This window comes from Prionailurus bengalensis, chromosome A2 (assembly GCF_016509475.1).
Source record: "Prionailurus bengalensis isolate Pbe53 chromosome A2, Fcat_Pben_1.1_paternal_pri, whole genome shotgun sequence".
Taxonomy (NCBI): domain Eukaryota; kingdom Metazoa; phylum Chordata; class Mammalia; order Carnivora; family Felidae; genus Prionailurus; species Prionailurus bengalensis.
In genome coordinates this window covers 45,738,388-45,882,566 of record NC_057348.1, presented here as the reverse complement: position 1 = coordinate 45,882,566, position 144,179 = coordinate 45,738,388, and the positions used below count along the sequence as shown (strand labels likewise).

The 144,179-nt window shown below is 38.1% G+C and overlaps 1 protein-coding gene and 1 pseudogene across 4 annotated transcripts; both read right to left on the bottom strand.

The window, feature by feature from the left end:
* Nucleotides 1-30,525: 30,525 nt before the first annotated feature.
* Nucleotides 30,526-98,328, bottom strand: LOC122488186 (annotated as a pseudogene).
* A 4,510-nt stretch (nucleotides 98,329-102,838) lies between these two features.
* LRRN1 (leucine rich repeat neuronal 1) lies at nucleotides 102,839-140,475 on the bottom strand. Of its 4 annotated transcripts, XM_043587973.1 has the most exons (5): nucleotides 140,001-140,475; nucleotides 128,245-128,328; nucleotides 127,018-127,091; nucleotides 109,654-109,729; nucleotides 102,839-107,870 (listed from the first exon to the last, which is right to left on the bottom strand). In XM_043587973.1, exon 5 carries the CDS (start codon nucleotides 107,591-107,593, stop codon nucleotides 105,443-105,445), a length of 2,151 nt encoding a protein of 716 aa, XP_043443908.1. In that variant the 5' UTR covers nucleotides 107,594-107,870; nucleotides 109,654-109,729; nucleotides 127,018-127,091; nucleotides 128,245-128,328; nucleotides 140,001-140,475; the 3' UTR covers nucleotides 102,839-105,442. The 4 variants fall into 4 exon arrangements, with proteins under 4 accessions (XP_043443908.1, XP_043443910.1, XP_043443907.1 ...); XM_043587975.1 differs by lacking the exon at nucleotides 127,018-127,091; XM_043587972.1 differs by lacking the exons at nucleotides 127,018-127,091; nucleotides 128,245-128,328.
* Between the last annotated feature and the right edge of the window lie 3,704 nt (nucleotides 140,476-144,179).

The following is a 144,179-nucleotide window of genomic DNA, read 5'->3' as shown; positions in this document are numbered from 1 at the left end:
CTTCAATCGAATGGCTTAATTTCAAAACCCTTGAACAGACAAGGTGGGGCAATTAATGCATCTTCTATTTGGTTAGGGACTGGCTCACAAAATGAGGAGAGAATGTAATTAATACTGTGGACTTAGTGCTCACAGTGAGGAGTCACTGGAGAAGGCAGGAAGGACACTCTGACAGCATTGTCCCTGAGTCTCCAGATACCACTACAAGTGATCTCTCTCTCATCTTTGCTGGGAACTGGTAGGCAGTGGTGCTTGATGTCTATTCAACTCCAATTCCATTTTGAGGTCTATAATTCAGTAAGGATAGATATAAAAAGGGTTCCTTTTTCATCAAAAGGATAATTACCTAGTTATCAGTGTGCTGGGAAGATGAGAGCTTATGGATTTTTCAAAGAATCATAAGTTCATAAGGGGCTGGGTAAAGTCATTTCATTCTGTCTTCAAGCAGGGCTGAATTTAATTCATCCTTGATGGATGGACACTATTTAAGAAAGATGTCTAGAGAATAATAGTTGACAACCTTCAGTATTTTAGCAATCCTCAATTGTGACATTCCTTCTATCTTAGTGAATATGTTGACATAGAATGAAAGTCCATGGTCCATTGTGTCCTTTTTGGGTAGACAGAAACCTGCTGTAAATGTCCCACATTTTCATTAATTCAAAGAAAACTTATTGAATACCTACTTTATGTTAGATATGAGTGATACAAGGGTGAAACAATAGAAAAGACAGATTTGATTCTTGTTGATATTTAGCTGAGAAATACATGATGGGTAATAACCAATAACCAAATAATAGTAATGTGATTACAAGTCATTATAAGTGCTATAAAGGGAATACATTGGTGCTATAGAAAGGAGCAAAAGGAAACTAAGGCCTTGTTTAGATGAGTGGACAGAGACCTCTATTTATAAGTGACATTTACTAAAAGTCCTGAGGTATATGAAAGGGACCAGCATCTTGGAATGCAGAGAAGAGCATTCTTGACAGAGGGAGCAGAATGTGAAATGGCCCTGAAGTAGAAAGACCATGGTGTGTTTGAGAAATTTAAGAGGTCAGGGGGTGCTCAGTCAATTATGCATCTGACTCTTGAATTCAACTCAAAATTTCAGCTCTTGATTTTCTCTCAGAGAGAGAGGGAGAGAAATATAAGAGGCCAGTATGGCTAACGCAGAGTGGTCAAGGGAGAAGGTGGCATTATTGCTGTAGACCTTGTAAGCAATAATGAGGGGATTGAATTTTATTAAAATAGAATGGTTCTAAAAGATCGCACGGCTGCTGTGTAGCTAATGAATTAGAAGTGGGAAAATCAGAACAGAGAGACCATTTAGGAGGTAGTCTATTGGTTGGTGCCTTAGACTATGTTGGTGGCAGTGAAAATGGGTGGAGACATTTTTGAGATTTATTTAGAGAGTTGGATATATTATAAGGGGAAAGGCACTAATTCAAGGCTGACATCTTCAATTCTGGGTGGAGGAACTGGTAAGATGGTAGTTTCACCTAGTAGATGGAAAATAACTTGGGAATAGATTTGTAGCAGGAAGGATGGGAATTGAAAGTTTGCATTTGCACATGTTAAGTTTGAGGTGCCTGTAAAACAAATAAGTAGAACCGTTAACTCTAAGTCTGAAGTTCAGAGAAGTTGGCACTGGAGAAATACATTTAGATATTAGTCTGATCTTTAAAGCTATGGAAAAAGAATGAAATAATGAATGGAAGAGAAAAGAGAAGGAAAAGGGGCTCAAGTATAAACTCTGTGGAACTCTAACATACCCTCATAGCCTTGAGAAGAAGGAATTGAGTAGAGAGAGCACCAGACTGAAAAGCATATGGGTTCTGATCACGTTGGGCCTGACTTTCTTTGACTGTATCTGCATCTTTGTCTTTATTTTGAGAATTAAAGCATAATTTTAATTTTTTTAATGTTTATTTTGAGAGGGGGGAGGGGCAGAGAGAGAGGGAGACACAGAATCCTAAGCAGGCTCCAAGCTCTGAACTGTCAGCACAGAACACGACACAGGGCTCAAACTCATGAACCGTGAAATCATAACCTGAGCCGAAGTTGGAGGATTAACCAACTGAGCCACCCTGGTGCCCCTAAAACATAATTTTAATGTAATGTCTTATCAAGTCTCATAAAATGTAGTACATTATTTTAGTAATAAATATGACCCATAAGTAATTCGTCACTTATGCACAGCATTCAGTGTTCATCACAACAACTGCCCTCCTGGATATCCATCACCTATTGAACCCATCCTAGCACCCACCTCCCCTCAAGCAACCCTTTTTGTTCTCTTCAGTTAAGAGTCTTTCATGGTTTGCATCTTTAAAATGAGTTTGAAGGGCACCTAGGTGTCTCAGTTGGTTAAGTGTCTCATTCTAGATTTCGACTCAGGTCATGATCTTGCTGTTGTGGGATCAAGCCCTGCATCAGGCTCTGCTCACTGAGCACAGGCCCTGCTTGGGATTCTTTCTACCTCTCTGCCCCTTCCCTGCTCCTGCTTTCTCTCTCTCAAAATAAATAAATAAGCATTTAAAAAATAATGAAATGAGGAGTATGAGCCCTAAATTCTCTCCAGTTGCCAAAATTCTGTCATTCATCTCTTCCTCGGTATTAGGTTCATTTTCTAATTACTTTGGCTATTATCTGTAACTTATTTTACTTACCCAGAATTACCATACCTAGAATACCCTTTTCTAATTCACAATTCTAATTCTAGGTCCATTAATATCCCTCTAAATCTGGCCTGTCCCCTGCCAACTTGTGATTCTTTGGGCAGTTTGTGCTGTTACATTCCAGTTTATTTGTGGGGAGAGGGGGGAGTCTGTGTCACAATGGAGATTGATACTGGTAGGTTTCCTTTTTCCTTAAAAATGAGTCTCTTTATTTCGCCATTTTGTTCAACACAATTTTCCAGTTTCTTTTAAATCAGCTTTAGAAATTTGAGAAATGCAAGTGGACATTTTGTTTGACCTCACTTAATGTTTGTATTGGTCCAGATCATAAAGCAAACCAAATAGATGACCCCTGCTCAGTAGCCGATAGGACTTTTAACCCTGTTAAAAATTGGGTTAAAGGATGTATTCCCAACTGCAATGCATTGGATGTGTTTGTAGCAAATGAAGTTTCAGGTCATTGCTTAAGGATCCCAGGGTGGTATCTGTTCTAGATATCTTTCTTAACATATTAACACTTGCAAATTATTCATGTTAGAATTATTTTTTAACATAATGCCTTTATTGTCCTGTCCTGTTGCGTTATTGCTAATTTTTGTGTGTGAGATAATTCTCTGTTGCTTTTGTCTCACAATGTACCATCTGAACTTACTGAGAAAGTTGGAAAAAAGTGAAAAAAAAATTCATGCTGAAAAACAAAGGTTATTGGTTAATCAAAAATAATAGATAAAATAGCAATTAGATGTCACATGGTAGACTTTCTTTTTTATCCCCAAGTTTTCTGAAAGTGGCATTGGGTCATGTCAGCAAAAAGAGGAATACAATTACAGTGATGACAATATTTCTGTCATAGGTAAGGCCTTGTCAGCAATTTATTTCTTCTTTATGTCATTGTTTTCAGGATTCAAGACTCCAGTCATGATTGATATGGTTATTAGAGAAAGAAGAGGTTAGATGAAATGAAAACAGTTATTCTTATTATATCTGGGTGATTCAGCTAAATTAGCAGTAGTGTTAAATGCATAATACAGAAAGTGGTGAGAAGGTATGAGCCAGTAACATAATTGTGCTTAAATGAAAAGGAACATTATCAATATGATTTTGTATATTTTCCTCATGGTTCAGAGCTCCACATAGAAACCCTTTCAAATTCTCCAGAATAGACCCAGGTGGAGTCAGACTTAATATTTGCATTTATATGAGGCAAACATTTCCAAACTGTATTATGAGTTTGGCTGTATTATTTGTTCTTCCCATTACCCACTGTATTGAGTTGAATGTATCCCTCCATAAAAGGATAGATCCAAGCCCTGACCCCAATACCTGTGGATTTGATCCTGTTTGGAGAAAGAGTTTTGTACACATAATTAAATGAAAGATCACTAGAATAAATAATCCTAGATCAACTGGACGGCCCCTAAAGCCAGTGAAAAGTGTCCTTATAAAAAGAAAAGACACAGATCCACAGGGTATAAAGCTGTATGAAGACCAAGGCAGACATTGGAGTGATTTGTCTATAAGCCCAGGGACACAATGATTGCAGCAGTCACCACAAGCTAGGAGGGAGTTATGGAAGCAATTCTCCCTCAGAGCCTCCAGAAATTTACTGACACTTGGATTTAGACTTTCGGTCTCCAGAATTGTTAAGATAATATATTTCTGTTATTTTTAAGCCACCTATTTGTGGTAATTTGCTACAACGGTTCTAGGAAACTAGTATACCACCTTCTATTAAACATTTTGTAGGAGACAGCATGGTGGGGTAGAAATGCATTGGAGTTAGAATTAGGAAATGTAGTTTCTGCACTTAAGGCAGCTATTGGTAGCTGTGTGATCTTGGCTGTGTCACAACCTCTCTCTGCACCTCTGTTGCTTCATCTATAAAATGAAGACTTGGAATTCCCTTTCAAGTCCTTCTAGGTCACTCTTATTATATGATTTAAAAAAACAACTAGTAAACTGTACAAAATATAAAATAATGCTCTTTTTGGACAGTGGACAACAGGCAGTGTAGGGATGTGTTCACTGAGAAAAAGAAAGAGATAAGCCCTAAGATTATTCTAGCTTTTATCGCGCACGTACTTTACGCACTATATCCCAGAGATGAGGAACCAGAGCAAAACCCAGTGGTATTTCTGAGTTGAAAAGAATAATGTTGGAATTTGTGGAGGACAGGGGCACTGAAAATTATGGTACAGAGTGCCAGAGAGTAGAGAATTATTCAGAAAAACAGCTCCAAATATCAGCATAATATCCCCCTTGAATTGGGGTTTCACAAAGCCTGCAAACTACTTAAGTTCCAATCAGTCATATTGGAGAGACTTCACGGAACACCCGTCATATCATTAAAGATGCCACAAGAGCTATGTCTTAGTAGTGGGACTATACTAGCTCTAAAATAAAATCTAGTTTTGACCTACCTTAACAGAGGAGAAAAAAATAAACCTTAAAAAGATCGAGCCTATTTGCAAGTCATGTTAACTGACTACCGAAACAAACTTCAACACTCTTTAAAGAAAGGCAACAAAATCCAGACACTCATTAATAAAACATTTAGAATGTTTATTATCTAACCATAAATTATTAAACATTCTAAGTAGGAGGAAAATGTGACTCATAACCAGGAGACGAATCATTCAGTAGAATCAGACCTAGGAATGATAGAAACAGTGGAATCAAGAGACAAGGATTTTAAAACAAGTCTGGTAAATGTGCTCAGGGATTTAAATGAAAATGTAAATGTAACAAAGGGATAAATGAAAATGTAAAAAGAATCAAATGGAGGGGTGCCTGGGTGGGTCAGTCAGTTAAAGGTCCGACTTCAGTTCAGGTCATGATCTCACAGTTTGTGAGTTCGAGCCCCGCGTCGGAGCTCAGAGCCTGGTGCCTGCTTCGGATTCTGTGTCTCCCCTCTCTCTGCCCCTCCCATGCTCATGCTCTGTCTCTCAATAATAAATAAACGTTAAAAAAAATTTTTTTAAAGAAGCAAATGGACCTTCTAAAATGGAGAAACACCATATCAGAAATGAAAAATTAACAGTATTTGAGGCACATGCTTCACACCCCTCCCCCAGAAAAAGATCATAGACCTTGAAGACATAGCAATAGAAACTATTCAAACTGAAGCACAGAGAAGGAAAAAAAAAGTTTTAAATGTAATTAACAGGGGCTCAGTGAGCTCCTGGGACCATAGGCAACTAACATATGTCATTGGAGTTGAAGAAAGAAAGGATGGGACAGGGACATAAAAAAAAATACTAAAAATGGCTGAAAAATCTCCAAAGTTAAAGGAATTTTTTAAGTCTCCTGATCCAAGTAGTCCAATGAGTCACAAGCAGAATAAACACAAAGAAAACTACACTAAAGTACATCATAATGAAATTATTGAAAACCATTGATTAAAAAGAAGTCTTAAGAACAGCTACAGAGAGGCCACATTACATACAGAGGAACAAAATAAGAGTAATCACTTGTTTTTTTTTTATTAGAAAATACACAATACAAAAGAAAATAGAATGGCATCTCTAATATCCTGGCCAGGAAAAAACACTTAGAATTCTATGTTCATTGAAATATATCTTTCAAAACTAAATGTGAAATAAAGAAATTTTCAGATAAACAAAAGCTGAGAGAATTCACTGCCAGCATATTTGCACTGTAATAAGTGATAAAGGAAGTTTCCAGATGTAGGAAAATGATACCAAATGGAAGCTTGGACCTACAAAAAAGAATTAAAGGTATGGTAAATATGTGGAAAAATATAAAAGGCTTTGTTTCCCCATGTATACATATATTTCTTTGAAAAATAATTTTCTTTATAGCTAAAGTAATGTAGAGTTTATAACACATGCAGGAATAAAATATGACAATAGCAGAACGGATAAGAGGGAGAAATGTAAGCATTCTCTTGTGAGGATCTTCATTGTCTGTGAGGTGTTTTAATATTATTTGAAGGTAGACTGATAAAATGAAAATGCATATGTAATTCCCAGAGCACCTTCTAACTAATCCTGTTTCTGTCCTCAATTTTGTAACTAAGTTAGTTCATATCATACCTCAGCTTAAAACTCTCCAAAGACTTCCCATATTAGAGAAAAAGCTGAAATTTTATAAATCTATACTTAGTCTGGTTCAAATCTACTTCTCTGATCACAGCTCTAACCTCTGCCTCTCTCACTCACTCCTCTCTAACCATGCTGGTCTCCTTGCTGTTCTTTGAACTTGACTCGCAAGGTCCCCTCTTGGAGTTTTTGCATTTGCTGTGTCCTTTGCCTCTAACACTCTTCATCCCAAATATCTTTTTTCAAATATTTTTTCAGACTTTACTTCTGACTGGTATCTTCCCTGAACACTGATTTAAAATTATACTCCTACCATTTGCTTTCCTGGCACTCCCTATACTTCTTCCTTTGAGTACTTGGTAGAACTTCTATTTTCTTTTAGTACTTTTTCTTGGCTTACTTTTTCTTGTAGTACTTATTACTTTCTAAGGTATTACAACTTTCTTATTTTTTTGTTCTCAGTCTTTCTCCCCGGAGTTCAACACAACTTTTACTTGAGCAGGTTTTCTTTTCTCTCTCTCTCTCTTTTTCCACTCATGAATCCACAGGACCTAGAATACTGCCTAATATGCAGTTAAGTGCTCAGTAGATATTTGGTTGAATGACAGAATCTGCAACCAAAAACTTGGAAACTCCAGGAAGAACACCCAAACTCCTTTTCTTTGTTCTAGCTGCCCCTGTGTATTGGACCCTGTATGCTAGTGTATGGCATATGGCACTTTTCTTGCCCTCTTCAGCAATTTCCCCCATCATCTCACTGTCCTCGTTTGCCTTAAGGCTGCAAAGGATTGGAAAGATGTTGCTTATCACAAAAAGAGAGACTTGAGAGCCCTGCTCTAGGCTTTTTTATTTGCCCTGACAAATATGACAATCTGTTTTTATCTTTAAAGCGTTTGTGTGTCTGGAAAGTAGCCACTCTGAGAAGGCTGGTTTTTCTGTATTTCAAAGGGAACTTGTGGTCTTTTTTGGGTTTTGATTTCTATCTCTTGGAAAAGTCGGCGCCTGCAGCTCTGTTGCACTCAAGGCTTGAAATCTTTCATCCCTGACAGTGGGAAGATAAAAGAGGGCTCACCATGGTCTACCAAGGAGACTTTCTTTAGCTTCGGGTGGCTCTGGATGTAAGCAAAGGCCACAAGGCAGAATGACCACAAAACTCTTGCTCTTTCCTAGGACTAGGGTTGAGTCCAGTTTGGCCCCATGCTAATTTATTTTAGAGACCTAGTATTTTGAAGGGCCAGGCAGTTTCTAGAGAGAATCTATTTCCCAGTCTGCTTCTGCCTCATGATTGGAGTTCTGGTAGGAAAGCTTAGAGCCCTTTGATCACAGCCTCAGCCTTTAGCAGCTAAGTTCCTTGGTATCTAGGGCACTGAAAGGGAAGGGCAGCACAAGACAAACAGGCAGATGTTCAGTAGTCTAAGGTGCAGTTTGTGACTATAGCCTACTTTACTAGTAATGATTAAGTACCTTTTAGGTCATGTTTTTGCACCATATCTGAAGGTTAATAGATTAGTTGTCTGTTTGCCGTTTTAAGCTGTCTTTATCTTTATATGCATCCAAAAAATGACTAGTGGTAGTTTTCATTAGTAAATTTAATTTTCTTTTGAGTTGATTATCCAAATAGCATTGCTTCTCCATTCCCCTAACATATTCAGTGCAGCTAATGTGTAAGATTAATTTCTTTAGTGGTAATGAATAAGGCTTCTTGGGCACAGGACTTCTGAGCATCTGTTGAGGGTTAGAGGTATCAGTTATTGTGCCAACAGATGGCAAACTAAATTTTATCCTCCCTTTCTCGGCTCTTTCCCCAGCCTGGAGCTCATTTTGTAGCATCCTAGAGGGATAGCATGTTGTGATATAGAAGTTAAAAAGAAAAAGTGAGACAAAGCCTGTGTTGGTATATGGTTGGCAAGAGGATACAAGTGAGATTTTCAGTATTTGTCTCTCCCTTTTATTTCTCTCTATTGACCTCATATTTTCCTACAGAAGTGAAGGAAAGACAAGTCCTGAAACCTCACTTGGGCTGCTGGATCCAGCCATGCCTGAAGCCATAATAGCCTTTAACTTCAAAGTTTTGTGAGCCAATGAATTCCCTTTTATTATTCAAATTAGTAGAAGTTTAATTTCTATTGGTTGTAACCAAACAAGTTTGAATAAAAAAAATTAGAGCGTAAAAGGCATATTGAAGTCATCTGAGACTTTTATAAATTGGACAATTAATCTCTTAGGATAAAAGCATCTCTAATCTTAAAATAAGACCCTGGTTAGAACAAAAGAGACATGTGATAACTTGACCTCAGTCACCAACCTGATTATATCCCTTACCTTCTAGTTGAAGCCCTTCCCTCCTTGGACCTAACCTTCCTTCTTGTAACAAGGAAGGCTATTTGATTCACATCCTTTTGTCTCAGTGATTCAAAATCCAAGCACTTCCTCCTTTGGTTCTAAATCTAATTATCCTTAGGGGGATACTTTGATTCTGTTGCATCACATGTCTAGTTCTGAGGCCAAGATTCTCAGTCTTGTTAGAATCACATATTTAAATTTCAGGAGACACTGTTTAGTTAAGTCTAGGTAGTGATTTTACAGTTTATTTGTTTTCTTTTATCCTTTGCTTACTTGTGCATAAAATATAACTTTTAAAAAAAGGAACCTTTTCACTGAATGAATGAGATGGTCATGCAACTAACTGTTGGACCAAACATCAAGTTTTAAAGAATTTATCTAATTATTATCATTTGCATGTCACAGCATCTCTAGGGATCGATAGGGCTAGAATCATCTCACTTTTTTATTTAAGAGAATTGAAGCTCAGATAGGTTAGGAAATGAGTCAGTACTTTTAAGGAGAGCCAAACAGAAGAGCAAAAGTAATTTATGTGTACTTTTTTTTAATGTCTATTTGTGTGGGGGGGGGGGGGGAAGGGGGGAGTTAACATCTTATGGGTAGGAATAAAGTAGTAAAATGTAAATACAGTGCATGCTGCATTATCTATGTTGTGTTATCAACAGAAAAATTTTAAGATTTTTTTGTTTGTTTACTTTTGAGAGAGAGAGAGAGAGAGAGATTGAGAGAGAGTGCCAGCAAGTGCAGGGGAGAAGTAGAGAGAGAGAGGGAGACACAGAATCCAAAGCAGGCTCCAGGCTCTGAGCTGTCAGCACAGAGCCCAGTGGAGGATTTGAACTCACTAACCATGAGATCATGACCTGAGCCAAAGTCGGCCACTTAACTGACTGAGCCACCCAGAAGCCCCAGAACAGAAAATTTTTCAATGTAAACTAGGCTTATCCTACTTTTTTCTTCCACTTTTCTAAATTTCACTTTATTCCCTATGGAATGAGCAAGAATTAATCTGCCAGAAGTATTTGTTGAGCCCTTCTTTTACTTTTTTTAAAGTTTATTTATTTTGAGAGAGAGATCGAGAGAGAGTGGGGAAGGGATAGAGAGAGGGGGAGAGAGAATCCCAAGCAGGCTCTACACTGAGAGCACAGAGCCCAATGCGGGGCTCCATCACATAAACTGTGAAATCATGACCTGAGCCAAAACCAAGAGTTGGATGCTTAACTGACAGAGACACCCAGGTGCCCAAAGCCATTCTTTAGATTAAAAAGTTCTTAAAAAGTTCTTAAAAGTCTTTTGTTAGTTTCTTGATTCACCCACAGTAATCCTCTGAGGCTCACATATAACAGGAAATACTTGCTGAATGAATATACGAATAAATGTATGAGTAAGTAAATGAATGAATAAGTGATTGAACAAGTGAAGAAAATGGGCCATGATCTTTTCTGATTTTCTTACTTTAATAGGCTATGAGTATTAGAAAAATATACACAGCCATAAGAGCAAAGCAGTCTCTTCAATGTATTTTCTTGCTTTTTAGAGTTACATTTTGCTATAATTCATACTCTCCTTTGAAGAAAAATATTATGGCTCTTTAGATTGTCACTGCATAACTAACCACACTTAAACATAGTTGTTTAAAACAACAATTGTTTATAATCTCTCACTATTCTGTGTGTTGACTGTGTACTCTGTTGGGTGGTTCTTTTGCTCCAGTGGTATTGATGGGAGCTATAATGATCATGATGTTCTACTGACCTGGGATTGTCAAGATGGTTTACACACAGAGTTGGTGTTTGATGCTGCCCTACCTGTTGGGGCTATTAACTGGAATATCTTGTTCTCCATGTGGTCTCTTATGTGATTGGGCTCCTCTATTACAGAATAGTTCCAAGAATGTTCCACAAGTATGATAGCAGAAATCTGCAGATCTTGTTGGCCAGGCCTGAGCCTTGGAAGTGACTCAGTTATTTCCACCAGATTCCCTTGGTCAAATTAAGTCACAGGGCAAGCCCAGATTCAAGTGGAGAGGAAATGGGCTTTGTTTCTCAATTAGTACAGGGAGAAATAATTGGCAGCCATATTTCTACTATATTTCTACTATAGTGGCATATCTTTAGAAAAAGATTCATTTGTTGAATGCATACATATATGAATGAATAAATGAAAGAGATACAGCATGTCTGAATCTTGGCTCCATTATTACATAATGTTTGATCAGGTGAAGTTATTTAAGGTTTTTGAGCCTTGGTTTTCTAAACTATGACTAGGGTTCTTTTGAGGATTAAATGAGGTCACATATGTAAAGTACTAAGTTCAGAGATTCAGGTCTGTAGCATGTATTCAAGAAATTGTTAACCATTGTTGTTATTGTTATTATTGTTAATGTCATTGTTGAAATATGAAAGCCAACTGAATATTAATTATGGACAAGCATGTGATACTGCCCTGGGAGTACCTTGGTGTAATAAAGTTTGGCTTGGAAATTTCTGATACTGAGGGATTGAGCCTTATTATTTACATAATTAAATAATTTGTCACCCTCAGTGCTGCAGGCTTCACACAGAAACAAAACATTAAAATCATTAGTAGGTCATTATGACCTTTCAGATCCCCATGAATAGGTAAAACTTTCTTATGGCTTTGATTTCAAGGATTGATTTAGGTTGTTCGTTTCTAAAAATAACAATAAATTAAATGTCATTTCCATTTGGAGGGCAAATGGTGTGAAAGAGAAAAATATCTGTGTAACTTTAAGTAGTTAGAAGTGTACATATAATTTGACAAAAATTACTTCATGGATAGAGCTGTAAAGTGATACTGGGCAGGAAGCAAGCATTAAACTACATAATATATAAGCTATTTAGTGTGCCATGGTATTAATCTTGCTATAGATAAAGGCTGAATATTAGTTGATATCCATAGCAGAAAAGAAACATTGTTTAAAACAGAGCTCTTCCCACCCATCTCTATTCCTCTTGTAGTTTTAGAGCCATCCACATAAATGACTCAAGCCAAAAACACAGCCCCTCTCTGTCTTAACCTTAATCATACCCAGTCCAAAAGCTGGTCATTTAAGGTTTATCTTCAAATATATATTCCAATTTGACCACTTCTCTCCATTTTTCACTTTTAATCCTAATCCAAAACTCATCATACCTAGTGTAGATTATTATGATAGATCCTGATAACTCCCACTTTTGCCTCCCTCCTGTCCCTTCCACCTGAAATTTCCTTTAAAACATTCCAGTAGCTTTACATTATTCTTAGAACAGAATTTGAATTTCCTCTCTTGCCTCACCTACTCTGTGATCTCATTTCCTATCAGTCTCCTCTCCGCTTTGTGGGCTCCAGATACAGTCACCCTGTTTCTGTACTTCTAATACACCAAACTCAAACTTGTATTTGCTAAAATGCTTCTTCTTCTGTCTGAAATTCTTTGTGTTTAAGTTATCCCCATGGCAGCCTCCTTCTTGTCATTGCGGTCTCAGGTTGTTGGAGAAGCTCTCCTGAAACTTCCTTGACTGTGGAAGCTAAATCAGTACCCTCCCCCTAATCACCTGATCACTTTGGTAGCCTCTTTTGTAGCTTTGTAGCATTTACAATATTGTGCAATTATTTTGGTCATTTATTTATCATTTGTTTCCCTTTTAAAATCATCAGATCAGTTGGCACAAAAACAGACACATAGACCAATGGAATAGAATAGAAACCCCAGAACTAGACCCACAAACGTATGGCCAACTCATCTTTGACAAAGCAGGAAAGAACATCCAATGGAAAAAAGACAGCCTCTTTAACAAATGGTGCTGGGAGAACTGGACAGCAACATGCAGAAGGTTGAAACTAGACCACTTTCTCACACCATTCACAAAAATAAACTCAAAATGGATAAAGGACCTAAATGTGAGACAGGAAACCATCAAAACCTTAGAGGAGAAAGCAGGAAAAGACCTCTCTGACCTCAGCCGTAGCAATCTCTTACTCGACACATCCCCAAAGGCAAGGGAATTAAAAGCAAAAGTGAATTACTGGGACCTTATGAAGATAAAAAGCTTCTGCACAGCAAAGGAAACAACCAACAAAACTAAAAGGCAACCAACGGAATGGGAAAAGATATTCGCAAATGACATATCGGACAAAGGGCTAGTATCCAAAATCTATAAAGAGCTCACCAAACTCCACACCCAAAAAACAAATAACCCAGTGAAGAAATGGGCAGAAAACATGAATAGACACTTCTCTAAAGAAGACATCCGGATGGCCAACAGGCACATGAAAAGATGTTCAGCGTCGCTCCTTATCAGGGAAATACAAATCAAAACCACACTCAGGTATCACCTCACGCCAGTCAGAGTGGCCAAAATGAACAAATCAGGAGACTATAGATGCTGGAGAGGATGTGGAGAAACGGGAACCCTCTTGCACTGTTGGTGGGAATGCAAATTGGTGCAGCCGCTCTGGAAAGCAGTGTGGAGGTTCCTCAGAAAATTAAAAATAGACCTACCCTATGACCCAGCAATAGCACTGCTAGGAATTTATCCAAGGGATACAGGAGTACTGATGCATAGGGCCACTTGTACCCCAATGTTCATAGCAGCACTCTCAACAATAGCCAAATTATGGAAAGAGCCTAAATGTCCATCAACTGATGAATGGATAAAGAAATTGTGGTTTATATACACAATGGAATTCTACGTGGCAATGAGAAAAAATGAAATTTGGCCTTTTGTAGCAACGTGGATGGAACTGGAGAGTGTGATGCTAAGTGAAATAAGCCATACAGAGAAAGACAGATACCATATGGTTTCACTCTTATGTGGATCCTGAGAAACTTAACAGGAACCCATGGGGGAGGGGAAGGAAAAAAAAAAAAAAGAGGTTAGAATGGGAGAGAGCCAAAGCATAAGAGACTGTTAAAAACTGAGAACAAACTGAGGGTTGATGGGGGGTGGGAGGGAGGAGAGGGTGGGTGATGGGTATGGAGGAGGGCACCTTTTGGGATGAGCACTGGGTGTTGTATGGAAACAAATTTGTCAATAAATTTCATAAAAAAAATAAATAAAAAATAAAAAAATTAAAAAAAATAGTTAAAAAAAATAAAAAAATAAAACAAAATCATCAGATCAGTGATCTTGTGTTTCTTTCTTATTCACCACCATAACCACAGCATCTAGAAGGTGTCTGGGTGTATAGTAGGTGCTCAGTAGATATTAGTTGAGTATCTCCAGGGGTCTAATGGGGCAGAAATGGTCACTATCTTCATGAAATATATTGTTCTTTAGTCACTAGTACTCATATACTTATTTTTTTTAAGAGTTATGGATTTTTAAAAGTAATCAGTGCTGAGAATACGTGAAAGTAACTTGGTATTCTCAGCTATCTGAGTTAAATTCACATTCCTATTTTCACTGATCTTCCTTCCTGCTGACTTTACTGATTGTTCTGCTCTGATAGGCTAGACAATGTGTAGGAACAATATAAAGGGTGTCATATTCAGGTCCAGGGCTGTCATATTTTATTGATGTTGGGTATATGGATGATACTTAATAGAAAACAAAAACCTCTATAGGTTCTTCACTTTTCAAAATTTGCGTTCAGTAAGTCAGAGAAGGAGACCAGAAAGGCTTTTAAATAAATCTATTTTTTTTTAATTTTTTTTTCAACGTTTATTTATTTTTGGGACAGAGAGAGACAGAGCATGAACGGGGGAGGGGCAGAGAGAGAGGGAGACACAGAATCAGAAACAGGCTCCAGGCTCTGAGCCATCAGCCCAGAGCCATCAGCCCAGAGCCTGACGCAGGGCTCGAACTCACAGACCGCAAGATCGTGACCTGGCTGAAGTCGGACGCTTAACCGACTGCACCACCCAGGCGCCCCTTAAATAAATCTATTAAACTAATAATATGAGAACTGAAAAGTGAGCCATTCTCTAGTTTCTTCCTGACTTTGAAATGGTGTTTTGTTATTCACAAATAATCTTTCTGAACATTTTGATGCACTTTGTGAAAATAGGTTTTGAAATAGTACTTAAATATTCAGTTTGGGGGTCTTTCAAAAGCAAACAACAATTTTTGTTTCATCATTAATATGTGCTCATTACAACAATTTAAAATGCATTTCTAGATGTGGTTGTAATTCTTGATAGTTCAAACTGAGACACATTTCACATGTTTGATAGTCTTATCTTGTCACAATTTAGTGGCAAAGTTAGAGCAAGCATTTTTATCTCACTATTGCTGTAATTTTTATTTTAAAATACACAAGATTTAGGGGAGGGGATTTTCTTAAAACACTGCTGGATTATTTTATCAAAATGCCTTAAGCATATCTAGAGGTATTAAAGCTTAATCTTCTTGATTCTTTCAGGGTATTTTGGTCAAGTTATTGAGATAAAATAACTATATAGCTTTGAGTGCCTGCTAGATACATTAGTGAAACTTTTCACACTCTAGCACCTTTTGGTATTACTTATTAGCCTAATTTTTAGAATAGAAAACAAGTTCTTAAGCAGTTAAAATAACTTGTTTGCCTTAGTTGCAAAAATTTTTGATCATCCCGCAGTACTAAATTCTATTCCTATCATCTTCCGTGTTCTTCACAATCATTTGAAAGATTAGTGATGAAAACTAGTGGGCACAGGAAGGGAATTTAATGTTAGGCTATTGAGCTCAAAGAAGAATTAATTGGAAAATTCCTAATTTGGATACTTATGTAGCTATGGAATTTCATATCAGGGGAAAGATACCTCTGAGATGACCTCCTTCCACTGCTCCTTCTCCTCCTCCTCCTCCTCCTCCTCCTCCTCCTCCTTCTTCTTCTTCTTCTGTTGTTGTTGTTGTTGTTGTTGTTGCTGTTGTTTTGAGTATAGTTGACACATGACGTTACATTAGTTTCTGGTATACAACATAGTGATTCAACCACTCTGTATGTTATACTTATGCTCACCACAAATATAGCTGCCATCTGTCACCTGTCACTTTTAATCCAACCTCATTTTGCAGATGACAATGTTGAGGCATTGATAGGCTTATAGTTAAGTACTTTGCAACACTGTCTCTATTTCTGCAATAGTTTGTTGGGATAGATGTTATAATCCCTCTTTAACTGTAGTTAGTACTGGAATTGAAAAAGGCTAAATAACTTGACCTTTCAACAACAGGTGTATTGGGAGTCCAGCCTAAATCTGTTTAACACTGAGCTGTGGTGGCCCCTTGGGATCAATTTTGGGGTAAGCAGTGATTGGAAAGAGATCTGGGAGAGGGAATAGAGGGTCCATGGATTGAGAAAGATCACAAGAATCCTACCAAGCTTTTGACTTTGCACTGCCAATAATTCTTTTCCAAGTATTCACTGCTGAGAAACTACCTTATTACATACTCTGCTCACCTAGATACCCAAGATTATATCCTGTGCCTGATTTCAAGATCCCATTCTTTTGGTTGTTGCTGATTGTGGCTGTTGTAAAATATATTTTTGGCAATTTGCAGAAAGATGAGTAATTATTATTTTCTTTCGTTAACTTCTTATTTAAATTCCATATAGAAGTGATACAGTGAAGTATTTGTTTTTCTGGCTTATTTTACTTAGCAAGATATCCTCAAGGTCCATCCTTGTTGCAAATGGTAGGATTTCCTTCTTTCTCATGGCTCAATAATATTACATTTCACATATATACCACATTTTCTTTATCCATTCATACACTGACAGTCATCTTGTTTCTGTATCTTTGCTATTATGAATGCTTCAATGAACATGGGAATGCAGATATCTCTTTGAGAGGTTGTTTTCATTTCCTTTAGAAACATACCCAGAAAACAAAAGTGGATTGTTGGATTATATGGTAGCTCTATTTTTATTTTTGTTTTTTGGAGGAAAATCTCCATACTGTTTTCCATAGTGGCTGCACCAGTTTACATTCCCAATCTTACACAAGAATTCCCCCTTCTCCACGTCCTTCCCGATACTTGTTCTCTCTTCTTTTTGATGACTGCCATTCTAATAGGTATGAGGTAGTTTTGATTTGCATTTCCCTGATGATTAGTTATGTTGAACACCTTTTCATGGACCTCTTGGTTATTTTCATGTCTTCTTTTGAAAAATGTCTGTTCAGTCCTCTGCCTATTTTTTTAAACCAGATTTGTTTTGTTTTGTTTTTGTCTTTTTTACTATTAAATTATGTGAATTCTTTCTATATTTTGGGTATTAACCCCTTATCAGATAAATGATTTGCAAACATTTTCTCCCATTTCATAGGTTGCATTTTCATTTTGTTGATGATTTCCTTTACTGTGCAGAAGCTTTTTAGTTTGATGCAGTCCACTAGCTTATTTTTGCTTGTGTTTGCTTTTGCTTTTGATGTCAAGTTTTAAAAATTATTGCCAAGGCTAATGTAAGGGAGCTTACCTTCTATATTTTCTTCTAAGAGTTTTATGGTTTAGGTCTTAAATTTAAGCTGTAATCCTTTTGAGTTGATTTTTGTGTATAACATAAGATAGGGGTCCAATTAATCTTGAAATCTTAAAGTGGTCAAGCAGGTTATCAAGAAGGAATTTGACGAATAAGTTCTGTTAACTTTCTAAAAAGTTACCCACTTGAATGATATGTTGGGATTGTTCCATTACTATCTTTAATTACCTTTAATTTTATCTTTAAAGTGCGCTTGTGATTCTTTAATCCTCTTAGCAATAATTTTATGCTTCTGTTGCTTTCTGTACCTATGGCCTCCTTGTATTCTCCATCCATCAATCGATGGGGTTTGGATGCCTCCAGGACTCTGCTGGATTTGGATTTGAGCCTGCCCTGCCCTTTATGTTATGTCTGGTGTTTCAGACCTCTGATTTTTATAGCACCTCGTCCTTCCATGTAAAAATACTATTTAGAACAAACCATTTCAGCCTACTTAAACTGTAGTGTTAGTTCATGCTGAAAAGGAGATCTGTAGTAGAACAAATATAAAATCAGTCTAGCTTGAGTTGATTAGAATCAATAAAATGGTGAACTTATAACAAATACCAGTATTAAGAACTTTGCATCGGTGACTTTGAAATGTATATAAACACAATTAATTTAGCTGTCATTTTGTTCTGTTTCTATTGGAACTGCCTTAATGGTTTTGAACGGCACTAACATATTTCCCTACATGTGAACATTTCTTAAAGATAGACATAAAATGCATATTTGTACTCCAGGTTGGAATGATGCCCTTGAAATTGATACTCAAGGACTACCATATTGGAGAGGCTGTTATAAGTTCCAGTAGGTTTTTTGTTTTTTTGTTTTTGTTTTTTTGGTGGTGGGGGGGAATAAAGATTCTGTAGATAATAATCAGGATGAGAATGGTGATGATGAAGGTGGAAATGATAATGATGGTGGATATAATCATAGTGCTACTGTGTTGAACACTTTCCATTTCTTATTTAGTTTTTGAGACAATTCCATTCACTGAGTTTTATTACTACCCTTTCTATAAGGTGAGGAAGCTTAGATAGTTTAAGATATTTGTCTCCCATCAGTAAGTGGTATTGATGAGATTATACTCTTAAGTATTGTTTTCAGGGTTTGCTTTTTTTTTTCTTTTTAGAGCAGTTTAAGGTTCACAGCAAAATGTAAAAGGAGGTACACATATTTCCCATATACCCTCTGCTGCCACACATGTATAGCCTCCCCCCCTTATCAATATTGCCAACTAGAGTGATACATTTGTTACAACTGATGAACCTACATTAACATTTCATAATTACCTAAAGTCCATAGCTTACATTAAAATGCACTCTTGATATTGTGTATTTTACAGGTTTTAACAAATGTATAATGACATGTATGCATCATTATAGTATCTTACAGAGTATTTTCACTGCCCTAAAAATGCTCTGTGGTTGGCCTATTCATCTCTCTTCTGCCCCCAACCCCTGGCAACTATTGATCTTTCTACGGTTCCCATAGTTTTGCCTTTTGCAGAGTGTAATACAGTTGGAATCACATAAGGTTTTCTTCTTTCATTTAGTAGTATGCATTTATGTTTTTCTCCATGTCTTTTCATGGTTTGATTAGGTCATTTCTTGTTAGTACTGAATAATATTCCTTTGTTAGGATGTATTGCAGTTTATTTATCCATTCACTTACTGAAGAACATCTTGATTGTTTCCAAGTTTTGGCATTATAAATAAAGCTGCTATAAATATGTAGTACATGTTTTTATATAGACCTAAGTTTTCAACTCTTTGAGTAAATATCAAGAAGCACGATTGTTACATTATGTGGTAAGAGTGTATTTAGTTTTATAAGAAACCACCAAACTGTCTCCAAACTGGCTGTATCATTTTGCATTCTCACCAGCAGCAAGTGAGAGTTTCTTTTGCTCCACATCCTCACCAGCATTTGGTATTGTCAGTGTTCCAAATTTTGGTCAGTCTAATAGATGCATAGTGTTATCTTATGGTTGTTTTAATTTGTAATTTCCTGATGACATATGATGTGAAGCATCTTTTCATATACTTATTTTCCATCTATTCATCTTTTTTGGTGAGGTGTCCTGGCCTTTGGCCCATTTTCAAATTGGACTGTTTCTTTCTGTTGTTGAGTTTTAAGAGTTTTTGGTTCATTTCAGATACCAGTCATATATATATATATATATATATATATATATATATATATACACATATTTTTTGTATGTATATATATATATATGTATGTATATATATATATACATATTTTTTCAAATATTTTCTCCCTGTCTGTGGCTTGTCATCTCATTCTATTGACTATTGTCCTTTATAGAGCAGTGATTTATAACTTTAATAAAGTCCAATTACTCCTTCTTTCTATAATGGATCATGATTTTGGTTTTTTATAAAAAAGTCATTGCCATACCCATAATCATCTAGGTTTTCTACTATGTTATCTGCTAGTTTTGTTGTTTTGCATTTCACATTTAGGTCATAATACATTTTCTGTTAGTTTTTTGAGAAGAATATAAGTTCTAGGTGCAGATTCATTTTTTTAAACATGTGATGCCCAGTTAATGCAACATTTGTTGAAAAAATTCTCTTTTCTCCCTTGTATTATTTTTGCTGTGTGTGCGTGTGTGTGTGTGTGTGTGTGTGTGTGTGTGTGTGGTGAAAGAGAGAGGGAGAGAGAGCACACATGCACAGATGTGCATGAGAAGGGGAGGCAGAGAGAAAGGAAGAGAGAGAATCCCAAGCAGATTGGCACCGTCCATGCAGAGCCTGACATGGGGCTCAGTCTCATGAACTGTTGAGATCATGACCTGAGCTGAGATCAAGAGTCAGATACTCAACCGACTGAGCCACCCAGGTGTCCCACTTTTGCTTTTTTGTCAAGATCAGTTGACTATATTTATGTGGGTTTGTTTCTGAGCTCTATTCTGGCCCATTGATCTAGTTTTTTATTCTTTCACTAATACTACACTGTGTCAATTACTATTGCTTTACAGTAAATCTTGAAGTAGGATGGCGTCAATCCTCTAGCTCTGTTATTCTGTTTCAACACTGTGTGGGCTATCCTGTGTCTTTTGCCTCTCCATGTAAACTTTAGAATGACTTTTCCCGGATCCACAAAATAACTTACTAAGATTTTGCTTGGGGCACAATGAATCTATAGATTAACTTGGAAAGAACTGACATCTTGACAATATTGTCTTTCTTTGTATGAACATACACCATCTCTCCATTTCTTTCCTTTTTCTTTGATATCTTTGTTTCAAAGTTTCATTTTCTTTACCATATAGATCTTGTACGTATTTTGTTCAATTCAAACCTGAGTTTTTCATTTTTTGGGTGCTAATGTAAATGGTATTGTATTCTTAATTTCACATTCTACTTGTTTATTGCTACTGCTGATCTATAGAAAAGCATTAACTTTTGTTTTTAAGTTTATTTATGTGTTTTAAGTTTATGTATTTATGTATTATACTGAGTACAAATATGTACTCAGTTTGCCAGATTTTAATGTTTGCATACATGTACTTTTCATCTATAGCTTGCTGACCAGTATTTTATTTTGTATCAGGATAAACTAGAGTTGTTCTTTTTAGTGGTTTTAGAAACCAAAGTACCTAGATTAATATCCACAGTTTGCAAGTGAAAGTCATGGTATATATGGATTGAGTAAAAACTTTATTCTTGGCTTCAACTTGCTTTCATACATCTATTTTCCTTTTTCTTTACTTTTGTTTATTTTGTTCTACTTTTGCATCTTTTAAGTTGCTTTAAAAGACTTTTAGGATAAAACACAATATAAATAAATGATGAAACATATTTACATTAGAATTCAGTGTTTGTGCTTCATGTTATTAGTTTTGAACTATTTAGAGATACATTTAATACTCTTAGCTTGAAAATAGTCATTTTCCTCAAGTAAACAGAAATAATGTTCATTGCATATAATTTGTTGTCTATTTCTAGCCACAAGGGATTGTGAAATGGAAGAGTAAGAACAGAGTTGGCTTTTCATTTTTAAAATAATTTGCAAGGCTATAAACTCTGTGGTATTTTAATTTTCCTAAACCGGTTAATAGATTATTTAAAATTAAATTGATTTTCATCTTTAAATATTTTGAAGATGAGATAGAATGTCTGGAAGCATTTCTCAGAAAAAAAAAATTGGTTTTCCTTACAGATGTAGTAGGCAGCAATGTATAAGTACTAAATGTATCATAATTTAGGAAGAAGAGCTAAAGGCTATTTTATGTTTCAACTGGAAGTTATGAAGGGTTGGATTTTTCCCTGAGGAGCTAATTATTTGTTGAGATTACTAAGGTAGCAGATTTTACAAGAAGTTCAAGATCTCTGTAAATAGTCATTAAAAAAAAAAGTATAGATGTCACTGAAGTGCAACACTGAAACCATATAAGCCAGTTCATTTTTCAAAAATGGCTGACTGCATAAATGATTAACTGTGAATAATTTTTTAATTAAAAAGTTATAGGGGTGCCTGGTGGCTCAGTTGGTTGAGGGTCTGACTCTTGATTTTGGCTCAGGTCATGATATCACAATTCATGGAGTTGAGCCCTGCATTAGGCTCTGTGCTGACAGCATATAGCCTTCTTGGGATTTTCTCTGCCCCTCCCTGCTTGTGCGCATGCTCTCTAAATAAATAAATAAATAAATAAATAAATAAATAAATAAATAAATATTTTAGAAAGTTGTATAGTCTTATGAAGTAATATTTGAAATTTTTCTGATTCTCTAGTTCCTTGGCTGTAAAGTCAGCAACATTTTATTATTTACCAATTGGCATATCAAGTTCATTGTCTTTCAAAAGATGACATCTTCATCTGTAATGTGTTAACAGTCACAATAATGATCATCCATAGTTCAAAGTATACATCTTAAAATATTATCTTTGGGAATATTTCATGGTATCATGTGTTTTCATGAGGTACTTATGTTTTTTTTCTAGAGTATATATCCTGGGAAATGACATTTATGTTTCTTTCCTCTGTGACCAGCATCTGTTCTCTCTTTGGGTAAGAGAATCAGATTTTTTTTTTTTTTTACAGGAGGAAATTATTCCTCCCTCCCATTCAGTCTCTATAGTTTGAGTGGGCTGGAGTCTAGCTTCTGACCTGAGAAAGCATGAAAACTCAAGTTGGACCAAGGATAAAACTGATATGCTATGTCAAGGATAGGTATATGATCAGGGGCACCTGGGTGGCTCAGTTGATTAAGTGTCTGACTTCAGCTCAGGTCATAATCTCATGGTTCATGGGTTTGAGCCCCAGTATTGGGCTCTGTGCTGACAGCTTAGAGCTTGGAGCCTGCTTCAGATTCTGTGTCTCCCTGTCTCTCTGCCCCTCCCCGGCTCATGCTCTGTCTCTCTCACTCTATCTCTCTCAAAAACAAATACACATTAAAGAAAGAATGGGTGTATGATCCAAACCAGGTCTTGAGAGAGCATCAGTCCTGGTGTATTTTGCTGGAAATTCTGGAAAGAGGTACTTTCTTTCCACTAGGGTTGCTAAGCTGAAAGAATGTAAGTGAGAAGCTTCTGTTGTTCGTATTTGCCACAATATAGTTAGAGCTTCTCTGAGAATACTGTGGTAGCAGAGCCCTAAACTGGAAAAAGAGAGTGTTCTGATTATCTTTTGTATCCTCTGGATCTAGCTATGCCTATAGCTAGATAGGCCCTGACTTGCCTAGCTACTTGAGCCACTCTTTTACCTTCTTTTGCTTAAGCTAGTATGGTTATGGTTGCACCTTTTACCAAAAAAGCTGTAGGGTTTAGGTTGGACAACTATACTGTGGCTTATAGTAAGTGATTTAATAATAACATACAGTTTTACTAAGAAGAAGCCTATGTATTTTTATGGATAATAAGATATATTTTTACTAAGATGAAGCCTATGTATTTTTACGGAGGGGATTATTGAGGCAGTTATCCTGAAAATTCAAAAAAAATATCTTTAATTACTTACCTATTTTCCACTGAATTATTTGCATTTTTAAGTTTTAAATAGCAGAACAATTTAGCTCTGATTAATATTAATCTTTATTGGATGAAAGGAAAAGAGTGGCAAGATAAAGCATAAAGAGCACTAGGTTAAGAGTGAGAAAATGAATTCTGCTTAGCAGGTTTAAAAGAAAATATTCAAAAATAATAGGGAAGATTTTTAATAGGCAACTGGTTTAAGACACAGACGTCTGGACCAGCAGACTTTCCAAGCCTACTTGGGTGTGCTTTTCATTCCTCTCCATTCTCCTTAATATGCTTTTACATCTTGGTTATATCTTAATTATTTTTTAAATCATTAGCATGATTTCCTACACATCTTTCTGTTTTAGATCACTTTTATAGTCTCCTTTTATGATGTGGATTTAATAATTTAGTTAGAGCTGGTATTCTTCATTGCACTACTCTTTGCTATGCAGAATTTATATAATTTGGGGGTTACCTACTTTATGTCTTTTAAATATTGTGAAAGCCATTTAAGGAGTCTCAATGATATCTTTGACCTAGAGAAGTGAGAACTGCCTGGATTCATCTCGGAACATTTTCCAGTGCTAACCAAATAGTGCTATAACAGTGTCAATCTTCTGTAAGATAAGATCCTTAGATCTCTGAAGAGATATCAAAAGCTTACCTCTTTTGCCTCTCTTGGTAATAGACCTTACTGTGCTTTTTATGAAATGTAGTTTACATATATCCTTATATGTATGTACACACACACATATATCTTTATATATAGATGCATATAAATATATAGATAGACATAAATTGGTATGTATATATATATAAGGTATATATAAAGGTGTATATATATATAAATAAGATATATATATAATATACAAGGTATATATACACATATATGTATTTCTATGTATATGTATAAACACACATACCCTTTTATAGCTTTTTATATGTATATACCTTTTTATGTGTTACCCCTTTAGATAGGGTTTGTTATGTGACCTTGCCTGCCTATATGCAATAATACAAAGAAAGTATCTTCAGTAATAGATGTGTCTCTCTTTTGTCTATTTATCTATTGCCTACTGACCACTTGGAGGTCAAAACTACTGAGCATTTCCTATTATTAGTAACAGGTTCTTCTCCTGTTTTTTTTCCACTATCTGGCTATGTGAACTTGGATGAGGCACTTTACTTACCCGGGTATTTGCTGAAAAGATATTTTCAACCCTAAATATTTTATACTCTCAGAATTTTTTAAGTCATTCTACTATGAACACCAGAAATATTTTGGGCTGGAAAGTGTTAGCATTCATATTACTTCAGTTTCTTTAACATAGTGCTTTTGCTTAATTATCTAATGTTGTTCTCTATACCTTTGGGGAGCTGGGTGCACCAACATTAACATAGACATTCTAACTAGAGAGAAAACTGAGTAATGAATCTATCATTCTGTGTGTTTACAAGGGATCAGAGCCTCTTCTGAGACATTTTGTTTACTTTTGACAGTTGTCCTTCATATAACTCCCACCTTGAATTCTCTTGCCTTGGTAAGATCCAAATTTGAATAGTAACAGGGTCTTTTAATGTTGCCACTTGTTATAGAGAGAGACCGTCTCCTGACAATAATTTGTACAGATTGGTGACATGTTTGAAAATAACATAGCATTTCCTAGAAGAGTGGTATTTTCTGATTGCGTCATTGATTTTTTTTTTCTTCCTCTCATTCTGTTTCTTATCAAGTATACTGTGAATTTCTTATCAATATTATAGGGATGTATGAGAAACCTAGCATTCCTCTGGGAATATTATTTGTGTTGTCTCTCTCTGAAAACACAATGGAAAAAGAGGTTCTAAGGCAGAGTTAGAATCCTAAAGAGTTTTAGCACAATTATATGTACTAGCTGTAAAACAACCACTTGATAATTTTAACATTAATTAATAATATTAAATATTAAAATAAAGAAGAGACACTTCCAAAATTAGTATCACTAAGTTGGCATCATAAATTAGTAATTGTGACTTCAAGGTTTGAAATGATACATATTTGAGGACAATTAATGGACAAAGTCTTTCTGTGTATTCTATGCAAGAGTTAATATTAGCAAAGATAATTCAATCACTGAAGTAGGAGCTTTACTTTCATCAACATTTGGTTTATATTTGGAATGCTAAGGGGGCTCCTGGGTGGTTCAGTTGGTTAAGTGTCTGAATTTGGCTCAGGTCATGATCTCACTGTGAGTTCAAGCCCCACATCAGGCTCTGTGCTGACAGCTACCTCAGAGCCTGGAGCCTGTCTTTGGATTCTGTGTCTCCCTCTCTCTCTGCCCCTCCCCTGCTAGTGTGTGCTCTTTCTCTCTCGCATGCGCTCAAAAATAATAAACATAAAACATTTAAAAAATAAAAAATAAATGCTAAGACTAAATAAGGACCTTATCTAATTTCTGTGTTTTGTAGATGAAACTGACCAAGGAATAAATGATTTGGCTAAAGTGAAATAGTAATGGAGGTAGATAAGCTCATGATCTCATAATAATCACTTGTTTATTAAAAATAACTCACAAATGAAAAAACAATTCTTCCCATTCTTGTAACATTTTAAATTATGTGTCTTTGGAAGTCTACTTTATTTAATATTGTAGTGATAAATTCAAAACAATAATGTTTAATTCAAAGCTAAACAAAATTAGTTGGTAACTAAGCTAGCATAGACACCAATCTAGGCCAGGTATTACTTTTTTTATATGCCTAGAGCTCATGTGTTCAAAAAGGAAAGCAAGAAGTCTTTGGCACTTTTTTCCTCCTTAAGTTTATTTATTTATTTTGAGAGAGTGAGAGAGTGAGAGAGCGAATCCCAAGCAGGCTCTGCACTGTCAGCAGAGTCAACCGTGAACCGTGAGATGGTGACCTAAGCTGAAATCAGGAGTCAGGTGCTTAATGGACTAAGCCACCCAGGCGCCCCTGTAGCACTATAAATTTCTTTTCCCTATATCTAGGAAGGTTGTTCATATTTCTTTAGGTCTATAAGTGCTGACATATATTTTAGTGATTTGGTTCAATATGAAATAACAAGGAACGAGGCAGTGGATCCTAAAGAAGGGCAATTTATAATATATAGACATAAAAATTACTATTTAATAAAGGCATCTTTAAATGTTGTTCATTTGTTTATATTATGGATATTGTTAATTAGTGCTTTATTTTTTAGCTTGTTAATTTGGTATAGTATTTAAAATCATTTTCTGTCTTTTTGTATTATCCGTGCATAGATGTGTTTCTATGTAGGATCTAACTGTAGGAAACAAAATAGCATATACTTCAAAAGTACAAAAGTAGCCTAAATATTTTTCTAAAGTGCAAATGAATTTTCACAAAGTGAATACACCCATTTCATCACCATCCAGATGAGAATAAAACATTATTACCATTCTTAAACCTCTCCTCATGCACCCTCCCATGCCCAGAATCAACAATTATTTTGACTGCTATAATCATTAATTAGTTATTTCTGTTTTTGGCCATTAAATGAATGGAATGTTACCCTAAGCACTCTTTTGTGAATAATATAACATATTATATGTGTGAAATTCATTCATATTGTCACATATGGTTGTAACTTGTTCATTCTTATTGTTGTATAGTATTCCGTTGCATGAATACACAACGATTTATTTCTCTTCTACTGCTGATGGACATTTAAGTTATCTGGTTATGTAAATAGTCCTGCTATGACCATCATCCACAGGTCTTTGGGTGTGCAAATATGTATGCACATTTGTTGAGTAAATACAAAGAAGTGAAATTATTGGGTCATAAGGATAGGTGTATGTTCAGTTTTGTAAACACTGCTGAATAGTTTTCTAAATTTATACTTCCCAACAGCAATATGAAAACTGTGGTTATTTCTCAGCATCATCAAACCTTGGCATTATCAGTCTTTTAAATATTGCCATTCTGGCAGTTATATAATAATATTTCATTGTGGTTTGAATTTTCATTTCTTGGTAGGTAAAAAAAAACACCTTTGTAAACATTTATTAACCAGTCATAATGCTCTTTGGGAAAGTGCATGTTAAAGTTTTGTGCCCATTTTTTCTATTATCTTATTATTATTCTTTGTAGAGATAATCTTACACGTGTTGTTTACAATTATATATATGATATATATGTGAGATATTATATATATGAGATATATATATATATCAGGCAAATAACTTTTTCTGCTCTGTGGTTTGCTTTTTAAATATCTCTTTGATGGGGGCACCTGGGTGGCTCAGTTGGTTAAGCGTCTGACTTCGGTTCAGGTCATGATCTCATGGTTTGTGAGTTTGAGCCCTGCGTCAGGCTCTGTGTTGACAGCTTGCTCAGAGCCTGGAGCCTGCTTCAGATTTGTCTCCCTTTCCCTCTGCCCCTTCCCTCGCTCACACTCTGTCTCTCTCAAAAATAGGTGAACATTCGTGCAGCCACTCTGCAAAACAGTGTGGAGGTTCCTCAAAAAATTAAAAATAGATCTAGCCTATGACCCAGCAATAGAACTGCTAGGAATTTACCCAAGGGATACAGGAGTGCTGGTGCATAGGGCACTTGTACCCCAATGTTTATAGCAGCACTTTCAACAATAGCCAAATTATGGCCTATCATAGCCTAATCATAGCCAAATCATAGCCCAAATGTCCATCAACTGATGAATGGATAAAGAAATTGTGGTTTATATACACAATGGAATACTACTTGGCAGTGAGAAGGAATGAAATATGGCCTTTTCTAGCATTGTGGATGGAACTGGAGAGTGTTATGCTAAGTGAAATAAGTCATACAGAGGAAGACAGACACCATATGTTTTCACTCTTATGTGGATCCTGAGAAACTTAACAGAAGACCACGGGGGACGGGAAGGAAAAAAAAAAGTTAGAGAGGGAAGGGGCAAACCATAAGAGACTCTTAAAAACTGAGAATAAACTGAGGGTTGATGGGGAGTGGGAGGGATGGGAAAGTGGGTGATGGGCATTGAGGAGGGCACCTGTTGTGATGAGCACTGGGTATTGTATGGAAACCAATATGACAATAAATTTCATATTAAAAAATAGGTAAACATTGATTTTTTTAAATATCTCTTTTGGTGAACAGAGATGTTTAATTTTAATATAGTCCAATTCATCAATCTTCTTCCTTATGGTTACTGCTTCCTTTATATTTAAATTTATATTAAATCTTTGTGTACTCCAAGATCATGAAAGTATTTTCCTATGATATATTCTATACCTTTATTGTATTACTTTTATAATTAGATCTACAGTGAAATCAAGTGGTCACATAAGTGTGAGACTGTTTCTATTCTCTTCCATTGGTGTATTTGTTTATCCTTAGGTCAAAGAACACTATTTTAATTACCATACTTTTTCATAGGTCTTAATGTCTTGCAATATAGATCTTCAAGCTTTGTTTTTCTTCAAGATATTCCTGAAAGGAGCATTCTGGGATGATGGCAGAGTAGATAAACATCAGGAATCTGTCTCCTTGTCTAGATAACAGTTGTACTGGTGGAATCTGATGTAACTGCAGTCATATCTTGTTTTATTCTTTGCTTTATTGTGCTTTGCAGGTACTGTGTTTTTAACAAAATGAAGGTTTGTAGCAACCCTGAGTCAAGCAAGTCTATTGGCATAAATTTTCCAGCAATATTCTGTCACTTCATGTCTCTGTGTCACATTTTGGTAGTTCTCACAATATTTCAAACTTTTTCATTATGATTATATTTATTATGGGGATCTGTCATGTGAGATTACAACTCACTAAAAACTCAGATGTTGGTTACCATTTTTTTGCAATAAAGTATTTTAAAAATAGGATATGTACATTTTTTTAGTTATAATGCTAATGCACACTTAATAGATTACAGTACAGTGTAAACATAGATTTTTATGCATTGGGAAGTCAAAGAATTCATTTAATTTACTTTTTTTGGTAAGATTTGCCTTATTTCAATGGTCTGGAACTGAACTGGCAATATCTCAGAGCTTTGCTTATATTTTGGGACTCTATAGTGTGTTGAAGGCTTGCAACCTCCAAGCTAAGTCTTAGATGGTAAATTGGGGTTAGTTTGGTTCATTTTAGCTCTCACCACAACTAGATACCCATCATTCATTCTTAGTCATGTGGCAGGAAGCTGTGCGTGTGTTCCTGGAGCAACATGCACATAGCCCACAGGAGCCAGGGTTGGCAAAAAGGACACTGTCCTCCAAATGTTAGGCTACTGTACTCTGATCGTGACCGCTGTTTGTGATTATAGATGTGCCAAGAGTCATGTGGCCGCTGTTGCACCTCTCCTCATTGTTATAAGCCCTTCCTCCTCTGGATATAGTGACTTCCAGGGGATTTCAAGGACCCTTCTCCTGCTTTCATTTTTCACTTTTTCTGTGTTTAGGAGCCAGACCCTAAATATTAAGACACTTAAAAGCAACTGCATATATGAGGAAAATTAGGAAGTGATTTCACATGCTCAGGGAAAGATGCTCCTTCATGAAAGATTTAAGAAGACTTTAAGTTTACAGTTCAGGCTGATCCTTGGCACAGAAGCAGCCTACAACAATAAAAACATAAACACAAACATGCAAAAAAAAAAACAGCAAAACTTGGAAAGGGGAAGAATATGATTTCTGGAGTTACCACATTGTTAGATTCAAATGTCCAGTTTTCAACAAAAATATCACAAGGCATACAAAAAAAAATAAGGAAGTATGGCCCATTCAAAGGAAAATAGCGAATCAACAGCAACTGTCCCTAAAGAAGATACACCTGGATATTCTTGGCTTTTTGAATTTCCGTATGTAATTCACAAGCAACTTATCCGTTTATGTTTTAAAAACACTTGCTGAGATTTTGATTAGGATTGCACTGAATCTGTAGACTAACTTAAAGATAATTAATATTTTACTATATTAAGTCTTCCAGTCCATGAGCATTGTATAGTTCTTCATTTAATAAGATATTCTCTTTTTCTTCGTTTTTTTTTTGAGTTTAAATAAAAGAGGGAATTGTATTTAGATGAATACAAATGTTCTTGCAGGGCTTCTAACAGCTGTAATGGGTTAATAGCCAGAAGCACATCTTTGTGAAGGACAAACCATGTTGTGATCACAAACTTCCACATCTGGGTTTTGCAAGATCATGAAGAGAATATCCTAGAGGATAGTCCTCCCTGCATAGTGCATAAGGGACTAGAATGTGGATTCATTTCTGCTTGCTTTTTGATCTTTATATTCATTTATGCTGGCCTCACGTTTGTCTGGCACATTTTGGCAGATATTCCTGAGCTCACTCAGGCCTCTGAAATGGCTCAACAGCTGGAAGAGCACCTCGAATCTGAATGTATAAAATAATTTTTCTGTCTGAAGGATGGGTTGTAGTGTAATCCCAAAATTCCACTTCCAAATTCTTCATGATCATGTAACCAAGAGAATTTCCTAGAGTATCATCCCCCTCGTGCATACAAATGTCATAGTGTCTCTCTGTTCCAGCTGCCTGAACCATTTCCAGGGCTGTCTTCCTCTTGCCTTCGGCCACTGAAGTCTTCAATCCCAAGTATTTTTCTCTCCAACTCCTGGTCCTCTTCTTTTGTGGGGAGAGGCTTCTGGGATCTTCTGGTGGTGCTTGCTGATCAGAGGCTCTAACCCATATCACAAAATATGCCAGCAAAGCAACTAATCAGATTTTATCTCACCTATCTTTAATAGGATTTATTTTAGAATATCTTTAGATTCACAGCAAAATTAAGTGGAAAGTACAGAGTTCTCATGAATCCTCTGCCTCCACACTCACAACCTCTCCCATTATCAACACTTTCAGCCAGAGCAGTATATTTGTTATAACGGATGAACCTATATTGACCATCATTATCACCCAAAGTCCATAGTTTACATTAGAGTTCACTCTTGATATTGTACATTTTGCAGGTTTTAACAAATGTACAGTATGTGTGTCCGCCATTATCCCGTCCTACAGAAAAGTTTCCCTGTCCTAAAAATCTTTTGTGCTCTGCATGTATCACTCCCTCCCTTCTAACCATTGGCAACAACTGATCTTTTTACTATTTCATTGGTTTTGCCTTTTCCATTATGTCATATAGTTAGAATCATAACCTTTTCATCTAGCTTCCTTCATTTAGTAATGTGCATTTACATTTCCTCCATGTCTTTTCATGGCTTGATAGCTCTTTTTTTTTTTTTTTAAGTGCTGAATAGCATTCCATTGTTTGGTTGTACCATAGTTAATTTATCTATTCATCTACTGAAGGATATCTTGATTGCTTCCAATTTTTGGTGATTATAAAGAAAGCTGATATAAACATTCATGTGCAGGCTTTGTGTGGATGTAAGTTTTCAACTAATTTGGGTAAATATCAAAGAGCATGATTGCTGGATCATATGGTAAGAGTATGTTTAGTTTTGTAAAAAACTGCCAAACTGTCTTCCAAAGTGTCTCTACCATTTTGCATTCCACTCATAACAATGAATAAGAGTTCCTGTTATTCTACATCCTCATCAGAATTTGGTATTCTTGTTTTTTTTTTCCCCCATTGCATTTATAGTGCATTACAATGTTTTTTAATTTGCAATTCCCCAGTAAAATATGATGTTAAGCATCTTTTTGTATGCTTGTTTGCCATTTCTGTATCTTCTTTGGTGAGATGTCTGTTGGTTTATTTTTTAATTAGGTTGTTTGTTTTCTTATTGTTGAATTTTAAGAGGTCTCTGTATATTTTGCATAACAGTCCTTTTTTAGGTATGTTTTTGTAAATAATTTCTCCCATTCTGGGCCTTGTCTTCTCATCTTTTCACAGCGTCCTTCTTACAGTACAAGTTTTTTATTTTAATGAAATTCAACTTATCAATTATTTCTTCCATGGATCAAGCTTTTGGTATTGAATCTACAATGTCACCACCATACCCAAGGTCATCTAGATTTTCTCCTATGTTATCTTCTAGGAGATTTATAGTTTTGCATTTTACATTTAGGTCTATGATACATTTTGAGTTAATATTTGTGAGAACTGTTAAGATCTGTGTCTGGATTTTTGGGGGGACATGTGATTTTCAGTTGTTTCAGCACCATTTGTTGAAAAAATTATCTTTTCTCTGTTGTATAAATTTTGTTGAAGTTAAGTTGACTATATTTATATTTGCCTATTTATGGGCTGTCTATTCTGTTCCAGTGATGTATTTGTCTATTCTTTTGTTAATACCACACTGTCTTGATTATTTTAGTGTAATAAAAGATCTTGAGATTGGGTAATTTCAGTTCTCTGACTTTGTTATTCTTCTTTAGTGCTATTGACTCTGTTGAATCTTTTGCCTCTCCATATAAATTTTAGAATCAGTTTGTCAAAATCCAAAAACTAGTTGAGAATTTGGTTGGGATTGCTGTGAGCCTATAGACCAATTTAGGAAGAACTGGTATCTTAGCAATATTGTCTTCCTTTCTATAAACCTGCAATATTTCTCCATTTACTTAGTACTTTAATTTCTTTCACCAGAATTGTGTAGAATACCTCTCATAGATCTTGTATATATTTTGTTATATTTATACCTAAGTATTTTATTTCAGGGGATGCTAATGTAAATGGTATTGATTTTCATTTCAGAGTTCACTTGTCCAATGCAGTTATATAGGAAAATGATTAACTTTTGTGTGTTAATGTTAAATCCTGCAACCTTGCTAAAATAGCTGTTTAGTTGCAGGAAATTTTTTGGTGTTTTTAGTCTACTTATGAGCCCATCAAAGGCGTTCTTCATTTCTGTTACAGTGTTTTTGATCTCTAGCATTTTAAAATTTTTTCTTTGAATTTCCATCTCTTTGCTTAAATTATCCATCTGTTCTTGAATGTTGTCTGCTTTTTCCATTTATAGTTTTTAATATGGTAATCACAGGTATTTTAAATTTTGCAGTCTAATAATTCCAACATGTCTGTCATATCAAGTCTGGTTCTGATGCTTGCTCTGTCTCTTCATACTGTGCTTTTTGCCATTAGTAGGCCTTCTGATGTTTTGTGGAAAGCCAGACATGGTGTATGGGTAAAAGGAACTTAGGTAAATAGATGTTTAGTGATGTGGTGGTAAGGTGTGGCAAAGGGGAAGTGTTCTTTAGTCTCATGTTCAAGTCTCAGTTTTTCAGCCAGCCCGTGTTGCTGGGCTGTGAACTTCACAAGTTCTTCTCAGTTTCTCCCAGATAGGGGAAACAGGATGGCTAACGGGGTTTGGATTTGGGTATTTTCCTTCCTCCACAACAATAATGTTATGTAGTTTTTGGTTTGGCACAATTGCTCATTTTTAATAGATTTATTTCTAAATAGTTGATTTGGGGGGGCTGCTATTTTAAGTGGTCTTCTTTTTATAATTTATTTCTCTGTTATTTTTCTATGGATAAAAGTGCAACAAATTTTTTTCACTAATGTTGTTTCCAGTGAACTTTCTAAAGTCATAAAGTAATATAAAAATTTCACAAACTTACTTGGATTTTCTATGTACATGATCATATTTCATCTGCATATAACAATTTTTATTTCTTCCGATCAATTATTATACCTTTTACCTCTGCCTTAATGCAGTGGTTCGGACATCAGAAGTGATGATAGCAAAAATTCTATCTCATTGTTGATTTCAGAGAAAAATCTTTCAGTATTTTACCATTAAGTATAATATTAATTGTAGTCCCCCCCCTCAACAGTTTTTGGTAGATAATATTTATCAGATTAAGGTTATTTCTTTTTATTCCTTGTCTATTGAGTTTTTGTCTTAAATAGGTATTGAATTTTATGAAAGGTTTATCTGTATCTCCTGAGATGATCATATGATTTTGTTTTTCTTTTTAATATGGTGAATTTTATGGATTAATATCTTGAAAGTTAAACCATATTTGCGTTTCTGGGAGAAATTCAACTTGTTCATGATGCAGTAGCCTTTTTATGAATGGCTGGATTCAATTTGTTAATATTTCTTAGAATATATGCATTTATGTTCTTAACAGAGATTGACTTGTATTTCTTTTTGGGTCACATTTTGGAATAATATTATGTTGGCCTAATATACTGAGTTGCTATTTGTTTCACACTGTTTCTAATATCTTCAAGTTTGCTAAGATTGATGGGGTTCTTGAGTAAACAGCTAAGGAAGAATTCTTGAGACGTCTTTGGTGCAAAAAGGTGATTTTATTAAAGCATGGGGACAGGACCTGTGGGTAGAAAAAGCTGCACTGGGCTTGTGAGGAGTGACTGATTATATACTTTTAAGTTAGTGGAGGTTAGGGATAGCATAAGTCTCTGAAGAATTTGGAAGCAAGGCTTTCAGGACCTTGAGGGGCTAGCTGCTGTTAAGATAAGGTTACTTTTAGTCTTTAATAACACAAAAACATGAAGAAAGTAAGACAGCCATGAGTTCCTTGAACAAGGTCATGCTCTGCATGTTTCAGACATCTATCAGTGGGCTGCAATCTGTAATCAGATTTAATTTAAGCTACATTCCTCCTGCCTTTGTTTCTCTCATCAAGATCAGTATTATTTCTTTATTAAATGGTTATAAAAATTCAACAGGGCCTGGAGATCTCCTTGTAGGAAGATTATAAACTATGGATTCAATTTTTGAAAATACAAAAAGGGAAACATTTACATTTTTCATTTCTTCTTGAGCAGGCTTTTTTCCAAGTTACTTTTGTTTTTTACTTTTTTCTTAATTTTTATTTATTTTTTAGAGAGAAAAACAAAGTGTGAGAGGGGGAGGAGCAGAGAGAGAGGGTGAGACAGAATCTGAAGCAGGCTCCAGGCTTCCAGCTATCAGCACAGAGCCTGATGGGGGGGCTCGAAGTCACAAACCGTGAGATCATGACCTAAGCTGAGGTGGACACTCAACCAACTGAGCCACCCAGGTGCCCCGAGTTACTTTTTTTAAACATAAATATTATTGAAATATAGTAGCCTATTCATTTAATGTGTGTATCATAGTGATTCAATATTTTTTATCCACTACAAAATGATCCTTTTAGTGTATATACTAAGATCATGACCGAAGCTGAAATCAAGAGTCAGACGCTCAGTGAACTGAGCCACCCTGGTGCCCCTGAACCTTGGTTTTAAATATAATCTATATGACAGTGACAATGACTTTCTAGCTCTAACCTCTCAATTTAGCTCAAAATTCACCTACCCAACTATTTACTTGACATCCTCATCTGTGTGTCTACGGGTTTTTTGATATGAACTTGGCCAAAAGACTGTTGGTTTTCTCCACCCTGTAGATCTTTCCTTCTCACAATTTTTCCTATTTCAGTAAGTGGCATCACTGTTATAGAATGAATTCCCCCTTCCCCAAATTCATATGTTGAAATGCCAACTGCCAATGTAATGATGATAGGAGGTGGGGCCTTTGGGAGGTGATTAGGTCAAAACAGTGGAGCCCCCTTGAATGAGATTAATGCTCTTATAGAAGGAGATGCAAGAGAGCTTACTTTCTCTCTGTCCTCTCTGCCATGTGAGGATACCAGAAAAGACAGACATCTGAACACGAAGAAGAGTGTCTTCACCAGGCACTGGCTCTGATGGTGCTTTGATCTTGGATTTCCCAGCCGTTAGAACTGTGAGAAATAAATGTATGTTTTTGAAACTATTCAGTCTGTGGTATTTTTGTTACAGCAGCCCTGAATGACTAAAACAACCAATATGTGCATAGTTGATGAAGACAAAAACTGAGATCAGGATAATATGTCTACAAGCCAAGGGTGCTGAAGATTGCAAGTAAACCACCAGAAGCTAGGGAAGAAGCATGGAACAAATTCTTTTTAACAGCGCCTAGAAGGAACCAACTCTGCTGACACTTTCATCATGGACTTCCAGCCTCCAGAACTATGAGACCATAAATTACGGTTGTTTACGCCATCCAGTTTGTAGTATTTCATTACAGCAGTCTTAGCAAACTAATGCAAGTCTTCATCCTGCCAAGTTATCAGGAGGTACAACCTCAACCATTAGAGGCATTCTCTCTGCTCCCACCCCCTACTCTAGAAGTCTTTTCAGGTTCCAATGTAAAGGCCAAGCCAAGATAAAGAGCTGACTCTGGGGAAAGTGAGTCTAGGTAAAAGGTCATCCTCTGACCAGCCTACCTGCAGATTCCACAGTCTGGACACACCACCAATCCCTTCTGAGATCCCACCACCTGGCACACAACTAAACTTTAGGGTGCTGGTTTCTGATGTACTTGGATCCACCATCCTTCACCCCATTCTCATTAGGGAAGTTCACATCTCTCTCTTGCTTCTGCTTCCTTTTCCTCAACAGTCACAAAAGCTAAGTGAAACATTGGCTTCAAACAACTTCTATGTTTGCCCTAGGAAATGCCCTTGAGACAGAGAACACAAAAGACTAGGCTACATTGTGAAAAAAGAGACCATCATTTGTAAATATCACACATCTAGCTCCCAGTCATACCATCTTTCACATCAGCCATAATAAAACAAATTAATGTCTCACAAATTTATCCTGCCAGAGCAGAGATGTCCAGGAAAGACTTATTTAACCAGATAACAGCTTTGTGATACAGGTAATATACCAAGATGATCACCCTGTGATGAGCTCACAGCTAGCATCCAACCATCTCATAATCAGAATACCAACCAAACCATGCAGGAAATCCTTGAAAGGATTCAACAAGCTGCAAAGCAGAAACAATTCAAGTTATTTCTGTCTCCTTTTCTTTCATCATTTCTTCTGTCTCCTCCCATACTATTTCCTCCTCCCTTATCGTCTCATTTTGAACTTTTAGCAAATAGAATACAATTATAAGAGGTCCAATGGCATGCTTTACATCACTAAGTTCCTTCAGCTGTTTTTATTCTCTGCTAACAGAAACATTCTACTTACTATACACTGCAAAGCTCCTGTGTTTCAGGAAATAAATCTGGTTGCTGCTTGATGGTACATCCATTATAATGGATAAAGGGGCTCCACGGTAATTAAATAAAAGCTGGGTAGTTTTCTGCTGAAACAGAAATATAGAGCCCACTGTTTCTCTATCAATAGAAGAAATTTTTCTTAATAAAATGATTTTTTAGGGATGCTGTGAGTTGGGACCTTGTCATACTCATCAGTAATCTTCAGAATGAAGATGATTATTTCCTTTCCGCATGTACATACTTGGTATTCAGTGTTACATAAGAAGTTAAGATGTATGTGGTGTTGTTCTCACACAGAAAAAAATATCTTTCACACACACACAAAAAATGTGGTTAGTAGTTTTACCTATAAATGTACTATAACTACAAAGAAGCGAGTAGCCTCTTATATTTTATGACTCATCTTTCTACTTCTGATAAGGAACCGTGTAATACCTGTAAAGTGTATATTGCATTATTTCACTTAAAAGGAATTATTAATTGATAGATGAGGAAGGGAAGATTACTGGAAACTTGCATGTTTTCCTACACTAACTTTTCGTAGTAGCCATAAGTAATCTGCCTCTCAATCCCCCAGCCTGCAGGAATGAGCTGTGGGAAATCTAAATATTATTCCTACTACACCAAAATAAAAGGAGGAATAAATTTTGTTGATTTGATAATAGGCAGAGCTGAAAAGTTGCAGTATTTTAAATTTAAGTGGTCCTCATATTAGGCCAAAACTGTCACAGAAGTTTTAAGAATTTCAAACTCCATCATCCACAGAGTTAAGATGAATTTTCAAATGCCCTTGGTTTGAGACTGATCACATAATACTAGAAAGATGGGGAGTCATGTGTCTAGAGAAGAATTTAAAAGCCTTTTAATAAAAAATCAGGGATTATATTAGCTGTTTTTTTTTAATCATCAAATCATCTCCGAGGTATAAAGAGCACATTGTGGAATGATGAATTTCCAGCGTCAACTAAAATATATCCTTAGATGTTTTACTCTTTGCTATGGTTGAAGCTTTACATTTAACAAATCAATGAGAATACAACAAAATTAGTAAGATTTTTTGACATTAGCATGAGTGTTAATAATAAGCATGGGTTTCACTGAAGACTATTCTCATCAAAATAGTTTTTTCACTTATTTCAGACTGTTTCTGTGTGAACACAGCCCACATGCTGCACAGCAGTGATCCATAACCATGCTTTTGCTTTTCATGTGTCTGGATCTGAGTCCATCTTCAAAGTGATATTGATGAGATCTGTGATGCATCACCACTTTGGGAAAATGTTGCAAGCTCTAATGATATCAACACTGGTTGCCATCTTTGAAATGACACAGCACTGAGCAATAATAATGTAACTTAACTGTTGGTGTAATTACCAAAGCATTAGCACGCCCAGTGACTCCCTCCATCTTTCACATTAATACCCTGCCGATAGAAGAATTCTATCATCTTCTGTAACTAGAGAGACACACAATGTCATTCAGAGGACAAAATTGTCTTATAAAACTTTATAATCTTCCTCCCAGTGAGTATTTTCTCCTGACCATCACTTCCCAGGATAGTTGACACCCCATAATGAAGGTATTATTATCCTCATTTTATTGGTGTATAAACTGAGGCTCAGAACTGTGAGATAACTTACGGTGACCACATATAAGTGACAGAGTCAGGTTTAGAGCCTAGGTCTGTCTTTCAATAAAAGTTATTAGTTTTAGACTATTCTAAGCCTCCTACTATATTTTATGTCATTTCATGCACTGTTGCAGATGGGATGGTAATAAGCATGAGAGGTAAAACTTGTAAAGAAACACATTTCATCCTTTCTCTATCCATGGCCACTTTCGGATTCTCTAAGCCTGGATACTCACCTCTCCTCATCTGATCCACTAAGAAAAAAAAATATCTGCCATTTAAATATTAGCATTATTTTCCATCAATAATCCAGATTTTAGAGCTGCAAAGGATGACAGAAATCACTGTTTCTAATCCCACTCATTTTAGAGATGTGGAAACCCAACCAGAGAAAGGTTATGTGACCTCCCTGATTTCACAAAATTATTTATCTGCAGAGCAAAGACAAAAATTCTGGCTCCTGACTCCCAACTCAGGACTCTTTGCACTATAACTCTACAAGGGTGTTTTCCCTTGGAGTTTTTCTTTACTTAGCAAAGAAAGGGCTCTGACCTCAAAGGAATTTCAAACGCTAAGCACTAAATGGAGTAAGCGAAAACCCATCGAAAGAAATTCTGCATGAGTCCCTTTTTTTGGTTTGTTTTGTATTTTGTTATATTTTATTAGTATTGAAACTTATTTTTGTTATTTTTTTCTGGCATGAAAAATCCATAAATAAAGCATAAGTAGTAACTTTCTTCATTTAATTAAATTTAGAATTTTGCACACAAAAATCATCCGTGATGTAGCCACATAACTGGACCGTAACTAATATCCATTGGTGGAGTTTTTTTTTAATATGAGATTTATTGTCATATTGGTTTCCATACAACACTCAGTGCTCCTCCCAACAGGTGCCCTCCTCAATGTCCATCACCCACTTTCCCGTCCCTCCCATTCCCCATCAACCCTCAGTTTATTCTGTTTTTAGGAGTCTCTTATGGTTTGCCTCATTCCCTCTCTGTAACTTTTTTTCCCCCTTTCCCTCCCCCATGGTCTTCTGTTAAGTTTCTCAGGATCCACATAAGAGTGAAAACATATGGTATCTGTCTTTCTCTGTATGACTTATTTCGCTTAGCATAACACTCTTCAGTTCCATCCACGTTGCTACAAAAGGCCAGAATTCATTCTTTCTCATTGCCACATAGTACTCCATTGTGTATATAAACCACAACTTCTTTATACATTCATCAGTGATGGACATTTACTGTTTCCATAATTTGGCTCTTGTTGAAAGTGCTGCTATAAACACTGGGGTACAAGTGCCCCTATGCATCAGTACTCCTGTATCCCTTGGGTAAATTCCTAGCAGTGCTATTGCTGGGTCATAGGGTAGATCTATTTTTAATTTTTTGAGGAACTTCCACACTGTTTTCCAAAGTGGCTGCACCAATTTGCATTCCCACCAACAGTGCAAGAGGGTTCCCGTTTCTCCACATCCTCTCCAGCATCTTTAGTCTCCTGATTTGTTCATTTTATGAATCCCTTAAACAACCTCTGCAGATGGTTGCTAACCCTCTTGTGTTAAGACCAGCCCAAGGGAAGTCCTTGGAGAGTGTGGGGGGAATCTCTCGCCTGACAACAACAGTATGCAGGAATGTCCTTTGTGTCACAGCCTCCACAGTCCTCCTGCTTCCTTTTAAAACAGAACACATCTCTTCCATCTCTTCTTTTCCCAAAGGCAATCAACATAATCATTGTGTTAAGGCCCCATTGGAAGCCACCACCGTGTGAAACAACAACAACAATATAGTTTAAAATTGATCATTTCTAGTTGCTAAAGGAAGAAGAGAACAGACTTTCCCTTCCTAATTGTGTTCATTATCATAGATTTCAATTTGTCTCAAGTTACAAGGAAAAGTAGATTGAAATCTATAGCTGGATCCCCAGGTGTAACATTCCATTTTTTTTAATCAATATGAAATTGAAGCCATTTTTTGTTGAGTATTTTTGGCTCCAGCCCTAAAGTACTAAGTCTATTATGCTGTATTTAGCCAACCAGATAGTTGATTGTATTTGGTCTATACTTGTTTTTACTCTCAATCTTTATGTCCTACATACACACGAGGCTCTGAATATCAGTGGTTTTGAGAGCTTCTGGCATGTCAAAATAGCCCTGTGTAGTCTGCTCAGGGCTGGGTATATCTCCTTGTTTTTCTGGGTCCACATCTACAAGGACCAACCAAGGAGAAGTGTGAGACAAGTCATCTGGAGGAAAAATATGGAGAAAAATGAATAAAGGTGTTTAGAAAAGAGGGAAAAACCACAAGGGCCTGTATGTTCAGATTGGCCATCCTCATCATTCTCATTTCATGTGTAATTATTCACAACTATTTGGAAACAGTATGAAGAATTACATAAAAGTGAGAAGGAACCTGATAATTCAGAGCTAAAATAAACTAAGTAAGCAGTTAGTTCAATGTCCTTGTTTTACAAATGATGCATCTAAGGCCTGGAGAAAGGAAATGATTAAGCCTATTTCATAAGTTAACTCTAACACCCAGTTTTATACTTTATAGCATTGGTGTCTTAGTTTAGGTTTTCTCAAAAGCAGAATCAGAGAAAAGGACTGGGTATAGGTGGCTTATTTTGGAAGTAATCACACACACACACACACACACACACACACACACACACACACACATAAGCTATAAGGAAGGGAAAAAAGGAAAAAGAAGATATAGCAATGATCTTGTTACTTCCATGGGTCCCTAGAGCCCAATCCCACTGGAGTTCCTCTGGAATTATAGAAAATGTGTCTACGAAATGTGCTTCCACAGGATGTAACACCAGGACACTTTTGTACCCATCCCTCTAGAAGCTTGACCTCAGAAGCATGAACTTCTATGAAACCTAGTGTCTTGAGAGAAAGCCCAGTGACAGACAAGCAGAGACACACAGCAGGATGCTTGAGTTGGGCAACTTTAAGCAACTTTCCATCACAGCTGCAACTGAAATCAGGCAGAAGAAGTTATGTCATAATCTATCCAAAAGGTTTTAATCTATGTTGCCTAGAACTTTAGGGTTGTTCTGAGAAAAGTCTCCAGGAGTTGCTGAGGGAGGCCTGGGAAAAGCCACATGGTAAGATTCAAAGTTTTCTATCTCTGCTCCATTCAGAGAAGACCTATAATTATCTATTTTATATGTTAGGGCACTGCATGAGATTATCGTTTGGAAGAGGAAGTGGATGTTTTCTTGTGTATTAGTCAGGATTCTTTAGTTCTAAGTGCAGAAACTAAATCAAACTAGCTTGAGGGGAAAAAAAAAGTTCACATAACTAAAAAGTTAAGGACTAATCTGAAGCTTTAGGCACAATTGTATTCAGGGTCCTTACAAAGTTGTCTGGGCTCTCTCTTAACCTTGTGTCAGTCTCATTCTGTCCCACTCCATAGGGACTTTTTTTCTATGAAGTAAAAGACAATGGCTGTCAACAGCTTCAGGGTTATATCATACAACCTTAGCAATGCCACTAGGAGAAGAGAGCTTCCTCCTTCTAGGGTTCATACAATCATAGAGAAGAAATCAAATGTCCTCCTTAGTTCATCTGATCATCTCTTGGACCAATGACCATTGCCTAGACAGTTATTCTAAAACTTTATCATGCATCAAAATCACCCAGGGAATTTGCCACAAAACACTCACAGTTCCCTATCATCTTGGTTTCTAATTTAGTAGATTTGGAATAAGTCCAAAAATATGCATTTTTAACAAGTTCTAGATGATGTTTTTATGGCTGGTCCAGGGACCATACACTGTGTACCTGCTGCAGAAATGAAGCACTCATAATTAAATCACATCACAGGGCCAGTCCAGATTACAAGAAGGTAAGGTCATAGGAAAAATAGATTCTGCTCCTTGATGGGAAGAGGGGCAAATAACTTGGCCATCTTTAGTATGCTATAAGGGACATGATGAAGAGGTCTGATATAAGGGTAATTGTATCTTAGAAGGGTAGAGGAAAGAGAATAAAGTCCCAATGTAAAGAGATGATGGCTGAGAATTTTCCAAAAGTAATGGAAGACATTAATCCATAGATTTGAAAAGTGTTATAAACTCCCAGAAAGATAAGTATGAAGAAAATCTCACCTAGGCAGCAACACAGTAAAACTGTTAATAAAAAAGAAAAAGCAATGGGGCGCCTGGGTGGCGCAGTCAGTTAAGCGTCCGACTTCAGCCAGGTCACGATATCACGGTCTGTGAGTTCGAGCCCCGCGTCGGGCTCTGGGCTGATGGCTCAGAGCCTGGAGCCTGTTTCCGATCTTGTCTCCCTCTCTCTCTGCCCCTCCCCTGTTCATGCTCTGTCTCTCTCTGTCCCAAAAATAAATCAACGTTGAAAAAAAAAATTTAAAAAAAAAAGAAAAAGCAAGGAGAAAATCTTAAGAGCTTCTAGAGAAAAATATTACCTTCACAGAAACAACAATAACATTGAAAAGTGACTTCACAAAGTGATAAAATCCAAGAAAAAATGGGATGACATACTTGAAATGCTAAAGCAAAAGAACTTACAACCTCAAAATCAATTCAGAGCAAAAACATCCTTCAAAAATGAAAGCAAATTAAAAACATTTCCAGACAAATAAAAAGTATGTAGAATAAAGCTGTATTCAGAAGAAAACTTTTTAACCTTAGAATGCATTTATTTGAGAAGAATAGTAAGATTCTCTCTCCCTCTCTCCTGCCCTCCTCCCCAGCTCATGCACGTGCTCTGTCTCTAAAATAAAATAAAATACAGTAAAATAAAACAAAACAAAAACTAACAAATAAATAACCAATGTCCAGATGAGATCATTTGGGAGAATGTATAAACAGAAAAGAAGACCAAGGACACATTTTGGTGTACTCACATTTCAGTGATTGAAAAGAGGAAGGAGAACTAGCAAAAGTGTCTGAGAAGGAATGGTCAGTGAAATGGAAGGTAAATCTGAAGAAATGAAGAGATGGGAATATTTCAAAAAGGAGGGAGTGGACAACCATGCCAAATGCCATTGAGAGGTCAAGCCAGAGAAGGATAGAGAAACTATCATTGGTGTTGGAGATAAGCAAAACACCTTGCTAAGTGTGATTTCAGTGGAATTGGGGGGTGAGGTGCAAAGCCTGATTGTAGAGGATTAATAGAAAGAAAGTGAAGAAATAGAAATATATTCAAATAGACAGTTTTTTCAAGAATTTTGCTAGGAAGTAGAGCAGAGTAATATGGATGGGGATAGGCTAATGGGGTTATACTGCAATGATAAAAAAAACAATCAAAATCATTTTTTAAACAATTGATTACATTAATTCAGTAGCTAGAGGTCAGCTATGGCCGTATACCCTGAGTCTTCTGATTTCTGGACACAAGCTGACAGGGCTGTCCCAAACTTGGGCATGCTCCTTTGATGGAAGAAGGAGGGAGCAAGTGACAGAACTCTACTATGCACTGTCTCAAATCTTCTGCTTGGATTTGCCATAGTTGATGTTTGTTCACATCCCATTGGCCAAAGCCAATTACATGGCTAAGCCCAATGACAATGAGGTAGACAAGTACACTTCTCCAGAAGGCCCTGTACTTCACATGGTAAAAGGTAAATATCTGTACTTAACACTCTAAGGAAGACGTAGTGAATACTTAGAAGCGGTAATGTAATCCAGCCCCTGAATCCTGCATTACATACCCATTTTTTCCATAGGTAACATAAAGCATGTTTGTATGCTATTGAAAATAATGCAAGAGAAGGACACATTGATTATAGAAAAAAAAGTCTATGAGAAGGTGAGGAAATAGGTTGTTTGTTTTTAGGAATGAGGACGCTTTCTTATTAACAGGAGGAAAGGCATACAGAGAATACAGATATTAAAGTGTTGATAGTTTTTCTTTGTAAGCTTTGGTTCTATTCTGACCTCCCAATAACTTCTAATATCAGGATACCTGGGAGGTGTATTTTGTGAAACGTGAATGTTCAGAAATCTTCCTTTGTTGCCTTCAACAAAAACAAATAGATTGGTCTAGAATTATTTTTCAATCTCCAAATGTCGTACAGCCATTGTTACATTGTTTTAGTAATTAGTACTAGAGAGGAGTTTAGGACTAAGATCTCATTATCTCCAGGATATGCCTCCTGCACGTTATAGCAGCTTAGTACTCACTTATTAATGAGTGCATGCATGAACGTCACCCATCACATTTTTCGGGCAACTTGTTAATGACTAATTCTTTAATATTTTAAATTATATCATCTCTTTTAGCTCTGGGAGAATGAAACCTAATTCCCTTTGATGAATACAAGGTATGAAAGGAAAAGATAAATCTTGTAAGCATATGACTTGAGAGTGAAGTCCTTTAAATGTAGATAGATCAAGTACAATTAAAAACACTTATATGGAACTTGTAGCCTCAGTTGCGAGACCACAGGAAGAAAAGTTACATATCTATTAGGGTGATACCGTAGCAGGGCTTTAAGAGTGAAACTTGGATCTTGTATAAAATGTATGTATAAAGAACATTGATCTTAGTAATAACTTCTACTAGATGAACAAATATGAAGGATTTCATCTACCTAGAGTTAATAAATGAACTCATTTCCTTCTCGTAAAATATTCTTTTCTCCATATCAGCGGTATGAGTAGTAACTCAAGTAATTATCACTGAAGAATGAGAACACCTACTTAAAGTGCTCTTGTGTAGATAGTTTTCTTGCTCTCTTCACTAAGCAAAGCCTTTGGGATTGGAGAAATGAGTAAGAATGCTCAAGTGTGTGGGCACTTCAATATGCAGTAGAATTTTCAGCAGATTTTGAGCTATTGAGTTGCCACTTGTCTCCTCTGAGAATCATGCTTCTTAATTATGAGAAACCCATTTTGACAAAGATTGAGAGTGGCAGAGACTTACGTGAGAAAGTTAGCTGTCAGAATATCATCTGTCCCCCATTTTTCTGAGTTTGGGAGAGTATTTGGGAACAAAGTCCCAATTTCATAGCTATTGCTCCTTAGCAGATAAATTGGCAGTGATTTGGGAGAGAGGCCCATGACATTTCTGCCTGATATTTTTTTAATCGTTCTTTAAACAACAACAACAACAACACTTGGTTCATTTTTGAAACGTAGGTATTGGCTCAATCAATAGCAAGCTCAGAGATTTTTCTAGGAGACAGCAAATCTTTTGCTACAGTTTGGACATAAATTGACCCAAGTTTGAAAACCAGTTCTGTCATTTACTAGCTGATGAACACTGGGCACATTATTTTACTTTGCTGAAGCAGGTTTAACTCATCTATAAACAAGAATACTAGTATTTTTCTTCCTAATTTATTATTTTATTCTTTTAATAACATGAATGACTTATATTCTCATTCCTGGGTTGTGGATACTAGGGGTGCAAATAATAATAACTAATATTTGGTGAGTATTAACCAAACCACTCTAAATATATCTCCTTTATTCTTCCCATCATTTTTATGAGAGAAATAGATACTCTCATGCTCACTTATCAGATAAGAAAACTGCACTTAGAGTTTCAGTAACCTATCCAACTTACATAAAGTACAAAGCATGAAGACTGAGTTCAAACTAAGAGAGCTTTCAGTTGAAAATATATTCTTAACCACTAGGCTGTAACCACTGGAAAGATGCAAAGATACAATCCCTGCTGCTAGTGTGAACCCATACAAGAAAGTGAGAAGTTAGGGGTGCCTGGTTGCCTCAACCTGTAAAGCGTCAGATTCTTGATTTGGGCTCAGGTCATGATTTTGGCTCAGGTTCTGGTTTGTGAGTTTGAGCCCTCTCACATTAGGCTCTGCACTGAGAATGTGGAGCCTGCTTGAGATTCTTTTTGTCTGCCCCTTCTCCACTCTCACTTTGTCTCTCAAAATAAACAAATAAACTTTAAAAAAGTGAGTAGTTATAGTAACTGGACATGCACAGTATTCAGATATTGTGGAAGAACAAGCACTTCATTCCCTGGGATCAACCTTGGTTTGAAATCTAAGATCATGATGATGCTACAAAAATTTTATCTGTTTTGTTTGGATTGTTGCTGATTTCAGAGCCACTGGTATTTTAGAAATGTCAATATTTATCATTTAAAAGTCAGTCTCTCTATAAAAATTCATGATGTCCCAGTGGTAAAGTACCACAAGTTTTACTGAATGTCTGCTGTCTAGGAAATACTTAGCCTATGGCACCATTTACACTAAGAGGAAGATGGGACTATTTAAAAGATTCTGATTTTGTTAATAATGGATACTATTAAGAATTTGCTTTATGGAAAATATGCTAATATAATTTTCATTAATCAAGTGCATATTTTAATAATAACTGAAAAGTGATCTTTATGAGCATATGATAGGATGATGTGATGTGTGAACTGTACTGTAAAGCCACCAATAAATCAGAACAGAATAAAATGAAAATGGTACATTTTTAATGATTGAAGTTTGGGGCAGATAAAATGAAATTGGGCAGTTTTGAATTAATAGCATACCATAAGCTTGGAGACTTGCATGCAATCCAGTGTTTGTATATATATACTGTGTGCTATTAACTTGAAAGCAAAAATGGCCTCTGTAAAACATTGGTTTTTGTTAATTAGACAACTTTGAGCCTTTGAACATGAATCATTAACTGCTGATATTGCCCAAAGGACAAATGTTTGTGATCTCCTGGGGCTGTTAGAGATAAAGAAGAGGAAAAACAATGAGGAAAGGAAAGTGCTTATTTCTCAGTTTTAGATTATCTAATTATTTCAAGTAGAGAAATATCATTAATAGCATCACTTAAAATAGAATTAAGTGGGAAAAAAGGAAGAAAGCATAACACTTGCAGGCATGGAATTTTATGACAATTAGAAAAAAATAAAATTTATTGAAGAATAGCTATTAATCATTTTAATGGTGACAGGAATCTAATGCATTGCAAGTTTATATATGTGAGGAAAATGTGACATGCACCAGTAACATCTATATTAATACAGACTATGGGACTCTGTTTGCAAGCAAACCCATCAGCCATTATTAAAGAATCCTGTGATGTTCTTGGCAGAGACTAAGTAGACTGAAAGGGAAATTACATTGTATCTTTAAACATTTAAATATTTGGGTTTATAGTTTACTGATCTTAAGCAGCCTGTCATTTTGATTCAGGTTTCTTTTGTTCCTTGGGTCTTTGTTGATGGTGACTTTTATATTTATTACCTCACATGGAGGGGCTTTTTTTTCTCCCTGCATATACATAGATCTGCTTCCCATGTAGTGTTTTCGTCAGTGATGCTGAATGCTTTATCCAACAACCCAGACTATGTGGCAGATTTCCTAGGAACATTTGCAGGATTAACTATTTGAAGCTCTGGTGTCACTCTCCACTGCACACATGGTGGGGAAAGGGACACTTTCCCACTTTATTCTGCAAAACTATATATAACCAGGCCTTGCCTTCCTCCCTCTTCTCTTACATCTCCTCTGTGGGCCTCTGCTGGTGTAGAGACGGTAGGTGGGAACCAAGGTGTTGGCCATTCGCTGGTATTAAGAGATATCAGCCCTCAGTGACTATAGGGAGTACCTAAGGAGAAGCAGAGTAGGGAGGTTACATCAGGGAAAAATGGTTCTTAAACACTTTGTAAGTTGTAAAATGCTCCATTTAAAGATTACAAATATTATTATTGTTTATTGCTTTGACAGCTTAAATTCCCTGAGGTTTCTCTGAGATTATTGGAGAGACTAGGCTACATTTTTCATTCTAATACTTTTCTCCCCCCTTTCTTTCCTTCTCTGGCCTCTTATTGCTGTACCTCCTATTCTGGGTTGGTAAGTGGCGGTTCAGAGGTCTGGCCAGAGCTACTCCCTGCCCTCTCTTTCTGTTCCCCCTCACCTTCAAGCCATGAGGAAACTAATGGCAGCATGTTTTGTATCACAAGAAAGGAAATACATTGCAAGCAGAATGCAGATGCCCAGGCATGTGAATGAAGCCATCAATCAGAGGCCACATCTCCAGTAGAAAAGGTGAATAAATGCATAAAGTGAGTTTTGCTTTGTCTTTGTGACTTCTCTGTGCCTCAGTTTCTTCACTAGTAAGATAAAGTGTCTGAATTAGATCAATATTTTAAACTTCATCTGTGCATGATAATCCCTTGTTGAAGTATAATGTCTGGACTCTATTGCCAGGAATCTGATCTGGTGGTTCTGGGTGGATATTAGGAGTCTGGCCCATAGGTGATTCTGAGGCAGGGGGTCCATGGATGATGTGTAAGCCCTTATTTACCTTAGAAACTTTCCTTCTACTTGTCCCAAGGTGTTGACATCTGGTAGAAGTCCTTGGTGTCTTCATGAAATCATCATTATGGTGTTGCTCACAACTCATTACTCCCCCTACAAACTCAGAAGTTCCAATCTTCAGCATCTCTGTTGAGCAGAGATTTTCATGTTGAGCCACCTCCAGAAATCAATGGCTGGTCTGAGAGTTGACTGCCCTTTGGCCAAGTTCAAAAAGTTGTAGCTAGAGTGAGACCAGAGTTCTCTGTACAGAAGATGGCCTTCTCTGCTCAAGAAACTACTTCCCTCCAAAGGGGCTGTGCATGTAGGAAGCATTGTGAATGATCTCGTCAGGACAGTGCTATCCAGCTTTGCTCCCATGTGCTCATGTCTTTTTGGAGACTGCCCTGCTCAAGGTCACTGAGATATTTCTGGTAGAGTTGAAGCTACAATGAATTTAGCTGCTCCTTGTTCCAGTGAGGAACATCAGCTTTCAAAATGCTATGCTTATGTTAGCATAGCTGACACACTTTATGTGAACCTTTGCTGATGTCATTTTTGAAAAATTGGTACCTGTTTTCTTCTTCTTTCCTAAATCCCTTTTAGTGAGAAATATTCTTTAGCCAGGTTTATATAATGTGGCACTCCTGACTTGAGCTCCAGTATATATGCCTTGAGTAAAATGACATTTATTTCCCTTCTGTTTCATTTTTACATGATTTTTATAGGAATACATTTTATAGTTTTTAGCAAGAAAAAGTGAATAAGCACAGGTAAACCTGTTAAGTATCTCTCTCCTCTAAGTGCAGTGGAATTTCTTTTAAATCTGGTAAGTCTTTCCCACCAGCTTGACATCTCTTCAATCTCTTCCTTAGGTCACTCTTACTTTCTGGTTGGTAAAGAGTGTCTGTAGCATTCTACAAAATAGCTCTCTCACAATAGGACCTCATGAAACACATATTATTATCCTTTGGCTCAAATTACAAATATTGTCATAAGAGTTCATTTCCATCATACATGTTGGAAACTAGTATGATGCTGAAGCAGTGCTTGGCACATAGTAGATCCCATAAATGCTGTTGAATGAATGGATTAATGCTTGGATGCTGGGTGTCAAGATTTAAGGTTCTTTTTCCTACTATGCTACTTATGAGTTCTGTTTTCTCAGGCAACTCTCTCAGCCTTTGTGAGCCTCAATTTCCTAGTCTCTGATTAAGGAACACAGTCAAAATAGATGGCTTTTTCCTTTTTTTTCTTTTTTTTTAATGTATGAAATTTATTGTCAAGTTGGTTTCCATGCAACACCCAGTGCTCATCCCAAAAGATGCCCTCTTCAATACCCATCACCTACCTACCCTTTCCTCCCTCCCACCCCCCATCAACCTTGTTTGTTCTCAGTTTTTTTTTTTTAATTTTTTTTTTCAACGTTTATTTATTTTTGGGACAGAGAGAGACAGAGCATGAACGGGGGAGGGGCAGAGAGAGAGGGAGACACAGAGTCGGAAACAGGCTCCAGGCTCTGAGCCATCAGCCCAGAGCCCGACGCGGGGCTCGAACTCACGGACCGCGAGATCGCGACCTGGCTGAAGTCGGACGCTTAACCGACTGCGCCACCCAGGCGCCCCTGTTCTCAGTTTTTAAGAGTCTCTTATGCTTTGGCTCTCTCCCACTCTAACCTCTTTTTTTTTTTTCCTTCCCCTTCTCCATGGGTTTCTGTTAAGTTTCTCAGGATCCACCTAAGAGTGAAAACATATGGTATCTGTCTTTCTCTGTATGGCTTATTTCAGTTAGCATCACACTCTGCAGTTCCATCCACGTTGCTACAAAGGGCCATATTTCATTCTTTCTCATTGCCACATAGTACTCCATTGTGTATATAAACCATAATTTCTTTATCCATTCATCAGTTGATGGACATTTAGGCTCTTTCCATAATTTGGCTATTGTTGAGAGTGCTGCTATAAACATTGGGGTACAAGTGCCCCTATGCATCAGTACTTCTGTATCCCTTGGGTAAATTCCTAGCAGTGCTACTGCTGGGTCATAGGGTAGGTCTATTTTTAATTTTTTGAGGAACCTCCACACTGTTTTCCAGAACAGCTGCACCAGTTTGCATTCCCACTATCAGTGCAAGAGGGTTCCCGTTTCTCCACATCCTCTCCAGTAGATGGCTTTTTTCTAATGTAGCTCAGAGCTTAAAAGACACCCTGGGTAGGTGTGGTTGTATATTGAATATTTCTTGCCCCTCAGGATATTTTCACTTGCAGATTAAAAATAATAAAATCTCAGATTCAAATGGCTTAAACAATAAGGACATTTATTCTCTCATATAACAGGAAGACAAGAGGTGGTGCAGGCTTTGCATTTCACTGATTCAACAACTGAACAATGTCATAAGGAACCTAGGAGCTTTCAGTCTGCTCAGTGATTTCCCATGGCACTGGTTTTCCTGGCAGCTGTATGTAAATTGAAGCATCATGCTTCCTTTTTTACATCCATTGGGAGAGAGAAGGAAATCTCCTAAACAACACAGCATTATGATTACTTTTCTCCAATCTGTTTGGACCAAGTGAAGTCCTGTGTCCAATTTTGGACCATCTAAGTCCTGGGGGACTTGAGTGGAGTGATTGGATTGGAATGGTTATCTGGGTTGGAATGGACATTGGTGCACCAACGACAATGTCTACAGCATGTTATTAACCATTATTCGTTTGGTCTTGCAGTGCTGAGTAGAAGGCAAAATCAACTTTGAAGTCTTTATACATCTACATAGGCAGTGCAGCGTTACAACTGCAGCACATCAAGAACCCAGTTTCAAGTTGGCCATTATAGAGTGGGCACCTTTGGTATATTTCAATCCAACTTTGGCACCTTATAAAAGATTCAGGTGTAGTAAACAAAACACAATCCCTGCTGTTCTCATGGGAGATGTAAGAAATAAATACCTGAAAAATTAAAAGAGAACACAAAGGAAGTGTATGTCAAATGTTATAGGAACCATAAGAATAAACAGGCAATTGTTAGACACATAGTATGCGGCAGGCATTGTGTCAGGTGCTTTGCATATGTAATTACATTTAATTCTTGCAACAACCTTATTAGATAGATGGTGTTATCACCACTTGATAAAGGAGAAAACTGAGGCTCAGATTAAATACCATGCCCCAAGTCACTTAGCTAGTTGATGCCAGGGAATTTGAACCCCAAACTGTTTATCTGCAAAGCCTGTACTTTTTATATTAAGTCATGCTTTGGACAATAAATGAAAATTGGGCCACAGGCTTTCAGCTAATTAAGCCATCTTATTATACCATCCAACCAACTATACTATCTTATTTTGGGATGACAGGCTAAAAGAGGGTATAATTAAGAGGACTAAATTCACAGAACAAAAAGAGGTAGTTGTCACTGGTTGGGATCTTCAGAAGATGCTAATATGGAGTTTGAGTACAAGATATTTACTGGAGATCGATGCTTGTAAAGGCTAAGAGCAAACAAAATTGGGTAGGGAAAGAAGTCAAACTGTGACACAGACACCACAAAACTGTGACTAACCCTGAGGGGAGTGCTGGAGTATTGTCCTGCATAATGTCCTGCTCCGAGCTGAAGAGGAAGGGCAGGGCTTTCTACCTTCACTTTGCTTAGCCACTGGATACAGGCCCATCTGGGAAAAGCATGACCTCACTGAGTAGACTCCCTGGAGCTGAGGCAGGTCCCGGATAGGCTGACAGCTGGAGGCTCTCTGCTAACCTCACACCTTGTAGCTTTTCTGTGTCTGTCACAGCATCGCCAAGGGCAAATTGCATGTGTATCCAATTCTGCCCATATTCTGGTTTGTGTCCAGTGAGTGTTCTTAAAAGTGGTAACTGGGGACCTATTTGACTAGGAGACTGGGTAGGAGATTGGGTATGATAAGACCAGAGATGCCATTTCATGCTTTTTAAAATGCTTCCAGAAGGACATCTTTCAATTTGGCCTCATTTCTTTCAAAGCAGGGTTTCATTTTACTCCCCAAAGATGCAATTTCACAAATGGGCCACGTCGTATCAAAAGACAGGAGCTATGTTTTCTCATCACAGAAATACATGTCACCAAATTTCATTGTTTTTCTGAAGCTGGTACATTTCTAGGATTAGGCTCTACTAAGGCAATTGCAGGATATTCCCATGCTTTTACAGGTCAAAAATTTGCTCTTCTCATATAATATGTTAATTAGAATGGTTGTAGAAAGCATTTCACTCTGTATATTTATATCAAATCATCATATTAAAGACTGTGAATATATATGGTTTTTATTATTTAAAAAAAGAAGACAAATATGGGCTCAAATATGGGCCATTCTTGGTGTGACTAAGAAAACAAATACACATTATGCAGTAGAGCATGGGACAGACGGGTGCAAATTTGAATTCTGCATTATCATTTACCAGTTATATGACCTTGGGAAAGTTTCTCTCCAAACCCGTGTCTTCCTCTGTAGAATGGAGTATCTATTGCTGTTGCTGATGTTATTATATTGGTTTCCAAACATTTAATCCTATTGGTTGTTCTCTGCCTGCATTCTAGACCTTGCCTCTTAAAATGTGGAGTTCAGATGTGAATATAATATACCAGACCTAGTATGACCAAGGTGGCATATAGTGAGACTCAACTTTCCTTGTCCTAGACGTTACACATCTGTGAATGCAGCACAGGTTTAAGGTAGCACAGGTGATAACCACACACATTATTGGTTCCATTATTATTGACACCTACAGGCTTTTTTCTTATAAACTGCAGATAAGTCTTGTGTCCCTATGCCCAACCCTGACTCCCATCTAGCAAATACAAATGAATTAACAAAAAGTATGAGTTTATGTTTGTTTCAGCTAAAGTCTGGGCTATTTGAAAAACAAGGGAGATATTTCTCACCTATCACATATGCCCTACACTAGTTGTCTATGGTTTACTAGTCTGTGCAAAGCAGAAAAAGAAAAGTTCATTCCTTTCATGTGAGAACCTTGGCTGACCTCCTGACTCATCTGCAGAGGCCTTAGTTAGCCAGATGACCTAAAGATGTTTTCATTCCCATACTGCCGACCTGCACTTTGGTGTCACAATTAAGAGATATAAAAAAGTCTATAACACATTAATATCCTTATAGAACAGGGCTGGAGGAGAGGTACGGACTCCACGTTCTCACTCAGATATTATATGAAATAATGTTCCAACTTGCTTTGCAATGGCCAGATGACTCTGGACTAGTCCTTCCTGGCTCTCTAAGATGCTTGGCTAACTTAAACAGGAGGCCAATCCTGCACAAATTAGTGGGGATATTTGCAAACAAGCAGCTTGTACCTATGAAAGAATCCTTCCACAAAGGCTTTGAGGCTGCCAATGGATTTAAAAAAAAAAAAAAGCCCTCCCCCTTTCCTGCCCAGAATGTAGTATTTTCCTTCATAGGCCTTATCAAGCTCCTGGGCTTGCTGGGTGGGCATGAGAGGCCTTGATCTACCCTGTCTGGGCTCCCAAACATCAAGCCCCACAGTGACCACAGCCAGTGGAGGAGCCTGGCTTTTGGCAGTTTTCCACGTCAGCTCTATTGGAGTGGTAATTGGAGGGGCTGTCATTAGGTACCTTTTAATGGCTTTCTTGAATGTGCTGACTTAAATTTATTTAGTTCCAGGGGTTCTCTGAGCAGTCATAACTATATTTCAAATAGTAATTTCTATAAATTAGAAATGCCATTTTTCTTCAGCCTAAGAATTTCAATGAACCAATTATTCAAAACCAAATTTAATCAAGTACATTTTTTTCCCTTTCCTTCTGCAAATGTATGTTCCTTGGGCCTGTAAAGAAACGTGATGTTGCCATCAGATTGGCTGTACAGAGCTGATAGATTGGACTGTCAGAATTTATTGCTAATTTGGCTGTTAGGACTTGGAAGGACTTGACAGCGCTGGTGCCTTCCATAATGATATTTAATGTCTGGTCTTGGGTTTGAACTTCACTGTGCCAACTATTGGTAAACACACAGCTTTGCTCTGTTTTGTAATATATACTTTCATGCTTAGTCCATTTTCCTTGGTGGAGAACAATTTGAAGGTATGTCAACAGTTCTAGTACATTCTGTCTTTGTCCTAATTATGCCCGTGTGCTGACTTATATTGGGTGTGTTTATGCACATGTGTTTCAAGTGACCACCTCTGACTGTGGCATTGAAAGCCTAGGATATGGAAAAAATAAAACATGCTTGAAAAGCTAGATTATGGAAAAAGTAAAACATGCAATATCCTACTTTTACTCCCTTGGCTAAGAGTAAGAGTTCTAGGCAAAGGAAAAGAACTATGAGAGTTCGCCAGAGTAGTTTAGTATGGTAAAAATTAGAAATTCGTTTGTTACATTTAGAGACCCAAAATGTATTTAGAACATAAGATTGAGTGTTAAGAATCTATTGCCTGGACCTGAATCCTGGCATCATTACTTACTACTCATGTGATCTTGAGTGAATTACTTAAACTGTCTAAGCCTCAGTGTTCCAATCTGTAAAGTGAGGATAATAATGGGAATAATAATAATTTTTTTTTCCTCCAGAGTTGGTATGAGAAGTTAATGTTAAGTGGTTGCCCATTGCCTAGAATGGCTAGACTAGAAAGTGATGACTAGAAAGTGCTCACTTCATGTTGGCTTTTGTTACCATCAATTCAAGGGTAGAAGGTACTGTTGAATGATTGTTTCACAGAATTCTTGGATAAAGGTAACCTCATGTGACCAAAACATGCCATAAAGGCCAGTAAATGATTCCCTTCCCATTTTTCACAAATATTCATTGAGTTTGATAGGTGCATAGTACTGTAATGGAATTTCTGGCCCTCCAAAAGCTAACAATAATAAGAGAGCAAGGCCTTGTTCGAGGATTCTATAATCAAGATATAATTAGAAGAAAGATATATAAGGTGTTTTTCAGTGTAAAAGTGTCTGCTTGGGCGTCTTTTCACATTCAAAAAGGGTGATTATTATCTTCTAACACCTCCAGGGAATGCTAGCATGAATCTAATAGTAAAGTCTTTGGTTTGGGGTTTGAGAGTGTATATGGAGGAGTTTTGGAAATGCAGCCAGAACCCACCCCCCATCTCTACCTCAGGCCTTCAGGACAAATCTCTGTCCTGGAGCTAAATTGAATGAGAGAAGGATTTCCCCAGGTAATATGGCTAACTTCTCAGCGACCTGATAGGATTTGTGTTTTAGGGTGTCTGTCTACCATGGACAATCATTCCAATAGCTAATATTTATTGGGCACTTACTACGTGCCAAGCATTGTGCTAAGTACTTTATGTGCATGGCTTATTTAATGCTTGCACTCGCCTCACAATATAGGCATTTTTAGAATCCTTATAATTGCCTAGCAGGAAATTGAAGCTAAGTGGGATGAAATCAGTGGCTGAATTGGAACATCAGTCCAGATTGCCTGACTCCACATCTCATGCTCTTAACGATTGTGTACCATGCTTTTGGTCTTGGCTCTGCCCGGTACCATCATGGTGGCATGGACTCATCCTTTCCTTGCTCTTGTTTTTACCCTTCTCATCTGGGAACTGAATGTACTGGGCTCTAACATTCTTCCATTTGTAACATTTTATGACTTTAGATGTTTTGAATGCTTTGTATCAAATAAAATATTGATAGCATCCACAAGCATGTAACTCATTTTCCTTGTTCTTCTCTCCTTTGACTTTCCCTCAAATCACCTTGAAGATGGATTGCAGAGAAGTAGTATATATCTGTATTTCCTTTCTTTTCCTTTCTTTTTCTTTTCTTATCTTTTCTTTTCTTTTCTCTTTTTTTTCTTTTCCTTTACTTTCTCTTTTTTCTTTCTTTCTCGCTTTCTTCCCTTCTTTCTTTCTTTCTTTTTAATTAAAACTGACTTGGGTCACCTGGGTGGCTCAGTTGGCTAAGCATCCAACTTCGGCTCAGGTCATGATCTCACAGTTTGTGGGTTTGAGCCTTGCATCTGGCTCTGTGCTAACAGCTCAGAGCCTGGAGCCTGCTTCAGATTCTGTGTCTCCCTCAGTCTGTGCCCTTCCCCCGCTCATGCTCTGTCTCTCTCAAATATAAATGAACATTAAAAAAAAAAATTTAAAAACTGACTCAAATAGGTTTCCAACACATTTTGAACATTGCTGGTCTCTGTTTCTGGTTCTAGCCCTGAGGGACATCCATTCTTGCCTATAGTGATATTTGAGAGCGGGTCTCTGGGGACATTTGACAAGTCTTGGATGAAGCAAGGTAGTGGTTCCATTTGATAGAATGTTTTCAGCCAAGTTAGACCTGAGACATGAGGAGAACAAATGACAGCTGACCTTCTATCAAATAGAAAGATTTGAGAATTTGGGAGTACTTGGGAATGTGTGATAATAAATATATGGTATAATTTTACTCAGATGTAGCCTATTGCCCCTTCAGCTTTGGTTATTAATGAGGAGACTCTGAACGCTGGAGAGTGATAAAGGTATCCCTGCTCTCTAATAAATGAAATGTGGAATTGAATAAAGTGTAAAGACACAGCGAAGAGAAAGGGAAGGTGAGCTAGAGAAGCTTCTGCTCTAGTCCTTAGAAATATTTAGTGTAAACCTTTAACTTCTCAGAGATTTTTGTCTCTTCCTTAAAGCAATACATAATATAAATGTAAACTTAATGACCATGTTTATGACTAAAACAGCATTACATTTTTTTACCTTTACCCAAGAATTAGTGGCTAAAAATGGGTGATAAGAACAATTCATCTTTAGTTTATAAATTTAGCTGTGCATTCAGTAATTTTAACAAATTATCTGAAGCTCAGCTCCTCTACCCTATTACCACCTAGATAATTCTTCCCTTTGGTCTGTTTTCAGTTTAATTGTTTCTACTTGGTTCCAAACTGTATTGGTGCCTGTGTCAGGCATTCTCAAAGGTATTCAGCACTTCTCTTATAATAGCACTTAGTAGGGGCACATGGGTGGCTCAGCTGGTTGGGTGTCCGACTTTGATTCAGGGCATGATCTTGCAGTCTATGTGTTAGAGCCCCGTGTCAGGCTCTGTGTTGATAGCTCAGAGCCTGGAGCCTACTTTTGATTCTGTGTCTCCTTCTCTCTCTGTCCCTCCCCTTCTCATGCTGTCTCTCTCTCTCTCTCTCTCTTTCTCTCTTTCTCAAAAATAAATAAAGATTAAAAAATATTTATAATGGCACTTAACACATTTAGTTGAAATTGTTTATTTCTCAGACAGCTTTTGGCATTTTGGTCAGGACAATTATTCATTGTGTTAAATCATCCCATATGTTGCTCAGTAAATACCAGTAGATTATCCCAGTCATTGGACAACCCAAGATGCTGCCAATTATATGCAAAGGCCCTATAGTGGGTGAATGTTTTTTCTACTTGAGAACCAATGGAAGAATATAAATTGTAAGAAGGCAAGCATCATACACGTCTTGCTCAATATTGAATTCCTTGTACCTAGCATGGTACATGGGACACAAACAGTGCTCAATAAAAGAACATTTTATTGAATGAGTACATGTTGAGACTGGTGTGGAAAGAGGGAAAGTTGATAAAGCTGTCTGAATTGCTGATTGAAAGGATGCTGTACAATGCTGTCTGCCAACCAGTTACTGCTAATTTTGTTTTTCTAAATCTTTCTTTGATTAGGTGATAGAGGAGGAAGAGTGGTAGAGAATAATGAGGTAAATGCTATATTTTGAATTAAGATAGAGTAGGGGGCTTCTGTGTATATATTTACTCTCCTACCAATTTCATTGCATCTACCCTTTGGAAATCTGAAGGTAAAATTTATGAAATATTGAAACATAGGGAATTTTTAGGAGTCATACTAAAATTTCCCTGTTGACCACTACTTGTCCCACTTAAGAGAGTAACATCTCTACTTCGGCCTTTGAAACACAGACACAATGCCTGATGGATTTTTCAGCTCTCCATCTGTGTCTGGGGTCAGAATTGTTCATGTCGGATTGTGTCTGAACTTTGGACAGCTGTTTGGTACTTTTACTTCAATTGTTTCTTCATGAGATAAATTAGAAATTGCTAAAACCCTAGGACCTTGACATTTGAAGGCCACCATAAAAATATTTGAGAAGGCAGATTTTAGGAGACTCTGCTAAGCTGGATGTATTTGTTTCTTGGCTGCCTGACTTCAAAGACTGAACAACCCATTTCAGGCACCTTCTGAAACTTATACACAGGACGGTTAAAAATAAGGATGGAGAACCAGCAGAATTCTAACCATTAGAATTATCATAACTGCTAAACATTAAGATTTGGCTAAGACCTTCCTGGTCACCTGGACAAAAATGGCAACTCTGAAAATTCTAAGGTTCTCCTTTTTAACCAGTTTTCTTGGATAGAAAAAAAGAGAAACATCCATGTTTATTTTACCTCAGGTGATAGAGACTTTACTATTAGAATATTCTAGAAGGTAAGAAAAGAGTAGAAATCCTGTCAGTAACTGTATATCCATGCCTCACTCATAGCTCAAATGTTCATAATAGCAGTTTTAATGACCTAAAAACAAACTTGAAGTGAGCTGCCTTCATGACTCAGATTTTTTCTTTCCCTGTTTATTTCTACTTCCTTATTGAGTGGATTGCCAGTTCTGTATGTATATCTTGCACTCCATTTCCCAGGAAAGAAAAACTGATTGGAACAGTTGGTTATTGGCAATATGGAGAATTCCTATCAGGAAGATTTCTCAAGTCAAGTCACTCCAAGAGATCACTTCCCACTGTATAGAACTCCGTTTCAACCAGTCATGGCTAATTTGGCCTGGGCTAAAGGAGAGAGTATGCCAACCTCTGGGTAAGCATCTACCAGTAATAGTTTTCTCAGAAGAAACCAGTGTAACTGGAAGAAACTCTTAGGCTTCATGACCATTTGATGCACTCTCCTTGTTAGAAAGGAATAAGTCTGTGTTAACCCTCTACTCTATGTCTGGGTTAGACACACTGTCCAGTCCTGGGACATGGTAAGACTAGGGTGTACAGTTGTTCCACTTCATCCAACTCATTCAGGGTGCCAGGAGAGTCAGTCCTGAGCTCCTGGGCCTTTGTTTCAAGCAGTCGTGCTAAAAAGTAGAATGGGTCAGAGAATTTGAATAAGCAACTCTGTTATTTTTTGCCACAAGGATCTAAATAGCACCAGTGATAGAAACAGCAGGCCTATAGAATGTAGAAATCCACTTGATGGTTTTAGTTCAAGTTAACTTTTTTGTTCCTAACTTAAGTCTTCTCCTTCCTAATATTGAAGTTTGGTTTATCTCCCCAAATCCTTCCTAGACCTTTTCTTAAGATGGAGGCAATAAATTGTTGCTTCATGTTATGGACTGAATGTTTGTGTTCCCCTAAAATTCATATGTTGAAACACTACTCCACAATGTGCTGATGTTAGGAGGTAGGGCTTTGGGGAGGTGATTAGATTAGATGAGGGTAAAGCCCTCATGAATGGGATGAGTACCCTTATAAGAGTCATGAGAGAGCTTGCTTTCTCTCTCCACTCTCCATCATGTAAGGATACAAGAAGAAATCAGCAATCTGCAACTTGGAAGAGAGCCCTGACCAAACCCAATGATGCTGGCACTCTAATCTTGGACTCCAGAACTATGAAAAATAAATTTGTTGTTTACAAACCATGCAGTCTATGGTACATTATTATAGCCGCCTGAACTAAGACACTCACCTATATGTGAATTTTCTTATTTTAGTGCCAGGACAAATAGCAGTGAGATATCCACAGTGAAATATTTAGCAAGACACATTTCTACTTGTTTGACTTCCTACTATGTTTTTGGTTCCTCCTTACTCAAAAGAATGCAAACAATTTCAAAGTTTCTCTTGATTTCCTTTACTATATTATTTCCCTTTTTTCATCATAATTTCTGCTTGTGACCTGAATTTATTTACTTTTTGTTTTTACTAACCAGCTTTCATATTTTTCTCTCCCCTGCTATAACTAGTTCCCCCTCCATTGATAATATTGTCCATTCAATATGTAACACTTTTACAGAGAAACAAAGGTTTTCTTGGAATCAGTTTTGAAAATAAGGTTCTGATTTGGACTCTTTATGGGGGTTGGGTAGTGCAGTTGAACAAATGGTGATGAGATATGTAATAACAACATTAACACAGTTTAGCTTTGGGCAGCACCCAGTATTCATGGGCAGAGAGCTAAGGAGTCATACATGAGATTCCCAAGAGTAGAAATATAAGAGTTCCACTTTTTGCAATTCTTTTTTGGTTTTGGTCCTACATTTCCTGCCTGTGACAGATTTATCACAATATCTCCCCTTTTGTTGTTGTTATCCAGGATAGTTTCTCAACAGTGTGACATGAGATGATTGAGTCAGCTCTTGACCACCAATGGCATTGTCAGCCATGGCTGCTGAATTAATGAGGAAAATTAAAACTCATTTGTCAGAGGTCAAGAGAAGCTCACTTTTGTAATTTGACTCCGCATGATTGATGACCATTTTTCCACCCTGTATTTTAACATCTTTGATATTGAAAACTACCTGCAACAGAACACCATTTAAGATCAATGACCAGTGTCAGCAACACTGTTCAAGTTTGAGAGGTGGCAGCTTAGAAGGAACTGGGTTTCAAACAATCTGTGTCAGAATCCCAGCTGTGTAACCTTGGGTATATCATTGAAACTTTTAAAGCCTTTTTTTTTAATCTATAAAAGTCAAGTCGTAATCCTTTTATATCACTGATCAAATAACACAATCAATGTGAAAACTTGCAGTATATATGCCACATTGCAAATCTGTATATGACAATGTACTTAGTTTTTTTGTTTGTTTTGCTTAAAATTGTCTATAAAAACATTATTGATCTAATTTTTCCTAAAGATCTCAGTCCTATATTTGATCTGCTTTTGTCAGGAAAGTGCTATTAAGGTGTATTTCATTAGAAATAGGATACTTCCAAACAAAAGACAAGAAAATTTTCATTTAAACAAAAGGATTCACTAAATGCCAGAACGATTGTCCAGAACTCTGAATAGATGTACATCTACTTAAGTGATATGCCTGTATTAATTATCTTTGCTACATAACAAATTAGTACAAACCTAGAAGCTTAATACAATAAATGTTTATCATCTCATGGTATCTCTGGGTCAGAAATTCTACTTAGTTGGGTGGCTCTGGCTCAGGATCTCATGAAGTTGTAGTCAAGATGTCACTTGGGGTTAGAGTAATCATCTAAAGGCTTGAATGTGGCTGTTCGCAGGAAGCATTCCTTCCTTGCTGGTTGTTTTCTAAAGGCCTCAGGTTTTTCACCTTATAGGCCCATAATTAAAGTTGTTTGAAGGTCTTCACGAAATGGCAACTGGCACTCCCAGAGAGAGTGATACAAAAGAGAAAGAAGTAACAATGCATTTTATGACCTAGTCTCTCAGACCACACATACTGCTAGTTCCATTGGTGTTGCCAGCTACAATACAATTCAAATTAATTCAAATTAAGATGTGATTTTCAGGTAAACAACAAATAAAAGTTTTAGTATAGCCCATGTAACATTTGTCATATATTTATACTAAAAAATTCGTTATTTATCTAAAATTCAGATTTACTGGGCATCCTTTATTTTTTCCCCAGTTCATAGTACTTTTATTTTATTTATTTATTTTTTTTTAAATTTTTTTTTTCAACGTGTATTTATTTTTGGGACAGAGAGAGACAGAGCATGAACGGGGGAGGGGCAGAGAGAGAGGGAGACACAGAATCGGAAACAGGCTCCAGGCTCTGAGCCATCAGCCCAGAGCCTGACGCGGGGCTCGAACTCCAGGGGCTCGAACTCCCGGACCACGAGATCGTGACCTGGCTGAAGTCGGACGCTTAACCGACTGCGCCACCCAGGCACCCCCATAGTACTTTTATTTTAGATAACATATTGAATTAGACCTATTCCTTCCTTGTTCTGTGTATTTCTGTCCTCCACTTGAAAAAACATATAGTTAAATCTATCTTTTGCACTCTGTCAATGGGGTAATAAGCAAAAAGTATCACTGGTTGCTTCAAAAAAGAAAACGACTTGGAGTCAAAATCCAGGAATCTTAGTCCTATTTCCATTTTTTGCCCCTCCTTGCTTCACTTGGTATGCCAAACTCTAGCTTTTCTCCTATGCAGATTCTAAATCATTAGCTATCAATCTGAGGAATTCTTTCTTCTGCTGCCACCTACCAGTTTGTTTCTCTGCTGCAAGTAGGCTGGGGCTGTGCCTGAATCCAAACCACTACATTTACCATTCTCATGGGAATGCTGTATTATTAGAGAGGGAGAGTTTATAGGGGCACTGACCCCAAAAGTTGTCAGTACTTCTTACTCATCATCAGGAAATGGGAAGAAGGAAAGGTTTTTCTCTGAGTATTATTTGGTTTGGTTTTGGTTTTTTTGGCCCCTGAAAAAGGATTTTCTGAGAATCATGTCAAACTAGCCATATAGGCCATCAACCTCAAAAAGAGTAAGCCAGGAGAAAAATAGGATACCAGATTTGATTTCACAGTGTCCCTAAGCTTCCCAGACTCCAAATTGTAGATGCACTGAATAAAGAGAATTTACTCTTTCAAACAGAGAAAGAAGAGATGATTTTAAAAGTCAATAACTTCTTTCAATGCCTTTGATAACTTCTCAAAATCTGATAAACTGATGAAAACAAGTCTCTTGTTGGGTTTTTCTAATGTTCCAGGGTAGTTTTCTTAATAATAGGATATAGAGAAAGATTTCAAAGGTCAGCAGAATAAAAGCCAGAAAAAATGACCAATTAGAGGCACCAAAAAAGAAAAAAAATTGATTAAAAATATAAATAGAATTGTTCATACTTGTGTGTCTATATGTGTGTGTATCCCAGTTTTCATTATGGTTAGCATAAAAACAATATCAGTATCACTTTTATAATACAATTCAGAATTGCAATTTTAACAATACACAAAAATTTTTACAATAATTCAGATTTTGGCATGATAATGACTATACATATTTGATAAATACATTTTTATTTCTCAGGAAGATTATATGAAAGTTATTAAACATTTGTGAAAGCATATTTAGCTTTCACTTAAATATCTGGGCCGTTCATTTAGTTTCTTTCAAAATGATTTGTTCCTATTCTTTACCTCAATTCATGAGGGAATTTAAGAAGGTATCCATGTTTTTGAAGTTTAAGATGACCATTCCTGCCCTTTCCATATGATGCATCCTATTTTTATTTGTTTAATCTGTCACCCTAACTTTTATTTTACATTATCTGTTAGAAACTAGTCACCAACTCAAGAGAAGGGGAATTAAGTTCCACCTCTCAGGAGTGAGAACTAAACAAAGAATTGCTAATACATTTTTTTAAGCCACCATAATGGCATAGTGGAAAGAATGTGGACTCTTAAGGCTGAGAGACATTGGGTTCAAATCCTATTTCTTCTACTCATTAGCTCTGTCACTCTAGGCAAGCCATCTCTCTTTTCAGAGCCTCTGTTTCCTAGTGTGTATATTGGAAATAGTAATACCTTCCTGCTCAAGTGTTACACAAAAGCTATTCCCAACATCCTCTCTTTCTAGATCCCACCACACAGACTAAAAAGGTTAATTCTCACATCTCTAGCATTTTTGCAGGTATGGATGGCTATATGCCTCAGCTGTCATCCATGGAAAATAACAGAAGTGTGCTAATATGGGGGCTTCTTCAGGAAAGCTTTCACTTTTCTCATATAAAGGGACAGACCTCTTTTGGCATCAGCATCTAATTGGCAGACTCAAGGCTGCATCCCAGTGCCCTAGTGAGGATATCGACAAAGGTATCTTTTGTTAATAAGGTGACTTTTTAGAAAGCCCCTGACCTAAAAATGGGGGCTGATTGCCAGGGAGAACCAACCAGGTGATTAGAGGGTTTGCACTTTCAGTTCCACCCTCTCCACTTTACCTTTCCCACACCCTGATCTCTGGGGAGGGAAGAGGTGCTAGAGACTGAGTTCAGTCACCAATGGCCAGTGATGTAATCAATAATGCCTATGTAATGAAGTGTCCATAAAAATCCAAAAAGATTTGGTTCAGACAGCTTCTGGGTTTTTGAGCATGTGGCTTTTCAGGGATAGTGGTGTGCCTGAAAAGGGCAGGGAATCTCCTTGCCTTTTTCCCATACCTTACCCTGTGCATCTCTTTCATATGCCTCCTGCTGAGTTATATCCTTTTTTAAAAATTGGTAGTCTAGTAGGTAAAATGTTTCTTTGAGTTTAAGAGCTACTCTAACAAATTAATCAACAAGAGGAGGGGTTGTTGGAACCTCCAGTCTATAGCCAGTTAGTTAGAAGCACAGGTAGCATCCTGCACTTGCATCTGAAGTGGTTGGGGTACGGGGAACCTTGTAGGACTAAGCCCTTAGCTTGTACGATCTGACACAGTCTTTAGATAGATAGTTAGAATTGAGCTCAACTGTGGGATACCCAGCTGGTGTTGGAGAATTGTTAGGTGTGGGGAAAAGCCCACAGTGGAATTGGGTGCAGAATCATTAATATAAAATTAATTTATGTTTTTAGACTTTATAGACATTCTGTAGTTAAATGTCAAACAATGTAAAGAAAGAATAAAGACAATCAAGATATAGAGATAATTAACACTAGAAGAAAAGGCAATTTTCTTTGAATAAGTGATGCACATTTCTGCCAAATTAGCCAATATGAGTAGTTTGCCTTGATCACAAAAATGAAGTCAAGGTGGAGGTATAGTATAGCATAGTAGTTAAGGGGATAGCCTCTGTGGTTCCCATTCTGGTTATGTGACTTTGTACATTATTTATATCTTAGGACCTTGATTTCTTTATCTGTAAAATGGGGTTTTCTTTTCTTAGCGTCAAATTTTCTATATAGTAAGAGCTAAAAAACTGTTAGTTGTAATTATATAGGAATGAATGAAATATACAAGTAAGAATTGTTCCCAGTAGAGGAAAACTCTGTCTTTAAATAGATAATCACAAAGAACCATTGACTTCTATATGTCTGGATTTGATGTGCTGTACATGTGAGGGATGTAATTTGTCTTCCATGAAGCCCTGGCAGGTCATCAACACTACCCCCTGTCCTACATGTGGTAAGTTATCAGAAGTCCAGTGATGAACCACACATTAGAAAACTTGGATTTGGATGTCTCAGGCAGCTATTGCTATAACAGCGCTGTATGACAAGCCACCCCAAAGTCAGTGGCTCCAATAATTAGCATTAATTTTTGGTTTACACATGTCTAGGTTAGCTGGATTCAGATCTGCTCCATGAGTTTCTCATTTTCCTTGGGTCAGAAACTTATTACTAGTGACTAGGGTATTTTCTTCTCATGGAAAAAGCCAGAAGCATAAGAGGACAAACCCAAACAAACAAACAAACCATGCAAGCACATTTCAAGCCACAAATGGTTTCATGTCTGTGAACATCTTGTTGGGTGAAGCAAGGTTCATGGCCAAGTCCAAAGTCCAGGGACAGAGGCATTACACTCTCTTGCCGCAAGGCCATAGCAAGGTTGTGGATGTGCAACACAAGTATAGAGTAGTGAAGAATTGAGTTCAGTGATGGGATTTATCGTAGAATCAAAGCTCTGTTTTGAGATTTTGGCTGTGTATTCATGGATAAGTCACCATACCTATCTGGGCCTTAGTTTCTGTATTTGTAAAGTGAAGACAATGAATTTGATCAGCCCTTATCAGCCTAAATTAGAATCACCTGGGAAGCTTTAAAAAAAAATCACCACTTGCCTGGGCGCCACCCAAGACTAAAGAAGTCAGAATCCTTAGGAGGGAAGGCTCAAGCATTGACATGTTTATAAAGCCTCCTAGGTGATCCTACTGTACCGCCAGGATCAGGAACTACTTTCTAATGTTTTTTCCCTTCTAAAACTAGTTTAGGTTCTACTAGGATTAGTTTATTGGCCATCATGATTTGTTCAAGATTGACATGTTGACTGGTAGAGTAAAAATGTTTGTATCCTTTAATAATTGCTGAGTTTTCTCATAAATAGCAGCAACTATATTGTTTTCTCTCAGTTTTTGCTTGAACACATACCTGCTTTCCCCAAATGTCTTCTTCCTTCTCCTCTTTTCCCACCTATTGCAGCTGCTGGAAACTTTTCTGAAATAAATGAGAGCTCTTCTTCCTCTTCTCTGTCATTTATTTTCCAGATATTGCTTAAATTATACTTCAAATGCTACTTTCCCCCTTTGCCACTTAGAACTAGTAAGTGTCACCCACCTTCCTGTCAAGGTTGGCAGTGATGATTAGCACACCCCCACATGCTGCCACTCTTTATCCACCTACCCTAATGTCAGCCTGTGCAAGAGAATTTACATTTCTACAAGAGCAACTCTAAGACCTGTTGAAAGGGGCTCTGGAATGAAATGCAACAACTGTGCATTTCAGAGTTGCTTTAGAAGAGATACTTGTGATGGGTGGGAGGGGGGAAAAGTGACCAAGTAGTTTTCATTCCCTGCAAGGACTCTGTGAATATTGTGGGAGATAGGTGGTGATTAACCATGATGATATTTTATGATTCTTTATTGGTTCTCTTTGGCAAATTCCTCATTTTCTTCCTCACTAATAAGAATTATAATTTGGGGTATGTAAGTCATTAAGTCAATCAAAAATTCACAGATAGGTCTGAGGTCCCTGAAAAATTAATTTAATGAGAATTTTCTTTTTTTCCTTTTCCTCTTCTCCCTCATCTTTTTTCTAAAAATTTTTAAATGTTTATTTATTTTAGAGAGAGAGAGCGTGAGAAGGGGAGGGGCAGAGAGAGAGAGGCAGACACAGAATCCAAAGCAGGCTCCAGGCTCTGAGCTGTCAGCACAGATCCTGACGCAGGGCTCGAACCCACAAACCACAAGATCATGACCTGAGCCGAAGTTGGACACTTAACCTACTGAGCCACCCAGGCAGCCCTCCCTCATATTTTATCATTGTACTATTTATTTGAAACTATTATATGTCATCAATTTTAAGGTGCATTTTCCCCCCTGGATTTTATCTCTCTGCAATATGGATGTCTCATGGCTAATGGAGTCTTACAAATGATTGGTAAATTTTTTTCCTTCTTGGAGGCACGTGCAATAATGGTGCATCTTATAATAGGTGACGTCTTAAAAATAATGAAATAAGGCATTGTCTAGACTTTGTGCTAAGTCCCTTGCATACATATTCTCATTTACTCCTTATAATAATCGATTAATTTATCAGTATATTTATTCCTATCAAAAATATTTATTGAGCTAATGTAATTAATAATTAACATGTATTGAATAGGCATTATGTAAGATATTTATAATACTCTATGTACTTAGTACTTACGATGACCCTGCAAGGTAGGTATTGATGTTATTTGCATTTTATATACCAATAAACAGAGGCATTCAGAGGTTAGGAAACTTGCCAAAGTCATAGAGTTGGTAGAAAGTAAGGCAAGACTCAAACCCGTTGCTTTGCCTTAAAAGCCTGTGCTATTAACCACCACCCTACATTGCTTCAAATGTTTATTACTATTATAATTATCATTGGTGAAGTACTTTGCCATTTACAGTAAGCTTCTCAAGTACCCAGTTTTATCTTAGCCTAATAACTTGTCAAATGCAAATTCTTACATATATTTTTCATTTAAAGATTTAAAACACTGCTGAAATACATTCTTAAAAGCCTACTTAGAAAGGTATTAGCTAATCAAAGAAACAGCAAAGGAAGCCAAAAAGATGAAACTCTTCACTTCATTAGGGCCAAATAAATGAAAGTTGGGTCAGAGTTCATGCTGATTAGTATCTGAAGGACAGTTGTCTACTTGGTTATGGAAAGGCAAATTATCACTAAATATGATCTTTTAGTCTGAGCTGTAATTCTGCATTTCTAACTAAGTAAGGAAAATACTATCCAAACCAAATGGATAAAATAAATAGATAAAAACAATGGATAACAATAGTTTGTAAAATGGATCACTAGAGTTGGTAAATATGATAATTGAGCTTAGACTGATAACTCTTCCATATAGCTTCAATTTTATAGGGAATGACCTGAAAATTCAGAACATTAATGTACTTGAGTTAAGTCTATTGTTTTGTTACTCTAGTGATTTATGGCTGACGAAGAAGTCTTCAAAAAAGTGACTGTGTCTGAATGGACAGAGGAATTAGATTGACGTTGCTTTTAAATTCTACCCCTTTCATCTATTAAATAACCTAGAAATATCATAGCCACAGAATCATTGGTTTCTAGAGGTAGAAGGCCCACAGGGGGTTAAATATTTCCCACTTACACAAATAGAAGCATGAACTTGATAAGACAGCAATCACTGTTTCACTTAATTTCCTCTTTGCTGGATGGCTTCTTTAATATATTTTGTTCTGTTGTGTAAGTCTTCATAGGTATCTGACCTGGGTTTATTAGTTTTGTAAACTCTTATTTTCTGAGACTACCACCTTCTAATCTCCTTCTGGCTAGTGAGGGTAAAAATGTGATATCTAGCTTTAACAAAGGGCTAGAAATCTCGCTGTTTTGAAAACTGGACATCATTTCCCAAAGTACCCCATGATTTATGCCAGAAATGATCTATGCTTGACCCTAGATGATTACCTTTTAGTCAAAGATCTCAAGGGTGACTGAAGTACCAAAGGGTTAGTAACCAAAATGAGTAAATTAAGTCTTCCTTTTATCCAATCCCAAACTTTTCCTTCTTCCTGTCCTTCTTTTCTGTGGTTTAAAAACTGATCCCCACAAAAAGCCTTTATCTCACAAGACAGACAGTAATTATTTATTTTTGCTTTGTACAATACCAACATTTCATTGGAGTTCACTGTAAAATGTTTTGCTTTTTAAAAAAATAACAATATATTTGTCAAGGAATTACAATAGCTCTAGGGCTGGAATGTACCTCAGAGATCATTCATTCCAATTCCCATATTTGCAAATGGGAAATTTTGTTCCTAGAGTGATTAAATGCTTTGCCCAAGAGTGTATAGCCAATTAGTGGCAGACATAACTAGAACCCTGGTCTCCTGACTCTCAGCTTAATCCCTCCCCGCCCCCAAATTTTCCAATGAATATTGGTAACTTCCTGCAAATGAGAGCAATGTCCATGAAACTTTTGGGGGTGGGGGGAGGAAAATAGCAAAAGACCCTGACAGGTTGCAAGAGATTTCTCTTTAAGACAAGGCTTCAGAAATGACCTTTGAGGGCATTTCCCGTTTTTCTGATTAGTAGGTGAAATAACCTTTAGCTGAAGAAAAGGGCACCCAAAGAGCAGAGTAATAATAGAGGAATTACTTTAGCAATTACTATTACAATTACAAGTACACCTTTGAAAATAAATGGAGAAACCAGTAACTCAAAGAACATCACAGCCTATGAGAACAGAAATATCAATATCAAACATCTAGGCCATTCCTTTGACTTCTCTGGTGGAAATATAATCAAACCAAACAAACAATGCCCTTTTTCCCTGATAAATGCTATTTTCTACATAGTTACATGCTATTAAACCTGAAGAATTACTTGGTTTCTTTTCATTACTATGAACCAGAGCCTCATCTCCTCTAAAATAGAAGTAATATAACCTAACCAGCCTACTTCATGTGATAAACATAAGTTTAATAAATGATCAGACTGAGAAACCATTCTGGCTTTAAATGAAATGTCTGCACTCTGTTGGGGCTTTCTCATAATGAGAGTAGCTTTTATTTGCAACTTTTTAGACATATTATTTAAGTGTTGACCCCAGCCTCCCAGGGCTCTGTAGGATATGGGGGAAGACAAAGTACATTGCCTGAGATCAGAAAAACCTTAAGGTCACCTTTGTGTAACCTATTCAGTTTAGGATAACTGAGTGAGAGTAATTAGCAGATGTCCATACGAGAATGCCTTTGACACTTCCTAGAACACAGCCTTTGCTCTGCTCATGATGGCATCATAAACAAAGCCCATCTTAGCATAGCAGAACACTGACTGGACCTATTCAACTCTTCATTGGAGCAAGTGAAATTTGCTTTCACTTCCTTCATCTTTCTTAAGAATGCATTGAGAAGAAATTTTTTAAATATCTTCTCAGATATCCACTTTACTAGGTACTCAAGTACCTGATTTTATATATTTTTTTTTCCAGAATTAAGAATTTTGGGGAGTGCCTGGAGGCTCAGTTGGTTAAGCATCTGACTTCAGCTCAGGTTATTATCTCATGGTTCGTGGGTTTGAGCCCCACGTCGGGTACAGTGCTGACAGCTTAGAACCTGGAGCCTGCTTCCAATTCTGTGTCTCCCTCTCTCTCTGCCCCTCCCCTGCTCATGCTCTGTCTCTCTCTTTCTCAAAAACAAATAAACATAAAAAAAAAGAATTTGGTTTGGGTGGCATGGAATATCAGTGGTAAAAAAAGATCTTCACAACTCTGCCCACTGTCATTCACAAACCCACTCAGGACCATGACAGTTTTCTTGTGCTCCTTCTCTGTTTCCTCCTTGGTGGAGAAAAGCAGTGTCTTTTAACAGTTTACCCATTAGGGATATCCTGAGAATAAATGAAGCTATTCCATTATGTGTCACGATAATCCTTTAAACAAAGAACCTAGATAACGCTCAAAATTTTAATACCTAGTCACAGGGTCCAAATTTCCTCACTCTCACTGAGGTTTTTGAACCTACAAAGGTTTTACTCTGAGTTCTGTCATTGGTTCAGCCATAGGGCCAGCTGAACACCATTTCTCAGCTCTGTACCAGGCCTTTCCTATCTCTAGAGTAGGTATTATCTTTGACGTCTTAAGCAGAGCTTCTAAGTAATTCCCACATCCAATTTAGAATAGGATTCTACCTACACAGATGATTTTATAACTCATACCAAATAAAACTATTTATGCCTGTGTAGCATCTTTTTAAATATAAACAGATTTCCTCATTCATTGACAGAAAATTAAGCTAAGATTTAGAGGATATGCTTTCTCCAAATTTGAAGTATTCTTCATGAACCAACTAATAAGGTATCAGCCCAGCTCTGTTCCTTGACTTAAAGTTTCTGTTTCAGTTTTCCCCTCTGGGGTGAGGCCTAGAGATTTTATGAGAATAATGAAGCCACCACTGGATTAAGATAATCCCCTGGACCAAAAATTTCCTTCCAAATAACATTAGTTATTCTGTGGACTTTGTGTGTTGCTGTTCATGTATTTATGCATGAGCATTTTTATCTCTGTTTCCCTGGGCACTCCTTCATTAAATTAAATTGTTTTCATGTTTGTTGGTTTTTCTTTTAGTTCCCCTTGACCACATCAAGATTCTTGATTTCATGCTAAGGCTTTGGGATTTTGAAAATGAGTTTCGCTACCTGGTATAAATGGGGGTTCCAGTTCAATCTAAGAATTTCAGAAATTGCCTTAAGTTGTAATCAGAGCAAAGGAGCCAGTGTCAGAATATTTCTGTATGTAATGGAAATAACCAGAGAAATGAAGAAAATCTTTCTCTACTCTGTTTTAACCAATTCTATTTTAGATTCCAAGGCAACTGTCTATTTAATATCAGGGCCCCTTTAAGCAGAAGTTTTGACTTGCAATGAATTTAACAGGCTGCAGGCTATTAAATGACTGACTCTTCTTATAACAGCTCCCTCTCTCCTTTGTTTAAAGAGTTGAAAATGGAAATCACATAGTCTAAAGTTTCTGATTATTTTACCTTCCTAACCTCACCCCTTTAACCCATTGGGAGAGAAACAGTGTTTCAGGAAGAATGTCTCAATTTTGGTTTCCCTAGAAGCAGACCCTGAGAAAATAATTTATGTGCAAGTAGTTCTTTTGGGGGAGGTAATCCCAGGAAATACCAGTCCAGGTGTGAGGAAGTAAGACCAGGAAGGAGTCAACAAAGGCTATATGATTAAATAAATCACTACTGTGGGTAACTGGACCTTATTCCCACTGGGCACCTCTTGCAACTGGTATAGAACCCATAGCTCTAAGCTATCTTGGGGGAGGATGAGAGAACTAGGTATTTGTATAACAACTCCAACAACTGCCACTGGATTTTGGTTGAGAGCTTCTGGTGGAAAGAGTGTGCAACTTACTAGTAGTATGTCCTTGATGATGTCATTTAAGTCATCTGAACTTCATTGCCTTATGTGCAAGTTGGAAATGAATCTTGCTTCACAAGATTGTGCTAAGACTTCCACACACTAGTATATTAAAGGGCTTTTTAAGTTACACAGTTACTATACAAATGTTATTTTACAGATAACAGATTACTGTTATTAATATAAGTAAATGCATGTTCTGTTTCCTCAAGGAGTGTTAAATTTTATGAAGAAGTTAAGCCATATACACAGATAAATATCAAAAGCAGTTCATGATGAATGCCATTAAAGAAAAGAAGTCTTCCCTGATAGCACAATGAGTTAGGTGTCCAACCTTGGCTCTGCTGCTTATTAGCTCTAGGACCTTGGAAAATTTACATACCTTCCCCAAGTCTCATTGTTCTTTTTTTTCTTTTTAATTTTTTGTTTTTAATGTTTATTTATTTTTCAGAGACAGAGAGACAGAGTGAGAGCAGGGGAGGGGCAGAGAGAGAGGAAGGCACAGAATTTGAAGCATGCTTCAGGCTCTGGGCTGTCAGCAGAGCCCGACACGGGGCTGGAACCCACGAACTGTGAGATCATGGCCTAAGCCGAAGTTGGACCCTGAGTCTCATTGTTCTTATCTATGAAATAGAATCACAAAATTATTCATGGAGTTTTTACAAAGGTTAAATTAGATAATGCATATAAGGTGTTTAGTTCTTATTAAATGATGGTATTATCATCATTACTGTCACTATTATTATTTTGGCTACTGTTCCTTAATGGGGTTCAGAGGAGGGAGGATCACAACTAATTTGGAATGTGATAGGCTCCAGAAGAGTGTTGTTAAAAAAGATAGTGGATGTGAAGGCCCTTAGTTAATTCTTCCTATCATCAATTTTAAGGAGTGATTATTTATGGGTAAGGTTGTGACTTGGGCATTACAGTGGGCAGAATTATGCCAGGCAGAGATGAGAGCAGAAAGGCATTCTAAGTGTTAAGAAACAGCATGTGGAAATGAGTATGGACAGGGATGTGATGAGCAGGTTTTGCCAACACTGAGCATTGTGGTTGAGTAAAAATGTGGGCCATGATCAGAAGAGGAAAAAGAGCTAAGTGGGGGATGGAATCAGAGCATGTAAGACCGTGAGGATCAAGCTAAAGAACTGGAGACACAATGAATGTTTTGAATACTTGAGCGACTGGGAATCATTCCTTGCTGGGTTGTGCTCCTGAGCCTTCAATCCACTCACATGCTGCCTCTTCAGTCCTGAATCCAGGGCTGGCATTGTCTTGCTTGTTTTAATTTCCTACTTCTTACTCTGTCCTTCATGCTCTTCTTCCTACTCTCCCACATCATACTCTTCTCTTTTTTCATCTTTGTTTATGCTGAACCTATCACCTGGAGTCCCTTTTCCCTATTCCTTTTATCCTTAATCACCTCTGCCCCAGCCTGTCATGTGTTGACCAACCTGCCTATAGTGATCCCTTCTGCCTTAGCACCTTTAACACTTTTTGTCTCTACCACCCAACTGATCCATCACTCTATAAGAGTAAGGCCTTGGATAGCAGAATATGTGCTTTCTATTTTAATCTTCCACACATTGCTGAATGTGCAGAAAATGCTCAGCAAGTACTTGGCTGATGAGATAAGTAGCCATAAGATACTCAAGGGTCTCAGATTGTGTCCATAATGTCAATGGTGTCTTTCTCTAATATGCCTAGTTACAGTTGATGGAGCAAACTATGACAGGCCTGTAATAGCCTCTTCTCAGCAGTGTCTGGTGATGTTGACGTTACATGGCTGCTCTGTGAAATGGGAACTGTGAGTTTCCAGGTAGCAATTTGGGAAGAAAATCTGATTTATTCTATAATGCTTCAGATATAGTTGACTTGTGTGCCATTAAATTGAGTTGCTTATGAGTTGAGTTCTGCTGAGCTATAAGTCAAGAGACTTAATTTTAGTTCCAGCATTGTCATTAATTAGCTGTGTGACTTTGGGCAAGTGTTTTTTTCTCTCTATTAATAACAACCATCATTTATTGGACACTAAGTGCTAGGTACCCTGTGAGGTACTGTACATCCATTATTTCATTTAATCTTTACATCAACCCTGTGAGGTGGGACCATGACTATTTCTATTTTCAAATGAGGCTCAGTTCAGTGATGTAATTTGCCCAGAGATACAGAGCTAATAAGTGACAGAATCAGAACTCCAAATAGGGATTCTGATTCCAACACTTATGAGCATAACCATTATGTTTTACTTCAGTTTAAGTCTCAGCCTTAAATGAAGAGATGAGTTTGGTATCACTAGAACGCTTTTCAAGTTTATTACTTTTCTGTAAGGATGCTTTTCAAGTTTATTACTTTTCTGTAAGAACACATGTTATTTCAGGCGTGAAATTGACACCTGTTAATTTGTAATCTAGCCACAATCAACCCAGTTTCTGGCTAATATTACTCTAGTTTCCTTGAAGAAACTCTCACTTCCACTCATACCTGGCAAAGTTTTCAGGGTTTGGTGGAGGAGGATACCAGCTTATGACCCAGACTAGGCAGGTTTCACATTTCATCCTTGGGTTGGTGCTTGGTTCAAATGTTGTTAGGTGACTTAATTCAAGCTAGCAATAACCAAGCTTGGGATTTATACTCTGACTTTTAGGGGAAAAGAAGTATTCAGTAGCACTGAAATTGAACTTGGTTGGCAATCACCCATGTTGGTGGCAGTCACCCATGTTGTGACTTGGAGAACCTGAGGATTAGCCAACATTGGGCAGAGCAAATAGCCCAAAGATAACATTGTGTTATTCCCTGAACCTAGCCTCACTGAAGCCAGGCCTAAGCCTGTACTCACCAGATAATTGAGTCACTGTTTTCCCTTTTGGAGGTTCAGTTTTCTGTTACTTCTATCAAAAGATAATATGCGACTTTGGCTCTTTTCTTTTTTTCACACAAACCTACCAAAATCTTATTGAACAAGTAATTTCTTCAGGATCAGGCCCTGCCATAGTGCATCAGGCTTTGAATCATCTTTAATTATTGTAGGAAATATATTATTTCAGTGGATGTAAAGGTACCTAATTTATCATGTGATAAAATATCTGTTAAGTGGTACAATGAAACTTTATGACTCCCTTTTGCCAAAAGGCTTCCTGATCATTTGCTTGTTTCCAGAAGATGTTAATTGCTAATTGTCAATGTGCATTTCAGGAAAGTGAGCTATTGCCTGTGATGTCTGTTAACTTTAACTGGCAACTCATTTCTGTCCCTTCCATTTCTTTGTAATTACATTTGAACTTTGCAACCAAAAATCATTTAGGTTAAGGCAATATGACTTGATTGAATGAATTATTTCTGCACTTTTACGTAAGTCATTGTATTTCATTGAAGAAAAGTCACAGAGTTTTAGGGTTAGAGCAGACTTTTAGAGAAGAGCTTTTTCAGCCCCCCCCCCCCCCAATTTAGTAGAAGAGGGTAATGGCAGGCAGACATTGGCACAGAGTCATGTAGTAGTTGGAGGTTGTCACAACCTAGAATCAAGGTCCCTTGACCTCAAGCCAGGATGATTTTCACCACATGACACCACTTCTCCACCCTGTCCTCACATATTATGTGAATATAAACTACAAAAACTTGAGAGATATGGCAAGTAGGTACAAGTCTGCCAAATGAGAATTCACCTCATTCAGTTTCCACATTTTCTATTCCAACCACCTGTATTCTTTTTTGAGACAGGCTAAAGGGAGCAGCAATGCCACCTGAGTGTCCAATCAGGAAGGTTACCAGGAAGTTAATGTACAGTATGGTACATGTTTTGTTTTGTTTTGTTTTTTGAGAGAGAGAGAGAGAGGATGCATGCACATGCATGTACACAAGTGGAAGGAGGGCAGAAGGAGAGAGGGAGAATCTTAAGCAGGCTCCACTCTCAGCACAGAGTCTGATGTGTGGCTTGATCCCACAACCCTGAGATCATGACCTGAGCTGAAATCAAGAATCAGACGTTCAACTGATTGAGCCATGCTGGTGCCCCAAAGTATGTTACAATCTTGGGCATTTTCCCCCAGAAATTAAAGAATTTCTAAGGGGTATTGTGCTTGGAAAAGAAAATAATTTTCTAGAAAACCACTTATAAATACAGAAAATTCTTCAGTTTTCATTAGTGGAGATTTGATCTATAATTCTGCTTGGCAGTACTGTTAGAATTTCAATTAGTTAAATATCCTTAAAAATAAGAATATTGCAATTATTCATTACACTCTGTAAGTTTATTTCTCCATTTCAAATTCACTCTGTCCATCAAGATTTGAACCATGTAAGGTTTATTGCCAACAAGAGAGAATATTGAATTTATTTTAGTATTACTGAGTTCACTATAGATTAAAGCCACTTGGCAGTTAGTAGAGAGGCAGGAATATTATCCTAAGTTTTCACCCTAAGGGCTTTTATTTCTTTATTTTTTCCCCCAGTAGAAAGTTAACTTGTATATTGCTGTCAAAGATTTGTCAGAAATAAGAAAGCAGAGGGGAATTGTAAGGGAGACCAACAGGAGACTTGGAAGCCCAGATAACTTATTTGGACTATAGGGACACGTTTTTAAAGGTGGCTTTCACTCTAGTGACAGTAAACAACTAGAAGTCCCTGAGGTTGGTTAACCAAGGCATGGGCTATCACACAGTCTTTTGGAGTGAGAAGGGGCAGTTGCAGAAATTGCCTTTTGAAAATGGGTAATGTAAGTGATGGCCCTTTTCTATTGTCTCCGAAAACTGACTTACATTGCAATTCATCAGTAGAGCACTAAAGACACAGTTTAGGATCTCTAAAATTTCCAGCTTTTAATAGATTGACTTAACAATAGAAAGTGAGAGCCTCAGTTCAGAATTAGAAACAAATTAAAGGTTTATAAAGTAAACTTTGGTTTTGACACCAAAAACATATCAAAAACATGTGTTCAATTATTGCTTATTGTTAGTAGCATTAAGATAAAAATAATAAGAAGAAAAATAACTTTGGGACATATGAAAATAAGACCCTGTATAATTTTTCCTATAGTAAGATGATTTGGAGGTGGCTTTACATTTCTCTTAAACAAAAAGCAAGTAGTACTATTGATCCCAATAAGTTGGATTTTTAAGTGAAGACAATAATATTAGGATCCAGTTCTATCTTATTTAAAAATTGTTTGGAGCTTAGTGAATGCCTTTTAGAAAATGTTGAATCCCTGTAAACAATTCTGCCAAGCAAAGAGGAGAAGTCCCCACTCTCTGCTAGTAGTAAAGCATACTTTATGGACTCAAAATGTTAAAGGTGAATGGACAAGTTTACTGCTGATATAGTGTCCTGTCTCTGTTATTTTATAAAGCTGCACATAGTAAAGAAAAGAAGGCCTGTTAACAGGAATTGCCCCCTTGGAGATGTGAATGGGGGTGGAAGGAGAGCAGGAGACCGAGCAAAGGGATGGCCATTTAACAGAGTTGGCAGATGTTATGAAGGTGACTGTGTTAAAAATGTGAAAAGGCCCTCCAGAGCCTCTTCACAAAACCACTACAACAAAACAACTACCACCACAACCTCTCAGGATAGTGAAAGAGGGGAGAAGAACCAGATGGTAGGTCCTTATCACATCTGATAGGCAGGAATAATGTCAGCTCTCCCTGAGCACCCCAAAACCCCCAGGGCCTCATAGGGTCCACAGTCCTACAAGGCCAAGTCACACAAGAGTTGGCCTTTATCTGATGTCTGTGCAGTTATGTGGATCCATATATGAACCCTTCTTTAAGAACTGAGAATGCCTAAGTTTGAATAGATCTACCATTCCAATTAATTTTGAAGATTAAATAATTAATGCAGTCTTCAATAGATACTTATTGAGACTTTATTGAATGTCAGACTTAATTGGTCATAACTCAGAAAGGCTATCTATTTATTGAGCAGCAACTATGTTCCAAGCATGATGCTAATTTGATAAGTTGGACATAGGCTCTAACCTTTGGGAGTTTTTAGTCTAGTGAGGAGATAGGCAGCAAGCAAATAAATGAAGAATGTATAAATTGTTGTAATTACAAAAAAGAAAACAAACAAGAACAGTGTAAGATAATACTAGGAAGAAGAAAAAACCTGAGCACAAGAGGTGGATCATGACTTGTTCTAGGTCACTCAAGAAGTTAATGGCTCACACTCAAGAAGTTAATGTTGAATCAATTAAGTAATTGTTGAACTTTTACTATGTACCAGGTACTATTCTAAGCACCAGTGATATAACAGTGAAAACAAAACAGACTGAAGTCTCTAACTTGATGGACCTTAAATTTTATTTGAGGAGATAGGCAACAAATAAATGAGTATATGAAACATAGTATTTTTGAAAATGGAGAAATTAAGAAAAACAAAGAAGAAAAGGGGGGTAACTGGATGTGGAGTGACTATATTAAGTATCTTGATCAAAGAGGCCTCACTGATAAAGTGACATTTGGGCAGGTACCTGAAAGAGGTAATGGAAGGAGCCATGTGAGAATGTCAGAGAAGAACACATTAGACAAACTCTAAAAGTAGACACTAACTACAGGTGGCTGTTTACATTTAAATTGATTAAAATAAATATAATTAAAAGCTCAGTTTCTCAATTGTCCTGGCCACATCTCCAGTGCTCAGTAGCTACATTTGTCCAGTGACTACCATAGTGGAAAACAGAGGTTTAGAACATTTCCATCGTCACAGAAACTTTTATTGGGTAGACAGAGGGACTCATTTGCGTGTATAGACTTTCAGAAGAAAGAGAGGGTCTGGAGTGTTTGAACATAAGCAAAAAGACTGGTGTGGCAGAAGCAGAAGATTGAGTATGAGTGTAGGAGTTGGGGGAGGTCATGGTGGTAGTTGGCAGTGATAGGAGCTCGTGTTGAGTCTTAATGGTAATTGTCAGCTTTTCACTCTGAGTGAAATTGAGGAAGCCATTGGAGGAAACGGAGCTAAGGAATTAGGTGCTCAGTTTTATATTTTGAGAGATCATTCTAGCTATTCTCTCAAGAATAGCTAGAGCAATTCTTGAGCAGGGAGGCTGATGAGCAGATTCTTGCAGTCAACCAAGAAAGAGATGATAGCTATTTGATTCAGGTGAGAACCAGTCAGACTTTAAATATCTTTAAGATAGACCTCATAGGACTCACCAATAATTCATGTAAGAGGTGATGGTGATGTGGATTGGGTTTGTATTATCAGAGGTAGCAAAAGTAATTGCATTCTGATTTTATATTAAAGGTAAAACCGACAGGATTTTCCAGTAGAACATGTAAGTGGTGTGAGAGGAAAAGAGGAGTTTGGGGTGATTGAAGTTTTGAGGTTTGAATGAATGGAAGATGGAGTTGCTCTGAACTGATATGGAGAGGATTTGGGGTACACCATGTTTAGGGGAAAGATCAAGAGCTCAGTTTTGAACAAGTTAACTTTAAAATGCCTGTTAGGCATCAGTATAAAGATGTCAAGTAAATAGTTGCATCTTAAAGACTGGAATTCAGGACAGAGGTCTGAACAGGAGATGAAATTTTATACCATGAACATGCAGATGTCAATTTAAGCCCTGAGACTAGAGTGGGGATGTAAAGGGGTGTGAGAAATGAGCTGTTGGGAAGTCTACTGTGAAGAGGTCAGGGAGATAAGGAGACACCATCAGGAGAGACTGAGAAGGACTTGGTGACTTGTTGTGGAAAACCAAGAGGGTTGGTGCTATGGAAGCCAAGGAGGAAATGATTTCCAGGAAGAGGAGGTGACTGTTAGAAGGTGGAGGGAGAGGGACTGTAAAGAATCTCCCAAACTGAGGAGCTATTTTGAGATAGAAAAATGAAGCAGGCAACTCCATACAGTTTACACAGTTCTTTTCAGGGTAGCTTACTGACAGAGAGGGTCAGGCACATGATGATCCAGACAGCTGTGCAGTTGTTCTCTGCAAAGCCTGGACCTTGGTCTACAGATTTTATCCAGCAAGAAGATGTACAGGAAGTTGTTGTGGTGAGGTCAAAGGGTCTTCATACACTTAATTAATAGCTCACACTTATGGACCTTGTAGTGCATCTGTGTGTCAGGAGGGCAGGAAGCAGAAACTACATTATCTCTACTAGTTATCTGAGCAAATTTAGGGAACACTTAAGAGCAAGCCACCCTGCATTCCAGTCAGGGCATACACTAACCTCCAAGGGAGCTGGAACACGTAGTCCTAAGGGAGGTCATCGTGCGGTCATCATGTGGACATCATGTGGCACCAGGCCAAAGATGGCGTCCCTATTGTCAGAATTCTGATAGTGATCGACTGTGTCAAATGCCTCTCACCATTCAGGTAAGATGAGGCGTTAAAAGCAACCATCTGATTTAGCAGCATGGAGGCCATTGGTGTCTTTGTCAGGACTGATTTCAGGGAGGTGGATTCCAAAGAGAATGAGAGGAGAGAAAGTGGATAGGAGCTTTGCTATAAAGGACAGCTGAGTCAGAAATGAGGCTGTTGGTTCTCAGGGGGAGAAGTGGGTCAAGATTGTTTTATTTTGTTGAGATGGAAGAAATTACAGCAATGATAATTCAGTAGAGAGAGAATTCTCATCATGAACAAAAGACGAAGCAATTACAAGGAAAATATCTAAAAGTAGGCAAGAGGGGATCTAGTGTATGTTAGGGGGAATGAATTTAGGTAGGAGCAAGACAGTTATTCCAGGAAGCAAGCAGGAGAAACAGGAGAGAAAATAGGGCATCTGGACAGAGATGCAGATGAATATGTAGGTGTGGTAATGAGAACATATGGAGATTCTCTTCTGATTGGATCTGATATCCCAGCAAAATAGGGAGCAAGAACATTAGCTGAGGGAGGGAGGGAGGGAGGGAGGGAGACAGAGAGAGAGAGAGAGAGAGAGAGAGAAGAAGAAGAAGAAGAAGAAGAAGAAGAAGAAGAAGAAGGAGGAGGAGGAGGAGGAGGAGTTGTTTGGGAGTGGGGGAAAGAGATGACCACCAAGGCCTTTTTAAGATTATTAGTTTTTCTGTGAAAGGGAGGTATAATATGCAAATGACTTCCAAAGACCTATGGGGGCATCAGACTGATGAAAAAAGCTGACAAGTCCAGCTTGACAAGAAATGGCTTATTAAAGTGATGTCCAGAAAGACACGTATCTTGGGTGGCTGCAAGACCAATGGATCTCCATGACCCCACCTCCCATTAGACCTACTTTTATAGCCCTAGATTCTGGGGAGTAAATTTCAGGGAACTATTCACAAGGAAATGTTTGAGAATCAGTCATATATCCAGAGCAGATCAAGGACATTATGTCCCAAGGGTGTACTTAAGGGTGAGGTTAAACAAAAGAAAGAATGTTGGTTTCAGGGTGTGCTCAAGAAGCCTTTAGGTCACAGAGTGGTCATCAGGGAGGGTATGTCCAAGATGGTATTAGTCTGGTTCAGACAGTGGTCATGAACTTAAAGGCAGAGGATTTCTACAAGTTAGAGTTTTTTCCCCAGGTGTGTTCAGCTACACAGGTATAAATTCAGGGTTGTAAATAGTTGGACTTAGCTGGGGTAGGGTTTGGGTAGAAAGTATGAAAATAAGAAGAAGGGACAAGGAAATGGGTGTTGTTGTACCTCAAAGAAAGTAATGATATATCATGAATGCAAACTGGGTACGGAGGAAATGACAACATGGGATCTGTAGGGGATAGGAGAACAGCATTAGGATTAATGGATTGCTTGTCCTGGTTGTGGACAAAGAATAATCAGAGTGAGCTGGAATGATAAGAGGTGGTAGGTGGGGAGAGGGATATTTGAAATTGAGAGGATGGAGATTGTTAGGAATGACAAGATCCAGAGTATGCCTGTGGGGGTGAATGGCTGAGGTCATGTGAGGCACAAAGCCGTTGGACGAGAGGAAGGAAGTCAAGTAATTAAGATGCTATGTGATTGAAAGAGTTATCTACATGGATATTAAAGTCATCGGGAATTATGAGAGGAGTTGTATTGGAGAAAGTGACGAGTGAGTCAGGACCTAAAGTCTCCAAGAATAATAGAGTTACCTAGGGGTTTGTAGAAGCATTTAACAAGGAGAAATAGTAAGCAGTATAGCCATCAGAGGAAGTGAGGGCCTGTTAGATTTCCCAGATAGACCTTCTCCCCAGGCTGGCCTAGCTGATTATATGTCCTGTATTCAAGATTCGAGAATTTACTTGTCACTTTGAGCAAACCACTTAATCTACTGTACCTTAATCTACTGTATCTTTGTGTCTGTAAATTGAGGTAATAACATTTCTTTTACCTGATACAGGGTCATATGAAGAAACAAATAACAAGTGTGAATTACAATGTAAACCATATTGTTTATGTAATTATAAAAGCTTTGTGTTATTCTTATTACTAACACTAGTCCTTCACTCATTTTTCATGAATTTCCCCCCAAATATCTACCTAAACTCATGTTTTTGTAACTTGGGCTCATCGAATTTTGCCCTTGTCCTCTTGTGAAAGAGATCTCAAATAGACAAAATCTCTGATGGCAACCTTGTAGCTAACAGTTCACTAGAAGGCAAGTGCCATGAGAACAGAGACAATGGCTGTCTTATTCCTCATTTTATTCTTAGTGCTCAGCAGAATATCTGACACATAGTAGGTACTTAATAAATATTTGTTAAATCGATCAGTCACTAAACCAATTAGTCAGTTGGACAGTACTTGAAGAAAACCTACCTCCTTTCAGCCTGCCTCCTTTCTAACTGTTCCTCATTTGCAAATTCATGCTCTTGTCAGGCCAGACTATTTGCATTTCCAAGGACATATCATTTACTTTTACACTTCTGTACTTTGCTTACATTGCTCTGTCAACTGGAATTTTACCCCTGCTTTTCCAAATGGCAGAATTCTACTTTGCTTCAAGGACCAATCACAAAATAACATTTTTTTTATGTATTATGGAATGAGATGGATTTATTCAGACACTTCAAGACTTAACAACAGCAACAAAAACTAAGTATAGTTTCCATTGTATCCAAAAAGCTACAGAGGGAAATGAGGTGTAAAATAATATCTCTATGTGGTTAGCAGGTTAGTCTTTCAGGATTATTGATTGTTCCACTAAGTGGGGAATGAAAATGAAAACCAAAGAACTAAATATCTAACGAACAAATGTTTGTTTGAAACTTTGTAAAGCAAAGATATTAAAACACCATCTATTCTTTAGCATTTCTTTGAAGGGAAACTTGGTACATTGACCTCTTCAAATTTATAGACAAACACTCACTGCCCCTGGAGAGGAAAGTAACAGGGTCAGGAAGAAATAAGACAAATGTTATCAGATCCAAATTGTGGGGGCTGATTGCTGCTCAGAATCTTTAAGAGATTGGCTTGTTATTTTATTGCAACTATCATAGTTAATGAATTTATGTTGAAATTGTGCAGTCCCTAATGGAAGAAAAAATTAAAGAATTTCCTAATTAAATAATGGGTAGAGGTGGGGACTATGGTATTTAGAACAAGAAATGGTAGTCATAGGATTAATCTTCATTTTGAAACATTCTCCATTGTCTTTATTAAAAGTTGTTCACTCCTTACTTTCTCTCTCCAAGGTATTCTGAACATGCAGTTAGGTTTATATTAACCATATGTCATATCATGGAGGGGGGCAGGGAATAAGCATTTTCATTGTTCTTTATAGGCAAAGATGAATCTCATTATAATTATATTCCCAATGGCTACTGCAGCCTCAAAAGTATTCAAAAGTAGTATATGTCTGAGAAATAGTTGCTAGGTATATAGGTTGCAAGTAGGCTCTGTGTTGACTATTTTTTTTTAATTTTTTTTTAACTTTTATTTTATTTTTGAGACAGAGAGAGACAGCATGAACGGGGGAGGGCCAGAGAGAGAGGGAGACACAGAATCCGAAACAGGCTCCAGGCTCCGAGCGGTCAGCACAGAGCCCGACGCAGGGCTCGAACCCACGGACCGCGAGATCATGACCTGAACCGAAGTCGGACGCCCAACCGACTGAGCCACCCAGGCGCCCCGACTATTTTAAATGTATTTCTTTTTTTTACATTTTTACAGTAGTTTCCTGTGGGGGTAATTACTATTATTATCTTCATTTTTAAAATGAATGAAAAAACTCGAAGAGGTTAAGTTCTTGTCCAAGGTCTCGGTTAGTAAGTGGCAGAGCCTGTATTTGACCTTAGACAGTTTGACTCTGGAGCCTCTACTTCTGAGAACTTTGCAATTAAAATGAGGGTTTTAAATACAGCACTCTTGTCTTGAGCATCTCAAGGTCATGTTTCAACTGCCAACCTTACACATCATTTTTGTGAAGAACAGGATTTGCTGAAACCATATAGCACAGAAGGCTGCTTGCTGTCTTCTCTAACATGGCACAGTTATTGCGGCCTCTCAACTTTATTTCTATTGGCAGAATTAAGTCACTTGTTTTAATATCTTCTTAAAAACTTAATTTTCAACTCCCAGAAGTTCTGTGTTTCTGGAGAGTCAGGCAAAAAGAGCAACGTATGAAAGAGGAATTAGAAGAATAGGGTAATTAGACCGAGTGATGTGTGGCTGGGCCTATTTCTATGGGCGCAGTTTGGTATGGAGCAGATCTTAGTGGGTCATAGATCTTGATGTTTTCTTTGCCTTTCTGAGAAATTTTCCCATCCATTCTCTCCTTCTTTGAACTCCTGATGTAGGAATCTAGATTATGCAATTTAGTATTTGACTTTGTATTGTGTAGATGTTTCTTAACTGCAAAATGTTCTAAAATTCTAAGATTTTCCAGAGTCTCAGAGAATGTAAATGACTTGCCTAAGGTCACAAAGCAGGCAAGTGACAGGGCTAGAAATGGAAGGCTGGTCTGCTTGTTTTTAGATTAGGAGTATAGCCACCAGATCAAACTGCCTCTTGCCCTTTACATTGGATTTTTAAACATCTCTGACAATATTTATTATTGCACTTAGCTAACAGACATTTATAGAATGCCTCCTATGTGCTGTGAATGCAGTAGATATTGAGGTACAAAGAATAAGCTGTGGTCCCACCTCAAAGAATTCAGGCATAGAGACAAAAAAATTCTCTGAAAACACACCCTCACAGGTGGTGAGCAGGAACAGAGATGTGTAGAGAATGCTCCCAGGGCCTCTCTGTGTGCCCAGATGACTCCCTGGGCAGGAGTTTCCCAGATACAGTGGGAGGTGAAGAAAACACTTCAGAGGGATGGGCTTTAACAGTGGCTGCTGACTGAGAGGATGCTGTGAGGATGAAGTGGGCCACCTGGAAGGAGGCAGGTGCTTGGGGAGTGGTGGATGAAGAGGCTGAGAACTGTGGACAAGGTCCAACCTGTGAGGGGCTTAATATGGTATACCCTGAAGGACAGCCTTTATCCTCTTGGGAAATTACTGCTGGGTTTTAAGCAGGAAAATATGATCAGGTAATATTCCATCTACTGTTTCTGAAATCCCCCACACAGACTCAGGTTGGTGCTGGAAATATAAAAACATGAAGCTGGGATGCCTGGGTGGCTCAGTCGGTTAAGCATCCAGCTCTTGATTTTGGCTCCAGTCATGATCTCACAGTTCGTGAGTTTGAGCCCCACATCAGCCTCTGTGCTAACAGTGCAGAGCCTACTTGGGAGTCTGTCTGTTTCTTTCTCTCTAACCCTCCCCACCATTTCAAAATAAATAAATAAACTTAAAAAAAACCATGAGACCAATTAGCTTTTTTAAAGAAGTATAATGTATTGAGGTGGCCAATTAACTTAAAACAGATATCAGATTCAGTGATAAGTTTTCAATCACATATGGACTTTCAGGAATTTCTGGAAAATTGCATACTTCATTAAAATTTAGCAGTGTGTTGGACAACTATAATGCTTTATACATGTGGTGGTTGCTGTAAAAGTCACAGCCTTTAAGGGGTACCTGGGTGGCTCAGTCTGTTGAGCATCCTACTTCAGCCCCAGGTCATGATTTCACAATTTGCAAGTTCGATCCCTACATCAGATTCTCTGCTGTTGGCACAGAGCCCATTTCAGATCCTCTGTCCTCCCTCTCTCTCTGCACCTCCTCTGCTAGCACTTTCTCTCTCAAAATTAAACAAGTAAAAAAATAAGCTAATTAAATAAAATAAAGGCATAGCCCATATATTCTGTCTCTTATTTTTTTTGCATGTTTTTATTGAGATGTAATTCAATACTATAAAATTCACCCTTTTAAACTGTATATTTCATTGGTTCTTATTTTGGTATATTCATAAAGCTGTGCATACATCACCACTAATTCCGGAACATTTATTCACCCCAAAAGAAACCTTGTACCCATTTAGCCATCCCTTCCTGTTCTCTGCTCCCTCTTTCTATCTCCTGACTATCACTAAAAGTCTGTGGACTTTTTTCTAAAAGTTAGCTTATTCTGGACCTTCATATAAATAGAATTACACAATATGTAGTCTTGGTGAATGGCTTCATTCACTTAGCATTAATGTGTCAAGGTCCAGCCATGTAGGAGCATGTATCAGTAATTCATTCCTTTTTATGGCAGAATAATATTCACTTGTGCTTGTGTGTGTGTGTGTGTGTGTGTGTGTGTGTGTTTGTGTTGTGTTTGTGTGTGTTCAACGTAAGTTTGAACTGTGTGAGTGTGCATATCCGTCCTTTTTTTTACAGTATGGCACTAAATGTATTTTTTCTTACAATTTTTGTAATAACATTTTCTCTTTTCTAGCTTACTTTTTGAGAAGAATACAGTATATAATACATGTAACATACAAAATTTTGTTAATGTTTATGTTATCAGTAAAGCTTCCAGTCAACATCAAGCTATTAGTGGTTAAGTTTTGGAGTACCAAAAGTTATACATGAATTTCTTACTGTGGGAGGGGTCAGTGCCCCTAACCCACATTGTTCAAGGGCCACCCGTGTATGTATGTATGTATGCATCTATGTATGTATACCCACACATACCACATTTTGTTTATCCACTCATCAACTAAAAAAAAAATTTAATGTGTATTTATTTTTGAGAGGAAGAGAGACAGAGTGCAAGCAGCGGAGGTGCAGAGAGAGAGGGAAACACAGAATCTGAAGCAGGCTCCAGGCTCTAAACTGTCAGCACAGAGCCCAGTGCGGAGCTCAAACTCATGAACTGCGAGATCATGACCTGAGCCAAAGTCAGATGCTTCGACTGAGCCACCCAGGTGCCCCATCCACCCTTCAATTAATGGAAATTTGAGTTGTTTTCACTTTTTGGCTATTATGAATAACATCACATCTGTGTATAAGTTTTTGTGTGGACTTATGTTTTCAGTTCCCTTGGGTGTATGCCTAAGGGTAGAATTCCAGGATCGTATGGTAACTCTGTGTTTAACCTTTCAAGGAACAATTTTACACATCATCTGTATCATCTTACATTTCCACCGGCAATATACAAAGCTTCCCTTTGTCCATATTCTTTGTAACACTTGTTATTAATTTATCCTTTCTTCATGTGCAGTCATTCTCCATTGGGCACGAACACCAGAATCTCACTATAATACTGCCCTACATACATGCACATATATGAAGTAGAAATGTAGAAAGAGGCAGCATGGACTAATTAGTGGAAGATGCTCAAAAGGAACTTGAGGGATACATACTGAGCATTTAATTATCAGAGAGTGACAGTGGATATTTCAAACTCACCTTGTCCTTCATTTCTCTTTGGGTTATTTCCTTATATATTGCTTATATCCTACATTCCCTTCTATAGATAGTGCAATATAATAACATTCTCCAAAGATTTTTTAAGAATACTTTGATAGACTTCTTCTGGGTTACAGTATAAATTGAGATTCTTTGCTTTTCTTCGGCTTGCTCTGTAGATGTTTGTAAATTGACCTTTTGTCTTATCTATGATACTTGGATATTAAACATTGCAAGAAGATATCGTGAAGCTAAGTTTTACCAATGACACCACTGTATTATAAGCCTCTGTCTTTATCTGGGGGGCCTTTTCAGTGATAATAGACAAGGCTATATTCCCAAATTGCCAAGAATCCATAGCAAGAAAGTAACATTCTAAGATGAGATTCACAGAGACATGTCAAGGTATGACTTTGTCTCTTTCAATAATACTCCTCATTGCTTATTTAAATGATTGAATTGCTTTGGCAGAATAGAGGGTGTTTGCTGCTCTGGGAGGAGATTAGGAAATAGGTTGCAGTTTGGAGATATAGTAGAGGCCGTCAGTATTCTGTCCTTATGTTGTTAGATGCACACCAGCCCAAGGTATAGATGCCTACACCTGTGTCTCTTTGCCTGAGGCTTTTCCTACCTTAGTACACTGCAGGCCAGAAATACCAGAGAGTTAACACTTAAGGAACAGTCCCTAACCAATGACTGATAAGAGTTGGTGTTGTGTATTAGTTTCCTCTTGCCGCTATAACAAATTACTACAAACTCAGCAGTTAAAACAACACAGATTTATTATTTTATACTTCTGGACATCATAAGTTCAACACTGGTCCCATGGGGCTAAAGTTAAGGTATCAGTAAAGCAATGTTCCTTCTAGAGGATCTAAGGGAAAATCTGTGCCCTTGGTTTTTCCAGCTTCTGAGATTGTTTGGCTGTGGTGCTATATCACTTTGACTTCTGCTCCTAAGGTCACATTTTCTTCTCTAACTCTGATCCCCGTGCTTCCCTCTGATAATGCCCTAATGGTTACTTTGGGTCTGCCTATAACCCAGGATAATCTCCCCATCTCAATATCCTTAATCTAATCACAACAGCAAAGTCCCATTTGCCTTGCAAGGTATACAGACTCTGGGAATTAGTATGTGGATGTCTTTGGAGGTCATTGTTTACCTCAGTGTGTAAACACCCCAGTTCCCTCACTTTTTGAGTGTGAGAACTCTGAGCATATGTTCTACACAGTGCCCAGGTATTCCCAGTGAGATTTAGCTTTAGCTATCCACATTGGTTACTAGCTTGATGACAAACCCTTTTCTGGTTTCCTTCCCGTTCTTGTTTTACTGCTCCCCTATTTCCTGGAATAATCTCCCAAATTCAAATACTTGCATTCAAGTCTGCTTCTTGTAACTGAAAAGTTTATTTATTCATTTTGAGAGAGAGAGAGAGAGAGAGAGAGAGAGAGAGAGAGAGAGAATGGCGGAGGGGTAGAGAGAGAGGGAATCCCAAGCAGGCTCTGCATTGTCAGTGTAGAGCTCGATGCAGGGCTTGAACCCAGAAACCACTAGACCATGACCCAAGCTGGAAACCACGAGTCAGACACTCAACTGACTGAATCACCCTGGTGCCCCTGTCCTTACCATTCTGAAGCCGCAATGTCCATGTCTTCCCTGTGTCCCAAGGATGTGTTGACTACTGAGTAGAGTTTCTGATACCTTAGCAGAGCACTGGATTTAGGATCAAGAAACTGTAATTTGAGTTCTGGCTCAGAAGTTGTGAGACCTTAGAAAAGTCATTTTAATTTTCTTGGCTTTAAACCACGTCTGGAATGGTAAAGGTTTGAATTAAGTGATTCTTCTTCATCTCTTCCAGAACAATCATTTATGATTGTCTCATGTCCTTTGATTATTTAAGTAGCTGAATGTATTCTTCTGGATGTGGTTCATGATGACTCTTAAAATAAGTTCCACTTGATGTGACTACTAGAATTTCCATGAAAGAAATTTCCAACGTAGGGTTATTTGTTTGTTGCAAAGAGGATAAAGCTAGCTGAAACACTCAACAAAAGTATTCAGTTTGTGATTCCATATACTAGATTTCTCGCAGGTATGAAATTTTATAAGTTTAGGTAAGCAAACTTCATATTAATGACTACTGGGAACAATTTTCTTGGTGTAACAAATAAGCCATTTTGCTGAGTTGGGATTAAGCTGGTTTGCTTCCAGAACCTCCAGGCAAGCATGAGTTGCCAACTTATGCTGAAAGATAGAATGAATGGTCTAGTGGAAAAATCTAGGAACAGGGGGATCTGAGCTCAGCTACAGCATCAACCCCACAGTTGCTTTGCTCTTTGATATTTGGCTGGGGGTAATTCTCTAGTCATTGCCCTTCCTCTTTCTCAAATAGAGGTAATGAGGCTTGAACCTCTCCTTGGCTCTCAGGAATGCTGCAGTGATGAATGAGCATGCCATTTGCAAACTGCTATGAATCCTCTGCTAGGGAGGTATTTAAGTAACAAGGCATCCTCATCAGAATACAGTTAGGTCTCACTACAAAGCCAACGCCAAGAGATTTTTCATATTAGCATGATCTAGAATGTATTGTAGATAGCCACGCAGGGGAAAAGGAATGGGCTGCCCTCTCTCCACACCAGTTATTCTTATCTCAGTACTTTTATTTTCTTTATTGCACTTATCATAGGTATAATCAAGTAGCTAATTCTTTAACTTATTGATTCCAGTTGGCTTTGTTCTCCTTGTGTCCCCAGTACCCAGCATGGTGCCTGACAAATAGTAGAGGCTCAATAAAGTCTTATTTAGTGGTAAATGAAAGAATTATGTAATTCATGATTTGATCTCTCTATTCCTGTATGACCAGATTTGAGGTTTCAAATTCCAATAACCAAATAGGCAGTTTCCCATTTATGTGGTTTTAAAGATACCAGCTGTGGACAACAGATCAACAAGGTGACACATGATACCTACTATGTGGGTCTCTCCTATATCAATGGGGACTTCTTAAGGAGCCTAAGCCTATATACCTGGTAGTAGTGAAATAGATAATTCAGAATGTGGATTCTTTTTTTGTTTGGAAAGTAATTTGTGTTATTTTTTTATTTTTCTGGTGAAGAACCTCTCACATTTTATTTTGTTAAGTTGCTGTAAAAAGTACATCAGTTTTATGTTAGTTTTGAAAAGCTAAATAACTAACACCACTAAAAGCAGAAAGGTGGTGAGAGAGCGGTAGGGATACACATTGGGTTTAATCACTTGCCCTGGATAATTCCAAACCTGTATCGTTTTTCTATGCGTGATTGATTTTTGTTTCTATACGGCTTTAAAAGATGAGGCAGTTTGTGTTTTTAACCTTTCAACAACCACCTGTGAGGATCTGAGTCATCTGTCCCCATAGCTTCCTTTCTTCTGGTGACCAAAGCTTGATGACCTGAAGCCATGCATAAAATGGGGGTGAGGAAGGACTGCATCAATTCCTTAATGGTAGTTGAGATTAGGAAATAGCCTTTGTTCTTGAAAGCTGTGCTTCTTTTTTTTACTCTCTATATAAATTCTACTCTCTATATAAATTCTATATAAATTTTTGTGTATATTTTGGACACATGATCTATGACCATAGATCCCTTTGCATTCCTGAAGAATGATATTGATTATGTCATTCTCATTATTCAAAACCTTTCACTGGCTCCCCAACACTTGCAGAATAAGATCTCAGGCTTTTATTCTGGCACTCAGTTTTCCTCCTAATCAAATTCTAGGATAGTATTGTGGTTATGAGCATAGATTCTGGAATTAAATATCTTGATTCTGCCTCTTGGGGGACCTTCAGCACATTGCTTAACCTTTCTAAGCCTTCCCATTTTCTCATGGAGAAAATAATGGAATCTAGCTCCTGGGGTTGTTTTGAAGATTAAATTAAATTATGCACATAGAATGTTCACTTTTGTGCCTAGAACACTACAAAGGCTCAATAAAAAGTTATTTTTACCACCTCTCTCTCCTGATCCAGCAACTGAACTAATTACTGTCGCAAACGTATTGTCAGTACCCCATAATTTACATTTTCTTTCAGATGTCTTTTGCCTGTGCTTTTTCTTACTCCTTCCCCACTTTCCCAAGTTCAAGTGTTCTTCATTCTCTGATGCCCTGTCACAGTGTTGTTGTCTCATCTCTAAATGCTTCTATAGAAGTAATTCCTACTTTCCTGCTCTAGGCAGTTTTAAGTGATCTCTCCTTTCTTTAAATTCCCTTGACATTTTTTTCTGAGTGTGAAAGTGGCAGCCACTTGACTCAAGGATACTCTTCTGGACTCTCACTTAGGTAGTTGAGATCTGGAGCAAATTTCTTCCTTTTCATGCATCTCTGGAATGAGGTAATATCAATCCTCTGTCGCATGCTACCTGACCCTAACTAATAAACACAACCACTCTGTGACCATGGACAACGTACTGTAGATGCTCAGTGTTTGTTCAGGGAAAGGATCTTAGGAGGTGAAAGGAACTTTCTGTGACAACCACCTATGTCACTCTATCAGAAGACCTTGTTTCAGCCTAAATTGATATTTCTCAGGAAGTGTTTATAGTGAGATTCTAAGAGCCTTGGAGCTTTGAGCCTGGGAATATTTGGTGACATGTTAGATACATTTTATGATTCACGAATTTAAGTTGATTTTGACGATTCTATATGTAAGAGCTGAGTCTTTTTGGATTAATAGTTCTTTTCTCGGGGCGCCTGGGTGGCGCAGTCGGTTAGGCGTCCGACTTCAGCCAGGTCACGATCTCGTGGTCTGTGAGTTCGAGCCCTACATCAGGCTCTGGGCTGATGGCTCGGAGCCTGGAGCCTGTTTCCGATTCTGTGTCTCCCTCTCTCTGCCCCTCCCCTGTTCATGCTCTGTCTCTCTCTGTCCCAAAAATAATTTAAAAAACGTTGAAAAAAAAATTTTTTTTAATAAAAAAATAAATAGTTCTTTTCTCTATGACAGCTCTCATTTCCAGTCATGGCCCAGGTTAAAAATGACTGCATGGGAAGCAGAGGGTGTTGGTATTTGAAAAGATTATGATGGATTATTTCTGTCTTGCCATTGTTTTGCTTCAAAAGATGGTAGGAAAAAATTAAGTTCCTATATTTTGAATAAATGTCTCTTTTTAAGAAGAATAGATATGGCCTTGGGGAGGTGCTGCCTGTGTTTTTTCTCCACATACTTTATTTGGGTAAGATGTTGGGGGATAAAAACAGAAAGGAATTTTCCACATAATTATAGGAGCTAAAAGTAAGATTTTTATAATCAGAACTAAATAGGACCACAGATTATTCATCCTCAACGGACTAAATGAAATAAACCTGAGGCAATTATCCTGGTAATGCAAGGTAGGAAAGTCTGGGGGCAAAGCTTAAGTTTTCCTATTTCTGAAAGTCAGTTTCAGTTTCTACACTCACTGCTTGGGAGATCTTGGCCAGGTTGATATCTTTTTCAGTTTATCCATCTGTAAGAGTGTTAAGCTAAATGATCTGTGAAGGTTCCTCCAACGTTCATTTCTCACTAAGCCTCTAGGAGATGCCATCAGGTCAGAGGCACCCACCTGATGAATGAGGAAAGCAAAACTCACTTTGTATGTCAGTGTGAAGAATGTGCTCTACCTAGAGTTCACAGTGACAGCTGGCTAATTGTATTTATCCATCCAAGCAAGCCTCCCAAGGAGGACTGTTGTGGGCTGAATTGTATATCCCTGAAATTCGAATATTGGAACCTAACCCCCAGTCCCTCAAAATGTGGCTGTATTTGGACTTAGGGCCTCTAAAGAGGTAATTTAGGGTGAGCCCTAAGCAAGTATGACTGGTGTCCATATGAAAAGAGGAATTTGGGACACAGACACAGAGGGAAGACCATGAAAAAGACACAGGGAAAAGACAGCCAAGGAGAGAAGCCTCACAGGAAACCAACCTTGCTGACACCTTACCTCAGATGTCTAGTCTCCAGACCTTTGTGGAAATAAATTTCTGCTGAAGCCACCCAGTCTGTGGTTCTTTGTTATGTCTTTCATGGAAAACTAGTACAAAGACTCTCTGTGCTCTCTAAAGAAAAATAGAAATCCTATTAGGGGGTGGGGTGGGGGCAGAATTTTAGAAGAACTGGAATAAGAGGAAAGAGTTTGAAAGGCTACTCATAAAATTTTGTTTCCTAAGTGCTCAGTCCTTGGGGCAAAAGTTGGACATATATTTACTCATTATTTGGTTGGGGAGGAAAGGAGAAAATAACAGTTAAGATTCTGGAGATGCATTAGTGAATAAGGATATGGTTCCTCTCCTGGTATTTTCTCTTGGTGGTTGAGGTCAACAGCCTTCACAATTGCTAAGAAGGGAAAAACAGGCTTATGAGAGAAGGTATAACAGGCTGAACTAACTTAATCTGAGGGTTTGGGGGAGCCTTTTCTAAGGAAGCTGCAAGGAGAGAGTGAGGATTAGGTAAGGAAAGAAGAGGAGGTGTTCTAGGGAAGGGAAGGTGGAAAGGTATGATCAAGGATCTGAAAAGCATTGTAGTGTGGCCACAGTGCTGAGAGGAAGCAAGGATGTAAAAATTGAAGGTTGTGAGTTAGAAAACATAAGAACTTAATGCTTTTCATAGAGGAAGCATCCCAAGACTAGGGGTGGGATTGAATCATTCAACCCATTTGGCTGTGACTGCGGGCTATACTAGACCCTGTCATTCATTTTCTGATCTCCGAGAGGAATAGCCAAGGGATACTTAAGCCAACCATGTGCAATTTTTTTGAATTCATGGAAAGAACTTTTGCTCTGAATTTTCCTTTTCATATTCCCCGGGGAACTGACTGGGACAACTTAAAAGAAAACCTGCCTCCACTCTTCTAGGTCTAACCTGGAGTTCTCTTGACTCCCCAGAATATGTGTTACCTGTGAGGAAGGGAACCCAAATGAGACGGGTTTGGAGTAATTGCAGCAGTGTCAGAAGCTTTGCTTAGAGGAAATGAGAAATGGAGAGGGAAAAGATCAGTTTAAAAGGCTCTTCTTTTAGCAACTTTGATTTGTCCTTTCTCCACTCCTGCCATGGTTACATGGTACAGAGCTTTTAGGGAGGGAGGCAGATGTCTGTGCACTCTGCACCTAAGCGGTTTTCAGTCTATACTGTCCCCAGTGTCTAGCATTTCTGTGATGGCTGTGTGACTTTTTTTTTTTTTTTTTTGATTCCTCTTTTGGAAAAAAGTGTCAATACTCTTTCCCAAACACCTCCTCAGTGGAGTCATTGGTAGTTATGGAACATGAGGGAGAGTGCTTACCAATTCCTGCTAGTCTTGAAAGTGCAAGTTTTTCTGGGAAAAAAATAAAACAAAAAGGATGGCTGTGCTGTTTTGAATAAAGCTTTCAGAGTTTAGGGATTGGGAAAATATATTTCACTAAACTATAAAGAACACATACTCATCTGCATAGGGAGTATTTGAAGCTACTAAACCCAATGACAATTATTATATACCCAGAAGAATGTGAGCTGTTTTGTTGTGTGTTCAGGATGGCAGCTTGGGGGCTAAACACAAATCCCAACAATCCTGGGTCACCACAAGTAGCTCAGCGTAAGCAGATGTCCTTGAGTTGCATGATTTCCACAAACTTGGAATGACGTTAGGGGAAAAATTCCCAGGCCTCGATACAGAAGAAGAAAAAAAGAAAGAAAGAAAGAAAGAAAGAAAGAAAGAAAGAAAGAAAGAAAGAAAGAAAGAAAGAAAGAAAGAAAGAAATGCTATCTGTTTCCCAAATCAACCAAATGCCAGCTTGCTGTCTGCAGCAGTCTAAAAATCTATTACTAGACAAAACAAAATCTAACTACGAAGATGAATCTGCTTCTAGCAAAAACTTGTTATTCACTCCACAGTCAAAGTTATGAATGACTTCATTCATTCAATAAACCTCTATTGACTTTTGGATTGTCCAGTGTTTTTCATTGTCTACAACACTGCTTGTCTCAATATATGCTTCTAATGGGAAGCTAACTATAACTTACATTGTCTGTCTGGGGAAAAGGAATGGAATGAAGGTATCTGTAGAGTGGTTATTTGAATCTTTGTCCAGAGAGAGACCAATAATTCACAGGGTGGGTTGATGGATTCTGAAAGCAGCCTGGACAAATCTCCCAATGATAAAAACACCATTAAGTATTGTGTCCACAAATATACTTGTTAAAAGCAGAATTAGGGAAAAGAAACATTTGTGCTAATCCTTCTTGTTATCATGAATTTCTATTCTCAGGAATTAACTAAATTAAGAATCCAAAGGAAATCCTGTAGGAATAGATTCTACATTCATAACTATTTTGTGTTAGGTTACACTACAATGTCTCTCACCTTTTTTACTTTTGGGAACAAAGAGGGTGAGGTGTGTGAATTTGGGAGTAGATGTATCAAACTATGGCTTGTCCTTTATTGCTATTCCCAGCATGAGATCTTGTTATAACACTAAAAACTCAGATTTTTTTTTTCTAAGCAAGTGAACCAGAAATATCTGTATTTAGTGGGCAAGGAGCAAGTTAAACAGAGGATTAATTTGTACTTTAAAACCCCACATAATCAGTTTCCATTTTCTAACCACACACTTCCTATTTCTTTGACATCACAGACACCAAAGGAAACCTGTACTGACTGCAGGCCACTGACTGGGATCGAGGTAAGAAATTTGTGCTATCTCTCATTTGTTTAAAACTTGGGTTTTACATATTACCACAACTCAGATTCCACATTGAGGCCCCGGGGCATGGGAGGTTTATCAAGCTGCTCTTGTAAGTTTCTTTTATCTCACCAGGAAAGTACCTCCCCAGGGATGACATGGAATGGCTACAAAAAATTAAATCAGAAACAAAGCTCTTTCTGGGGCCCATAGCATCTTTGTATTACTCAGCCTCTCCCTCTCACCTTTGCACAAAACCTTGCTATCTCTTCTCTCCTACCTCAGCATCCTATTTAGTTACTCTAAGTTTTTGGTAGGCTCTTCCCCATCACTAGAATGCTTTCAGAATCACCAGTTTCTCTGGAAGCTTTCTGCCATGTCCTCGGACACTCTGCAGTCAGGGGGATCTGCCCCCTCTGCCTGAGATGCCCTCCCTTTGCAGGCTGGCTTGTTAAACACTCACCTCGTCTTCTAAGTTTGAGTGTAAATTGTGAGATTTGACGTTTGAGTTCCCAGCCTGACTGAGGCTCTTCTTCCTTGTGCTTTTGTGCCATCATTTCATCCTTTTGGTGGTAGTCCTCATCCTGGGTAGTCATTTATAGAGATGTCCATCTTCCTCTGTGACTGTGCCTTGGAAAGCAAGAGCACAGTAGGCTCATTTTCGTGCCTCTGGGGCTTGACATAGAAGAGGTGAAATGCCCCCAAAAAGAAGGAATTGTTCAATTACTGGATAGTTATATAATAGATCATTATACAGATTCTAACATCATGCTTTCCAGAAAATTTTAATAATATGGAAAAATGTTTACTTCTTTGTGTGATAGAAAAAGAACCCAGTATACAAATTATATATATCACGATTCTAATTCTATATTCATAAAGATGGGTATATTTATAATTATAGGTGTGTATTCATATATGAATATATGTGCAGATGGGTAAAAGAGTAGAAGAAAGTACACCAAAATCTCACTTGTTTTGTTTGGAATTGTGGAATTACATGCTGGTTTTTTCATACATATTTTTCTCCAGATTCTCTATAGTGAACATATATTACCCTTATAATTAGAGTAGAAAACTACCATTTCAAAATGAATGGCAGATAGGACCTATTTTCTGATGTGGAGGAGGGGAATACACCTAACCCGGTTAAAATAAAATTAGGTGAAATCAAGCATTGTTTTAAGTGTGTGATGTTTTAACAAGAAGGAAAATAACATGGGAGCGTGTTTTTTAGTTAACAGTCACAGTGGCCTTCTTGGCACAATTTCATCAATAGAATGGGGGATATTTAAAACAGTTTGCCTCTTAGAAGATAGAGAGTAATATATTTTCTTTTTTTTTTAGTTTTTAAAAATTTTTATTTATTTTTGAGAGAGAGAGACAGAGTGTGAGTGGGGGAGGGACGGAGAGAGAAGGAAACACAGAATCTGAAGCAGGGTCCAGGCTCGAGCTGTCAGCACAAGGCCTGATGCAGGGCTTGAACCCACAAACCATGAGGTCATGACCTGAGCTGAAGTCAGAGGCTTAATTGAGCCACCCAGGAGCCCCAAAGAGTAATATATTTTCTAATTAAGGGCTATAAAGATCACAAAGATATGGGATTAGGTGTAAAGCTCGTCACTTCGTCACTTTAACAGTTCTCTAGGGAGGGTATCCTCCCTGCACCCCATGCCCTGGAATGATTTACAGGAAAGTTAAGATTAGATAACCCTGGGCGTCAACAAGTCTTTGCTCTGAATACTGTGCTACAGCTTTAAAAAACAGATCAGAGAGATGATTAAAATGTGACTAACTTTACAGGTTACAAAGGAAAAGGATTGAGTAAGGATTTTACCTCTTACCTAACTCTGTGGCATTAATTCTATGTTAACAAACATTTTAAGAAAAAAAAACAAACCCAAAAAACAAAACACGTTTTGTAGGAAGGTCCATGAAAGCTCCTAGACAGGTCAGGAAACCTATTCTTCTTCTTGCTCCTAACTCTCCTAGAAGAAATAAATCAATAAAGCAAATGAGATGACCAGTCTAGTAGTTTGAGTGCCTATTAACTAGACAGTAGTCTAGTGTTTAATCTGGGGCCTTGGAATCTGACAGCCAGTGTTGAAACCTTGACTTCATCACTAATGATTGATGAACTGAGGCTCAGTTTCTCTACATGAAAAATATCCCTACTCATAAAGTTATTAAATGTTCCATGAGATGATATAGGTCAAGTGCTTAGCCTATGTGGAACATACCAAGTGTTTAACACTTATGGTAGCAACTTATGATACCTACTCACACTTCTAACCCACTCCACCATTTTTATGCAGATACTGCATTTTATTTGTATGCACATATTGTCACACACTTTAAATAGTTGTCCTTTATCTTTTCCTTTCTTTGGCTTGCTGTTATTTCCATGTATTGATCTCAGGTTTGGGCCTTAAATTAGACCCCTGTGACTCTGAGGCCTCACTGCTGGGCATTACCTCCCTTTGCTCCTTTTTTCCCTTCTGTCTCAAGGCCAAATTGATTTTTGGGCTCTGTTCTACACTCCTGATCCATATTTAGCTTGCAGACCATTTTATAAGTGAAATTCCACAAATTTTAGTCATAAAGACCTGGAATTTAAATTCTTCATACCAGCTGATTTCAGTTAAGTTGCTTGTGTCTCTAAGGTTGAGTATACATTTTTATCATCTCTAAGGACAATAGTACTCACTTCCTGGACCAATTAAGAGGATTAAAAGTAAATGATCTATGTGAAGTTCTTAAAGGAGACCTATATACACAGTGATTTTTCTCCTTATTCCTTCAGAAGTCACTATTGTAAATGGTTTGTTTTCCTTTCCTTATGAATATCCTGTTTTCTGCTTATATCAGTGAGACATGCTAACATGAAGACTGATGCATTAAAATACTACTTAATTCAGGACATCCCCCTTATTGGGAACTCATGACCATTCTCTCAGGGCCCAGGATGAAATTTACCTTGTCATTTTAATCCTCTGGGAGAATGAGGCCAAGGAAGAAAGGAGAAAAGTGGCGATGTCTGACCCATCTTGTGCCCAGAGCTACTTTAGTGAGGAGCTTGAGACTGGTTTTGGTTCATAAAAAAGTAGTATATAACGAACAATGGGACATGTTGGGAAGGCTATTGCATTTATTAAAACAAGAAATGGAAAAGACAACTTTTTAAGGCTTTATAGTTTCCAGATGGACTACTTGAGGGAAGTTTCCTGGATATAAATATCCCACAAATTCCAGAAACTTGGGGATTATACAAAAGCCATGTGTTTCTAGGTATGTCAGACACCACCCTTACAACTGCCCAATTACATGAACTTTACATTTCCCCACATGAGCTTTTGAGCTAAACAATGAATTTGTCGTTGATTTTACATTAGCCTTCTATGGTTTACTGCTGAGGAACGAGCTTCGAATCTCCTGTACAAAAATGTTTAAAACTTTAATTATGTGCGCAGGTAACAGAGAGGAGAGTATAGGGAGAAATGAAGATTAGAATTAAAATTTAGCCTGCTGCAAACAGTTTTGATGTGTAGTTCACAGATCTCCAGCACATAAAGCTTGTTAAGGGAGAAGAGACAAGGAAGGAAGCAGGAAGCAGAGAGAAGCACTTTAAGACATAAAGCTTTCAGTGTCCTCTCTCATTAGCTCTCCTTTGCTTTCTTTCTCTGCCTTACTCACCGTGTGCCCTGTGACCTCTGGTCTCTGCCCTTTCAGATGCTCCTCTCCCCACTTTAGAAGGGGGTTGGACAGGGGAAGAGGAAACAAGAAGCGAAGAGCCCCATCATGATCATCCACATTATGGTGTCACACAAATGACTACGCCAGTGGGCCTTAGTTTCCTCATCTGTAAATTGGAAAGAATAATACCCAATTCACCTGAATGATTTTGGGGATTAAGTTAAATCCTCAACTTCTCAGGGTCTTTAAGACAGAATAGTACCCTGAGATATGCCAGTGGTAAATGGCTGTGGGAAATGCTATGTACTTTATATTACTGCCATCAAGTCTCTGAGGAATTCTACAATACAAAAAACCCCATTTAGTTCTGTTAACCTGTGCTGGGCAATGCTGAACCAGCAAGTACAAAAATAATGAGTTCCATTAGCATCTCCTTATTTTTACCATAGGTCCTAAGTTCCCGACTTACAGTTCAGAGAGGAGTTGACCAGTGCATATGGGGGGCAGGAGGAAAGGACAGAGAAACCCTGCCCATCTCAGATGAAAGCCGAGATTTTTGGCCAAGATCATCCCACAGCTCTGGAGGGTGATCCTAAAATTCATCTTTAAAGAAACATTTTCCCTCCAGTTAATCCTAGTTAATAAAGTTAATATTTGCAACCTGGGTAGGAGGTGAAAGAATTGAGGTGGAGAAAGCATTGTCACTTATAGTTAGGATGCGTCAGAAGTAAATTCCCCGTTTCAATGGCAAGTTAAGGCAGAAAGTATGGTTTTCCTGGAGATAAAAAATGTTTTTGTACCCCCACTAATAAAAACAGCAATGAAGCAAAGAAAATGCTTTGGAAGATGAATGCAGAGATAGAAAGCAAGCAGCAAGTACAGTTGATTGTGGTGTTTTTAGCAAATGAATAAATGAATAGAAAACCACGTGAGAAAATAATGGACCTTGGTAGTATTCATTTTGCTAAAAAATGGATGGAGAAGATTCCTTTTTGCTAAACACACAGCCAAATTAGAAAAACTGATATTCAAACATTGCATTTGTTTTTATATTCATGGCATCAGTTCCATTTGTCATTAATTAAACAGGCAAATTTGAGAATGTCTGTTTTAAGAAACTCCAAAAATAACCTTGTAAAATCAGGTTAGAGATATATTAAATGTCCTGAGGGCAACAGGAAGCAAAAAGGAAAATATGAAATTAGAAAGTGACCTGTAATAGTCACTTCACTGGAGGTGATATAACCTCCATTATCAATTAGGAACTACTTGGATGCCTAATTTCACCGGCTGTCTAACTTATCAAATTAAATTAAGCACAAATGAAGAAATACTTGGCTAGGGAAAAAAGTACCATGCCATTTTGCTTTTTCTCATCTGAAAACCAACCCAATTAGCACAGACAAGGAAAAATAAGCTCAAAAATATTTTATTGGAGGAGGAAAAGTTAAAAGGGATTATTTCCCCCAAACTGGCCTGGCAAAACATAGTTGACCAAAACACTTGGATTCCCTGGTGCTTGGTATATATTCAGAGTAGAGAGATGGTTGTTTTCCTTCATATATTCCACTAATATTTGAGTGCTGATTACGTGCCAGGTTCAAATCATTGCTTTATAGGACCAATTATGCCTCCTCTTTCCTCCCTGCTCTAGGCCTAATGCTTTAGTGCCTCTCCCTTCATTGTTTGCAGAAGTAACGGAGAATTTGTTAGATGGTGTACTACTCTCTATAGATATTTGAAAACAAGATTCCCCCAACAGGAAACTCCCCAACTTTGGTTGCATCCCCAGCAACTTCACTTCTCTGTCTCCTACGTGTACTTGGTAATAACAACAATGTAGAAGCTTTCTGGACCTCCTCGTTCTGCCCTTGTGCTGAATTTTGTCCTGAGTAAATGAGAACTTGAGGATATAGTGCATTTTTGAAGCCATATAGCACCAGAGGTTGTTGAGAACTGTAAGCGATGAGCTCTGCAGAGGAATCTGGAAAGCTGCTGGACCCAGAGCAGTAGAGTTCTCAGGGGGGCAGGAGAGTCTGACCAGGGCAAGTTACAGTTCTGTGGGCATAGATTTTTCTCACCAAGAAGCAAAGGCCGTGGGAAGAGATGCTTGTAGCTCAGACACTCGTTTTTCTGCTACAGCTCACTTGCTACAGCATATGAAAAAATCCCCCCCTCCTTTAGAAATGGGGGAAAAAAATGATGATCTTTTTTTCTAAATGATTCATGAAACAAGGAATGGTACAAAGAAAGAAATCCTTTCAGCTTGCTTCACTTGCGTGTATTTTTCTGCTCCCTTCTTCTTGCTTTTGCTCAGCTGGCACCTGCTGGCTCTCTGTCCCTTTTTACAATCTTATCATTCCTGGTGTGATGGCGTGTCCTGGAAGCAGGTGCCATCTGGAGAAGCTTCTCTTTATTTCTCTGCATTATTAATCTGCATTCTCAAATGGTTTCTTTCTCTAACTATACCTTCAATTCCCGCCCCCCTCCCCCGCCTCCAACACACACACTTTGTGGAACTGACCTTTTACCTAAATCTAGCTTTTTCTGTCCTACATTTCACACACACGTTTTCCAGAAAGACTTAATTCTGCCAAACTGTCTATGTTAGTTGGCTGAAAAATGCCAAATGTACAGAAATTGTTCTGTTTTCTAGTAATCATTTACTTGTCTCAGCAGATTTTTCCACTGGATATATGGGTTTTAATATGGGTCTAAGCATATAGATAGCCATGAAAAAAGGAATAGCATGTAATACACTTTGAAATACTGCATAGCTGCATATTTTAGACTTTGATGGAGAGCATGGAAAACAGTAAAAAAATTTGGATTTTAACAAAACCCTTACAGAAAAAAATGTGACATATCTATCACTTCATCAATGTGTATGTCTCTAGTTTTTCAAATCACGTTTAGTTACGTATGGGATACAGTAATATGACTTTTTGTTCATAAGAATGCTTCCCTCCATTAGTTCTGATCAGTAATATTCAAGATATAGAAATCCTTTTCATTAAAATATCTTCACTAAAATAGATATTTCTTCCCTTAGAAAAAGAATTCAAAACTTTTAGGGCCTAGTTTTAAAAAGCATCACACTATAGTTGATTTATTTTGGTTGTTTGTATTAGGGATGTGAAAAATAATCACCACTGCCACTAGCAAGAACTATAAATGATACATTATTGCAAGTGTTCTAAAAAAATCAGAACAAAACTAATTTATTATAGTTCTGTCTTCATTATACACCACATGTTGGTGAGTTAAACACAACAAAATTGTCTTTTCTTTTAAAAGTGTCTACTAAAGATAAAAAGAATAAGGTAACAATTAACATGTAGATTGTTACATAAAAAATCTGATATACATATTTCTATTGCCTGTTAGCTTGTTCTAAGCCTCTTTAACTATTACAAAAAGGAAAAGTCATTGTTCAAAGGCAAACATTCAATTCAGTTGATACAACATTACAGTACAGTCAACTAACATCATTCAACGAAGGTAACAAGTCTAGCCTTAGCTTCTTGAGTTAAAAAGTCTGTAGACCAGATTGCTACAAAATGTTCAATGCTGCTTCACAACTGTGTTAGCTTTTTGGAGGACTTTGTACTTTCTACTGATGGCTTCAGAAGGGGTCATGCTATTGGTAAAAGCACAGGGAACCCCAACCTGTCATTAATCATTTTATTGAGCATTGTAGTTAGAACAGCATTATTGAGTTTAGCACAACAACTAAAACAAAATAATAATAATAATAATAATATAATAATATAATAATAATCATAATAATGATAAGAATAAAAACCAAACACAAACTGGAAGCCTAGAGATGCTGCCAGCCGTGTCAAACCCTTGCGATACGCTATACTAAAAAAATTTGAAATATCCACCCGTCCTCTCCACTCTGCCACAAACTAGCAAAGTCAAAAATACAAAAGTCTTCAACTTGTTACTTTTGCAGAATAAAGCAAAAACGTCTTTGTGCTCCTTACTACCAGAAGCAAAATATCCACTGAGTTACCACATGTAATAGCTTCTGGATGTGTCAACCTGGGTTGGCTTGGTGTCTGCAGAACCATCTTTGTCTTTCTCACTGTCACCCTCCCAGAGATTAATGAGTGGTGGGTACAGCTCATTTAGTGGGATTGAAGAAGTTTTTTGCATATACTTTTTTAATGAGTGGTGGTAGTTTTTTCTCTTAAACCTTTTGGCAATGTACACAGCAATAGATGCAAGGCTAATGACGGCAAACATGGACCCCATTACTGCAGCAAGGGCTGTACTTGTTTCTTGATCAGAAATGTCCAGTGCAAAGGCGGCATTTTTAGTTGTGACATTCACACATGACTTCTGAGTCTGCTGATGAATATTAGACACTGTGAGACACACTTCATAATCTGTAGAAGGCTGCAGATGTGTTAGGTTGTACTCATGAACATCTACCGGGACCCTGGCAGTATAGGTTATGTGAGGATTGTCAATCTTCATGGTGGCAGATGACCATTTTAAGTTTGATGTCATGACATTGGAATTGACTTTCCAGGACACTAAGATGGAATGAGATTCTGTCTGCTTGACATATATTTTCAGCACCTGGGTACCATCCAGAAGGGTTCCATTAACCTTAATTGTCACTACACGTGTGTCAGCCCCTTCAACATTCTGGGCGACACAAGTATATCTTCCTGAGTCTTCAACTTGTATGTTAGATATTTCTAAAGTACCTTCGCTACTTAGCTTGTATTTATCTGAAAGTGTATCCACAGTTATCTTATTTCCAAGAGGAGTGACCCAATAAATTTCGGGTTCTGGCTCAGCCATGGCCCGACAATCTAGGAAAACTGTTGTGCCAATATCCATGTTTAAATGATTTGGGAATGTGTCATGAGCTATCATTGGGAGGCACTGTTCACTTGAATCTTGGATTAAAACTTCCTTTACCTGCTGCCCTCTATATTCAGGTGGCATGGCACAGAACATGGACAAAGGCTCCATGAAGCGGATGTTTGTTTTGTTGGAGTTAATCCAGTGGATGACACAGTCACACCTCAGGGGGTTGCTATGGATACTGATCTCACGAAGATTGGGAAGGGATTCTACTGTCTTTTGGTAAACAGCATTCAAGGCATTGTTGTTCAACATCAAGCTTTCCAGGGCAGGAACACTTCGAAAAGCCAAGCGGTGGATATAAGATAATTTGGGGTTATTGGTGGCTTCTAACTTTGTGAGTTCAGGCAAGTTATCAAGGGCATAGCGATCCACAGAAACAAGTTCCCCCATATTGTTGATTCCTAGTTCTTTTAGCCGAAGCATATTTTTGAAGTCCCCTTCTTGGATTTTGTGGATGGGGTTTTTGTTGAGGTCTAAGAATTTTAAATTTGGAACCTTTTGCAGGGCAAGTTGGGGGACCTTGACCAGTTTGTTATCATAAAAAGACAGGCTTTCAAGGCTATCCAAGCCCACCAAGGCATTTCCAGGAATATCAGTGAGATACATTCCTGCCAAAACCAGGCTTCTCAAATTTGAGAGGGGTTTAAAGTTCATATCCAGAATTCCAATCACAGGGTTTTCCCCAATCATGAGAATTTCCAGGTTGGGTGTTGAATCAAACCAGCGGCTATCAATAATTTTCAATTTATTGGAGTTCAAGTGGAGCCTTAAAAGATTTTTTAAGCCTGAAAAAGCATTAGCAGAAATAGTGCTAATCTGGTTATGGTTGATATAGAGTTCTTGAAGGTTGCTGAGGTCCTGCAGACAGTAATCAGTCATTTCCGTAATCTGATTTTCCTCCAAATGTAGAGTAGTGAGCTGGGTCAGGTTTGCTAGCCCGACCTCCTTAATATTTGTGAAGTTGTTTTGGGAGAAATCTAGCTCAGTCAAGTTGAAAAGCTGCTGGAGCTCATCCACGGTCTTTGCAATGTTATTGCTCTGTAAGAGAAGCACTTGAGTATCACTAGAAAGGTTGCTGGGAATCCTTGTTAAGCGGAGATCATTGCAATCAACAGTGGTGGCTTCTCTGTATGTGGATTGCGGGGTGAACCAGGGCCTAATTTCACATACGCAAAGTTGTGGACACTCACTATTTTGTAGGGAGTACCCAGTTAATGAAGTCATTAGCAAGCCCAGCACCAATTGGCAAGCTGCTAACACAAAGCTCATTCTAGCCATGCTGGCTTGCTGAGCAAGCTCAATCCTGATACTCCTAAATTTTAACAAAAGGTGAATGCTAAATAGTGATAGGTAGAATAGGAAGCAGAAAATGTAAACATTCAAGCAAAGTCTTGGTTGAGATGGGTACAATTCTGGGGTCTGAAGGGATGGTTTTCAGAAGTTTTCAAAAGGCAAGAAGCAACTGGGAGTCTTTTAACTGTGTTTCTCAATCCCAGGCATGCCCACAGCTCTGTGGTAGAAGTTACTTCAGCCAAATCAAAGTCTGGAGATGTGCCTGAAAATTAGATTAGGACAGATGTTATGTTTTTTCCATATACTTGCTACATTACAGCCTTTCTTTTGTCTACTAAAAAGGCATAATCACAAATCTATTAACAGAATGTTCAAAATAACTACACAAGCTTTTAAATTACAGTATACTTTCCTATATTTTCCTTCTTACACTAAAACTAGTTACCACTTTTACAATTTAATTGGGTAAAACCCTCAAACACACACACACACACACACACACACACACACCAAGGACACTCAGAAAAACACACAGATATCATTTCTTTAAAAACAAAGTTGACTTGAGAAATTGCCTATTTAAGCCTCCAAGAAGAATCAAAAGGTCAAAAGCAAAACATGAAAGGCAGTTTATAAAACACTCAAAGTTCACTTTTCTTTTCCAAATGGTATACTCTGAAGACCTATTCAGTCAATGCTTTTCTAGCTCAATTATTCTTATGCAAAAAATTAATCTAACTCAACTACAAAAAGAAAATATCAGGGGCATCCAGGTGGCTCAGTTGGTTAAGTGTCCAACTTCAGCTCAGGTTATGATTTCACACCTCTTGGGTTCGAGTCCCACATCAGGCTCTGTGCTAATAGTACAGAGCCTAGAGTCAGCTTTGGAATCTGTGTTTCCCTCCCTCTCTGCCCCTCCCTCACTCACACTCTGTCTCTGTCTCTGTCTCTCTCTCTCTCTCTCTCTCTCAAAAATAAATAAACATAAAAAAAGAAAATGTCAGTTTTTCTTATATTCTAATGGTCACAGCTAATCTTGGACTGAATAAAATAGTCAAAGGACTTTACCCCACTATTACCACTGGTCTTCATGAAAAACACAAATGTATTTACACATTTAATTTCACCAATCTCATGGGAATGTCACTAGCCACTTAGGAGTTATAAAGCATGGATATACTGGATATGTTTCTTTTAGTGGAGGGGATATGTTCTTTAATACATTGAAGCCTCAGCTTCTTATTCTGTCATAATCTAATGGTTTGAATGAGGTCTTCTGAGGTCAAGTATGTATTGCTTACCTGCTTATAAAAGATAATATTAGCAGTTAATGGTTCTAGTTTTCTGGATTCCAATCAGGTATAAAAAGCCACTGAGGATCCATGGTCTATCTTGCTTTCTCAAAACTAGGCAGTTACTTACTAAGATATTAAATGTACAGTTACATGTTTCCTTACATTTGTTTTTCTATATTGAACTTCAACTTTAAGTATTGAAGAACTTTAGTGGCTGGTGTTTTCTTTAGCCTCCTAAAATTACTGTAAGGATTCAATAAAATACAGCACATAATGTACTTGAAGCCTGGTGTCCAACACATAGCAAGCTTTCGATTTGTATTTGGCGCTATTATCTTTGAACTTTGCAAAATACAGTTTTCTTTGTGATTGACCAAGAAGCAAACTAATACAAATAGCCAGTCCTAAAAGTTCTGTATTTGTCATATTTTAGTAGAAAGAAAGCAAAGTGCTATATTTTTGTTGTTGTTTTAGAAAATATGCAAACCAAGTTACTGGTCTAACAAGATGGTATTTAGAAAAAAAATCACCTGATCCATATTTGGCATTTGGAGGTAGGAGAAGGAAATGGATGTGTTGCATAATGCTGATGCTGGATACTTTCTCTTCCATGTGGAGAGGCAACACTGGCATTCCCCTCACCCTAATCTGGTTCCTTTACCATATATTATATATGTACAAAACTTTTCAACATTATAAAATTACCTGATTCTGACTTTTATCAGGAAAATCCATAAAATAAAAACATACCTCAGAGAGCAATAATTTTCCAAATATCATTGCCTCCACAAATTTAGTCCTCTTTTTGTTTCCATTCAGAGTAATCCTAAAAGAGGTACAATGACCACAGTAAGTTTTCTGTTAAGTAAATTTCTGCCACATGTTATTGCTTAATCTTAATTCAAAATAGAAAACCCAAAGAATAAATCTACTTTTCATAACTCTGAGATGGAATTTCAATCAACATTTATGTTTTGACTGAACTTAAGGAAACATAGCTAAAAGTAAATATGTGCTGAAGTTGTGTGAGTCTCCCAAAACCATCTGTTGCTACTGAAAAATATCTTTAATGGGGCTATACTTCGCATATTGTCACAAGTAATGTCTCCATTTTAGTTTAAATTATATGGTTTGAAGTAATTGCATTGCAGTACTCAAATCTATTTGACATACACATACCTCTTTAAACAAACAAACAAACAAATAAATAAACAAACCACACAAGTTGAGAATGTTAAATACCATATCAAACATAGAGGGAAGACTTTTTCCTTCCCCAAACCTGCATTTGGCTTCTTTGAGAATGGAGAATGAAACTTCCTTGACATAAAAGGAGGTGTTTTAAGATGTTTCTAGTTGTGTACCATTCTGAATTCTTTTTAACATATTTTCCAGCCTAATTTTTGAACATGACATTAGCCAGAGAAAAAAGCTTAAAAGAATGCTTAAACCATTTTATATGTTTAAAACATAAGGCATGTCTCAGGAATTATTCACTAATGGTGTTTAAAAGTAAATCCATTATCACAACAAGAGAAGAAAACTACAGACCAATGTCCCTGATGAATATTGATGCAAAACTCGTCAACAATACTAGCAGATTGAATTCAACAGTATATTAAAAGGATTATACACCATGACTGAGTTGGATTTATACCCAGAATGTAAGCATGGTTCAATATATGAAAATAATTCAAAGTAATAGACCATATTAATAGAATGAATGACAAAACCCACATGATCATCTCAGTTGAGGCAGAAAATGCATTTGGCAAAATTCAACACCCTTTCATGGTGAAAACACTCAACAAACTAGGAATGAAAGAAAACTGCCTCAATATACTAAAAACATATATTAAAAGCCCACAGCTAAAATCATATTCAATGTTGAAAGAGTATAAGCTTTTCCTCCAAGATCAAGAACAAAGTAAGGATGACCACTTTAACCGTTTCTATTCAACTTAGTATTGGAAGTTTGAGTCAAAACAATTAAGCAAGAAAAAAAAAATAAAGCATCCAAATTGGAAATGAAGAAGTAAAATTGTCTGCAGATGGTATGATTTCACATGAAGAAAATCCTAAAGATGTCACAAAACCCCCCTAAACTGTTATAATAAACAATTTCAGCGAAGTTGCAGGACACAAAATAAATACATAAAAATCAGTTGTGTTTTTGTATACTATTAATGACCAATCCAAAAAGGAAATTAATAATCCAACCTACAATAGCATCAAAAAGAATAAAACACTTGGGAATAAATTTAACCAAGGGGATGATTTGTGCACTGAAAACTACAAAGCATAAAAGAACAAAACATACAAATGAATAGAAATAGAATATTTCTAAATGAATAGAAATTTCTAAATGAATAGAATATTTCTAAATGAATAGAATATTCAATAGAATATTCTAAATGAATAGAAATAGAATCCCATGTTCATGGATTGGAAGACTTAATATTGTTAATATGTCTATCCTACCTAAAGTGATCTACAGATTGAATGTAAGCTGTGTCAAAAGCCCAACAGCAGTTTTAGCAGAAATAGAAAAAAAAAATCTTAAAATTCATATGGAAATTCATGAGACCCTGAATAGAGCCAAAACAGTCCTGAAAAAGAACAAAGTTGGAGGCCTCATCCTTCATGAGTTCAAAACATACAATAAGTCAACAGTAATCAAGATGGAATGGTACTGGCATAAAGGCAGACATATAGAAGAGAGCACAGAAATAAATTCTCCTGGACATGATCAAATGACCTTGGAATTTTGTGCCAAGCCTACACAATGAGGTAAGGATACTTTCGCCAACTGTTATTGGATATCCACATGCAAAAGAATGAAGTTGGACCCTTACCCTCCATCATATACAAAAATTAACTCAAAATGAATTAAAGACCTAAATGTGAGACCTAAAACTGGAAAACGCCTAGGAAAAGACAGAGGGGAAAAGCTTCAGAACACTGATTTCTTAAACACCAAAAACAAGCAATAAAAGCAAAAATAGCAAATATGACTAAATCAAACTTAAAAACTTCTACACATCATAGGAAAAAATCAACAGAGTGAAAAGGCAATCAACAAAATAGGAGAAAATATCTGCAAATCATATATCTGATAAGGGACTAATGTCCAGAATACATAAGGAACTCCTATAACTCTGTAACAACAGACAATTCTCCAAAGATATCCAAGTGGACAATAAGCACATGAAAAGATGCTTAACATCACTAATCAAAAGAGAAATACAAATCAAAACTACAGTGATGTATCACTTCATACCCATGAGGATAACTACCATTAAAAGAACAGAAAATAACAAGTAAAATGATGCATCCACTATAGAATGTAGAATGGCTGTTCTGCAATAAATTAAAAATATAATTACCATATGATCCAACAACCCCACTTCTGGGTATATATCCAAAAAGAATTCAAAGCAAGATCTTGAAGAGATATTCACACACCAACATTCAATGCAGCACTGTTCACAATAGCAAAGAGATGGAAGCAATCCATATGTCTACTAGTGGATGTATGGAAAAAGAAAATGTGACATATACACAAAATGGAATATCATGCAACCTTAAAAAAAGAAGGAAATTTTATCACATCTATGATGTGGGTGAACTTCAAGGACAGTATCCTGGATGAAATAAGTCCATCACAAAAAGACCAATACCATATGATTCCACTCATATGAAGTATCTAAAGTAGTCAAAATTATAGAAACAAAAAGTAGAATGTGGTTGCCGAGGGTTGTGGGAAGGAGTGGGGGTATTTGTATTTACTGGGTATTTAAGTTTTATAAAATGAAAAAGCTTGAGAACTTTGCTAGACAACAATGTGAATATATTTAGCACTACTGAACTGTATACTTAAAAATGGAAGATGGCAAATTTAATGTCATTTTTTATCATTAAAAAGTGTAAAACCGTTATACTTCAGGCCTACTTTGTCACATATATACCAATTAATTATCTTAAATTCTGCAACAAATTGAAAAATGGCCAGTATAGATTTTTTTAGTGGAATTGTTTTGTTCTAGGGCTTACTGGACTAAGTCGGTCAAATGTGAGAAGAAAATGTCCTACTAATTACCAGAATGATGTTCCACAAAGAAGTCTGGCAGTTTAAAGAAACAATTCCTTAAGTCAGAAACCATGGTTTTAAAGGCCCAGTATTGGCAAGGGATGCATTTCAAACAAACAATTACATAATTACATTTGATACTTCTTTTTCCAATAAGATATGTTTGGGACACTCTGCACTGAATATAAAATTCCAAGGGAAATGGAGAGCATGGTCATAACCATCAAGTGAATTTGACACTGATCCTTATTTTCCCATAGAATCATATGAGATGGGATGTCAGTTTAACAAAATCACAGTATTTAGTATAACTTGGGTTTGGTTCCTTATGCATTAAATTCTTACAAAGTTGGGTGAAAGAAAGAAGCAATCACAATAACATGATGATTAAGTTAATTCTAGTTATATTAAAATCCAGATAGCTCTCTGTTTGTAGAAATAATTCTGTGTTGGGGGATCCAGTGATCTGTATTCAGATTCTGACTTATTCACTTATTAGATGTATTACCCTGTGTCAACTATGAGAATTCTGTCTCACTTTCTATGCCTAAATTAAGGCTAATTATACATACTTTATATATGAAAATTATGATAACTAAAGAGCCTGGGAAAAAGTCCAGCACAAAGTGACCCCTCAGATACTTATTTGAATCTCTGGAACCTCATCAAGTTTGCCATTAAATTTCATTCTCACTCTGCAGGGCTATTGGGAGGTAATGAATAAGCAAATCTCTTTAAGACCTTTGGGCATGACAGGTGTTTGGAAAAAAGTCATTGTTTCTTTTTACCATTTCCGTTATATTTCCAACCAGTATTATTGGAATTAAGTGTTAGAAATTCAGAGGCCAAATATGGCCCTGTGCTAAATTAAAACCCTATGTAAGCAAGCAAATTATGAAATACAAACCTCCAACCTAGAAATTAACATCCTTTTATAGACAGTAGTCACAGCAATAAAAAGCTTAATTTTTGATCCCCTAGAAAATGAAAATGCCCTCTTAGGACATGTGCATTTATGTACACTTTCTTTGATGGTCAAATTCACCCTGTATATGTAATGTTTAAAGAAATCATTTTTTAGCTCTATTGGTCCCCAAATAGATCCAGAGCTAATGCAGCATTCAAATTTGCTTATCTTCTTTTGGGCATGGCTTAATAATAGGACAATGGGATTTTTTGTTCAATGAAGCTTTCCTTCTGGTTAAAAAATACATTGTCTCCTTATAAATTCTCCCTGTAGCCACTCTTGTGGGGGGAGGGGAGCAAGGTAGAGCTAGGTAGACTCCATTCACTGGATTGGCCTCCCAAAGGTAATTTCCCTGTGTGGAAGGCCAGCATGACTTTGCTTCAGGTGCACATGGCTGATTGTTAGGCTCAAAAGGCTATATTAGCTTTTTGAAAGAGGAGTTTAGCAATAGAGTTAAGAGTGTGGCTTCTGAAGACAAACCTGGTTTCAAATTCAGTTCTGTGACCTTGGGCAAGTTATTGAAGCTTTCTTTCTGAGTCTCAGTTAACTTTTTTTTAGAAAATGAAGATCATAAAACCTACTTTGCAAGGGTGGTGAGAGAATTAGAATGACAAGTTAAATGTAAAGCTTTTGGCAGAGGGCCTGCCACATAGCGAGTGCCTGATAGATGTTACACATTACTATTTACAGGTTTGATGTCTCATTGGATCTGAGTCTTTTTAATGGGTTTGAGTATGAAAGAAAGGAGTAGGTAGTTGAAATCAATAGAGGGTACCTTTTGTAACATCAGCAACTACGAGTTCTGAAAACAGCCTGGCCAGAGACAGAGAGAAAGAGAGAGAGAGAAAGAGAGACAGAATGATCACAGCAAATTCTTTATGGAGGGTATATTTCATCTTCCTTGGGAAGGAAATAAGGCATTGAAAATACATTCTGAATATTGAAACTGCATGGACTATTTTTAATTTTTTTAATCATTTTTTAAAAGTAATCTCTACACCCAGCATGGCGCTTGAACACATGAGTCTGAGATCAAGAGCTGTGTGCTCTACTGACTAAGCCAGCCAGGCATCCCTGCATGAACTATTTTTAAAGACATTAGTTTCTTGGACTTTTGTCTGGTCCCTGGCCCTTTCTGAATCTTAGATTTCTTTCTCCAACCATTTCCCAAAATCATGTTCCTTGTTCACACATTATCCCAAGCAAAACACCCTGCAGTGTGTGTTAGTGATCACAGATGGAGGGTTCGTATGGGAGGAAGAGCTATAATAGTCTCCATAATGCATTAAGGAAACAATAAAGTCTATCCCCTTGCAAGGACATAATGGAGCTTGGTGAAGCTCTTTTGCATAAGGAACTGTTCCTGAGAGCCCACATTATTCATCAGCAAGCAGTGCAGCAGCATGTCTGAGTGGGCCAAGCAACAGAATGAGGACACCAGGGAAGAGATTCTTAATTTTGGCTTCACCATCAATTTCCTAGGTGACCTTGAAAGAGTCTAGTAACTTTGTGTTCTATTTGATTTATCTTACAGTAAGTAGGTTGAGAGGAAAGGAAGTCACAGCTTCCCAGGCTAAGAAACACCTCAAGAAGTCATCTTACCAACCCATTCTCCTGGTGTCATGGAAAATTCCTTCTAGCCATTTTCTGAGATGCAGCAAGTTTGATTATGCCAAGGCTCTCAAACTCCAGTGCTTTCAGGGGCTAGGTAGGTGAAGTCAACTGAATCTAACACAGTCATGTAAAAAGCTGGAGTGTGCCTGCACTCCAAAGGCATCCAAAAATGTTAACTATGCAGGCCAAACAAAAACCATCTGCTTTCCAAGGCCTTTTGTGGCCTGTGGCCAGTTTGCAACCTCTGAAATACATATAAATATAATAAGCATCATATCAGTTATAATGCTAAGCTAATAGGAGTATTTGATAAGTAGATGATTAAATATCAACTTTAAAATATTACTGGCAAATACTCCACATGTGAAAGCCTATAATTAGAGATTCACTATATTACAGTGTGAATCTTTGCTCTGAAGAAAACTTGAGCAGTTTAAAAAAAAGGATGGCATTTAGAAAAATTCATTTTATACTCCTTTCTTTTGGAAGACCTACTTTTAAAGGAAGGCAGAACCTTAAAGGTCCCCTAAGTGATCCAAGATGACCTAGTTAATTGGCAGAGAAACAATAAAACCCAAACCCCTTGATCCCTAATTCAGCATTTCCTAATCTGACCACTTTAAATATTTATGGTTTTCCTGGTTCCCAGAGAAAAGTTTGATTGTCCTCTCTCTAGTTTTATTTTATTTTATTTTTCTTTCCTTTCTTGTATTTATTATTATTATTACCTAATAAAGTCTCAAGAATTCTCTGGTACACTTGGGTGGTACAAATGCACTACTGTGCAAAGAAGAGGATGTACACAAGTGATCTTTTGATTCCCCCTCATTTTCCTTCCTCTTTTGGGCCAGGGCAAATCCATCACACTGCAGGTGCAGTGTCGGCCAACATCTCTGGGAAAAACCCAAAGGCGCAGCTGGTCTCCAAGCTAAGCATTGAAGCTGGGGTCACAATTCATTCAGCTCCTAAGAGGACTAGGCATGGACAGCACATTAGCCCTTGCAGGAGGTTTGGCCAGGCACGGTAAACAGAGCAAGGCTGGACTAGATGGACTGAAAAATTACAAAAGAAAGTTTAGAAGGAAGGAAGGAAGGAAAGAAAGAAAGAAAGAAAGAAAGAAAGAAAGAAAGAAAGAAAGAAAGAAAGAAGAAAAGAGAGAGAGAGAAAGGAGGGAGGAAAGGAAAGGAAAGGAAAGGAAAGGAAAGGAAAGGAAGAGAGACAGGGAGGAAGGAAGGAAGGAAGGAAGGAAGGAAGGAAGGAAGGGAGGGAGGAAGGAAGGGAGGAAGGAAGGAAATTAAAAAGCCAAAAGCCCAGACACAGCCAGCAGGCATGAATCCAAATCCAAGTTGGTGGCTTGGCATGGTAAGGAAAGGTGCTTGTGGAAGAACCCTTGGGAAGAACATCTACTCCAGATTCTTAATTGGCTTCAACTGATCAAAGGCAAACAAGCTAGCCTCCCTGTGAAATAAGAGAAATACAAGCTGTGAAAGTTAGAAAAGGCCTTAGAGATCACCTAGCACATCTAAAACAACTTCTCATTTTATAGAAGGTACCTCAGAGAGGTGAGGTCACATATTCCGAAGTCAACTTGACTCCATTTCTACTCTCCAAATGCACAATCCTTTACACTACAGAACCCCACACTGCTTCACTTAGTGTAGGGTTAGTTGAAATTTATATTCTTGATCACCTGGGCAGGAACTAAAACTCTTTGAAGGATGTTAACCTCTACTGCTCCATAATCAATTATCATTTATTAGAAGCATAAGAAAACATCATTCAATTTAGGGAGAGTGAAATAGCTTGTTTAATAACCTCCATCTTGACCTTTGATTAGGTAGATCAGGGATAGCTCAATCAATCATGCTGATGCCTAACTTATTTCAAAAAATTAAGTCAGGTCAGCTTAATCATGTTCATTGATTTTTTTTTTTAACGTGGCAGTGAATTGATCATAGTTGACCTATTCTACATAAGCATGGCCAAATCACAAGTATAATTTTTAGAATGCATATATTAAGCTTCTCTTAATTTGATAATGGATAATGTTTTGCACACTCTGTAAGGGCATAGAAATTCAAGTGTAGGAAATGTAAAGTGTATTTGAACAATTAGTAGGAATTGGAAATGGGCATTCAAGATAAAAGAGGCCTCATGAGTATAAATGTAGCTAACTTTAGTAACAGACTTACTTAATGAAAGATTTACTATGTATTAATAGCTATAGTGAGTGACTATATGTGTATGGTGTAAAGTGTATCATCCCTGCTTTTCACTTTGTTCCAAGATCTTGAATAAGATAGCAAGTCAAGGACATGGGGCTCATGCCCTAAAGCTATCTAGCTCAGAACCCCTATCTGATTGTCAGGTAGTTTGAGAAGCAATATGGTAGAGAGACTGAAGTAATGAACCAAGAGTTAGGGGTCCTCATTTCCCACCAACTCAGATCATGCTGTCTATCTTCCCTACCTGTAAGTGTTGAGGTTGGGCTAAATCTAGATGATGTCTTAGGGCTTCTCCAGCTCCAGGATTTTAGGCATTTGATGATTCTTTTCTGAGTTTCTACTTTTAAAGGCGCCCATGTAGGCAGCACTCCTTATGGTTGAGAGCAAGACACTTGATCATGGCTTAAAAAAAAAACTCTATGTTTAGTATTTTTTTTTTTTAAGAAAAGTTATGGTCTCAAGAGGCAGACAGAGCTAAGTCCATATCCTGGTACTACCTATGGTGCCTTGGATAAACTGTCCACCCCTCGGAGTCTTGGTTTCCTCATCTGTTAGAAGGACATGGTTATATACCTGCCTCATGTGGGTGCTGTGCAGATTAGATGAGAGTACAAGTCTTGAGCTGCAGCCGATACATAGTAGAATCTCAACAATCATAAATTTCCTTTGGAGTTCTCAACTTAGAAAACTAGAGTCATGTGCTAAAAATGTAAGTTAATGTTTGCTCTTCCAACAAAGAAATTAATGGTTTTCTTGAGAACTATCTGGAACAGATTTCCTTACCTCCCTCCCTCCCTTCCATCATACTTTCTTTCCTTCCTCCCTTCCATTCTTTCTCTTTTTACCCCCAACCTTTCCTTCTCTTTCCTTCCTTCTTTCCTCCCTTTCTCTCTCTCACTCCATTTGCCCCTCCCTTCCTCCCTTCCTCCCTTCCTCCCTCCCTCCCTTCCTTCCTTCCTTCCTTCCTTTCGTCCTTCCTTCCTTCCGTCCTTCCTTCTTTCTTTCCAAACCCAACCCTCATTTGGTGCTTTCCTCATAACATCCCTGAGAGGTAAGCTGTTTGTCCCTTCCACACGGAGGAAACCATGCATTGAAATAGTAACTTGCCCAAGACATATAGCTAGACAGTGATGGAACAGGACTCAGAGACAGCCTGGCTTTAAAGCCTGTGCCCTAAACACTATCTCCCACATGTTACCCAGGCTCCCAAAGAACCCCCAATTTTGAATCGATAAATGGGACTGTCAATGAAGTATCAGAAGTATAGTATAGACTGTGTGGCTGGGAGCATTTATAGCTCTTGAAAGCAATGCAGAGTCTTCCCGAATGATTGGAGTTTAACAAATCATACTGAACATTTAGGGATGGTTCCTCTCTGTCAAATAGCTTGGTTACCAATGAGACATCCTCTATCCTTCAGGTAATAATAGAATAGATTTCTATAATATGAGAAATGAGAAAGCAAAAGCACAAGAAAATTTCTGCAGTTTGGTCTACATTGAATTTTATGGGAGAATCTGGTAGGTCCAAGATTTTTATTTTATTTTGTTTGAATATGATATTCAGGTACATAAGCAGGTGTCCTCCAGCAACAATGGGTAGGGCTCAGAAAGACCTGTAACTACAAACTCCCCAAGAATCACATGACTGCCTTCAAACTTTAATCCCCCCTTTTCCTAACTCATTTCCAGGAAGTATTTTCAAAGGCAATGTCATTTTTGGAAGAGAAAAGTCACACATTTATTTTAATGAGACCATGCTAATTAAATCTTTGCATGCTAGTTACTTAGGATTTCAATTTTGCAGTTTAATGGTAAGCCTCTTTAAAGGATTCTCCTTTGCAACTATGTTAAAAAGTGCATACCTCTCTCACTAAGAGGTTGAATGACCCCCAAAGCATTTCTGTTCCTGATTGTCTTGGAAAGAAGTGTCCCAAATGAATAAGATCTTTCACCAAGATACAATGGGCACTTAGCAACACATTTCAATCTTAGTTACTCTGGGTACAAAATATAAATAGTAAGCAAAGGGAATTATATTGTTAGACCAAGAAAGACAGGAAACATCCTTTCCAAATAATGAAGTATTTTCTAGCCATATAAACACTTCTCTCTCAGTATCTCTCTCTCTCTCTCTCTCTCTCTCTCTCTCTCTCTCTCTCTTTTACATTTAATGTTCACTGCGGGGTCATTCTGGCTGGGTAGTAGTCATGAGAATAATAGCAGTTAGTACTTACTAACAGCACTTAGCTCTTACTATGCAACGTGCACTGCATGGAGCACTTCACATAAATTACTTAATGCTCACAACCCCAAGAGGTGGGAACCATTTCCCCCCTATTTTCCCCAGTAATGAGATGGAGATGTAGGAATAATGAATAATGAAGGTCTTTGAGCCAGGAGAGTGGTGGAGGTTCTATGTGATGGCAGGCATCTGAGGCCAGAGCCTAGATCATACTCCTCCCATCCCGGCCTGTCTGGGCAGGGGGAGTCCTTGCCAAAATGTTAATCTGCTAGAACTAGAATAAGTATCACAGGGCAGGCCCTGTTTCTGTTTTGTTCACAATGAGTCATCCAGGGCCAGGCACTGGCTTGGCATCTACCTCGCAGGCACTCAATAAATAAATAAATAAAATAACTGAATCAGTGAAAATGTGCTTTCCAGGTACCTAAACATAACAGTAATTTTAAGCTTGCAAATAAAGTCCTACTGGGTCTCTTCTATATCCGGGGTGATGCAAAACAAAACAAGACAAAAATAAAACAAAACCAAAACCCTTACCATTTAGAACATATCTGCTCCTCATACATCCTAATCCTTGTGACTTGGGAAAAACCTGCTCTCTCATTCATTCTTTTCTCTACACTCTGATGAAATCTAGATTCAGACTAAATGCAAAATAGATCCCATAAACTAGTGCCTAATTTAATTAGAGTAATTAAATACTGATTGCGTGTTTACGGTGTCACAGGGCCAGAAAGACCAGACCCTGTCACTGAAGAGTTTATAATTCTGTAGGGAGACAAGAAGACAACTACCCAAGCGACTCCATAAAGGAAGGTACATGTCAAAAGGGAGGGGTGAGTGAGCAGATGTGTGGATCCTTGGGAAGGAGAGCAAAGAGTTGCCAACCTGAGCTGGCTCCATCAGCATTTGCCACTACAACACTACGAAGACAGAAATGTTCTGTGTTGACATCGCCCTACAGGGTAGTTACTGAAGCAACTGAGTACTTGAAATGTGGCTGGTGTGAATCAGAAATGGAATTTAAAACTTTTGGGCCGTGAAACAATATATTTCTCTTGTTTAAGCCAACCAATTTTTGGTACTTTGTTGCAGTACTTCTAGGAAAGCAATACAGTGCTCTGTGTGTATCAACTACTGCAATTATTTTTTATTTGAATGCTTATTGTATTAAATACTTAAGGTGCTGACTCTCCTTATCCTTTTTCTCCCTACTGCATACCTACTACACGTAAGAATTGATTATGAAAGGAGATGTTTTCTACCATTGCCTGTAATCTTATGGATAGTAACATACGCTTTTCTTAATTTTAAAAGCAGTGAATAGGGGCGCCTGGGTGGCGCAGTCGGTTAAGCGTCCGACTTCAGCCAGGTCACGATCTCGCGGTCCGTGAGTTCGAGCCCCGCGTCAGGCTCTGGGCTGATGGCTCAGAGCCTGGAGCCTGTTTCCGATTCTGTGTCTCCCTCTCTCTGTGCCCCTCCCCCGTTCATGCTCTGTCTCTCTCTGTCCCAAAAATAAATAAACGTTGAAAAAAAAAAAATTTAAAAGCAGTGAATGATCTTTGCAGCTTCTTCTTTTAGGACTTAGCAAGCAAGACTAATACTTTTTATGAACTGTCTCAGCTCTTTGCCAAAATAATTTTTCCTTCAATATTTTAAAAGTCATACACACGTGGAGTGTCTCGGTGGCTCAGTCAGTTAAGCGACCAACTTTGGCTCAAGTCATGATCTTGCAGTTCATAGTGTGAGTCCCTCATTGGGCTCTCTACTGTCAAAGATCCTCTTTCTCCCTCTCTCTCTGCCCCTCTCCACTCATGTTTTCTTTCTCTCTCTCTCTGTCTCTCTCTCTCTCTCTCAAAAATAAATAAACATTAAAAAAGTCATGCACCAGATACAGTTTAAAAGATTTCTTGAACCTATGGTCTTTCAAATCCCTTTTAAAAAACCCAAGATTCAAAAAATAAATGAAATGAAATGAGATGAAATGAAATAAATGAAATGAAATAAAATAAAATAAAATAAAATAAAATAAAATAAAATAAAATAAAATAAAATAAAATAAAACAAAACATACCTGAGATTCTATGACAGGCAAAGTAGGACCGGGAGAAAAATTTTGTTTTGTGTTCAAATCACTTGTAGGATCAAGAAAGTTTGAATCATTTTCTTTCTTTGTAAGAAATTAGCTATTTGCATAGCTGGAATCGTAAAGTAGCAATTTAACATTATTGAACTGAGAAAGTGACAGAAGGCTAAACAGAACAAAACATGAACGAACAACTGGGCTATTTTTATTGCTCCTTTTTAGTACCAGCAAGTGTAGTGATATAAAAACTACCATGAAATCAATTACTTTTATTCTTTTTACAAATTATTTTAATTCTCCTCCCATAATAGGTCTATATGAAATAATTGCTTTGTAATTACCGACATGATTAAATGTTAAATAAATGTAAAATCTTCAGTTTGGCAGCCTTAATATGCCTAGAAGGCTCAGTTTCATTACTTCTTTTTAACTACACAGTATATTGCTTAGTATTTTCACTGCAGACATAGATTTCACCATGCCACGTTAATAAACGTGTCATAAGGAGCCAGTTGCTACAATGGTTCTTGATTATACATTCAGAACTACAGATAGACCCGTGAAAAACCAGACTTGTCCTAGTTGGTACTCAAAGTGCCAATCTGTAGCCTGCTAATACCAATACCAAAGAGTTTTGGATCCTAACCCAGCAAAGCAGTTCCATTAAATTATACTAGATTTGCTTTTGCTTCCAGACCAAATTAAAGTTTAGTTCATAATACTGAAAATAACTTCTCATCAAGAAAATGGCAAACATGTTCACATCATTTTCAGAATATTTATGGTTTTTCTTTGCTCAGAAAGAGTTCTATACCATCTTTTGTTATATTTTTTAATCCACTAATAATCTTTATTAACTATCTGATATTTTAATGAAATTTTTACTTAAAAAAATAAAATATCCAGTGTCCTTAAGATGGGAGGCTATACTTTTAGCTCTGATCTATTGGTATTTCTCTGAAGAGTCTGACTTCTTAGTATTTGCCAATTAGGAGACTAGACGCTCTTCAAGCGTTAGACTAAGAAAATGTCAAAAACATATTCCTTCCACATTAAAATGTTCTTTTAAAATGTGGAGACTGATACATGGAAATGTACATATATTTAGCTTTAAAGTTCTTGCTACTCAAGGTTAAAGACAGCCCTGTTCGGGTAAATGACAGTATTTGCCCTTAGACTTGATAGACCTCAAGTATGTTGTATCTCTACTGAATGTCATCTCTTTTAAAGAAGGAAAATAAAGCCATCTGTCCCTGAACTCTGAAAATAAACTTGGTGTCAAGTTGCTTCTCTCAATTCTTTTTATATGACTGTTCTAATAAAGGAGTTAAAGAACTTGATTTTTTTTCATCATCGGGAGAGAATGAATATAGTAAAAAGTGTGCCTGCCTATTTAAACCTTCTCTCTGAAAGCTTGGGGCTGCAGTCGTTCTCTGAGAGTGTCACAATTGCCAAAAGACAGGGATAGAGAGAGGATACTAACAAAAGGGGCGGTGCCAGACAAAGTGCTTTATGTCCTCACAGCACCCAATGGAGGTAGATGTGAATATTCTGATTTTACACATGACTTCAGGGCTCAGAGATTAAGTGACCTATCAAAATTCCCACAGCTAATTGGTCAAAGAGCAGAGATTAAATGCCAGTTTGTCGTGTGCTGAAGTCAGAGCCTTTTCTGTGATACTACCTGCTTCAATTGTTTTATTGGGTCTCCAGAAAGATTGTGAGTGCATACAGCATTCTCTTAAGTACACACAAGAAAACTAACCTGAAGAGTAAAACCTGGGTTAGCTGGAAGATTAAGCTCAGGGAATTTGCACATTTAATTTTCTGGGTAGCTGAAGGTTTCCTAGAAATCTTTTAGTTTCAATCTTTAGTATCCATTTTCTTGTCTTTGATAAAGGTAGTTGTGCTTTAGGTTTCTTTAAGGCATTTTCCTTTAAACCCTGATAATGAACTCCTATTGGAAATCCTTTTTTTTTTTTCCCCAAGTGTAAAGTCTTGATTATTAACTTCTTTTCTTACAATTTTCCCTTTTCTCCTAGAAGTGCACTCCAGAGGAAAAAATTCCAGTTAATTAGAATTTCTGGTAATCAAGGTTTTTCAATTGTTTTGGTAAATGAAAATCAGGTGAAAGCTACCTCCCTGAATTTGAAATTGCTTCTTATTATAGGTTCTTCTTGATGCCAGCATGTTCCCCTATGTTAGTATGCATTTGAAACTAATGGTCCAATATTCAAAGTGCTCAGATCGTTCATGACCTGGACGCCATAAATCCACCAGAGCACATTAGTGGGATGGTCCTTAATTACACAGTTTAGGCTTTGTGTAATCAAATGGTGCAAAAGAACAGCTGAGAACATTAAAATTCCAGCAGGCATTATAAATCATAACGCTTTCTATAGTCTTTCTTCAATTCATGTGTTTTGTTAAATTGAAAGTAAAAATAGAATGATTTTTGTTGAATATCCATATTGGCATTTATAACCATTAAAACATAAATGATTAACATAACACATATTAAAAGATCATCTTTATTATTTTACCTCCTAGTTTTCTAATAGAAATTGCAGTTATTTTTTTAAAACTTTAACTACAGGAATCATCTTGTTAATGAAATAAAATTAAAGTTATCTCTTAGAAGGGTAGATTACACAAAAAGCCTATTTCTTAAGAAAATACAATTTCAATAAATTGCAGTGCAATCTTTTCCATCTAGGACTAACATGCACCTTAAAAGTTTTCTGTAGAGTTTTAGCTTTAAGAGGACACAATTTAAATTGTGGAATGTTCAAATTGTTATAATAGAAAGGAAATCTATTTAAATGGTGGTTTATTACTTCAAATTATATTTAAATGAGGATAATGAAGACCACATTTGAAAACAAGACCAGCAAATGAGAATCAATTTCTTGGAGCATTAAGCAACTTTAAGTAGTAAGCTTTGGCAACTTGGCATAAAATATACAGCTTATTTTTGCTTCAGGGCTTTTAAGTCTCAAAAATCTAACTAGCACCCATGTCAGCCCTCAAGATTAAGAATTATTACCATCAGCATGGCTCGTGTTTCAGTACCATTCCAAATGTCCACAGGAGTGACAGAAATCAACCAGAATGGCTTACTGAGCAGCAATTCTGTGTAAGGCCTGGGGGGTCATGGGGTAGGAAACAGGGCATCCTTGCTGAAGGGGAAGGTGTGTGCAAAGCAGTGGTGTCCTGAGTCAATTGTGAGCATTTCTTTCCAAATCCACGTTCAGAAACATCGTGTTAGTCACTTAAAAACTGGTCCTGGTTGGGTGTATTTACACCACAGGAATTGGTGAACACTACAAATCAGAACTTATCTTTTTGGAAAGCTGGCTGTCAAACTTTTACCAGCACACCCTGGATGTAAAGGCACCAAAGCAGCAGAGCTTGAATAGGTATGTGGAATGGGAACTATTTCATTTTGAATGGGATTTAAGGTCTGCCAAGCTAGGAAAAGAAACCAAAATAGAAAGGTTGGATGGTACCTAGATATGGAGGGCCTTTCATGCTTCACTAAGGAGTTTTCTTTCATTTATTATCCTTGTCTAAGACCTAGCAGAAAACAGGTGCATTCAAAAAGGAGTTTTTGAAAAGGGAGTTTTGAAAAGGGACCATTTACAGGGCATGGATAAGGTTAAGGTACTGACTCATACCCCTCGGCTAGCTGCTGCAAGAAGCAAAAGCCAACAAGAAGCCAGATGGCAAAGGACCCATTGATGCAGTCCATCTGAGTCTGATTCCCAGAGTACAAAGCAAAGTGGAGAAGGGTAGGGTGGATCTGGAAGGGTATAGAAAATATCCAGCACAATCCCACAGCAAGTGGGTACCACTAAATGTCTTGTAATGGGAACTAGGGAATCATGTCTATAATTCAGAAACACTGATCCATCAGCTGTGTGTAAGACAGACTGGAGAGGGTACATAATGGATGTAGGGAAACCCATTAAGAAGCACTCACATTAAGCTAAAGAAGAGGCAATGGAACTGCGATCATAGTGGTAAGAACAGAGAAGGGCCATGTTTAGGAAACAATAGAGACTGACAAGTGGAGAGGTAACTATTAGATATACAGCTGACTAGATGTAAAAATGGGGGAGGAAGAGTTAAAAATAATATCAAGGCACTGGGCCTGTTTGACTCTGATGCTAGTGATTGCCAAAGTAAGACAGGGGCATGCAAGAGCAAGACCTCACTTTGAAAGTGGGTTGACTTTCTCCATTTATGTGATTGGGTGGGAAGAGAAAGGTGAGAGCACTCTCTACCAGTTCTCTCTCTGCTGGGCCAGTTTGTGGAGGCTTTGTTCCTCTGCACAAGGCTATGGGATACTCTTATACAGCCACAGCTCATTCTGTATCCTAAAAACCAGTGCCTCCCTTTGAGCTTTCTGGGATGTGATTTTTAGGGTGAAAATAGCCAGCAGGCATTTGGAGTTTGGGAGTAAAGTTATAACCAGAGAGAAGTTGGATGTTTGTCTCATAAAGTCTAGTATAGAAGACTTAAGATCTCAAGAGGCATAGCGACAAAATGAAATGAAAGAGCTCAGTGGAGTCAGAGATGTACTACCATAAAACACAGTACAAATGGAAAGTTAACTCTGCATCTTACTGAAAAATAAGTGACTATCTCCACTATCATCTCCTTGAAAACTACTTGGTGATAGTGTCTGAATTTAGTTATATGTCAATACAAAGATGGAACTAACACAAATTATTATAAGGGCATGCATTAGCAACTCAGTGTTGAAATGATCTCTGCATTTTGAACCATAATGATTGAGATGAGGCAGAAAGGTAGATCTCTCCATGGAGGACAAATCAATAACAACTAGGTTTTATGGTCATTATGCACTAATGAAATTACTTACCATCTAAATCTCTTGGAGGATCTTGAACACTCAACATCCGTCACCTCTTTCATGTTAACACCAGCCAGATGTGGCTGTACATAATGGAGATCATGAACAAAAATATTTCATACATGAAGCATTTGCATTCCAAGCAAGAGGGATTTTTAAAGGCATCCCAGGGGCGCCTGGGTGGCGCAGTCGGTTAAGCGTCTGACTTCAGCCAGGTCACAATCTCGCGGTCCGTGAGTTCGAGCCCCGCGTCGGGCTCTGGGCTGATGGCTCAGAGCCTGGAGCCTGTTTCCGATTCTGTGTCTCCCTCTCTCTCTGCCCCTCCCCCGTTCATGCTCTGTCTCTCTCTGTCCCAAAAATAAATAAACGTTGAAAAAAAAAATTAAAAAAAAAAATAAAGGCATCCCAAACTAGTATTAAAAAAAAATTCCCTCTGTGGGCAACACAGGTGATGTGCTATCAATTAGCTAGTGCCCTAATCAAGAGTTCATCTATAATGAAAGGGGATTGTATTACAAGGGAAAAATAAGCAATAGGAAGCAGAAAATAAAAGAAGGTAAACTAAATTACGAGACATTATGTGCCACTTTCACATACATTATATCTTTAACCAAGAGTCACACAGAAATGAAGTAGAGACTTTCTTTCCTGTGTGCCCTTTAGCTCTTGGAGCTTGGTGTGTGCCAGTCCAAACATGCCATGCACTAGCATGCCATTCAATTCAGCCACTCCTGAGTCCCTGCTTATGTGATTTCTCTCCAGATATTCAAAGCCTTCTGTCATCATCCCCCTTCCTTGACTAAATTCAACACATCTCATCCCTTCCGTGCATAATGCACAGTCTCCTTTTGTCGAACTTCATATTAACTAGTAATTCTGTTTTCTCCAAACTCCAAGTGTACTTTGGAGGAATGGGCAAATGAAAGTCTGAGATTTATGATCTCCCCCCCTTTTTTTCTTTTCCAAGCCACACTGGTTTTCTTTGTTCTTCAAACCCATCAAGGTCCTTCAAACCTCTGGGCTTTGGCTTCCAAAGCTCTTCCCTTGCACTCCCTGTGCCTCCATAACTTTCACTCACCCTTGAGATTTTGGTTGAAATGTCACTTCTTTACAAAGGACTTCTCTTAGAATCCTCCATGTAATATTCGCTTTTGGCCTTGTGCACTTCTCTTTCACTGAACTTAATACAGCCATACTCCCACAGGTACTTGTGGATTAATGGATTAATGCTGTTACCTCTATCAGATGGCAAGCCCCACGTGGGAATGGACCACATTTCATCTGTCTTGCTCACAACTGTATCACCAGCTCACAGAAGACCTGCACAGAGGTGGTGCCGTTGATATTTGCCAAATGACTGAAGTGAGTAACCATCATGTTCTAAGCACTGTAACAAGCTTTCCCACACATTCTTATAGCAACCCTGTGGATTCATATTATTCCTCCATGGTGTAGATGAGAGAGCTTGGGGGTCAAATAAATTTGAGTCCTTTAACCAAGATCACACAGCCAGTATGTGATAGAGTTGAGATTCATACCCGGGACCATCTCATCTAAGCTCTGTTTTCTTGTGGAATTTCCACAGATGATCACTTAATCATTTTCTGTCTTGTTTCTATTCATTCTCTCTCCCCAGTGAGTCTCAAAACTCACTTGGGATGGAAGTTAACACCATGTACATTTTTTTTTCATCCCCCACATCACCCTTCTAATAGCACTTGATATTCTACATGCATTTAATGAATACTTTTTGATTAATAACACTTCCTTGGCATTAATATCATAAAAGCATCCCCAAATGAGTTCAACTTTCTGTAATAACCTCTCTAAAATAGTAAGGCAGTACATCTCTGATATAATACAGGTTTATAGTTTACTCGTTTCTACCAAACTGCATAGGAAGTAATTTTGTAAAAAATTTTTAGAAAAAGCAGTATGACAAAGTGAAGTAGATATATGGAAATCCCTTTCCTCTTTCATTCATGGACTATTTGCTAAGTGCATTTTCCATGTACCAAGTGCTCTTATAGGTGCCAGGGATCCAAGTCTAAGTAAGTCAGAGTCTTTTCCCTCAAGGAGCTGCTGTTGATGGTGTTATTAAAGAGTGAAAATAAATAATCCTAAAGTATATACTTGAAGTGAGGACAAGCAAACGTGTGAAAATCAAGGCCAGTGTGACGAACTCAGCCTGGGGGAAAACCAGAGTGAGTACCTGGTCCTATATACTTTCTAGTTTTAAGGTATTGGGTCAATTCCTTGTCTCAGGGTTTTTTTGTTTTTCTCTTTTAAAGTGGGGATAATACCTCCCAGAGTTGCTGTGTGCTCCTCTAAGCACACTAAAAACATGCTATTTATTAGCGTACAAGGGTTGCTGGAGGTGACTAGTGAGGTGGTGGTTCTAGCTATCCCCCAGAAGTAAGAGTACAGATATCTTCAGTTACCCCTAAATGCAGTCACCTATCAATTGGGAAACTTTGATTAGGAAGGTTAAACAGGACAGTGAACGTGAGGTTCTTTGTTAAAATTATTATTTCCAGCTCCCAAAGCATTCAAAGAATAATGAGGCAGTTAATGCACACTCTCAACTTTGTCCTTCAAGTGCATATGACAATTTGCTAACTGTAACAGGGTAGAGGCTAAGTCATAGCAACCTGTCCCTGTTGTCAGCCTACCAGGGGTCTCCTTAAGGGTTACCTGATTTGGCTTGCCTGGTGATTTTTTCTTGCTTTGTGACTAACCCAGCAGCCAAGAGGACTCTTGGTTATGCCGCATTGGGTTCTCATCTTGTCCCAAACAGGAGCCTTGCAGTTTGGTCAACAAGCAAGAAAGTGATGTTATGTAGATGATGATACCAAAAATCAATAATATCAATGGTAGCAGCATGATTTATCGAGCACTTACAAGATGCTAGCCATTGTTTTAAGAGTTTTATGTGCCCCCAACTTTATCATATAACACTGGATCCCTCAGAGTTAAAGCTTATGGGTCTGTTAGTTCTGGGAATGTCTTGAATTCAGTTCCTCTTTGGAGAATGGTAGCTCTGAACTGAATCTGTTCTTTCTGGTTAGAAAATGTGATTATATGAATTATGACTTTGAGGCATTGTAATATTTTCAGAGTGAGAAAAGAGAGTGGATACAGAACATAATTTGGAAACAAACAAAAAAGGCTCTAATGTATTCATCTGTCTGCCTTTTCTTCTAAAGCACATAAGCTGATATAAGATTTCTTGAATGTCTGGGCAAATATAAATCTCTCTTGGGGTCTACCACAAAGGTAGACTACTTATGAACTACTGACTTTCCAAACATCTGGTCTGAATCTTGTTGTCTCTTAAAGTCCGTTCACTTGCCTCTGAGTAAGGATCCTTGGAATGCCTACACCATTTAGTCAGAAATGTTAGATTTCAATATAATACCACTCCTACCCATTATTACTGTCCAGGAACTGTGCAAAAGGCTATATATGCATGATTTCATGGAATAAGTCCAGTGATTCTGTAAGGCAGGGTCTGTTATTAATTCCATTTTATAGATGAAGATACTGAGGTTCACTGAAATGACTCCAGACCACAGAGCTAAGATGCAGTTTTGGAAGTAATTCCTCTCAACTCTAAGTCCTGTCTAGTTATCCACTCTCTTTGCCCTGCTTTGGGCTATACATCCTATAACACTTATGGTAGTGACTCACATTGTTCTGATGTATCACCTGCATGTCAGAAAGATCCCTTAAAGCAAAACACTCTTTAGAAGCAAATCTTAAATAGTTTTCATTATTGCTAGCAGTTTTAAGCTCTTGTAAAAAATCATTCAATACTTTTCATAAGATTCAGCAATCTGCAAATATCCAAGACAGTAACTTTCCTCAAAATTAATCATTTTACTTCTGTCTTTTTTCCGTGTAACAAAAAGATGCTTTTTGGTTTTCAGAAACCCTCTAAATTCAGACACTGATGATATAACAATACGCAGTGTGATGGTAATGGTTAGGAGAATGCAATCTTTAGGTATTTCGGCTCATTAAAATTTTTTTTAACTTAAATATGACTTTAAAATATGCTGTTAATAACACCAATATAATTTTAAAGAATAATTCAATGATTGGCTAAATAAAAATACCAAAGTTGACTCAAAACTTAAATAATAAAATAGGGGCACCTGGGTGGCTCAGTTGGTTGAGCGTCCAACTTCGGCTCAGGTCATGATCTCACGGTTTGTGAGTTCGAGCCCTGCGTTGGGCTCTATGCTGACAGCTCAGAGCCTGGAACCTGCTTCAGATTGTCTCCTTCTCTCTCTGCCCCTCCCCCACTTGTGCTCTGTCTCTGTGTCTCTCAAAAATAAATAAATGTAAAAAAAATTAAAAAGAAACTTAAATAATAAAATACATCATGTTTTATTTTATAGAAACTCTACTTTAATAATGGAATTACAGACTTTTTAGGGCCAAATGGGCTATGAGAGCTAGTCCAATACAATCCTTTTGTTTTATAGTTGCAAATAAAGATGAAGAAACACAGCCCAGTGCTTTAACAGTGCAGGTTCAGAGTCAGACAGGCCCAAGTTCACATTCTTGCTCTGCCACTTACCAGCTCTGAGACTATCTGTCATCCATAGTCACAGAGCCAGTTCTTGAAAGCAGCTTGCCTAGGAAGCAGGGCTGCTGTAAACTGAGCATTCAAATAAAAGACTTTCACGTCTAAAGCAGATGCTTATTCATTCATTCATTTGACAAATATTTACTGAGTACACACTACCATGACCTTGGGCAAGTTACTTGTTTTGTGCCTTATTCCTGAGCTGTAAAGTGGGTATCCCCGTTATACAGTTTTTGCAAGGATTAAATGAGTTAATGCATAGAAGGTGCACGGGATGGTTCCCGGCACAGTGGAAAGGCACACACAATGTTGGGTATCATTACTTTTCTCCTACTGTTACTACACTCTGTGTTAGGTAATCTAGAGGGGCTCTGGGGATATAATTCAGGAGCCCTATGTAATATTTTCCTCCTAATTACTAAAGCATCTCTTGTGTATGGAGTGAATCTCTCACTCCATTGTCACTCCTGAGGGTGAAGCTGCTTGTAAGCTTATTTACAAGGGTTCTATTTTGACAGTGCTATCCTTCATGCATGAAGGGAAAAATATCTCACCTGCATTTGCTCATGTACTTTGTGTTTTTTCCTTCAGATGGCTTTGAAGACACTCGTTTTTCACCTGGTCTCCCAGGTGAGAAATGATGAGTTTGTGAGTAAGTGAGGAGGTTGGCTGGGATTCCAGAGACAGGTTGTCCCCACAGGACATAGCAGAACTAACTAGTCCTTTGGGAGTGTTAAACTTTACATGCAGTCCTTACTGCACAGAACCATAATGAGCTGGAAGAACAAGCAGAGAAATCCAGTTAATTGCCACTCCAATGTCTTCAGTGGTTCTACCATGGTTGGATGAGTTACTATGGATTCCATCAGTGTTCTGGAGACATGAGCTGAAGTCCTATATAACTATAGCACTCATGGAAATCACAGAATTATGAAGGTGAAAAGGACCTTAAATGGTCATGTAGCTTCTCACAAGAGAACATTACACTATCCTAGAAAAGTGAGAAGTTACATCTTTAAGAACTTGAGAGAAGGCTCTTTACAAAGCTCATTTTGATGAACAAGTCTTATTATTGAAACAAAAACATATGCTTCTCAGTATGAAATCAAGTATGTCTCCTCCGTTTGTGTGTATGTATGTGCACATGTGTGTATGTATATACAAAGTTAAAAAACCCCTGCCAAACAAAACCAGAAAACCATGCCACTATCACTTTTCTTTTGTAGGCAGAACACCCTCTGTTCTCTTTCATCTTCTGGGCTATCTCATTTTCTTATCCTAGCCATCTTTAGCCTATGAACCTTTCTTCCCAGCTTGTCACAAATTATTTTTTTAAGCCTCTAAGGTCAGTTTAAGGTAAGACATTAGAGAGAAAGTCTGATTAGTTCTTAGGTGTCTGGGAAACCCAGCTTAAATTTCCCTGCATGATACATTTTAACTGATACATCCCAGGTCCTTGCTCTCCTTGGTAACCCAAGAGCTAAAGTGCTGAGTCACTGTCATATTACCTGTTCTGTCACCACAGTTCAGGAAACAGGCTTGGTACAAGCAAGGAGCCTCAGGTCTTATCCCAGATCCAGTCTTACCCTAGATGTATGATCTTACACAAGTTCAACTTAAGCTAGGAAAAAGAAAATTGCAACCCTTTTTCTTTTACAACTTAGAAATGTATTAAGTGACTTGTCCAAGGTCACACTAAACTGCTCCATGGCTCTGGTCCCTTAGTTATTGAAAAAAGAGAGAAAGAATGATATTTGGTGTCTCAGAATAGTAGAGGTCAAATGAGATACATATTTAAGGACTGCAAAATGTGAAGTTGTAAAACATGAGGCACTATTCATTTTGTCAGTGCAGCCCATCTTCTTTTTATGCAGCATGTGCTCTTATATGTTTCTTGCAACTGACTTTGATTCTGTTTCTAGCCTCCTCTTCTGCTTGCTCAAGACACTCTGAATTCTAACCAATTCAGAGGCGTCTACCCTCTCTAAAGCAACCATCCCACTCACTGGTGTTCAGTGAGACTAGATTTAAAATGGTTTCCTGCCAAATACTTGTGTTGCAGGTGATAGCCTGTTCTGTAAATTAACCAGAAGGTTTCTTAAAGCCTTTGCCAATGGCCAAAATCTGAATTAACGCTCCTGCTTCTGTACTTTTGTAGCTCACACTTTTGCCATCACAGCACACTTTATTGTACTTGTCACTCTCCTTTCTATAACACCAAATAGACATTAACTCAGGGCAGAGTCAATGTCTGTTAGAACAGGGTTTGTCAAAACTTTGGTACTATTGACACTGTACCAAATAATTCTTTGTCGTGGGGGGACCATCCTATACATTTTAGGATGTTTACTGGCATCCCTGGCTTCTACACATTAGATGCCAGTAGCATCCCCCACCTTTAGTTGTGACAACTGCCAAAGATGTCTCCAAATATTGCCAAGTTCCTCCTGGAGGTAGGGATGGGTGGGGTGGGGAGGTCAAATCACCCCCAGTTAAAAAACCCTGTGCTAGATCTAGCAAAGTGCCTTCTTCACTCTATAACTATTTGTAGAAGAATACGTGACTGATGGAAACAAACTGCTTCTGATGGATTTAATGTACAAGCTGCAGAAAAATCAAGCTAATTTCTTTTGGTTTTAGTACCTCCTATAATGCCTGGCACACAGCTGGGGCTCAGGATATATTCACTGGGTGAACAAGTGTTCCAAGAACATAAACAGCTTCCTGTATCCCAGGTAAAATTATTTCCCTCAAGAAGACCCAGATGAGGTGATAGGGAATTATCACATTAGGAGGAGAAAATTTTTAAAAGAACAACAAAAAAATCTCTTAGCTGTGAGATTAGAAGCCAGAAAAAATACCTTGCTGAAAAGAGCATCATGGCTATGTTCCCCACACCTTTAGCTCTCCGTCCAATCGTGGCATTTAGGGCAGAAATAAAATTCTTTGCAGTGCTAATACTAGACACTTCTAGCATTTCTGCATCCTTTGAAACAACTCAGTTAGGGACATGAAGTACCAGGCGGGTTGCAGGACATCTAGAAGGTCACACATTCAGGCATTAGTGTCAGAGCTGGGAAATGAGCCTGCGCCTTCCTGACTCCCTGGACAGTACTTGATTACAGTGATTATTATGGATGCAAATTAAGACTTATTACTATTGTGAAATAACAATGCAGGTTAATGATATTCTTTATTGCCACACTAACATTTTTTTCTAGAGGGGAAAATTATAGACATGAAACCAATTAAGCAACCTTTCTTTCTTTGTAAAGCTTTTTAGTGTTCCTAAATGAAGATTCTCTCTTTGTGCTTACTGCTTAATAGTGCAAACTGATTTTTTGTCTCTTAGGTCTTACTGAGATGGATGCTAATACTGGTGCTGTCTTTTTTTCCTGTATGAATTGAAAATGACTACGCTAATACATTATCTCACAAAGGGCAGTCATAAATAGGAAGAGCAAATATTTTGAAATGAATTTTTAATGGACATTCTCCTATAGAGGTTAGGCATTGTTGGAAATGCCTCCCTTGGAAATCTTTGTTAGCCGAAGTCTCGCAATTGCCCTTTTCTGGACACCACTGAGGGACAGCTCTCCTCCCGTGATTGAAACAAGTGGCTCCAGAAAACAATGGCAGATTAATTTATGTATCCCCCAAACTTTACTTCGTTGTCCTTTACTCCCAGTTCTACAAAACACAAAAACCTTTCCCGTAGAAGGGCGTCATGTCACATGTATATTGTTACTGTAACTATGGGAACCAAAAAATGCCACCAGTGTGTCTGTTTCATACACAAATGAGGGGACAGCTGTGGAGTCCACATGTCTGCCAGTGGTATAATAGATGAGAGGCAAGATGGCCTGGGTCGGAAAATTACGACTCATTTATATTAATCGAAGCTTTCAAATAACATTCCAAACCCTTTGCTATAAAGAGTGTAAATGGAAGGCAATAAGCCTCATAAAAGCAGTTTCATCCCATAGCTTTCAAAACTAAGTGTTGTAAGTAGATGCACCAGCATCCTAAGTGCAAAATGATGGAACTTCAGTGTGTATCACTGAAAGTTTAAGCTGAGTTTCTCTGCATGTCAGGGATGACGGTCAGTCTGGTAAGTACAGTGGTTCGATCCAAGTTCAATGTTTGTTAGTTATGGCATTTGAAGCACAGCTTCCTCAAACCCTTTAGCAGTTTCACTGAAAGTTAGTCCTTCCAGAGCTATTCAGTCAACATTATCACGTTACAGGATTGGCAGGGTTAAGAAACAGCTAAGATAACCTAGCTGTGACTAGACAGTAGCTTGTTTCCCAGCTAAATAACTAATACAATTGCTGATAACATTCTACCTTTGCTAGACCTTTGGAGAATATTCAAAAAGTAAAAAAGATGTAAGCCTACATGTTTCTTTTTCAAAAAGCAGTGTACCACAAAATAGTATAGACTTTAATTATTGAATAATATGGATACCAGTTCTGTAGGTGCCATGGCTCTGGAAACATATACTATAATATTTTATCACGTGTTGTAAATGCAATGTCAATGAACTATTTATTACATGTCTGTCTATGGTTTAACACTTGGAGGCCACAGTCTGTAACAGATCTATAAAATAGGTGAACGGTCAAAGAAAAAATTAAAAAAACAAATTTCATTTGAGAAGACTTGTAGAGCAAAGGGTTCCCTTGGACAGTAACTATTGAATTTTACATATAGGGTTTAACTTTTGTCTCTATCCTATATTTTAAGCCAAAAACAAGAGAGAATACGGGTTTTCCTGACTTCATCTATGTAATTATATTTTAACCCTGAATAAAATATTAATCAAAGCTATATTCATGAGTCAAAGAAACTTCCATTGTTCCCAGAAACCAAAATATGATTCTAAAATGGAATTTGCTTTATCTCCAGATTGGCTTAACCCCAAGTAGATATTCAGCATAATAATTTTGAAAAATTAAATATAATAGTTAAGCAACCTTACATTAGTGCTCAAGTGAATCATTCAAAGAACTATTATTTTGTAGCCTAAAATAAATTTTAAGAAAGCATTATGAAAGTCTAGCAAAAAGTGACATGCAGATCCTACAATTTACCATATTTTATTTATGATATATGATTATTTATGGTGGCATAAAAAGCCCACCATTCTGTTTATTTATAGTCATACCCAACTGGCTTAGAAAGTAGCACTATAACTCTGTGGAGGCAGATTTTCTTTAGTACCTACCAGTTTGTTGCCATGAGTGTCACTGCTTTAGGATATGTGGTAATTGCTCTAGCAATTCAGGTCAAGAAGCTAGCCTTAGCAGGCCCCAACCAGAGAGAGATCAATGGGTGAGTTTTTTCTTGCTGTTTTTGAATTCCAGACACTATCCAGAGCTCCGTGTGTTATTGTTCAGCGGCAGAGTCTGCAGTTAGATCTGGTCTAAGATTTTATTTAGCACAGTGATTTTTTTACAATAATAAGTACTTTATTACTTTTATTTGCCAAGGACTATGCTCTAGTCTTCCCTTTCATTAGACTGGCAAAGATTTCACATAGGCAGGATAATAACCAAAGAGAATTTCTTACCAATGTGAGGCTGTGGTCAGTTTAAAGTTACCAGGTTTGTCTCAAAAATACCTAGATAATTTACAGTAAAATAGTTTACAGCCTAATTTAGAAAAGTCAACTGTATTTTATAGTTAACTCTCAAGTCCATAATGAAGACCGAATCTCAGGCTTAAGTCACATATGTGTGTATTCTAATGATTTGTTACTTTCTGACTTCTTGATAGCATTAAGACATAAAATGAAATCTTGGCTTTAACATTTTCTTACTTAAATTTGACTCAATTCAGTTTTCCCCTCCTGGGAAAAAAAAAAAAAAAACTGCCTTATGTGTAAAAGTCACTGAACCAGCAAAAATAACTTAAAGGAAACATGTAAAATAGCAGACTAACATCTGTTGTGCACCCCTCCCCCACAAACACTGAGCCCTGAAAACAATGTTGTCTTGGGGTGGGGGGTGGATTTTAATGTCCCTTTCAGTGAATATACAGAATACTGGGCAAGCACTGTTTAGTGAATAGGTTCTTTTTTCTCTTCAACAATGTTTCAGACTGACAAAAGAAGAGGCCAAGGAGGCTGGCTTGTCAGTAGGTATAATCCCAGGGCTCACGTGCAGCCCACACGGCTGGCCTTTTGTTCAGTAGTTGCACTACTCTAGGAGGTGAGCAAGCAGTGGTCTATTAGCTAATGTTAAACCAGGCAGAGATTCTCCTAGTTTGGACTGCCTTCCACTCATGGTTTTGTCCTGTGGCCCGAAAACCCGTCAGGTGACTAGGAACATGCCGGTTTCATCACCTTCACTTCTACAAGTTTGATGCCTTAAGAACTAAAATAATTTTGCTTGAACAGTGAACATTCTAGTGAATGTCAATTACAACTGTCTCTTCCTAATTGTTTTAGCTCTGAGGATGGAGAGCAAATGTGAGCTGGAGATAAAATGACTAAAAGGAAAAGAAAAGAAACTCTAAAAGTTGAAAGGGCAGTTCAGTAATCACCTCAAACCACCAGAAGTGGATTAAAGTTACAGCCTACTTCATATAAATATTTTCCTCACTATCCAACTCAGAACATGCAGCTTCAATGCTCCACAAAAATACACAGCCAGGTAAAGAGCCAGAAGTACTTTGAGCTTTCAACACAATAGCACTCAGAGAATTTGGCTCTTGAAGGTGTCAGCAAGATATGGAATTCCTAAACAGAAAAACTCACACTGCGCCTTTATTCCATTTTCTTAAGGTCTATTGTTAACTAAAGACTCCTTGTCTTTTCAAATTCCTTCATGTGAATGGATGAGGCCAGACATCTGCCAGGATTCGCTCACATTTGCATGCAAATCAGAGACTTCGGGACACACATGGCCAAGAAGCCAACAACACCACTTTTACTCTAGATTTATACTGATCAAAGTGCCTTCCTGAACTTTCAACATCTCTAGTTCTAGCTCTTAAAAATGAAGTAATAAGCATATTTGAGTAATGTTATTTAGACTATCGTGCCAAAGCACACTGCCAAACAAAACAACACACCGTCTTTCAGAAAATCCTACAAGCAAAAGCCCAAATCAGCAATACCTGTTCCCGCATTGAATCTAGCCTTTCCTTTACTATGTAGGTCTGGAAATGAAAATGCTAATGGTGACGTGAGATTTAGGGAAGGATCCATTTTCTCGGACTCTTGGCTTTTGCCTGTGTAGTTCAAATGCCTCAAAACTATTCACACCCTGGCCATTCATGCATTCATTCTTTCATTCCCCGGCACTGTATTTGGCCATGGGGATACAGCGGTGAACGTAGCAGGTAAGATCCCCCTCACCCAGAACAGGTACCACCTCCGAGTTTCTCACTCCGCATATCTACCTCGACCCCTTCGAAAGGGTCCCGGGACGGGTTTTCCACCGGTCCTGGGCGCGTGGCGCCGTTCCCGCGGTTGGATCTTTCTTCACCACCCCAGCCTGCCAGGCAGGGACTCCCACCGCGGGAGGCGGTCGCAGCAGGTCCCTTGGAAACGCCGAGTGGGGGGCTGCCCACACCCCTCTCCACGCAGCACAGAGGATACTCGCTGGCAAACTTTCCTTGCTCTGACCCCGGCCGAGCGGGAACCCAGCACCTATTTGGTTCCTGGAACGGACCGAGGTTCCCTGACATTTTAGCATCCCTGACAAGCCTCCTGAGGCTGCTACCCCTTCTGGACTCAAAATATGTAGGGTAAGGTCTTTCCCCCAATTATACTGCCCGACAACTGGGTAGGTCCTTCCGAATGCTCGGGCTTCATTACACTTCAGTGCTTTGTGAATTGTGTCCCTTGCCCCTTTAACAACAAGGCCACCACCAAGACATGCTTCCTCTTAGCTCTTCCCACTACCTGCCACCTTCCTTCCCATCTCTTCCTTTCTCTTTCCAACTCCCCAGACCCCCTTTACGCGCTCTTCTCCGGCCCCAGCTGTCTTACCCGTTCACATCCCAGCAGTCCTCCTTCCTGTGGATCGCCGGGCGACACCCTCCCCCGCGCTGGTCCCTGAAATTCAGCGGGCTCGCCTCCTGTCACTGCCTTTTGCCCATTTCTGCCTCGCCTTCATTCCAAACTATTACTCTCCCCCATCCCTGTGGGGTATTTTGGGGAGGGGGGCTGGTGGGAAGATGCGAAAAGGGTTACTAGATTGCCATTTCCCCGACTTGGTCATTTTCTCCAGCTCCATGAGCCGCGCCCCCTGATCCCCCGTAGGCCCGCGATCTTATCCCGCAGTTCCCCATACCCTGTGGGGCCCGCCACGCCGCCAAGTTTGCCTCGACTTCCCCTTTGCAGCCGCCCAAACCTTCCGCCACCGCCCGGCTAGGCGAGCGCACTTACCCCGAGGCCCGGCTGGCGGGGTTGTGGGGTGCGCACGGACCCGCCGCGGCAGCAGGAGGAGGAGGAGGAGGACTGCCGGCTGAGCGGCGCCTCCCTCCCAACCCGCAGCGCGTACTGGCTCCTTGGGGGGCTCCCAGCAGAGCACCAAGACAGGAGGCGAGGCAACGACACGAGCAACAGCTGCTGCGCGGGCCTGGGCTCAATCCGACTCTCGGGGGTCGGGGCAGAAGCAGGCAGGATTGGGAAGGAGGGCAGGAGAAGTGGGGTGCAGAGGGCGAGGCAGAGAGAGGCCAGGTCCCGAAGAAGGCGCCCGGGGCAACTAGGGATGCCACCGCGCGGATGCCGCCGCCTGGGCTAACGCCACCAGCCCCTCTCCCCACGCGGAGGGCGCTGCAGGCGCGGGCGCACGGGCCTCGCCTAGCTCTCCGGCTCGCTGCCGGCGCCCTCGGTGCGCCCCGCTTTGTGCTCCCCGCAGCCGGCGTGCACCTGGTGTAAGCAAAAGCGGTCAGCTGATGGGCTGCACGCCTATTGGCTGCTCCGCGGTCTCCTCCCCTCCCGCCCGACCCCCTTCCTAGCCTCCCCCTCCTGGCCTCCAGCCTCCGGCTCAGCCCCTTGCTGGGGCACCATCTGTAGCCCGCCCAACAAAGGCGCAGCGCCACCGGTCTCGGGTGGCCCGGCCGCCCTGCGCCGCCGCCGCGGCCGCTGCAGGGAGCAGTGGGCCGCCGCTTTTTGTCTGAGGGACGGCAGGCTGCGGCTGGGTTAGGGAGGCAAAGCATAGTGCCGTTTCTTAGCAAAAGAAATACCAAAAAAAGAAAAAAAAGAAAAAAAAAAAAGCACTTGCTGGGAGACCAGTTAGGTACAATGGGGCCCAATCTCTGCGCAACATAGAACTTGGGCTCAGAGACACAGAAGCAGACAAAATTCAACCCGAGAGAGAGCCAAGTTAAAGTATGAAATCTGACCTTTGTCTTAAAATGCATGGTGATTACTTGGGCTGTGTGTTTGCCTACCTAGGTGGCTGTGCAACTGGCTGGTGCCCTTGTCGCGGGAAGTAGTATTTGTGGACACTTAAATGAATGGTGAAGCCACTTCCGATTTAAGGAGGCTCCAGAAAAAATGATTCTGAAACTTTCTAATTACAGCCTTTTGATTTGTTACGTGTGAAACCGATTGGGAATGCAGTGTATTCGGAGTGAGGGGTGTCTGAGATCAAGAGGTGGAAATGGGTCTTTGGAAACTGCACGTGAACCTGAATCTCAACTTCCCGAGTCCGGTTTAGAACCAGGCTCGAGAAAAGCCTTTGGTACTTGTCGCTGAGGAATCTGCTTTAAGCTAGGCAATTATTAACCCCTCATTACTGAACAGCTTTGGGTGCGAATGTGGTAACATTTCCTCATCATGCTCAAGCTTAGAATTTGTGGGGAATTTGGAAGGACACATTATTACAGAATCTATCTTTTGAATTCTGTGAAGACATAGTGTAAATTTAATAATAATCGTATATCTTGGTCTTTATTGCATTTCTTGATGTCTTTCCTAGATGTCTGATAAATACAATGCTCCTATATGTCCATCCCCTTTATGTTATCCTGAAACTATCATGTAGTTTCCAGTGGGTCACAGTGTGCCTTAGAACCTTTAGGGAAAGAAGATATTAGGATTGTGGGCAGAAGGTAGGTAAAGAATAGAAGAGCTATGCAAAAAGGCTCATTGCAACTAGGGTGGGAGAGTACTGCCTCTAAGTGAATAGGATTTAAGAACTTTCCAAGCAAGTTGAGTCTTTCTCAAGATTCACATTTTTGTCTGTTTCCCCCCTTCTGATACTGGTTATACGCAGGTTAGAGTTTGTCTGAAAGAAGGCAGTGCTCTGGTGAATCGTCAGGGAAAGATAGAACACAGGTTTCTTAGGGAGTCTCCCTTAGGTTTTCCAGCTGTCTTTCTGGGAGAGGAGGGGAGTTGATGCTGCACCCTGCATTGTGGGGCTTTACAGAGATGTGTCATGGGAGGGGGGCAGTTGAAGTGATTAATGATGATGGGGAATTATTCTTTCTGGGAGGCAGGATGGATAACAGCCTCCAGGTTTGGGAAGAGACTTCATGAGAATGGTATGAAGCCCAGCTAAGAAGAAACCAATTCAGGCATGAGTGTGTGAGGCCAACATTGCTTTAAATCCCAACACTGCAATTTATGAGATGTGTCCCTCTGGGAGCAAGTCACTTTACCTCTCTAAGCCTTAGTTTCCTTGGCTATAAAGTGGGGTTAATAACAGTACCTGTCCCAAAGGGTTGTGCTGATGAGAAAGTGTAAGCACAAAAATTTCTTGGTGCAGTTCTTGGTATATAGTAAGCAGTCAGCAAATGGAAGCAGTAGGCATTATTATCCAGGTAGTGAAGACGAAAGCCAAACATCAGTTCAGACAGATGGGATAATTAATTCACAAAACTGTCACACAGGTGACAGAATATCTTAAAGGCATTAGCACTTCCAATGAGAGAAACAGACTGTCTCCCAACTCTTCAATTCATTTCTTTTAAAAACAGTATCTTTTATTTAAACGTATTTCCCTCTTCCCCAAGGCAAGAGTAAGAATGGAAGTTCTGCCAGTTTCTACTTGACCAGTGCAGTTACTTGGCTCCAGGCAGAAGGAGAATTGTCAGTAGGAAGAAATGGGAAGGGGACTTGGGCAGGAGGACAGGGATTGTTTGGTTTGGGGAAGATTGCTGTGGGACAGAAGAGGACAAATGTAGGCAGAGCAATTACCAAGAAATCTGAAATTTGGTCTAGTGGTTGGAAATTTTAATAAATTGCCTGGATGGCTAACTGGTCCAAATTTTAGAAACTGTCATTTTGTGACTCTTTAACTGTAGGGATGAATGAAGAGGAAGCAGCTACTCAATGTCCCAGGATAACTAAACCAAACTCGTTTATTTTTTAGAAGTCCCTCTGGATTACTCCTAGTGAGCTCACCCAGTCCTAGGGTTCTAAATTTATTAGTGGAAAAGGACTTATCGTAATACTCATTTATTTGGGCCATTGTAGAATACCTTGGAGGCTTTGGAGGACAGTAGAAATGGATAGAAGGGCCTAAGAGTTCCCAAGAGAGCCAGATCCTTCTACTGATATAAGGAGGAGTTCTTGCCCCTGGAGCTGGCCATGTTGGGAACCTACAGATCCCTCTGGGCTCCCCCCAAGCTCCCCTTGAGGTTCTTTAGCTTTGGTTTGAAGAAACATTATAATTGGTATTAGCCTAATTGCACTGATCTATGTGGTAAATGAGGGGGAAAAAAAGAAAGATGGGACTTTAGATGGTGATCATATTAGGATAATCTTTAAAAGAACATCTGTATTTTGAGAATAAAGTAATAATAAGCCATTTAAAACCACAATTTTTAAAAGTTGAAAATATGTTTCTCTCTAATTGAAGTATCAATAGAGTGCTGGAGTCAAGGCTCTGAGTTAATATTATAGTTTTAAAACAAACACCACCAAGCTCTTAGAGAATGATGACTCTACAGCTCATAATTATGTGACTGCTGTGATTATTGTTAAATTTCATACCAAATGTGTTGTTTCCCTAAGAATTTTTGACAACTAAGTAGGTTTACTATATATAATTCCTATTCTTCCAGTTTTGTTCTTCATACCAATTCATTCCAACACAATATCATTCCAACACACCACAAAACTGAGGTTTCTGTAAATTTTTTTTTTTTTTTTTTTTGCATTTAAGTCTAATAATTTGGTATGGAACTAAGGTGACCGGTCATCTTAGTTTGCCTGGGACTATCTAGGAAATAGGCCTATAAGTCTCACATCTCAGGAAACAGCTCATTCCAGGCAAACCAAGATGGTTCTTTGTCCTAAATGGAACTCACATTAGGAAGTATATGGTACTGTTGCAATCTTAGTTGAATTATAACCTTGCAGATACAACAAATGATGTTCTAGCACCAGTAAGAGGGATGAGATCAAGAATCCTGTTTCCACTTGTAGAACTTAATTGCTATAGAGCCCATTACAATTATCTAATTCAACCTCCTTATTTTATAGATAAGGAAACTAAGCTCTAGAAAGAGCTCTGCCAGTCTGCTGACAAAGCCTACACTAGAAAGCTAGACTGTATACTGTTTGAAGGCAGAGACCAGATGGCTAACTCCTAGCCCAGCATTCAGCATGTAT

Excerpts from the sequence above, each read along its gene's own strand:
- LRRN1 (XM_043587973.1), bottom strand. The coding sequence starts at position 107,593 with ATGGCTAGAATGAGCTTTGTGTTAGCAGCTTGCCAATTGGTGCTGGGC.